The sequence below is a fragment of the Sinocyclocheilus grahami genome, unplaced genomic scaffold, assembly GCF_001515645.1.
Source record: "Sinocyclocheilus grahami isolate Dianchi unplaced genomic scaffold, SAMN03320097.WGS_v1.1 scaffold345.1, whole genome shotgun sequence".
Taxonomy (NCBI): Eukaryota; Metazoa; Chordata; class Actinopteri; order Cypriniformes; family Cyprinidae; genus Sinocyclocheilus; species Sinocyclocheilus grahami.
The window spans coordinates 178,758-320,557 of NW_015505524.1; the positions used below are offsets into that span (position 1 = coordinate 178,758).

Sequence of the window (141,800 nt, forward strand, 5' to 3'; positions counted from 1 at the left end):
CCTATCCATTGTGGTGTTCCTCAGGGATCCATTCTTGGCCTTCTTTTGTTTTCCCTTTACATACTCCCCTTGGGATCAATACTCCAGAAACATAATATTAATGATCATTGTTACGCTGCTGACCTCCAACTATATCTTCCAGTCAAACCAGGAAATGACTTTTCATTAGATCATCTTTTCTTATGCCTTAATGAAGTCAAGACCTGGATGACAAAAAACTCTGCAATTGAATGAAAATAAAACCGAAATGCTTCTACTGGACCCTGCTGCTACTAACAACTCCATTAAAACACAGTTAGGTTTTCTAAGTAATAACCTACACAATTATGCAAAAAATCTTGGAGTCCATTTTGATCCTCTTCTCCAATTTGACAAGCATGTAAATGCAGTTGTAAAGAGTAGCTTTTTTCATCTCAGATCAGTGGCTAAGGTGAAACACTTTCTTTCTAGTAAAGACCTTGAAATTGTAATTCATGCATTAATTTCTTCTCGATTGGATTACTGTAACTCTTTGTACATTGGCCTACCTCAATCTACACTGTCTCGGTTACAGATGGTTTAAAATGCAGCAGCCAGATTCTTAACAGGAACTAAGAAAAGGGATCATATCTCCCCTGTCCTTGCCTCATTGCACTGGCTTCCTATAAAACTTAGAGTCGACTTTAAGATCCTTCTTTTTGCATACAAGGCATTGAATAATTCTGCCCCGGATTATATCTGTGATCTCATTAGGTCATATACAGCCTCTAGGTCATTAAAGATCTAGTGATCAGTTACTTTTATCTGTCCCCCGTTCGGGTTGTGAAACAAAAGGTGATCGCGCTTTCTCAGTAGTTGCCCCAAAGCTGTGGAACAGTCTACCTTTGAACATCAGAGCTTCTCCATCATTGGATGCTTTTAAATCTATCTTAAAGACTTATTTTTACTCTATAGCATTTGAGTGATGCTGTGTATGTACTTTGAATAGTTTAATTGGTGTTTTATTCATTTTCATTTAATTGTTTTTGATACTTGTTTTATTTTCCATTGTCTTCTTTCCTTTTCTCTTTTAAATTCAGTTATTTTTATTGTAAAGCACTTTGGATCAACTACGGTTGTGTTAAACTTGTGCTCTATAAATAAAATTTGCCTTGCCTTGCCTTAAATATGCCAATTTATTTGTTATCAAGACATTATGAGTTTTTGGTCAGTGTGAACTGAATATACTGCAGGAGACACATCACTCAGGCCTAATAATGACTGCTAGTGCAACGGTGCTCGTGACAGCTGTGAAGTGACAGTTTGATTTGGCACACACATGAACACGTACACATGATTGCATTTGATAAGATAAAGACAATCTGTAATTAGTTTATAGTGACCACGGCCTGCGTGTTTAAAGCTACTTGTTTCAGCACATCTACGAACCAGAGAATAATTAAAATTTGAGTAGTCAGCAAAGAGTCTGATCCTGATAAACAAAAGTCTTAACGTGTTTTTATTTTGTTTTCCAATTAAAATATCTAAATATGTATATCCACTTTTTTTTTTAAGTGTGCTTAATTAACTACAATATTTTAGTGTACTACAAATCTTAAAATTATATTTAAAAAAAACTGTACCTGAAAATATTATAATATCAATGTCTAAAAGTCACATTGTACTTAAGTGCAGTGTAAAAATTTGAGGCTGTAAAATCCACATATTACATAATTTTGCTTGTTAAGCCATCTTAAGGATGTTTAGATATATTTTACTGGGGAAATACTGATTAAGAATATTATTATTTTCAGTAAAGCATGTTGAACATGCAAGCCACTGGCATTATTATCAGTGAAGGAATGGAATGGTGATTCATTTGTCTTGTTGACAGCAGTTTGGATCATTGTCCAAAGATCAAAGGTCAAAAGAGGCACAGGTCAGTTTGAGGCTAAACGGTTCTGCTTTTCAAGATGGGTTTAACTACGCACAGAGCTTTTATCAATAGCCACAATAGTTGAGCCGAAGACAGAACTGTACTTAGAAGATTTCATTGTTCCTGTGTCAAAATCCAGAGACAAAAACTTGTCAAATTCGTCCGGTTGACCTCTATAACAATAGCAAGTTCATTCTTCAGAGTGAGAAACCCTTCAATGAATCAAATGACATACATGTGGGGGTAAAACACACGAAAATGACTAAACATAGATTTGATTCGTGAATCAACTGCTGTGACTATATGACACTCAAAAGATCCAGACAGGATTCCTGAAATCATACTCTCTTTGGTCATATTTTCACCTCAAAACTCAGGTGATGGTGACTATGGCCAAACAATCACCATTCTTTATTGTTCTTATGGGAAAGACACCAAAGTGAGGGGTCACATTGAATATGCAGATATGTATAACTTCTTTGGAGTCTTTAAAAGTGTCCGTTCAATCATTAACAGACTTACTGAATATCCGCGAGTCACTGAAACCATGTGTAGGCCTTTGCTAAGAAGTGTGTCTCAAACTCAGCACATTTTTTACCATATTGGTGAATCCCAACTGTCCAATAAGAGCATTTGCACACTATTCCCCAGCATGTGATCAGATTAACTCTGTCCTGCATCTCCATTCATTTTCACAAAGGCATTTGGAAAATGTCCTGAGCGTGGGCAGTTTGTTTGTTGCTCTGGAGAAGATGACCATTCCATCATGTAGTTTATATAAATATATCAGCAGATACATTATATAGTATACTTTCAAGATAAATAACTACCTGTGCTTCTTTATTCAGTGTATACGTTTACACTAGAGTCACATCCATTAATCAGTATTTTGAACACATATTCAGTTGCCCCAAAACCTATTTGGACACTTAAGACAAACTTAAATATCAATCGATGTCTTTGCATTATATAAGAAACTTCAGTACAGAAGGTTAAAAGTCATTTGCAGATGATATTTTGTATGATATTTTATCTGCAATGAATGAAATTCAACCACCTACTGTAAGTTGTTTTGGTGAATGAACAATATATTTCATTGAATTACATATGAATTACGTATTTCATACTGTATGTCATAAAGGCAAATTAGAATAGGTTGTATTAATCCTCATATATAGTTGATCAGCAATCATCTCCATTGTCTGATAACATCTGAATGAGTCACATCAATCTTTTGCCACTTTGTTTATCAATTGAAGATAAATTGCTGAGAGAGCTTTTCTGTTTCTGTGCTGTTAAAGCATTAAAGAGATAAAAAGCGAAAGTGATAAAGAGATAAAAGCGAGTAGATAGACAAAGCACAGTATAAGGTGAGACTGAGCCAAAAGATTTGACATCATGTCTAGATCAAATCACTTACTCGAGGGCCACACTGTATGATTTTTACAGTCCTTTACCATTTTTGCTTGTCTGACTGGATGATATGATCCCAGTGAGATCTTGGGTAAAAAACAATCACACACTGTGTGACGTCAACCACCGATTAGATCAAAGTGAAAACATAGCATCCAAGACTTTGGTCCCAATTGTCTACTGAATTTTTCTAACCATGCATGTAATGTATGCTCAGCTTGCAAGTGTGCCTTGAACTTTTTTGCACTAATTAGTTTGTCTACAAGGTGGCAACACTGGCCTGGCTTGTTGTTTCGCACTTAAAGGTCCCATGACATGCTGCTTTTTAGATGCTTTTATATAGGCCTAAGTGGTCCCTAGTACTGTATCTGAAGTCTCTTTCCCGAAATTCAGCCTTGGTGCAGAATTTCAGCCATTACGAGCCTGTCCCACAATGAGCTTTCCTTAGGATGTGCCATTTTTGTGTCTGTAGCTTTAAATGCTAATGAGGAGGAGAGAGGCGGCGCAACTGCCATGCTTCGCTCGTTTGCAAGCCATGATGTCTCTCGAGGTAAAAAAAATATTGCGCTCGCCTCGCACGGTAGTAGCTCATTTTCTCATGGGTGGGCCAAATTCTCTGGGTGGGCAAAGCAGAGAAAGGGGAGGTCACCTTTCCCCGTATGACGACATAAAGGGAAGATTCCAGATTGGGCCATCTGAGCTTTCATTTTCTCAAAGGCAAAGCAGGATACCCAGGGCTCGGTTTACACCTATCGCCATTTCTAGCCACTGGGGGACCATAGGCAGGCTAGGAGAACTCATATTAATGTTAAAAAACCTCATAAAGTGACATTTTCATGCCACGGGACCTTTAAAAAAAGAAACAGATGAGGCACAGAACAACTACTACAACAAACTACTGGAGACGCAACAACAACAGATGGCCACATTGACAAGTGCTTGTGTGAGGAGCTTTAAACAAGCACAAAGATATTTCATCAGTCATAACTTCTGGAGAGAAACAGCACAGACACTGGACAAAAATGTATCTTTCTAGCGCATTTGTCAAGTGCATGTGTTCATGCACGCTATTAAATTATAGTTTGAAAGGCTATGCACTCATCTGCACGCATTCACTAGCATTCGCATCAAAACTGAAGCATATAAACAAAGACAAAGAACACAGTCAGAAACAGAGAAAATGCAGACAAACATTTAAACGGAAAAGTATCATTTCTGTGCGAAACATAATTACAAAAATAATGATTGTTTTCAAATAGGTTTTACTGAACACTCCCCCCTTCTTCTCGGTAGGACATATACTTTGGGCTTTAGAAACACAGAGACACAGAGAGAAAATTATATTGACAAATAATTAAAGCGGGAAGTGTCATATCTGCGTGAAAAAAATATTTGCAAAAATAATGGTTATTTTCGAACTGGTTTCCTGAACACTCCCCCCTTCTGCCACTGGTTGAACAAATAGGTAGCCCCGCCCCAAACTCACTTCATTGGCCGAGCTGTTGCTGTGTCAGGCTGGTCGGATGCTCAAACAAACAGCAATGTATAGATACGTCCAAACAAACAGTCCTGCTGAACCAAACTGAGACAACCCACGCCACAGATGGAGGACAAACACCTGCACATCAAACTCTGAGGCGATATTGTGAGAAAGATTTCTTAAATTACACTTTACAGGGGAATCAACCTACTAATGGCTTTCTTATAGTTGTCTCTGCATGTTATAGTGGAATAAGAGAATGTATTTTTAAATTACAAATAACAAAAACAGCAGAACAAAGCAAAGTGCAATAAGTCCTTCAAAATCCCCCTCATCTGTTTCACTGCTAACTTCTCTCATCTCTCTCTTATACAGGACTGTTGTGCTCGACCTTTTGATGAATGCGAGCGGGCGCCATAAAAGGCTCTGCTGTGCATCTGTTTACAATCTCCCATTATTACATGATACATTAATCAGCAGCAGGTCCATCTGATCACCATGTATGGTCATCCCACAAACAATTTGATAGCCATGAGCCAAAATAGGCTCCTCAACATAGACCATCCAAAATCAACAGCACTCTACAAAGTGTGGAGGCAGTGGAACACCTGTATGAACCTGTTGAAGAGGATTTTAATCAGCAAGATGTCTCTGTGTAAAGAAAATGACCTTTTTTGTACCCTTATGTATATGCATTGTAGATCAGAGGCTGGGAAATGCCCCATACTATGAGGGCCACCATAATATGTCATGCTTATGTAATGGGCACTAAAGCACTTGTGCACACACATACCATGTGAGAATATTCTCAGAGAGATCAGTGTGTGCTGCTGAGGTCTTTCTGATGGACCTGACAGGAGAGCCTTTGGTCTGTCACACACTGACCTGCTCCATGCTTTTGTCACTGGAACACTATTGGAGCTGACAATGAAGTCTGCTCTCATTTGCCTTAAAACGGTGGGAAACACCCAGACAGATGTGTAAAAATGCAGGTCATATTCAATGAGATTAAGCTGTCAGTCATTGACTAGAGGAGCACTCTGGGAAAACATCTAACCCTAAACCTAACTAGCATTAGCTATGAGAATATGTGAGCAGTTTGACCTCTTATCATTCTTGATATTAGCTTGATATCTTGATATCATATTGCATATATCTATGGGATACAAAGTATACTGGTACCACAATATCTCAGTTATGCATGGATTAATCTTTCATAATAAGATGAATCATGCCCAGGTTAATTTTTAAAATAATAATAATAATTTAGAACCACTGTTAAATGTAATTTTGAGCAGATCTCGGAATGATAATCCAATTTTTAAACTGTACATTATAAGAATGCAATTCATTTTATTTAATACTTTATTTTTCATTCATTCAACAAAATAGTATATTATATATTTTATAAGCTCCCCCTTTAGCAGTTTCACCCTGTCTTATTGATGCATCCCTAGTCAACATCACTTATAAAATGCCTCAAAAAATGAATGATGACTTCTTTAAATCATAATTTTAATTACATAAACCACTTTTTTATTTAGTTTATCTGAAAAGTACAATAAAAACATTCAATCATGATATCAAACAGAGTTAAAATATTTGTTTTTGTCCTGTGGATCTTAAATCATAAAGTAATACCCTCTGTACATGAACCAAATGAATTTGAGGTCAGACTATAAAAATCAAATGTCAAACAAAACTCACGACTCTAAACAGGCAAATTCAGTACAGGCAAAACAACAACTAACTGTCCCAATGAAGTCCAGCCACTCAAAACCAAATGACTTTTAAAATAAACATAGAAATAAGAAAGCAGAACACCATATGGGACTCCAGATTTTGGCTTTTCTGCAGCATTAATGCTCTTTCCCGCTGCTTTGAAAACTTCCCAAATCCCACCAAAGACCCTTGATCCTTCAAAGAGAGTTAAGAATCAACTTCAGACAGACTGCGGGCTACCGCTTTAACACAACCCTGCCAAACAGAATAACTGCATCAATAAATGAGTCGCTGTACGTGATCATTTGGCTGTTTTACAGAAGTAAACTCACACTAAAAGTCTGTCAAAAGGAAAAAACGAATCAACTCACCGGTTTGTGTGGGTGTGTAAGTGTGTGACACACAGATTTCTCAAGACGACACACACAATTCCCAAAGAGCTGCTTGGTCTGCTTCGTATAAAATAATCTTTCAGGTCCAACCTGCTCTTTCTGTTCTTTCTTCCCTCTCTCTGTCCGCTTTCAGTCAGTTTTTTCTCTCTACACTGGTTTTTCCTCCCATCTGCTTCACCTCTGTTAAGTCCCTCTCACATTCTGACAGACACATGCACTCTCACTCTCTCTCTCTTACTCGCTCCACCACTACAGGACTTCCTGGTTGACAAGGGTTGCTATGGTCGTACAGACTGTGTGCAGAGGCCCGGCTCACTTTTGGCTGCCTTTACTAAAGGGCATTTGAATAGGCAGTCAGCCTTTTGTGGCCATAAGGTGATATTTCACAGCATGGGGTTAAAGACTGGCGAATTCAAAGACTAAACCACATCCAACTCCTGATGTTCCTCCTCTCATTTCACTCTGTCCTCCCTGAGTTCCCACCCCACTGTTTTTATACGAGCCACTGCTTATGCGTGTCTGGCCATACATGGCCAACCAGAGGAGGACAGCAGTGACTCAGGCTTGAGAAATATTTTAACAACAAATCACTGACAAATAAACCTAGGCAGAGGACTTGAATTGAGAAACATGTCCTATTCTGAGATCTGTCAAGAAAGTGTAAGATTTAAAGCAGGGGTCTCAAACTACTGGCACCTTGAGATTTCACAAAGCCCCTAAAGTGTTTATCCTTAAAGGGACAGATCACCCAAAAATGAAAATTCTGCCATCATTTACTTGCCTATGTAAAATAAATAAATAAAAATATACTAATAATCGAAAAACCATAAAGCTTCAATTCTGTGATTTTATGGTATATTCATAAATAATATATAATATAAAGTATTGTTCAAAAGTTTAGGATCAGTAAGATTTTTGTTTTAGTTTTTGAAAGAAGTTTCTTATTCTCACCAAGGCTGCGTTTATTTGATCAAAAATACAGTAAAAACAGTAATACTGTGAAATATTATTACAATTTAAAATAACTGATTTCTATGTGAATATATTTTAAACGGTAATTTATTCCTGTGATCAAAGCTGAATTTTCAGCATCATTACTCCAGTCTTCAGTGTCACACGATCCTTCAGAAATCATTCTAATATGCTGATTTACTGCTTAAGAAACATTTATTAGTATTATCAACGTTGAAAACAGTTGTGCTTCCATTTTTTTCAGGATTCTTTGGTGTATAGAAAATGTATAAGAACATATCTATTTCTATTTGAAGTAGAAATATTTTGTAACAATGTAAAAGTCTTTACTGTAACTTTTTAAAACAATTTAATCTTTCCTGCTAAATGAAAGCAGTTATTAAAAATAATTAGTTATTTAAAAATAACATATTACTGTACAATTATTAATTTTTTATATGATGATTATATATTATACATGAATATACCTTGCAAATAAGTCAGCTTTCATAAACCACTATCTACAAAATTTTTGAATGCAAATGATTCGAACATAAACATAGCAATAAAATCATTTTAAAAACATATAAAATCACGTTGTTGATCATAATCAAAATTTTACAGCTGTTAACCTTATCAATTTATAATTGACTACTCAGATGTTACGTCCTGTCATTTCTTAGGAACTGTGCTAAAGGATACTGATGGTGATTATGGATTATCATTATACAGTACAAAGTACTGATGGTCTGATTTACAAGACTTGAGTTTTATGCAAGCTAGAATTTGGCATGATCAACCAGAAATAACAATGAGAGGATAAAAGATGCTATTAATTTTGAGCTGACACATTAATACATATGATTTATGAACTCTTTTTGTCACAATGATACATAAATCTATCTTTTTGTCACAATTTATGAGCATATATTTTTATATATTATATATATATTTGCTTGGTTTATTTTTTTTATTTTTTTTTTATCATATTCAGTAATTTATCCATTCATAACTAGTAATAACTTAAAGTTTCAAGAACACAACAGTGATTATTCTTCAGTCTCCCTTTTGTTGGGCTCGAACCTACATCCAGATCTTAACAACTAGGCCACACCACCATCATAAAAAGCAACAAAATGATAACAAAACTTTATCGGGTACAACTGCCTCAGTGTGTATGAATTTGATTACCTGAACTCTTTTATACATGCCTGCTGTTTTCCAGAAGTGTCTGTTTTTCACTGAATCTTGGGGAGCCAGTTCGTTCTAAATAATTCAGTGGTTTGGCCCAGCAGGGCAAACCAGTCTTAAATGGTATAGTCTTACAGTGTGTGTGTGTGTGTGTGTGTGTGTGTGTGTGTGTGTGCATTGAGCCAACCAGACTATTGCAAAACAGAGGAGGAGGGAAGAAAATACATTCACAACTGACAGTTTAAACAGGAGAACGCATGAGGTGAGACCAAACGAGAGGAAGGGAGAACACAGAGGTCTTACACTGCTCTGAAAGTTGAGTGTGTGAGACTGAGAAAAGAGAAATAAATCGAGAGTGAGTGATGAACTAGGAGAGGAGGCATGCACTTCTGTTATTAATGGTCGGTCTCCTGCAGCGAGCAGATATTTGTGTCTGCCAGTATGATGATTACTGGACTGAAAGAAGCCTCATCAATCTCTTTATTATTTCTGTCTTTTCTCTTTTTATTCTGTTGGACAAGGTTCAGTTTTGTTCTAAAGATACAGATTGAGCAAACATAGAGTAAGAAAGCACATAGAATGTACAGGTTTCTTTAAAGCAGGGGTCTTTACTGCAGGAGGGTTGCCAGTTTTTGATCTTTAACACATTTTTGTGAAAATTTTTCAATACTGCGTTAACTTCAACTGAAGCTATAAAGTTTAGCTAAATGTTGCACAGTCGCTCCCACATTTAATTGTATTAAGTAAAATTAAATGTGCATTAAATAAAGGTAATGGCTTTGTACATCAATAATGATTATATAAATGGCTTAGCAATGTTATATCATATACACTACCATTCAAAAGTTTGCGGTCTCTAAGATTTTTTTATAAATACTTTTATTCAGCAAGGGTCAAATAAATTGGTCAAAAGTGACAGCAAAGACTTTTATAATGTTACAAAAGATGTATGTTTTGAAGAAATGCTGTTCATCACCGTTTCCACAAAAAATATGAAGCAGCACAACTGTTTTCAACACTGATAATAATAAGAATTGTTTCTTGAGCATCAAAAGAGCATATTAGAATGATTTCTGAAGGATCATGTGACACTGAAGACTGGAGTAATGATGCTGAAAATTCAGCTTTGATCACAGGAATAAATTACATTTTAAAATATATTCAAATAGAAAACATTTTAAATTGTAATAATATTTCACGGTATTGCTGTTTTTACTGCATTTCTGAGCAACTAAATGGGTTCCTTGGCCTAAAAAAAGGTTTTAAACCCCTATTTAAAACCAAGCGGAAATCCATTGCTCTAATGAAAACACTGAAATAGCTACTGTATGATTTATCAAAGTAATTATACAGTAAATTATAGCATAAACATGTTGCTCCAGTCCTGACAAAATGTAACCAGCGGCTCAAGGGATACTGTGAACGACAGCTAACCACTGCTGACTCACAGCATGACTGCCGTGAGGAAACTAGGTTCACCACAATAGTAAATATTTACTCTTGACAAGACCCAGACTGCACTGTAATATATCTGATCTATAATACTCAATAAAATATTGATTTTATAGGGATGCAGAGTTTGTGACCTCAACATTTGAATGTTCTGGAACACAGATGAGAACTGTAAATAAAATGTGCAAGATACAAATGACAGCTAACCACTGCTGAATCACAGCATGACTGCCGTGAGGAAACTAGGTTCACCACATTAGTAAATATTTACTCGACAAGACCCAGACTGCACTGTAATATATCTGATCTATAATACTCAATAAAATATTGATTTTATAGGGATGCAGAGTTTGTGACCTCAACATTTGAATGTTCTGGAACACAGATGAGAACTGTAAATAAAATGTGCAAGATACAAAACAAAAGAGCAAGAAATCCAGCCTGTACCATCTATCAGATCCAAGCAGCCTCAGATCTATCCAGTGAAACAAATGCTTGTCAATGAAACAACAATAGCGCATGCATCAAAAATGTTGTCTGTGACAAGAGATCAAATCCCAGCTCTAGTCCGTTCCAATCCCATGATTCTCTCTCCCACTTAATTGTCTGTCTAATCTGTCAACTATTCTACTAAGGCAAAAAATGCCAAAAATAAATCTAAAAAAGAGGAAAAAGTAAAATATTTGGTTTAAAAATAATCCTTGCACTTCCAATAAACCATGTACTTTTCAATAGATGACTTATTATAAATGGTAATTATATCATGAATTATCTTCATAAAACAGCACAGTCATCTCTGGCTAAATTAAAGTGCAGCGTTCCATTCAGTGTTATTTTGGTATTATTTATGTACTATTATAGTATTAATTAATATTTTCATTTTGCTTCTGTTTTCATGTTTTTAGTTTTAATTTTATGTGAATATTTAATATTAAAAATTGTTATGTGTTTTTATTTTTGTAAATCTATTTACACTCTAAAAAATCCATTAAAATAAGGCACTGTGTACTTTATAAATATGAAGATTTATAGATTTTTATAGATTTATAGAATATGGAAGATTTTTCCATATTGCTTTTTTAACAGATGCTTCATCAGTGTTTTTGAATGTTGCACTGCAATGTCAATCAAATTAATGGATAATGCCCTGGCAGAAAATTACTAGTACATTTTCTAGTACATTTTGGATTTAGTTTTATCAGTTTGAGTAACGTTTAACTTTATTTCAGTTTGTCATCTAAATATATATATTTCAATTTATGAATATGATTTTTAATAGTTCTGTCAGGACCACTGCCGTCAAAATGATTGACACACAGTTTGGATTGGCGGAATGGTTCTGTTCTGGGCAAAAACTCCCTGCCCATCCATGCAGCCTGTTCTACCTGCATCTTTTATCATTCTGTCACTGACTTTCTTGAATTGAAAGAGTTTCCAATTTAGTGGCAAAAAAATCTGTTCTGAACTTTGAAGCAGTACACACACACACAAACAATTTAAAAATGAAAAGAAGGAAAATAAATATTGAACATTTCTTGTCATTTTCCTAAAATAAATTGGTAAATTTGTTTTCCCTACTACTGACTGACTGTGTCTACTGTAAGAATAAATGAGTGTTGTCAACCAGGCACATGGAAAACACTGCTTGACAGGAATCTAGCAGATCAGGCTCAACAGCAGCATTTCAGAGCACAACATACCTCTGACAGCAAATGATAACATTACAACTGTAAGAGCACTGGATGCTTTCTTTAGGTACTCCAAATAAATAAGGTGAGAAACTTTTTTTGCTCATCAAACACAGCAGCTGGTTAATGTCAGATTTTGTATTGAATGCCATTATTATTATTTTAGTTTCAAATAACTATATTATATTAGCTGGACGAACATGTAAAGACGAAAACAGAACCAGAGCCCCAAGAACCATAAATAAAAAGTCAGTTCTCTTTGCATTCACACTAGCACTGAAAGTGGACTTGGATCTGTTTTTAGTCCACTTTAGCATTAATCCAAGATGTCTTATACGTTACGTTATGTTAATAAGTGAAATTACCAGCCACTGTACACAAAGCATTTGCATTTGTCATTTCACACCCTGAAAGTAAACAAGTAAATCATCACAGTCTGAGCCCCAGCATGCATCTCCACTAATGTTACAGCAAAAAAAAAAAAAAATTGTTTCATGTTCAAAATCACCTTCAAAAACCAACATGAAAGAGACCAGAAAAACAGAAGCATACAGTTGTGTAAAAGAGAGTCATGAAGTTTGAAGAGAACTGCGAGACGGGTATTTACCGTGAGGAGACTTTTCTCTGGAATGAGAAGCACAGAAAGAAGCAGAGAGGGAAAGGATTACAGCCAGTTCTGCTGGGAGGGCGTTTGCAATGTACTGTGATTCTGTGACTCAGCCTTTGTGTGTGTGTGTGTGTGTGTGTGTGTGTTACTCTGGCTGTGTGTAATACACCATTGCCAGGATCATACATGAAACTCTCTGTGCCTAAAGAGTCCAAAGCTCCGTAATAGTTTCCATCCCATGCTCACACACACACATGCACAGCTGGAAATAATAGACAGTCCCATGCAGGCTGAGGAGAAACACCCTCTTGTGTGTTCAAATCAAAAGAACAAATGAGTGCATTTCCCTTCCCACACACACAGACGGCCTGTTTGATCTGCAAATACATCAGTTCATTGTTCATTGGAGGACAGATACTCTTTTTCTCTGTCTCTGACCTATTATCATCTCATTTCTTCATAACTGCTCTACCTGTCATTCAACCGATCACAACTTGCTTCCTTCGGTCCAGTCATACTGTCAGTAGCAAAGCAACCCATGTCTGTTGAATTGGAGATGTGCCCTCTGCTGGAGCATGAGATGTCACATTCAAATAACACAGCACACATTCTGACTACTTCCACAGGCAATGAGGTTTAGAGGTCCTTATGTCCATTAAATTAAAGGATACTTAAACTACTGGGCTGACCGGCAAAGATGAGGCACTCGATCTTGGCATCCACCTGTTTTCCTTGAAGTGGTGATGTTTGATTCACGAATGAGTCAGATATTTTCAATGAATTTAATGAATTTTAAAATATTTCACAAAACCAGGCTGAACAATTCGTTCATGAATATTGACAGGATTCTAGAGTACAAATCACTGACTCAATGACTGTCCGCAGTGGTTAAAAATGTAAGGTGATCAGTAACTTAAATTTCAGTCTGTTCTTCATTGACTTCTGAGGGAGAGTAAATAATGACAATTTTTATTTTGTTGAACAATTCCATTTTTGTAAAAAATTCCACTAGCAATAGACCTTAGTCAGGTTAGATGCCAAATTGAATGTCATACGGGCAAAATCAATGCTGTGACATTGACAGACTAATGGTATGCACTGTATAAAGATACAGGGCCATGTATTTTTCACATCTTATAACTTTTAATAGTGTTTTTATATAGTGTTTGTCTACTGAAAGTTTTTTTTTTTTTAAAGACGTTTCTGCAGATTTGTCGGTTGCACATGCATGATGCAAATCTCCCATTCCACCACATCCCCAAAGGTGCACTATTGGATTGATATTTGGTGGGGGCCATTTTCTGACCCTATATCATCTAAATGTCGCAGTAGAAATCAAGACTCATTAGACCAGGCAGCCTTGTATTGTAGCCTCAGTTTCCTGTTCTTAGCTGAGAGGAGTGCCACTCGGTGTGGTCTTCTGCTGCTGTAGCCCATGCCCATCTGCTTCAAGGTTTGACACGTTTTGTATTCAAAGATGTTCTTCTGCTTATTTCGATTGTAACGAGTGGTTATTTGAGTTACTGTTGCCTTTCTATAAGCTCAGAACCAGTCTGGCCATTCTCCTCTGACCTCTGGCATCAACAAGGCATTTTCAACTGATCATTCTCTGTAATCCCTAGAGATGGTTGTGAGTGAAAATCCCAGTAGATCAGCTTGTTTCTGAAATACTCAGACCAGCCCGTCTGGCACCAACAACCACGGCACATTCAAAATCACTTAAATCACCTTTCTTCCCAATTCTGATGCTCTTCAGCAGATCATCTTGACCTTATTGTCTACTTGCCTAAATGCACTGAGTTGCTGCCATGTAATTGGCTGAATTTTTGTTAACGGGCAGTTGAACAGGTGTACCTAACCCTCTGGTGGCGTTCGGGTCATTTTGACCCGGAGAGGATTTTCTTTTTCCCGAAAATGCTAGTTAATATTATCGCATTGGGCTAAAACATACTGACTTTGCTCACACAATGTATAACAACTTCCCTTTTTTTGGATTTTGTTTCCCCACCTTGCAATATTATCATCAAATATTAGATTTAATCTTTATGTCAGCTTGTTTTCTCCCAATTAGTACAGGTTTTGTATTTATTTTTGAAACTTATTGATAGTAGGTCTCACTGATCTAAGTTTATATTGGCCAAAAATGACCATCCATTGAAAATGAATGGGGGAGATCAAAAATAAGAGAAACAGAGTTCAGGAACATGTTCATCATGTTCAGATATGTACAGTGGGTACGGAAAGTATTCAGACCCCCTTAAATTTTTCACTCTTTGTTATATTGCAGCCATTTGCTAAAATCATTTAGGTTAATTTTTTTTTTCCTCATTAATGTACACACAGCACCCCATATTGACAGAAAAACACAGAATTGTTGAGCTTGCAAACATAAAGGCCTTGGACTTGTGCGTGCATGGATACATGCATATTTGTGCTATACGGTAACTATTTTGAGTATTACAGGCTTTCTTTTTCACACAGATGAACATTACCATCAGATCATTGAGGCTCAGATCAATGAGGCCTACAATTAATCAGCTACAAAATACATTTACAAAACCTGTCCTAATTGAAAGAAAACAAGTTGACAAAATGATTTAATCTAATTTTTGGTGCATAACAAGAGATTTACAAGCATTTTTTTAAAAGGCCGGTAATTTTTGACCAGGAACACCAAAGGTGCTATAGGGTTTTCAACACAGCATAAGGGGACTTCAGATGCAATGGTGTTTGCATATAAATGTGTCTTAGCAGTGTGTGGACACGACCATACTACAATGAGAAAAATCCATTCACTCTTTTTTAAATCCCCAGCAGACATTTCATGAAGACCCTAAAGAATCATACCTACTTGTGGAAAATGGGCATCCGATGTCCCCTTTAATAAAGTGACCAGTGAGTGTAAATATGAGTGTACACAGTGAGTGTAAAAAAATAAAGTCTATACTGTTTAGACCAGCACTGACCAACTATTGCTAGTTTTGAAAAACCGAGGATAGAGTTGAGGTTAACTATAATATTGAGGTCAAACTGCAAAAAGACAGTGCCGCTTCCTGAGAATCCTGAGAACTTGTTGGCTATAATTCTTTAAGTAGTTTTTGTCCAGTGATCTATTAGATAAAACATTATAAAAAAAAATGTACTGCACACATCTGAAGAAATCTTTATCACAGTTTTATTCCAGGTAAAGGTGGTTTGACGAGATTATTCATCCTTATTGACCTAAACCACCTTTCTTTCCTCATATCTCGGGAATCTCCCAATAATATGTAATGAACGGCCGACTGGGTCACAAAAATGTGATTCAAGATGAGGTGAGTCATTCAAGATGGTCAATTATTGTAAATACATTACTATTCAAAAAGTTTAAATTGCCATATTAAAATTTTTATTTTTTCCCTGAGATGGTAAAGCCCATTTTTTAGCAGCTATTACTCAAGTCAACTAGGAAATCCTCTTACATTATCATACAAACATTTTTTTTATAATAATAATGTGCTGATTCGGTACTTGAAAACGTCTCAGGTTACGTATGTAACCATGGTTCCCTGAGTAGGGAACGAGACACTGCGTCCTCTAGGGGTCGCTATGGGGGATGCCTCGTCGTGACCCGTGTCTGAAGCATACACTGAAAAACACCAACAACACGTTGGCCGGCGACAACCATGATGTCACTACTGGTGCGACTATAGTATAAATAGGCGCCGGGAGAATACATCATCCACTTCTTCGTCTGAAACTTGCGTCCGAAGCATGGCAAGAAACCTAGAGGATGCAGTATCGCGTTCCCTACTCAGGGAGCCATGGTCACATATGTAACCTGAGACGTTCCCTTTCAAGGGAACTTCGAACTGCGTCCTCTAGGGGTCACTATGGCGAATGGTATACCCACGCCACCATGCTGAGGGAAGTGTATGCCAGAACCATGGCGAGCACTAAGTACCAACTCTACCATAGCCATGGGAGTTGCCCCTGGGACGTTAAGACGGCTGTCAGTGGCATTATTCCCTACGGCCAAAGGCCTAGGCTACATACCCCAAAAACGTACCTGTTAGGGCCAGAACTCCTGGGCCCGGAGAAGAGCTCAAGGCTTGGAATCAGGAGTAGATTCCTTTAAGGGAATACGACCAAGAGCCTAGAATCAATAACGTGCACACTTACCCCTATGTGGATTTTAGAAAGTGCGCAAAGCTTAAGGTGTGCACTTACCATAGTATGGATTTAAGAGTTTTCCAAGCATCTGTTCACAGATACCCGGAAGTACTGAGCCAAACGGGAGAGGCAAGCTCAAATACAACCCTCTAAGGCGAGGGGAGCACTGCCTGAGACAGCATTACACAAGAAGGTTCTCGCAAATGCCACCTATACTTTCCGCTCGATGCCTCAGCAAGACCCCCTCAGGGCAACCTAGATATGGTATACCAGACAGGGCATCCTGAAAGCATAAGCCCAGCCCGAACGTCCAGGAAATTATGCAGTGCCGTGCCGGGGGCCTGATGATCAGGAAGGCTCCCGCATGATCCAGGAAGCATGAAGCCGAAACCAGGCTATCATACCGGCTGGACATCATATCGACGAGTGAAGTAAACACTGCAAGTCGAGCACCCAGTTTCTGAATTCAACAGAGGGGGTGCTCACCGAGGACCTACCCTAGAAAAGGAAAGAAACACACAGGTCCCGGAAAACACTGCAAACACTGCAACACTGCATAGAACCAACCAAAACATCATAGGTCCAGTATAGGAGACTGTAAAGCAGGAAGTTCCCACCAAACCTCGGTCAGGTGGAGAGATGGTGGTTACAGGGGAATTAGGAAGGGGAAGATAAGGGCAGATGTAAAACCCCTGAAGGAAATGAGTGGATACTCAAGTATCACTCTGATCCGGACAAAAGCGCTGACGCCCTGTCTGGATCACATCCCTTAGGTCTTGCCTACCTCCCTTTGACCCGCAATTCCTCCTACCCCTACCCGCAGGTGGGGGAGGAGCGTGAGCCGCGACACTAGCCTTCTGTGCCCGTCTCTGATCCTCGAACCGAGACGGCCAGGACCCTTGGGTCGTTCGGGCTCAGACCTGGACCTTCGTGGAATAAAGGATTTGAAGGCCGCTGAGCGCGCCTTCGCCTCCCTGAACTTCTCGATCACATCTCAACGGAGGTACCAAAAAGTTCGGAAGGCAAAACCGGAGCATCGAGAAGAAAGCCCCTCTCTTTCTTCCCGATATCTGCCAGGTTCACCCACAGATGTCTCTCCGTCACTACCATAGCAGCCATGGACCTGCCCATAGCAGAGGCGGCCTGCTTAGTAGCACGGAGAGCGAGATCCGTGGTGCGGCGCAACTCAGCTACCTCATCAGGAGAAAGGCAAAAGAATGTTAATGAAATAACATCATCCTCCAGCGGTTCACTCTCATCCACAGCCGACGATCGCGAGAGGGAAACCCCCTCTTTAAACTCATCGGCCAGATCCACCTGCGATCCCCCCGAGCTCATTCTCCTCCGTGCCTCAGTAGCGGCGGGTCCTGAATCGCGGGAAGCACCGGTTGTGACGTCATGGCTGTCGCCGGCCAACGTGTTGTTGGTGTTTTTCAATGTATGCTTCAGACACGTGTCACAACGAGGCGTTCCCCATAGCGACCCCTAGAGGACGCAGTTCGAAGTTCCCTTGAAAGGGAACCTTTTTTTATTATTATCACATAAAACTGATTTCGCTGCTTAAAGAACTCCTTTTTTAGGTGATGAAGTATTATTACACTTGTATTTCTTGCAGGTCACTGTACGCTTTCTAGTAAGATTTTGTTTTTGTTTTTTAAATGGCCAAACAACATGTTTTTTCATCTTACTGTTCTTTTGAAAGATGAAGGCTGTTACATGACTGTCTTGAAAAAGAAAGCAAACTGAATCTAATCAGCTTATAGATGGCTCAGATGCACAACAAGAAGATGGGGAGTACATCAGGGTCTTTATTTTGAGGAACAGACTCCACTGGTGCTCAGCTGGACGCTTCATTGAACAGTACAAACAATGTATGCTTCAGACACGTGTCACAACGAGGCGTTCCCCATAGCGACCCCTAGAGGACGCAGTTCGAAGTTCCCTTGAAAGGGAACCTTTTTTTATTATTATCACATAAAACTGATTTCGCTGCTTAAAGAACTCCTTTTTTAGGTGATGAAGTATTATTACACTTGTATTTCTTGCAGGTCACTGTACGCTTTCTAGTAAGATTTTGTTTTTGTTTTTTAAATGGCCAAACAACATGTTTTTTCATCTTACTGTTCTTTTGAAAGATGAAGGCTGTTACATGACTGTCTTGAAAAAGAAAGCAAACTGAATCTAATCAGCTTATAGATGGCTCAGATGCACAACAAGAAGATGGGGAGTACATCAGGGTCTTTATTTTGAGGAACAGACTCCACTGGTGCTCAGCTGGACGCTTCATTGAACAGTACAAACCAAAAACACCAGCTTCATTTGCAACAGTCAAGAGAAGACTTTTCAGAAAAAGACACATCTGGCACAGGCAAATGTATAAATTAACCTCAAAATTGTTTTGACTGACTAAAGTTTTAGACAAAATTTTGTTACAGTTCAATGTAATTTGTCATTTTGATCAATGCATAAAATTATATACATAGTAATTTTGATCAATTTTATGCATGCTTGGTGAATTAAACGATCAAACAAACATTTCACCATTATATAGTGATTCCAAACTTTTGAATAGTAGTGTACATTATGTACTGTAAGACATACAGAAGTACTAGAGGTAGTTTTATAGTGACCCAAGGACACTTACCATGCTGCACATCTGCTGTTGAAGAGGATGTTTGTTTTCTTCATCCAACTGAGCTGCAATCTTCAGCTCTCTGTGTGTCATTCTCTATGCCTCTCCCTGTACTGAGGCACTCTGCTTTGACTCAGTGGCTTACTAAACCCTCCCTCATTCTTTTTGTCTTCCTTGGGCTCTGTTCTGCCATCCAAAATAAATATTTAACAGTCAGACACCGAGATCAACAACCAAAGGTCACGTCCCACTCACTCCGCCTCTCTCCTCCACCTATTTTTATGATTTCCCCACCCTTATAACTTAGTTTCTGGAGTTTAACTGGTATATGATTTAATGCTGATGGGCAACTCATTGGACTTGTTGTCCACTGTAGATACAAGTGATACAAGGAAAAACAACACCAAAGATCTGCATTTGACTGTGCATTTAATATTTAATCATTTAACCTGTTCCAATCTGAACTCAATACAATGTTATTAACCATTTGCATTAATTTGATTTATCACATTTTCTAAATGTATTTATTTAAATACCGTAGAATCAGGGAAAACTCTGTTATTTGTGGGAAAAATGAATCCGTTGAAAAAGTATGAACATGGTCTACATAAGCCAGATCCAGTTCGGTTTAACAAATAGATTGCATGATAAATATATAAACCTGGTTTTGTGCATTTCAAACTGACAAATGTGCATCATGAGTTATTAGATTATGCTGTATAAACCAAATGAGCGAAAATTTTATTTGCAAATAAAATGCATAAACCTATAACTGGCATAATTTAATGGATGTAGTTCACTGTTGTCTAAAGGTCAACTTAGTTTTAAGTTCACTTGTAATACAGCAGCTAAAAGAAAAATATGTTTCTGTAATTTTAGGTTGGAGGACAGAATTAACAAATATCGCACTAATTTAAGAGAATTTTGAACTAGTTGTTTGAAATATATATACAAACCACTGCTACAGAAACACAACAAATTTTGAATTCTAACTCAAAAACCCTGTGACAACTAGCCCCGGTGCTATTTTGACTGGTTTAATTATGTATTACCATTTCAAAAAGTAGTATCAAAATAAGCATCATCCTGAGATAAGTATTTTTTCTGTATTTCTCAATATTCCCTACACTCTTAAGTAATCTATGGTATTAACATCTAGACTTTAATATCAAACAGGCATCCACCAACGCTAATCAACTAAACCGAATGTAGCACTTTCACTTATTAGTACACACTGCATTGTTCACGCCCAAATCAGTGACTCCTCTTCTCCACCCTTCCTGTTTCAACTACTATTGTAGAGGGAAAAGCTCACTCACTTTTAAATTTAGACTTTCTCTGCAGCACTGCGGTAAGATGAACACTGAACGTGAACGTCCTAAAACAATTTGTTTGTAAAAACAACTATCAATGATAGTTTCTTAAACGTTTCCTGTTGCGGAGTTTGTTTTCTTATTCAATACTGACACCTGTCGGAAAAGTGCAGTAGTGCAAGACTTTTAAAAAAATCAGTCAAAGAAACTTTACATAAAATGTATTTAATACAAAATGTAAAACATTTTTTTATATACATAAATACATATTTACATGACATGCACATATTTACAACATTATTTACATTACAGATTTAGAGAATCTCAGCATGTGTACAAATATACATATAAAAATATATAATCAATATGACTCCAAATAGAAATATATCATCACTCTGTGACTTTATTTATCGAAAGTGACTTATAAAGGAGTAAAAAAAAATACAACAGTGCAGTGACAGATTTGTAATTACAGCAGTACTTCTAAAACTAAAATACATTCAATAAACCTTCAACAAACAGTATGGCCATTAGCTGAACTAGGATGGAAGCTTGTGGTCATATGGATGGAAGGAACCCAAGGAAATCAACTAAACCGAATGTAGCACTTTCACTTATTAGTACACACTGCATTTTTCACGCCCAAATCAGTGACTCCTCTTCTCCACCCTTCCTGTTTCAACTACTATTGTAGAGGGAAAAGCCCACTCACTTTTAAATTTAGACTTTCTCTGCAGCACTGCGGTAAGATGAACACTGAACGTGAACGTCCTAAAACAATTTGTTTGTAAAAACAACTATCAATGATAGTTTCTTAAACGTTTCCTGTTGAGGAGTTTGTTTTCTTATTCAATACTGACACCTGTCGGAAAAGTGCAGTAGTGCAAGACTTTTAAAAAAATCAGTCAAAGAAACTTTACATAAAATGTATTTAATACAAAATGTAAAACATTTTTTTTATATACAGAAATACATATTTACATGACATGCACATATTTACAACATTATTTACATTACAGATTTAGAGAATCTCAGCATGTGTACAAATATACATATAAAAATATATAATCAATATGACTCCAAATAGAAATATATCATCACTCTGTGAATTCATTTATCGAAAGTGACTTATAAAGGAGTAAAAAAAAATACAACAGTGCAGTGACAGATTTGTAATTACAGCAGTACTTCTAAAACTAAAATACATTCAATAAACCTTCAACAAACAGTATGGCCATTAGCTGAACTAGGATGGAAGCTTGTGGTCATATGGATGGAAGGAACCCAAGGGCAGACGACACAGAGGGCAGGTCCCAAATATCATGTGAACCCTCATGGCGCACGGAGTACAGACACATTTATGACCGCAGCTCAGACGACAGTTTGCCACATTACTGTAACACACTACACACTCCTCACAGTCTGGAGCTTCATGATCTAAAGCAAGGAAAGAGAAGAGTTTAGGTGGTGAAATTATGCATACTAGACCATAATATAGCTGCCTTGTGCTTGTCTGATTCTTACCCGTGTTGTCAGGGTGATGGTTTCTCAGGTTTCTCTGTTCCAGCATGCTCACGAGCTTCTTTCTTCCCTGCGTTTCTTTATCTTCAGCGTGTTTGATGTGTGTGTGAGCAGGACAGGACCGACTGGTGAAGACCCAGCGCTTCATTTTGGAACCTATTACACAAATACACAGATCACACAGACTGTTAGGCAAAGACAACTAAAAAAAAAATAACTACGCTTATATTTGTGATGACGCTTGTGTGTAGCTTAGGTCAGGGGTTTTCAAACTTGGGGCCACAATGGATCCATGAAATCTCTGAGAGAAAAAATACGAGTTTACAAAATGTTCTATTCTACAAAAATCTACTTAGGTGTTGGGTTGGTGTAGGGGGCGATAGAATATACGGTTTGTACAGTAAAAAAAACATATATATCATCTATAGAGAGTCCCCACAAGGATAGTAAACCAGACCTGTGTGTGTGTGTGTGTGTGTGTGTGTACACCTGTTTTTCTATTCTGGTGGGGACTTAAACCTGACTACACACAGACTCATGTGGACTCGTGTCCTCGTGTCGACCTAAATTGAGGTCCCCACGGGTAAACAAGCTAATAAATCACACAGAATTAAGTTTTTTGAAAATCTAAAAATGCAGAAAGTTTCCTGTGAGGGGTAGGTTTAGGTGTAGGGTGATGAATATACAGTCTGTACAATAGAAAAACCATTACGCCTATGGAGAGTCCCCACAAGGATAGCAAACCAGACGTGTGTGTGTGTGTGTGTGTGTATTATGCATACTAGACCATAATATAGCTGCCTTGTGCTTGTCTGATTCTTACCCGTGTTGTCAGGGTGATGGTTTCTCAGGTTTCTCTGTTCCAGCATGCTCACGAGCTTCTTTCTTCCCTGCGTTTCTTTATCTTCAGCGTGTTTGATGTGTGTGTGAGCAGGACAGGACCGACTGGTGAAGACCCAGCGCTTCATTTTGGAACCTATTACACAAATACACAGATCACACAGACTGTTAGGCAAAGACAACTAAAAAAAAAATAACTACGCTTATATTTGTGATGACGCTTGTGTGTAGCTTAGGTCAGGGGTTTTCAAACTTGGGGCCACAATGGATCCATGAAATCTCTGAGAGAAAAAATACGAGTTTACAAAATGTTCTATTCTACAAAAATCTACTTAGGTGTTGGGTTGGTGTAGGGGGCGATAGAATATACGGTTTGTACAGTAAAAAAAACAAAAAAAAAACATATATATCATCTATAGAGAGTCCCCACAAGGATAGTAAACCAGACCTGTGTGTGTGTGTGTGTGTGTGTGTGTGTGTACACCTGTTTTTCTATTCTGGTGGGGACTTAAACCTGACTACACACAGACTCATGTGGACTCGTGTCACGGTGGGGACCTAAATTGAGGTCCCCACGGGTAAACAAGCTAATAAATCACACAGAATTAAGTTTTTTGAAAATCTAAAAATGCAGAAAGTTTCCTGTGAGGGGTAGGTTTAGGTGTAGGGTGATGAATATACAGTCTGTACAATAGAAAAACCATTACGCCTATGGAGAGTCCCCACAAGGATAGCAAACCAGACGTGTGTGTGTGTGTGTGTGTGTAGCTTAGGTCAGGGGTTTTCAAACTTGGGGCCACAATGGATCCATGAAATCTCTGAGAGAAAAAATACCAGTTTACAAAATGTATTTTTAGATCTGTCAATGTTAACAAGTACATTTAAGATACTAGTGAATTTTTTTGTTGGTTTTATATGATTTATTTATTTTACAATCACATTCACAAGATTATTATTTATATCTATTAATTACTACTTGGGTGTTGGGTTGGTGTAGGGGGCGATAGAATATACGGTTTGTACAGTAAAAAAAAAAAAACATTACATCTATAGAGAGTCCCCACAAGGATAGTAAACCAGACCTGTGTGTGTGTTAAAGGGATAGTTCATCCAAAAATGATAATTATGCCATCATTTACTTGCCCTTTAAGTTGTTTCAACCTGTATGACTTTCTTTTTTTCTGGGTGTTTTTTCCCCTCAATACAATGCAACTCAATGGCTACCGTCAACTGTTTGGTTGCCCCACATTCTTCAAAATATCTTCTTTTGGGTTCAACATAAGAAAGAAACTCTTGAGGGTGAGTAAATAATGACAGCATTTTCATTTTTGGGTGAGCTATCCCTTTAATCCCCTCAGAAGACAACAGGACAGACCAGAAGCCTCACCGAGCATCGCGACTGCCGTGGTCTGCCCGTAGACGTCAATCATCGCCCAGACGGGCCACTCGGGGTTCAGGGTGGTCGGTTCCGTGTGTGTTCTGCCATCAGAGCTTCGTATCCTCACACTGCCGTTCTTCTTCAGCCAGAACTGAACCTCTGAGCCAGCGCGCTCAGAAGACAACAGGAAAATTAGTGTTTACTATTGTCATTTTGCATTATTGACACTATTTTCCTAATTAATGCTGTTCAGTTGCTTTGTCACAATCTGTATTGTTAAAAGCGCTATATAAATAAAGGTGACTTGACTTGACTTGACCAGAAGCCTCACCGAGCATCGTGACTGCCGTGGTCTGCCCGTAGACGTCAATAATCGCCCAGACGGGCCACTCGGGGTTCAGGGTGGTCGGTTCCGTGTGTGTTCTGCCATCAGAGCTTCGTATCCTCACACTGCCGTTCTTCTTCAGCCAGAACTGAACCTCTGAGCCAGCGCGACAGATGTGCTCGGGAACTAACACCGCCGCGTACAGAGGAGAGTTGGTCAGGTCTGGGATGGCCAGAGGGGGTAGAGGTGTCTGCTCGGGTGACACATGAGCGAACCCGAGCCGCAGCGCTCCGTGCCAGTCTCCGTCCGAGCGCTCGACCCGCAGACGCAGCTTCTCCTCTCTCTCCACCGGCCGCCCGCTAAAGGTCAGCCCGTGGCAGAAGGACGACTCGTCCCTGGTCACCCGGCGGCCTCCGTCACTCAGCGTTATCAGACGACCCTTCACGTCTGAGTGGAAAGAAATACCTCCGTCCGAGCGCTCGACCCGCAGGCGCAGCTTCTCCTCTCTCTCCACCGGCCGCCCGCTAAAGGTCAGCCCGTGGCAGAAGGACGACTCGTCCCTGGTCACCCGGCGGCCGCCGTCACTCAGCGTTATCAGACGACCCTTCACGTCTGAGTGGAAAGAAATCGCTTTCAGGCTCAACGGCGTGTGGCACACGCACTTCTCTTTCTCTGGAGGACAAATAAAGAGAGAAATCTGGCATTAGAGATTCATTTAAGCGGCGTGGCTCTCTCTGTTTTGATTCATCTTCTTCTTCTTCGTTGGAGTTTTACGGCAGTTGGCGTAAATAGTGTTGCATTACACGGGGACTTTCCTGCGCGTCTGATTCGCGAATCATTCTTTTGAGCTGAATCGGTTCAAACGACTCACGAATCTAATGGATCTGTCACTCCTCAATGAACTGAGAGCAAATTCGGCCTACGACGTATTTGACATATATTTACGACATGACCGTTTTACACACATATGAAATAGAGTTGGTTTTGATCTCAGCCAAAAGATTAAAATTGCGTTTCGTAGTGTTTGTTTAATGGAAATGCAAATTACATTCAGGTTCTAATTGACATAAATCATGTCTGGAACAACCTGAACTAGGACACATGAAATGACAATGAATACCCTTGTTAATAAAAGTCCAAACGTAATAACTGTATATTTAATTACACAGGCTAAATTGAGCTGATTCTTTGAAGCGGACTGTTCGAAGGAACCGATTCATGGAACTTCCTGCTGTCCAGCTCAGACACTAGCCACTAGAGGCCGCCGCAGCCCACTGTCAAAATCAGTATATTCGGAAAGTTTCCTTGTGCAGCACATCCAGATCACATCACACATATAATCGGAAATATTATAAACACATATAAACCTCGGACACTCCAAAATTGCACGGTAAATAATAGTTAGATATTATTAACACATCATATAAAAAATAATTATTCATTGACGATTAAATGGTATGCATTACTGTAATTAGTTACTGTAATTTACATTACTGTAAAAAGGTTGGTTAACATTGGTTAAAACAAACTAATTAATTTTAATTCACAACTTACTAATTTACATTTTTAAATAGCCTACCGATATAATTCTCTTTCAACTTGACATTTTCTTTTTCATTAAGATAGCCTATATTGTTGCCATTTGCAACTTTCATCTTCTTACCTTTCTTCTTCTCTGTCATCCTGTTTTCTTAGCCAGCTCTTGTTATCGTCTTCAGTAGCTCTGTTTCTCTAGTTAAAGTGGATGAGGAATATGTTGCTTTTTAAGGTGCAGGTGTTGTAGTTTATAACTAAACATTTCTCCTCATAGGATGAGGATAGAGGTGGGACTATTGGGGGCGGAGCCTGGAAAGTTACCTTCAGGATGACTCCATTCGTCTGCAAGAAAATTGACAGCAGTTGGAATTTTCTATTTAGTCATCCATGTGTTTCTTTTGTTGATTTTTGTCATTTAATTAAGAAACCATTTCTTGAAATTCAAGAAAACCCAGTTAACATTACATTTGACAAGCAATGAGTAGCTAAAACTCAATAAATTCAGTGTAAATTTTCACTTTTGCCATGCAGCCATTTCAATGAGCCATCCAGCTGTTTTCTAAAAGTAAGCATATTTGCTGGATCGAGGGTAGGCTGCTTTGTGTTTTGCTGATTGCTGGGTTTAAAGCTGCTTGGCTATGCAGACAACATACTGTATTTAGTATTATTTCACTTTCAATTTGAGTGCTTGGGTCAAGGTTATTATATTTATGATATAATATGCTTATTCAGCCAGTCATTCACTCATCTTATGACAACTACAACCATTTGTTTTGTAATAGCTTAAATATCTAAATGTATTTTCTATTCAAGCTTACATTGCAATGCACACAAGCATTGCACAAGCAAAATCTGTGCAGTCAATACCCCAAATAGTGAAGAAAGAATCCTCATATATAAAGCATGACTAAAAGGAAATTATTCCTGTCCTGTCCACCATGGATTAAAGTGTATGTTGCATTATGGTGTATTCACAATAAGTTAGTTCTGAAATGATTTGTTATGTATAAGGAGCCAGACTTTATCAGGTAACACATAAAAGCTAGTCAAAAAAGAAACTAAAACATGGTGTTGAGAATAAAGGCTCATAAAATGCATGATTGTTTAGTATTAATTAATAGTGATCATGCCTTTCTACTTTAATGTTTTATTTAAGTTTCTCCTCAGATGATTGCAATTTTTTTGTCTTGGTAAATAAACTTTACCAGGAATCATGCGAAGTCAATTTCCTCAGGCAGGCACTTTAAACCACCACGCATTAATTAAATACTCAGAATGTAGACAAACTGTTCGAATGAACATGCTAGCTACACCCTTTTCTATCAGGTGCACAAAACCAAGTGTACAATCGTGCACAATGAATACGCAAATATTTTAGGTGGACCAAAGTTGGTAGGAAAGAGCTTGACTGCAAAAACCCAAACCTGAACTCCTATTGAACACATTTGGGATGCCAAGACCTCCATCTGCCAAAATCAGACATCACTTATAGGCTACTGTTGTGTCTAAATGTGTGCCTCAGATCTCTGCAGCCTTTACTGAAGAGTAAAAGCTGTTACAGCAGCAAAGAGAAAATCAGCTCCCTATTGACAGGGATATTTTTTTAATTAAAAGTTCAATGCACATACACCGATCAGCCACAACATTAAACCCACCTGCGTAATATGTTGTTCGAATGAACAGGTGCACTACACCCTTTTCTATCAGGTGCACAATGAATACGCAAATATTTTAGGTGGACCAAAGTTGGTAGGAAAGAGCTTGACTGCAAAAACCCAAACCTGAACTCCTATTGAACACACTTGGGATGCCAAGACCTGCATCTGCCAAAATCAGACCTCACTGATAGGCTACTGTTGTGTCTAAATGTGTGCCTCAGATCTCTGCAGCCTTTACTGAAGAGTAAAAGCTGTTACAGCAGCAAAGAGAAAATCAGCTCCCTATTGACAGGGATATTTTTTTAATTAAAAGTTCAATGCACATACACCGATCAGCCACAACATTAAACCCACCTGCGTAATATGTTGTATATCCCCCTCATGCTGCCATGCAGAACAGCTCTGATGTGTCGAGGCACGGACTCCTCAAAACCTCTGAATTCATCCTGGCACCAAGACATTAGCAGCAGATTCTGCCAGTTGTGAGGTGGGGCCAACTGGATTTTTTTGGTCCAGTACATGCCATAGATGCTTAATCGGGTTGAGATCTGAAGAATTTGGAGGCCAAGGCAACACTTTGAACTCTTTGTCATGTTCCACAAACCATTCCTGTTTTTCAGCTATCTGAGCTACTGCTCTGTGTGATCAGAGCATACAGGTTAGCCTTAACTCCCGCCTTGGGCACCCATGTCCCTGATACTGGTTCACCAGTTGTCCTTCCTACCACCAGTTCTGGTAGATACCACTGCATACCGTGAACACCCCACAGGGGGGGGGGGGGGCTCTGATCCAGTCATCTAGCCATCACTATTTGGCTTTTGTGAAAGTTACTCGGATCTTTTAGTTTGCCCATTTTTTCTGCTTCCAACACATGAAATTCAAGAACTCAATTTGACTCGCTGCCTAATATATCCCACCCCTTGACAGGTGCCATTGTAACGATAAAACCAATGATATTCACTTCACCTGTCAGTGGTTTTAATGTTGTGACTGATCATTGTAGGTGCCAAATTAGTCAGTTTGGCTAAATCTGACACATTTTTTGTTATGTGTTATTAATATGTATGGTCCCTCCTTAAATAAATAAACCAAAAACACATATTATTTATATTTATAATAATGTTATATTATTAAATAAATAAAACATTTAGCTCATTGTGAACAGAACTGGTTTAGAGCTTTCTAATCAAGTGCAGTTACAGGTCAAGGACACGTCTGTCAGTAATCTTTCAAATTGGTGTTAATTGTAACATATAAGTTATGAGTACTATAGAGAACTGTCGTTGCTGGTGATGTATTTTAGGCTAAAAAGAGCCAGATAATTTGCAAAATGGAAACCAATCACACCCAGGTCGACCAAAGGATATCTGGAGCAAATGAAGAGATACAGCTCTCGCCAAGTCCAGTTAAGATCTACCCCTCTTGACCCCTGAACAGATATGCCTAGAAAGCAAACACAGAAAACATATAATAAGATTCTTAATCTTTCAAATTGGTGTTAATTGTAACATATAAGTTATGAGTACTATAGAGAACTGTCGTTGCTGGTGATGTATTTTAGGCTAAAAAGAGCCAGATAAAGTACCTAAACCAACTCTTGTGAGTTCTGAACTTTCTCTGGGGCTTGTTATGGTCGTCTGGTTGGCATACTGTACGAGAAAGAGACTCGGTTTCCAGTAAGATGATGTTTTCTGGACCTTTCTGGATTCTAAGTATAATGAAATCAAGGTCAATGATAACTCTACACAGGGTACTAAAACTACAAAGATGAAAGTTATTTGATGGATGATTCATTTTTGATATTAGTGTCTTAAGAAAACATTCTCACCTGTTTTATGGTTATTGCTATGCTCTTCCTCTGATGTTTGTCGCTCAACCGCTCTCGCTAGCCAGTTGATGCCAGACGTACTGTCTACAGGACAAACTGGGCATGATGTTCGACTGCCCCTCCTTGATCCTACAGCACATTCAACATTTTTACAAAAGATTCTATGCATTTAAACATATTCAAGTATCAGTTCTGACAACTGAACACTTAACTCAGAAGGCGGACGGCTCTTGTGCTCCCGTACAGATCAATGAAAACCCACAGCGGATTATTCAGGTTAAGTCCTTCTGCTTTGAGATAATATTTCTCCCCTCCTATCTCTTGCACAATAACCATGTCTGCATAGTTTATCCAGAACTGAAGCTCTACACCGCACTGAGACAAGTCCTCAGGCACTGGCACAACACAGTATCCTCGTGTGTCCCTGAGGTCTGGTAATGAGGCAGGTGGTAAATTGTTTCTTTGTGGGCAGATGTTGGTGAACCCCACACGAAGATTTCCATCCCACAACGAGGTGCGGTCCTCAATACGTATACACAGCTTTTCATCCACTTTTACAGTGCGGCTGAGAAACGCCAAACCGTTCATAAAGGATGAGGGGTCTCTGGACGCGAGTTGTCCTCCTTGGCTGAGGGTCACATATTGGCCTGTCAGGTCCTTATTAAAAGTCATTGGACCCAGACATCGACTGCCACACATGCGATCGTGCTCTAAAATGATACAAATGAATATTACAGTGAGTCTGACAAACCAATGAACCTACAGTATATGAGGCACTTTTATGTTCATTTGACCAGTTATACTCACTCATTGTTAGTTTGCCTCATGAAATGGTCCTGATGTTCAAGATGGTAAACGCAACTAAAACCGATTTGTGACTCCCGCTTTTACCGTCCAAGTAGTTCTGAGTAGCCTACCTCCGAGCACAAAAACCTGTTTGACTAGTTGCACTGGTTGAATGAAGTTACGAGAAGAAAAAGGGGACGAGCTTATATGCAGGTGGAGCAGAGTGAGGGAAATTACTGGCTGACTGATGTTTCTGGATTTTCCATACAACGAATTGCATTACAAGTTTTTTTTTTTAATTGCATGGCAAGCCAATCCTGATTCAAATGCTGTATGTCTTTGTGTTCCTTTTTCTAAGAAATGAGCTACCTGCGAAATTAGGTGGAGTATGAGAATCTCATAAAAACGTGCTGAGATCATCACATAACATTTTACTCTCAAATTATATATATATATATATATATATATATATATATATATATATATATATATAGTGCTGCTTGAAAGTTTGTGAACCCTTTAGAATTTTCTTTATTTCTGCATAAATATGACCCAAAACATAATTAGATTTTCACACAAATCCTGAAAGTGGACAAAGAGAATCCAATCAAACAAAGGAGACAAAAATATATACTGTGTCATTTATTTATTGAGAAAAATGATCCGGTGTTAAATATCTGTGAGTGGCAAAAGTATGTGAATCTTTGCTTTCAGTATCTGGTCTGACCCACTTTTGCAGCAATAACTGCAGCTAAATGTTTCTTGTAACTGCTGATCAGTCCTGCACAACAGCTTGTAGGAATTTTAGCCCAATTCCTCAATACAGAACCTCTTCAACTCTGTGATGTTTTGTCGGATTCCTCCTATGAACTGCTTGCTTCAAGTCTTTCCACAACATTTTATTTGGATTCAGGTCCGGACTCTGACTTGGTCATTCCAAAACATTAACTTTGTTCTTCTTTAACCATTCTTTGGTAGAATGACTTGTGTGCTTGGGGTCGTTGTCTTGCTGCATGACCCACTTTCTCTTGAGACTCAGTTCTTGGACAGATGTCCTGACATTTTCCTTCAGAATTTGCTGGTATAATTCAGAATTCATTGTTCCATCAATGACAATGAAAGCCATCCTGGCCAAGATGCAGCAAAACCGGCCCAAACCACGATACTACCACCACCATGTTTCACAGATGGGATAAGGTTCTTATGCTGGAATGCAGTTTTCTTTCTCCAAACATAATGCTTCTCATTTAAACCAAAATGTTCTATTTTGGTCTCATTCATCCACAAAACATTTCTCCAGTATTCCTCTGGCTTGTCCACATGATCTTTAGCAAACTGCAGATGGGCACCAATGTTCTTTTTGGAGAGCAGTGGCTTTATTCTTGCGTCTCTGCCATGCACACCATGGTTGTTCAGTGTTCTCCTGATGATGGACTCATGAACATTAACATCAGCCAATGTGAGAAAGGCCTTCAGTTGCTTAGAAGTTACCCTGGGTTCCTATGAAACCTCGCTGACTATTACAAGTCTTGCATTTAGAGTGTTCTTTGTTGGTGGACCACTCCTGGGGAGGGTAACAGTGGTCTTGAATTTCCTCCATTTGTACACAATCTGCCTGACTGTGGATTGATCCAAACTCTTTAGAGATGGCTTTGAAACCTTTTCTAGCCTGATGAGCACCTACAACTCTTTTTCTGAGGTCCTCAGAGATCTCATTTGTTTGTGCCATGATACAGTTCCACAAACATGACCAAATTTTGATAGATCCCTGTTCTCTAAATAAAACCGGGCACACACTGACACCTGATAGTCATCTCACTGATTCTCCTGATGATGGACTCATGAACATTAACATCAGCCAATGTGAGAAAGGCCTTCAGTTGCTTAGAAGTTACCCTGGGTTCCTATGAAACCTCGCTGACTATTACAAGTCTTGCATTTAGAGTGTTCTTTGTTGGTGGACCACTCCTGGGGAGGGTAACAGTGGTCTTGAATTTCCTCCATTTGTACACAATCTGCCTGACTGTGGATTGATCCAAACTCTTTAGAGATGGCTTTGAAACCTTTTCTAGCCTGATGAGCACCTACAACTCTTTTTCTGAGGTCCTCAGAGATCTCATTTGTTTGTGCCATGATACAGTTCCACAAACATGACCAAATTTTGATAGATCCCTGTTCTCTAAATAAAACCGGGCACACACTGACACCTGATAGTAATCTCACTGATTGAAAACAACTCTGAACAGATGGCATCTTTATTAACAGCTAATCCTAGAGATTCACATACTTTTGCCGCTCACAGATATGTAATATTGGATAATTTTTCTGAATAAATAAATGACAAAGTATATATTTTTATCTCATTTGTTTGATTGGGTTGTCTTTGTCAACTTTAAGGACTTCCATGAAAATCTGATGATTTTTTGGGTTATATTTATGCAGAAATTTAGACAATTCTAAAGGGTTCACAACCTTTCAAGCAGCACTGTATATACAGTGGTGTGAAAAAGTGTTGGCCCCCTTCCTGATTTCTTATTTTTTTGCATGTTTGTCACACTTTAATGTTTCAGATCATCAAACTAATTTAAATATTAGTCAAAGATAACACAAGTAAACACAACATGCAGTTTTTAAATGAAGGTTTTTATTATTAAGGGAAAACAAAATCCAAAACTACATGGCCCTGTGTGAAGAAGTGTTTGCCCCCCTGTTAAAACTGTGGTTTATCACACCTGAGTTCAATTTCTCTAGCCACACCCAGGCCTGATTACTGCCACACCTGTTCGCAATCAAGAAATCTCTTAAATAGGACCTGCCTGACAAAGTGAAGTAGACCAAAAGATCCTCAAAAGCTAGACGTCATGCCGAGATCCAAAGAAATTCAGAAACAAATGAGAAAGAAAGTAATTGAGATCTATCAGTCTGGAAAAGGTTTTAAAGCCATTTCTAAAGTTTTGGGACTCCAGCGAACCACAGTGAGAGCCATTATTCACAAATGGCAAAAACATGGAACAGTGGAGAACCTTCCCAGGAGTGGCCGGCCGACCAAAATTACCCCAAGAGCACAGTGACGACTCATCCAAGAGGTCACAAAAGACCCCACAACAACTGCAGGCCTCACTTGCCTCAGCAAAGGTCAGTGGTCATGAGTCCACCATAAGAAAGAGACTGGGCAAAAATGGTCTGCATGGCAGAGTTCCAAGACGAAAACCGCTGCTGAGCAAAAAGAACATAAACTAGTCAAAGTCCTGACCTGAATCCTATTGAGATGCTGTGGCATGACCTTAAAAAGGCGGTTCATGCTCGAAAACCCTCCAATGTGACTGAATTACAACAATTCTGTATAGATGAGTGGAACAAAATTCCTCCACAGCGCTGTAACAGACTCATTGCAAGTTGTCACAAACGCTTGATTGCAGTTGTTGCTGCTAAGGGTGGCCCAACCAGTTATTAGGTTTAGAGGGCAAACACTTTTTCACACAGGGTCATGTAGTTTTGGATTTTGTTTTCCCTTAATAATAAAACCCTTCATTTAAAAACTGCAAGTTGTGTTCAGTTGTGTTATCTTTTACTAAAATTTAAATTTGTTTGATGATCTGAAACATTAAAGTGTGACAAACATGCAAAAAAATAAGAAATCAGGAAGGGGGCCAACACTTTTTCACACCACTGTATATATATATATTTAACTAATTAAATTTATGTTCATTTATTGTCTAAATCTTCAATTTAAATCCAGATGTTACATGTAATTTGTATATTTACATCTCAAACATATATCTTAAATCCAAAACTTTTTATACTTTTTCTTCAGTTTATTTTTTTTAAACTGAAATTGGATTTAAATGCAAACAAAGCAAAATGTATGACTGTTTAAAATTAAAATGACATTCCTAGTATTTTATCCTCGTGTGGAACATTATACCACCAGATCTTCAAATGGGACTCAATTAAAAGTTCCTGGGGTACATTCACAGCATGGAAAATCAGCTTTCTCCTATTATGCTCCATGATTGTGGAATGCATTTCAAGCCATCATTCCCTTCGAAATAATTCCTTCTTTCCATATTTTGAAAAATGTATTACTGACCCAAGTAATTGTTTTAATTAATCTGTGGTTTATGCTTGTTGTTTTGTATTGGCTGTTTATAATGTGTTTTGTGTCTGTGTGTTTTTGTGAAATTTTGTTATGGCCATCTTGGCCAGGACTCCCTGGAAAAAGAGATTGCGTATAATCTCAATGGGACCTTCCTGGAAAAATATAGGATAAATAAATAAATAAAATAAAAAAGTAAATATAAATGATCCCTTTACACTTGTAAATACTCCCTTTATACTTGTAAATATGCTATTTTAAAGCTCAAGAATAAGCTGGAATGTAACACAGAAGTCATGTGGACTGACTTTAAACAGGCTGAATGTACTGTATGCCCAAACAACTCAGATTAATCTCTAGTTTATCTGTGTACTTTTCTGTGAAATGTAGACAGACATGCATATTAGCATAATCTCCACCCTTCAGAGATAACATGCATATCTGCTTCTGACTGGAAAGCACATTGTTTCTAGTTGAATGTTCAGAAAAGAATACCACAAATCGTAACCGCAGGCATGATTAAATGTATGGCTATAACACAACACTATAACCTACATAGTCATTTACTGATAAATGCATGCACTTCTTATAGCCGTAAAACCTTATTTAATTGCATGAATTATTAAAACAATATGATGTTGGTTATATCAGTGTTATATTATTTGTGTAATATTGTTTGGGACACAGTTTAAACTTTCAAATAATGAACAAAGGTGTAAAGGGGTTACATTCTTTGACAAATGTACTTTACTGACCGTTTTTGCTATTTATGGTAATGCTTCAAGATATATGCTTGAGAACAACAAAGACAGTCAGCTGTTGATTAACCAGTAAGATCATTTTTGTTTTGCAGATCGGTGTCTGGAAAAGAGGCAAACAAGTTTCTAAATCAAGCTACAATTATAGACAGCTTACAGAAAGAATAACTTTGCAATACTGATGAGACAAGGCATGTGGTGAATAGCGCCATGACTGGTTTTTAGGAAAACAAACATCTCAAACTTTGTATTATCCTTATGATGTTTGAGGGTTTCAAGCAAGAAAATGGATCTAATGCCGAGATAATAGATCTCCCATCAAAATGGGATGCTGGGACAATGCCTATTCATTTTATTGTAGAATTTCCATTTTACTGCAATACTTTTCTCTGAAATTATAGCAAAGCTAGAAAGAGCAGGTTGTCATTTCAAAAACTCCTGAGATCCAGAGCCCATCCCCGTTTTATTTTCCATACAGACAGATATGTGGCAAGAATACTGTCATAATGAAAGCAAAAGTATGACAGAGTCCAGATCTTACATAATATCTAAAAAAAATTGGACTTGTTTTCTTTCATTATCTGTTTAGTTTTTCGACCTTTTAGACAATAATATTCATGAATCAAGCACTTAGCACAATAATAAAAACTGTCAAAAAAGATGAAAAAAAGACCTATAGCAAATAAAAACTCAAATCAAAAAAAAAAAAAAAAGAAATCTTATTATTAATAAAATCCTAAAAATGTAACATTAAAATAAAAAACAAAATACAAATAAAAACCAAACACTTACTAAAACATATTACAGATTTGATTTGTTTTCCTGCATGTGACCATTTTTCAAGTCACCATTAACCAACATCAGAGAACAATGAACATGTGAATGTTGTTAAATTGTTATTAATAATTAATGCATCACAGCATCACAATGCATCACAAAAATGGTGAACACACTGTTTTTTTAGGCACGATTATTTTTATTAAACCTAACAAATCTAATCTTTCTTTTGCTATATTTTCATTTTGCTATATAAACCCGTTTATACCTCAGAAAAAGATTTCGACTTTTCTTTTCACAATAAAGGTCATACATTTCAATATGGCCTTCAAGTCATGTCTTTGTTATTATTATTACGGGGGGAAAAAATTCTAATGTGTAAATATTTTGTATACCTCATAGAAAAAAAAAAACTATCTGCCCTACACCACTGAATGCTTGTGTCAAAGAAATGTAAGTATTTATGCATGAACCCAGACATAATCGATAGCACTGAACAAACTGTAATTGTAAAACCCTTCTTGTGCTGGACAGAATATCAAACAGTCTAAGACCAGAGAGTCAAGGGCAATGTCTAAGGTCAGATACAATAACTTTTGCTCTCAGAAAATGCGTTTTCATTTCTGTCGATCCTTTACACTTATTACATGACATATTACATTATCTTTGTGCACTTGTTAAGTGTATAGATAATAAATAGCCAAACAACCACCTCTAATGAAATGAAATTAAACATTTGACCGTTTTCCAGACCTATGTTGGCTATTTGTTGATTTTGAGGAATTATGTAAGAGAAAGGGAGATATTGCACTTGCTCTTCTGGTATTAGTAAATGGCAAAGAAAAAAAAATCTGTCAGACATAGTCGCCAAAGCTGATGCTCCAAAATGCTACAATCATAATGAAGGAAAAGAAAATGTGAATACATTCCCAGTGACCATACAAAATGACAAAAATCTCATCTCCCTGCGCTGTGCTGTGCTTGCTAGCTGCTCCTCCACAGCCACGGCAGACGCCCCATTAAAAAGCAACTTATTCTCACCCAGACTTTTTAAAAAACGATTAATCTGTTGACAACCAATCAAACGCTGTCCTGCTGCGAACAGACCAATGAGGAGACCAGGCACATTGAGCGCTCAACCAATCAAGGCAGGCCATTCTAATTCTGTCCATCATTATGAAGAAAGTGCCACAGCGGTCTAAGGTACATCTTATTTATGACCTGCAACCAGAGAGCCAGTGGTGGGGCATTTGTCTGGGAAAGTGAGAGTGGCGCTTGGTGTTCACTTTTGGGATCCAGCATCCATTATGGACTAGTTAAAGAGTTGAGAAGAGGAAATAAAAACACAAGACTCTTACCTGATCTTTGAGACATTTCGGGGGTGATGTGAGGGCCAAATTGAGCCCTGGAAATACTCCAGATTATCAAACAGAAAGTTGTCAGGTTAGGGTGAACTCGGACTAGAACTGGACTAGACCCTTCGGAGTACTTGATGTCAGGACTTTGGTAAGAAATCGGTCTTGAGTCACCATCATCATCGTCTTTTGAAGCAGAAGAAGTGCACACTGGTGTCCATGGAGTCCAATATTTCAGGGTCCTTCCTCTTCAACAACAGTTTGAACCAGTTCCCCTCTGACATCAAGGCCCCGGTGTGCCAGTACTCCATTCCCAACTCCTTCTACAAGCTCGGCCCCGCCAACATCAACTCTCAGTTCCAGGCCGGCACTCCACATGGCATCAGCGACATCCTGAGTCGATCCATGATGGGCGGCCCGGGAACCCCTGCGCTACTGTCTGGGTACCCCTCCATGGGTGGCTTCGGGACAGCCGTGCCCAGTCCAGGGGTGTATTATAACCGGGATTACGCCCCATCGGGACTGAGCAGTTTCTCTAAACCCGGAGTCGAATGTTCGGGTATGAAGGGTAAAGGCAGCAGCTGCTGGGTGGACGGAGGGTACGAGTGGAGAGGAGCCAGACAGCAGTGTCCCAACAGTAAGTCTGTGCAATATGTGCATTTGATTTGGAGCATTACCAACACATTGACATTCACCATACTAATTTAGTACATTTAATGTACTATCAGTAAGCATATCAAACAGAAGAAAAACCATTACGTTTTCCATTTAGATTGGATTATTTAAGGACTTGACTTGATAAAATCAGTCCAATCAGTGTGATATTATTAGTGTACATAAAATTGACTGCTGTAAAGTTAAATGAAAGTCTACTGTTTTTCAGTAAACAATATACAATGTAATCATTTAATGAAAAAAAAGAATTCATTATTTTAAGCTTTCAGTGGAAATGTTAAAAGATTTAACAAATCAGTGCGATATTATTATATAAAATTGGCTGTTTATGGTTTAAATTAATAGTTTAACCGTTTAATGAAAAAAAATATCCTTTTAGACAATTCATTATTTTAAGCTTTAGTGGAAATGCTAAAAAATGTACGATATTAAAATAGTCTTTAAATATATTCGAATAATTATATGTATCAAATATAATAAATATTCAGAACGTACTAAAATTAAACATTTGACATTTTCCATACACATCTGATAACTATGAAGAGTAAAACTTTAATTTGTATTTAATGATAAGAAAGTTTCATATGATTCTAATTTTTTCATCTAGTTTCAGCTGTAAAAGCTGACACATTTTAAAGAAAATGTTTCTAACATAAAATGTCAATGTCAATGTAAATTTAATTATTTACTTATTTGTTTCCATTTTACCAGTTTATGCTTCATCCATTTAAAAAAATTGGTCCATGGAGTCACAACTCACAAGGTTATAAACAAAGCATAGAAATTGAGATGAAAGGTGTCAGCAGATGCAGCTCTAGCTGTGATACACAGTCTTGTGTTTTCTCTGTAGATGGCGGGCATCACACTGAGACTGGGGGGAAAAAGAAGCACACCAGACCCACGTTCAGTGGGCACCAGATCTTCGCTCTGGAGAAAACCTTTGAGCAGACCAAGTACCTGGCAGGACCAGAGAGAGCCAGACTGGCCTACTCACTAGGCATGACTGAGTCACAAGTTAAAGTAAGATAACATACTAGTAATATACAGTTTGAGCACTATTCAATATAAAACATACCAGGGTAACATTAATTGGTGCAGCCTAACTTTGCTAAAGTATTGGAAAGCTAAACATACCTAGGTTCTGTCTACATTACTGACATTCAAACACTTCACCTGCGTGTTTGTGATTCCTCTCAGGTGTGGTTCCAGAACCGGCGCACGAAGTGGCGGAAGAAGAGCGCGACGGAGCCCAGCTCCACGCAGGCCTCGCGGGGAGAGAGCGGCGGAGACGGCTCGGAGAACGAGGTGGAGGACGAGGAGTACAACAAACCGCTGGACCCCGACACGGACGATGAGAAGATCCGACAGCTGCTGCGCAAACACCGCAGAGCTTTCTCAGTCCTGCGCCTGGGACCGCATCACATCTGAGGAGAACTCACGCTCATTCAGACCACACACGCTACATAAACAGACAAGAGGCCTCGAATTATACAGATACACAGTCATATATATAGGCTGACCGTTCTCGGTAACACTTTCTATTAAGTCTATTAAACGTTTCCAGCATTTTTGCCAAGGAAAAAGATACAGAAAGGCTGTCCAAATTGAACCTGCCACTAAAAAGCCCATTAGGTGTTTTACTACCACTAACTACTAAACAGTACAAATTTAAACTGTAAAAAAATATGAACTACAAAACAATTGATGAAATGGCAAAATAAAATGTAAAAGGTAGCATACTACAAAATGTTTTGGGCAGTGGATATTAATACATTTATGCAATTAATAAATTCTAAGCTATAAATGTATTGTGACAAATTGCCCCTATAAGAAAAAAACATGAGAAAACACAGATTACGCTCATTGTAATACTTTTTAATATTAAACTATTGATTGTAATTCCTTTGGAAAAGTATTTTAATGTGTTACAGTGCATTCTCTAAATATATAACTATGAATAAACCTTTATCATTTATTATAGTGAAACTGGTGACACTTATTTACAAGAATTGACAGTAGATTGTATTACAAGGCATTACGAATCCATTTTAAGGGATTAAGAAAACATTTATGTTGCATTATTTGAAGGCTTCATAGAAAGTGTTACCCATTTGTCTTCGAATTTAATATTGTACAAACTTATTTAGAGGTAAAATGCATTATAAATGCTCATAAAAGTGCAGGAATAACAAACAGATACAGTTAATGCAGATACATAAAGAGTGAACAAACTGCATTCTCACTCTCTCTTTATGTCATTTTATTTGTCACTGTAGATGTATGTTCCTTCTTATTTTCTTCCAAAGTTTTCTATTATTATTATGATTATTTCTATTTGATTATGGAATGATGCGTGTTTGTTAGCCTTACAATGGCACAATTCGTCCAGCAATATCAGAGTTCACAGACAGGCATGTCTTGTTTAGCAAATGAAGTCAGTTGTCGTTTACAAGCTTCTCATGTTGTGCGAGTGAAGCTGAACTAACCTGAAGCTCTCTCAGTCCATACATCAAGTAGGGGTTGAGAATCAGATCGGGTTTAGTAATAAAACAGCATGTTTTCAATTATGCCATTATATGCACTGCGAAGAGATACTATTATTTATTGATTTTTAACAACTCTTGAATACAGGGTAGGTATTCCCCCGGAATAATTAAATAAATTCAGTTATAAATAGCAAATACAGTCAAATGTTAACATCTAAAAAGGCATATAATCTAATGTATATGATCTGTAAACGAATTATGTTGAAAATGTACAATAAAATCACTGTTTTGAATGTTGAGTTTGTTTGGTTATGTTGAAAATCTCTTTTTAAACAACATACAATTATGTTTTATAAAAAATAAAAAAAATTAAATAAAAAAAAAAAGAGGTAAAAAATGAAATTAAGGATATTTTGTTATCTTTTAAGTTAATGCCTACAATGCTTAACCTGCAAGAAATAAATAAATTCGATTTTAAAAAATATTAAAATAGAAAGTTATTTTTAATTTGAATAATATGTCACAATATTACTGTATTATTGATTAAATAAATGCAGCTTTAGTGAGCATTAGAGATTTCTTTCAAAAACATTTTTAAAATCTTATCGAACCCAAACCTTTGAAAATATTCTTATATTTAATAAAATTTTACAGTAATAAATAAAGCCACAACTCACATTTATGTCTTAATCACACAATTAATAGGAAGCTACATTTCAAGTTAATGCTTAACCTGTTGAAAAGGCTGTTTGAACCGTCAATGAATGTTAAACCATACTCTGATAATTCTACAGCAAATCAGCAGGCGCTCCATATGAAGTGGTCTTTGTCAGTTTGATGAATCTCTTTTAACTAATGGCTCCTCTGAGATCAGATGTCTACAGGCAGACATTACTCCGATCTCGGATCCTTTCATCTAAATCAGAGCAGATGGTGGGAGGCTGTGAGTGTGTGTGTTTGTTGAGCATCTGTTTGTTATGGACGTCTTAACTGCACACACCTCAATTAAATAGACTCATAATGATAATGGCTTTGGATTGATCAATTAATGCGAGTCGATGTGAAACAATCGACCAAACAGTCATCAATGGATCTTCTCAGTGATGCTAATTTTAACACCTGTTGAAACATTTAAAATATCAGATAAAAATCTTCCTTCAAAAACATTTAAAAAATAATCTTACCGACCCCAAACTTGTTGAACAGTAGTGTATGTTTTCATGCATTTATTAAAATATTAATAACTAAAACTAAAATAAACTTGAAACATAATTTCAATATTTCAGTTTGAATAGATGTTACTATTTGTTTACCCAATTTAAATATTCATTTAACACACTATTAATGTATCTGTTAGGCTAACAAACACCACAACTTCCCAGTTGATGAATATATACATTTTATTAGGAAATGAGACATAATATATTTAAGAAAAACATTCATAGGTGCTGCAGAAGGTATAGTACAGTAAGAGGGTATTTCGTTAGACCGTTTCAGGCCAGTCCAACATTCAGCAGCACATGAGGTACAGCTAGAGTAAATGCACTGCAACTTACTGCATTTTACATCCATTACAACAGATCTACCAAACACAAGGTTTGTCAGAAGTCACAAAATGGAACAAACAAAAAAACTGAGGAAATAAATGAATATTTGGCACAGTATCAAGTATTGTGTGTCAATCACTTAAGAGAGTCAAGAGTCTTTTTTCTGCTTCTGCAATTTTTAGGTATGACTATTACTGTTTATGTAAGATGTATGCTTGTTTTTTAACCTATGATCAACCTATAATTTCAAATGGCAAATGTTATGATCTTATCGACAAGTTTCCCTTGGCCCAGCAGTCACCATTTATCCATTTTCTGGATAGACAATATTTAATAATATAGAATATACTTTTCAACAGTTCTCGGCAGATCCCATTACAACGCCTCAAACAAGTCTAATTGTTTTTAATAAAAAAATTAAAAAAAGAAAAGAAGAAAGAGAGATAGAGAAAGTAGAAATAACTTAAAAAAGGTTAACATATAATAAGCAATGTGTCTAATTTCACAATTGCTACAAAAAAAAAAAAAACCCGTTTACTATGATCTACAAATGCTCACATCACTGCAAAGTAAAATAGTTCCCCAAAACGAGTGCAAGCATGAATGGCTACATACACGTTTAACTTGGCATGCTAATAACTGTGCACATAAATCTCAAAAGACTGTAGTGTTTGTGTTTCTGTAAAATCTCAAATGCTAAATGACATCAATGCCGTTCCAAGAGCGACTCTGTGGCCTCCTATTGAATCACGGTTTGAAGCGATGCCCTCGAGAACAGTAAATTATGTTGACCATGCCATGAATCAACTACAACAAGTCCATTATTGACAGGTGGGCCGTACGATTTAACCCTTGTGCGTAAATTATGCATGGGGGTGTTCAGATTATATCGACTGAATCAATACATTCATGTTGGATGAGAAATCACGGCCCTGTCATATCTGGATATAACTGCTTGCAGAGATTGTTTGTAAATTGTTTGACTTGGATTTGAAATGAGGAACATGTTGCGGAGTACATTTAAAGGGATATTATACCATAAAAGTGTGTCAGCTTCTGATTATTTAGGGACAGTTCACCAGAAAATGAAAATTCTGTCACTCTCATCATCAAGTTGTTCCAAATCTACATGGATTTATTTCGGCAAAAGAACATATTTTGAAGAACAGTTGGCCATTGAATACCTTAGTATGGAAAAATACAATGGAAGTCAATGGCTACCGTCAACTGTTTGTTTACCATCACTGTTCAAAATATCTTCTTTTGTGTTCAACACGGTAAAGAAACTCATACAGGTGAGATTTTTGGGTGAACTATCCTTTTTTCTGAGCATCTGTGACTCTAAACATCTCCTCAACAATTTAAATGAACAAACAAGGTGATTCAGTAACAGTTAAGAAGCGCTACGTATTTACATTTTAAAGTAATTTCATAAAGCATTGAATAAAGCAATTTACATACCAGCATATTACCACACAAAATATGAAAACTGGTCATTATGACTAGCTTTAAATGGATTTAACGCTGGACCAACACCATTGAGATACTATACAGAGCTGTTAAACTTTATTAAACAATACCAGATACCCAAGATTCGACGCAATTAAAACAACAAACACGCCACACTCCACACTAACATTCGCATTGCTCTAGTGCTCTAATTTAAAGTCTGGGGGGCTTCCAGGCCAGGGCACTCTGGGTGGGATTTCCATAATTCACACGTGCTAATGGCTTTATAACTCGTCCCTTGCTGTCCTGTACATATTCTATTGATCCGAGAGTCTGACTAACAACCCCACAGAGACAATGACTGAAGCTGACGGCCGTTAAGTGCTGAGGCCAGTGTAAATGCAAAAACATGCGCTTATGAATCTATACTCACACATGCAGGAAGTATAAGAACTGAAAAGCAACTAGCTGAACAGTGTTTTACCAGAACAATCCCTACACCATATGAAACGCATCTGATGAACTGCAATGCAAAACAATTCCAGATTCCGGATTGAAATGGAAACCAATGCATGTGTGCAGCAGCCTGCGTTTGGATATGATGTGCTACTTTTTTTGCATACTTGTACTTGTATTCACATCCTTACAATGAGTACTGTAAAAGCAAACGAATGAAGTTGTAATTTTAAAGATTTGCCATTGTAATCCACATAAGTTTACATACTCTATGCAAAGTGTTAACCTAAAAGTGAGGAGTTGAGAGCTTTGAGAAGTGCCTTTGTGTTCTTTCTCTCGGTCTTTCTTGATTGTGTCCTATTTTTCTTTGTTCAGGTATTTCTGAAGTCACACTGAACATACTTGAAGTCATTGTTAAATGTATATTGTGAAACCAGAGAACACAGCTTTCAGAAATAAACAGTTCCTGTGTTTTGTGCCCACTTGAGTTTGGCAGGAGGTTTCGGGGGTCCTGTGCGGTGGGTGTTGTAGGGGTCTGCGCATGTCTCGGTGTGTGTGTACTTGTTGTAGAGCCCTGGCATGATCGGCAGAGATGTCCACAGAATAACCGCTAGATACACGTCAACAACACAGGAAGCCCTGATAAAGAGAGAAAAAAAGTGTTTATAATCTAAACAAAACCATTATGAAAACATTAGACTTGCACATGATAACTTCTTGACTCATTTGTTTGGTTTATGGGTATTTGACATGAAATACTTTTAAAAGGCCACCAAAATGAATTACTGAAGGAAAAGGGTAATTAAAAATGGTAAAATTAACTTCCCATTATAGAGTATATTGACCATTTTTAACCCAAAATCTTGATTATCTTAATAAAATTAGTTTATTCCACTAAATTAATAAGATCATTACATTTTTTAAATGTGTAGGAAAAGTGTAAATATAAAGAAAGAAATTGGGTTTATGAATTGGTTTATCTATATCCATCCATCCATCCACACACACATATATATATATATATATATTTCTGTCATGACAACTCTGAGGGATTGGCATGGTAATATACATGACAATGTTAATGGAATTGATCTGCTACACTGCTGCTGCGGCAGAGCAAGTACAGAGACTTGCTACTGCCAATACAGCCACAACATGCTGCTGTAAGCATGTAAGAAATACTGCTGCTGCACATATAACACGTATGAATACCCCCCCACAAAGCAGGAGACACGTTACACAAAACAATACAAGCCAATGTATGCATGCCGCTGAATATAAGGATAAACTGCTGCTTCAGTGACCAGGCATGTATCCACACACATGAAGATTAACAGACTAGAAAAGACAAGACACCCCCCACAAAGCAGATCTATTGCCAAGACATTTGTACTGCTGCTGCTCCGAAGAGCCATGTGAACCGCGTGTATTACTATCTATGTGTGCCTGGGCTACCACGCCGACCGGTTTAACAATAGTGGCCTAGGACTATGTGAGCCTTGGCTACCACGCCGACCGGTTTAACAATAGTGGCCTAGGACTATGTGTGCCTGGCCGACTAGCTTATCGCTAATTAGACGCGCACTGTGTGTAATGTTAATTAACAAAATGGATATATGTTGCAATCCGATAGATAAGACCCCAGCATCCACCTGAGCAAATATCATAATTTAGTCATTTAATATCTGCTGTTACTTTCTACACTTCATCAGTCCCAGCGGCAGCATAACAGCTTGTTAATTCGTGTTCGTGCAATGACGGACAAAGTTAGCCGATGCATGTCATTTTACTATCTCGTGTAGATAAAGTTATCAGGGTTACGGTGCACAAACTCCTGTGTGGACTGACTTGAATGATCAAATAAAGCAGAATATAAAATGTTCTTTCTCCGTTTTCTGAATTACACAACACGCGATACCACACGTCACATGAGCACATTTCTCTGAACTACACTACCCATAATGCATTTCACTCGGAACTGCAACAACCATAGCGATAACTCTTAATTCCCTTTCCCCGCGATACTATCGTTGATATGACTGTGATAAGCGTGTGCTTCTGACGCTGCAAGCAACTGAAATCAACCACACACTCATCACAATGAAAACATCGACCTTAGAAATAATGAACGTGAACACTGGGATAATCGCCGATGCATATGGAGAACCCCAGTTTAAATGCATACACAAGAATGCTTAATTTAACTTGTTTTCACGTTCGTTACTATTACTGTGTCCTCAGAGCGATTACAAGCTCTAAACTGCATTTTGCTCCAGCTGTATAAACACATACTAAATGCTGCTGCTAAATATGCTTAATATTTTGCTGCTGCATACAATGCAAACTGCTAACATGACACTTAGTTTAAAATTGTTTACGGTTGCTCATTTTGTATTCAATTAGGCAGACCGCGCAAATATACACAGCGATACGGGTTAAAAGAGCATTCACTTATCTTAGATGTTGATTTAGGCTGCTCTGAAGTGCGCTGCCAACTGCTTCAGCAAACAAAAGTCAGGTATTTGAATATTGAGCAGCAAGCTCATTGGCTACTGATACAGGAGAGAACCAATCAGCTGCCATGTGACGATGTTGCCAGATCAGATTGAGCTAGACCTATCGGACTGCGCCATCTAGAGTTTCATGCCAGCACTCTACATACATACATACATATATATATATATATGAATTTTGAAGAAAATGTTGTATAATAAAATATATAATATTTGTATAATATTGAAGAGAAGCTAGTTTTGAAGTTTGTCTTTTGAAACATTGTATATTTTAATGTTTGAAACATTGTATATTAAAATTATTTCATTCCATTTTATTAGTTTTAATCAATTTTAAATAATAAAATGTTTTTCTTTTTCCTTTATATTACTTATTTTTTATGTTCTTAAGTATTTAAATGGCCTTGTTATTTATTTTTTATTTCTCTATCCTATTTAAACGAATGTAAAGCACTTTGAATTACCATTGAGAATTAAATATATAATATATGATATATGAAAAACTTGCCATGCCTTGCCTGTTCATCTGTCTGTCTGACTGTATCACAATTTGTGTACAGTTCTGTATTGGACATTGTTTGGTATTGTATCTTGTACCATACAGTATAGTGTACATCATTTTATATGATACTTTATGGTGTGTGTAATAATTTATAAAAATGATAACACCATCTTTGTTTCCACTCATTAAACATAGTTTCTGTCATTTCTACTCCACTTTATGAATTTTCAGTTTCATCTGGATTTTCTTGATCAGTAATTACATTCAAAGGGGTCTAAATGGTATAACTATTTTACTTAAAAAAAAAAAAAAAAAAGTAAAGCAATTACATTTTTAAATTTTCAGTTTTAGCCAACTGAAATGTTTTACAATGTATATATGATCTTACACATAATATTAAACAGTAAAAAAAAATCTTATTACCTCGGTTTTAGACCCCAATTCTCTGATTTAAGTATCTAGGAATACTAATGTCCATAATTTAAGTCTATTTGAACACCACTAGCAGACTAAATGACAGACCAGCGGCACTAGTAAAGCCATCTAAACCCTAGACAAGCGTAATCTATAGAACACACATAAAACTGGCAGCAAAACAAAATCATTGCCCTAAAAATGCCAATAGGGGACAACGATGCAGGATAGATCTGTGTTCTGTGTATCTGTAATTAATGAACACTGCTGCTTTTACAGAATTGCTTGCGTAGGCTTAAGAGACAGAGAATCCAACAGACATAGATCAGGAGATGAGCGGCGGGCCCCGTCTTCAATCACGCAGCACTGAGGTGCTTCATCTCAGCTCAGCGTCACAGTAAATGAGGGCCGAGGGGCTGCTAACGGCTCCTCTGGGAAGATCAGAACAGAGCCCTTGAGCGGACTGATGGCCATTCTAGGACTACATCCAGAAACAGGAGATGTGTACTTGGGTAGTTGACAAATAATGTGGGCATGAACCTTTTTTCAACATGCTAAGTTAAAGTATATATATGTGACCCTGGAGCACAAAACCAGTCTTAAGTCGCTAGGGTATATTTGTAGCAATAGCCAAAAATACATTGTATGGGTCAAAATTATCGATTATTTTTTTATGCCAAAAATCATTAGGATATTAAGTAAAGATTATGTTCCATGAAGATATTTTGTAAATTTCCTACTGTAAATATATTAAAACTTAATTTTTGATTAGTATAGTAATATGCATTGCTAAGAACTTCATTTGGACAACTTTAAAGGCAATTTTCTCAATATTTAGATTTTTTTGCACCCTCAGATTCCAGATATTCAAATAGTTGTATCTTGGCCAAATATTGTCCTATCCTAACAAACCATACATCTATGGAAAGCTTATTTATTCAGCTTATTATTTATTTATTCAGAGAAATGGACCCTTATGACTGGTTTTGTGGTCCAGGGTCAAATATAGCTGTGGTAGCTTTTGTCACTCGTGGTAAAAATAACCATTTTAATCACCTTTTTTGCCTTCATTATTTCACTTGGCCTGCAGCAGGACGAATACTTTTGAAAAATTACAAATATTCCATGTTGACTCAGTGAATATTAAAACATAAAATTACATGAATTACCTAAAAATCGATAATTTCCTATTATCAATGTTTAAAAACAGCTGTGCTCCTTAATATTTATGTAGTGATACATTTTTTTCAGGATTCTTTAATGAATAAAAAGTTTAAAAGGACAGCATTTATTTGAAACAGAAATCTTGATAAATGTAAGAAATGTCTCTTCTGTCATTTTTGAGCAACTGAATGCATCCCTGCTGATTGAAAATATTTATTTAATAAGTCTTGCTAACCCCAAAATAATGGCTAAAATTACTGGATAGTATTTTTTATATATCTATGATATATCTTGGCCTTTTAGAAGCTGAGAACGATATTATGCTTTGATTTTTATGTTTATAATATTTTGCACTATTAAATATTGTGTACTACAAGTGGTAAACAAGATTTTATAAAGCTGCTCACCATGCATAATAATATTTAAAACGTTAAATCCTTAACAAATAAGGTTAATTATTTTTGGTAATACATGAAAGCATATATGAAAATAAAATTTTATCAAATGTCAATCTTGTTTAATTGTATTTCTTTGCACATTAAAACTATTGGTATATTGTCCATATTTATTAAATACATTGATAAAAACACAGACCGAGTTTTATGCTTATAGGAAACATCTAAAAACCAGCAAACACAGAACAAATCACATGCCTCACCCTTTGACTCGACCGGTATTCTGTGTCAATGTGTGATTGTCTTCATTGGAAAAAACAGGAAAACCGGCTGGAGAGAAGACATAAAAGATAAACATTAATATGGCAAATATAATTCACTGATTCATTGTTATTCGTTTATTCATTTTAATAAAGATGGGATGTTTGAACACCTTGTGGTCTCCCATGCAGATGTTGGAGCCCAGTGTGTTATAAACAACACCACTCTCATCCTCCTGCCTCTGCAGACAACCAACAATAAATCAACTGGTTATTCATTTAATCCCTTGGATTTGTAAAAAGTAAGAAAATATTTAGTTACGGTGTAACAAAACTTAATTAAGATCACATTAACAGTAATAAATGTAAACTCACCCGGTGGATGATGTCTCTGGCGCTGTGGGACATTAGGATGCGGTCGCACCATGCTGGGCATCGTGTGTTCATGTACTGTGTAGGTTTAGTGTAGTCTTCACTGTATGGATAACTGAAAACATTGAAACAAGATACCCGCAACATGAACATCACATTGTTTTGGACTGACAATTACAATACATCATTTAAAGTCCCCATGAAATCAAAATTAAAGTTTTTTGGATGTTAGTATCAATATGTTAGTCTTAAGGTTATCTATAAGGCAGTGTGCTCCAAAACAGTGACAAAATTCACATTTAGAAGATATAAGCATTTAAAGCTTGCAGTTCCTCACTTCCGCCAAAACGGCTCTTTTTTGACGTCACATCGTACTTCAGCTTCTCATCAAACTTTCTGTCCAATCAAATGCTCTCTAGAATCCGAAGCTCCCACCCCCTGCACTATAAAATAGACGCTGAAGCCGCGGCTGAAATCGGTCACTTGTCCACAGAATTAGTATTTTCTGTACAGTGAATGGCACGTAGTGCACTATATAGGGGACAAGGAACGATTCAAACAGTGTAAATATGCTTTCTATTGAGGAAAAAAAGAAGTCTGGTTTGGCACTGTGTCACGCTAACCACCGCACCGCACACACACTCTGCTCCGGTCCAGAGACACGATAGCATGGGCTTTACGGAGCTCAACGGCTCTAGCCCAAGCTGTGATATAAACAAACGCTATTGTCTATTTTAAACACAGAGTAACGCTGCGTGTTTCTAAGCATTTCAGGAGACCTTTAAAGACATTTGACTTCTGTTATCTGACACACTGCTTCAAACGTTTGGGGTTGGTAAGATTTTTTTAATGTTTCTGAAAGTCTCTTGTAATTTGACCCAAAAATACAGTAAAAAAAAAAACAGATAAATCTAATTATTTAAAATAACTTATCTATTTGAATATATTTTTAAAATATAATTAATTCCTGTGATATAAAGCTGAATTCAGCATAATTACTCCAATCTTCAGTGTCACATGATCCTTCAGAAATCATGCTAATATGCTGATTTGATGCTTTCTTATTATCATCAATGTTGAAAACAGTTGTGCTGCTTAATATTTTTGTGGAAACTGTGATACATTTTTTTTAGGATTAGTTAATGTTGTTTAAAACGATACATTTTGGTCTTGCAGAAAGTTTATGCCTTTCAGAAGCTAAGAACAATATTATGCTTTGATGAATATTTAGCACTAATGAATATTGTGCACTTTATGTTGTCAAGTGTTTAACAAGACTTCTTCAAGCTGCTCACCTGGGAGGAAAGTGGATCTCCTCCTCTGTGATGACGTCGAGGAATGCCGAGATCTCCTTATCGTACTTCAGCAGCTGAAAGACAAAAAAATACATAAGCACAGACCAATTTTTATTGATATACTATTTTGATTATAATCTGTGAAATTCTAGTCAAAGTTCAGACCTCTTTTCCGTTGTTTTCTCTGAACACGGCCTGGTGCAAGTAAGCAAATAACTTGGTCTCTATGTGAAGGAGGACCTAGTGATGGAGTGGTTAAAAAAAGGACAGGAAGAAAGAATGAGGTAAGGAAGAGAATGGAATAAAACAAGAGTAAAGAAAAAATAAACACAGGAAAGACAAAGAGGTGAAAAGAGAAGGACAGGGGTTAATGCAGGGGATAAAAAACTAGCAAAGAACGGAGAGTAACTCCAACTTTGCTGGCTCAAAAAAAATGAAGCGCACGTCTGCAGGAGTGATCTAAATGCAAGCTCGCATTTTCTGGACTGGCAAGAAGTCAATATCAACCCTCCAAAAACCATAAATCTGGCTGGACAGTGCACTGGATATGTCTGAGCGCACACAAAAAGAAAATATTAATCATCTACTGGATGCAAAGTCAGAGCCTTTAAGATCTATGTTTGCAAAGTCTTAGTAAAGCAAGTGCGACAGTAGCTTTGCTGGTGGCTCTGTAAGAACTTTAAAAAAAAACTATTAACTGTACATTTTTAAATAGTAAAAATAATCAATATTAATAATGGTCACAATCACAAAAGATATCACAAAAAGGCTCTTATGTTCATCAAGGCTGCATTTATTTGATCAGAAACGCAGTAAAAACAATAATATTGTGAAATATTATTACATTTTAAAATAACAGTTTTTTCATTTGAATATATTTTAATTATGTAATTTATTCCTGTCATGCAAAGCTGCCATTACTCAAGTCTTACTCCTATTGATTAATTAATCAGCATATCATATTATGGATTTACTTATTTATTATTTATTTATTTTAAACTGCTTTGAAAATAGATAATCACCTTATGGTCATTGTCCTTCTCTTCACAAATGATTTTTTCTACCTCGTTGCTGCAGTCTTTTTTTACCGTCTGGATATCAGCCGACATGGAGAGGTTCTGTACACAAAGAAATACACATATCAATCTTTATATAATTTATGTGTGTATGTGTTCAGTGGTTATGTATGACATATATCAGTCAGATCTACCTGTACTAGACTGAGTGTGTCAAGGCGGAAGTTGAAATCCCCAAACAGGAAGAAGGGGAGAGGACTGTAGCTGCTATCTGATATCCTGCAAGACATTAGCAAGAGTTTGAAACAAGACCACCAACCACGTCACATTCAATGTCTTTTCTGCTGAAAGACGACATGATACAGCATTTAACTGTGATGTATTTCTGTGTGTAAGAGAATATTCAGCTGGAATTCATTTTAGCCAGGACTCAATCCTATTCAGGCTTTGATTTGGTCATGATGAGTGAACTATGATAGTATAGCGTAATATTATTGTTCTCCACCATTGTGGCCTTGGTTTAAAGGAACAGTTCACCCTAAAATTAAAATTGGCTCTGCCTCAGGCCATCCAAGATGCAGATAAGTTTGTTTCTTTATGGGAACAGATTTGGAGAAATGTAGCATTACATTACTTGCTCACCAATAGATCCTCTGCAGTGAATGGGTGCCGTCAGAATGAGAGTCCAAACAGCTGATAAAAATATCACAATAATCCACACCACTCCAGTGAAGTGAAAAGCTGTGTGTTTGTAATAAATTTATTATTAATTAATTTTAACTTCAAATCATTCCGGCTAAAATACGAGTACTCTATCTATAAATATAGTTTTCTCCAGTGAAAAAGTCGTCTCGTTTGAATCAGGTGAGAAATATACACACATCAAGCATTGTTTACAAGCCGAAACAGTTCTAAACAAATATGTTGGTGGATTTTAATTTGAAAGGACAACAGGGGATGGACTTTTTCACTGGATGAAGTGTTATTTTGAATTATGGACTTTATGGATTTTTGCCAGAAGCGACAGTTTAAACTTAAAACTTCTTAATGTTAAGATTTGATTCTTACAGACATGCGGTTTTTCGCTCCACAAGACTAAGATTAAGTGATGACTGGAGTGGTGTGGATTACTTGTGGATTATTGTGATGTTTTTATCAGCTGTTTGGACTCTCATTCTGACGGCACCCATTCACTGCAGAGGATCTATTGGTGAGTAAGTGATGCAGTGCTACATTTCTCCTAAAAATCTGTTCCAATAAAAAAAAAAAACTCATCTACATCTTGTATGGACTGAGGGTGAGTAAATTTTCATTTTTTTTTTTTTTAGAATTCTTCTGCATTAATGAATAAAGGGATATAACATGGACTAATGAATAGTATGTAAAGGGGTCATATGATGTGATTTCAATTTTTCCTTTCTCTTTGGAGTGTTACAAGCTCTTGGTGCATAAAGAAGATCTGTAAAGTTGCAAAGACTAAAGTCTCAAATCCAAAGAGATGTTCTTTATAAAAGTTAAGAGTCAGCTACACCTACCTAAAACGGCTCGTTCTAACACGCCCCCACATGTCTACATCACTATGTGGGAAGATTTGCATAACGCCGCCCAAATGTTCACGCAAAGAAAGAAGGCGTAACTTTTATTCTCACTGTAGTATTGTTGACGCTGCCGCCATGTCGTGGAGACGCTGTGTGCTTCGTTGTGAAAGCGAAACTACTTTGTTTGGTCTTCCAAAAGAGGACGATATCCGCTTCGTCATGCCTAGAGCTGATCTGTGCTGGTCGCTGAGGGAATACATCAACTTTCACCGTGGACAAAGCCCGGGGTCGTCACATGTGGTTTCCACTCATTCGTCGCATCCGCCGGGCGCGCCGTTCTCGACCCCGCCGCCTCAGCTCACTCTATCCCGGCCTCAGCGCATACTAAGCCGGGCTTCGGCTCACGCTAGCCCGGCCTCAGCTCAATCTAGCCCGGCCTCAGCACACGCTAAGCCAGGGCTTCCCCTCACGCTCGGCCGCCGTCTTTTCCGTTGTGAAAGCGAAACTACTTTGTTTGGTCTTCCAAAAGAGGACACGACTACAAATCAGTGGTTAAGTTGTATTTACAACACTGTTCCAGAACAGTTTAACCAAAATATCCAGATGTGTGCAGCACATTTTATGGAGGACTGTTTACTGATCCTGGGAGAGTAATGTTAGACTACAATGCCGGCAGTTCTGACTCATGTAAGTACATTTTCATTTAAAGGATTTGCCACTGATGATTCAAACGCGAGTTTTGGGCAGTGTGGAGTAGCACTTGTTGTTTGTCATTTCTTCGATCACAAATGGAGACAGAGTTTTATGTTTACGCGGCACGATGCAATGCAACGCAACACGTAAAAAGATAGTATAAGTCATTTTAATCAGTAATTATATCCCCACTGGTGCAACAAATGCCTCGTTTATAATGGGTTTTAATGTTTTAGTCTCGTCGGCTCGGACACGGCCGGACACGGCATCAACAGAATGTGAGGGGCGTAACATTTCCATCTCACGCTTGAGGTATTCGGCCAATCACAACGCACTGGATAGCTGGCCAATCACAGCACACCTCGCTTTTTCAGAACGATGAGCTTTGTAAAAATCGACGCGTTTCAGAAAGGCGGGGCATAGAGGAGAAACAATAATGTACAGTATGTGGAAAATAATGTGTTTTTTGAACTTTAAACCGCATAAACACATTTCATTACACAAAATACACAAAATAATGTTCTTTTTAGCAACATCATATGACCCCTTTAATTGTAATTTCATGTTGTCTTTGCATTCACTGTCATTTTTATTGCTTGAATTAATTAACACAAACTCATGTGAATAATTCAAGTGAATAATTCAGAAGCACAAACCTGTTGATGACGTATCTGAGCGCTTTCTTGCGGTTTGCCGAATACACTGACGGACTAGAGTTGCAGGCTATGAGGTTGGAGGCGTCGTGAAACAGGTGAACGTTCACCAGGTCTAAACCCCTGTACACACACAGATAAACACAAGACATATTATTAAATTGGGGGAGGGGGTGTCTATCAATCCTGTCAGTCTCTGTGACTGATGTGGGGCATTAGCTGATAGGATGGAGTTCACAGGCTTCATTCATTTATCACTCAGTCTTCAGGTTCCTGTACTCCTCTACTGTATTTGTACTGCTGCCACATGTCTGCAATTAATGCACTTCTGATGACACACTATTCCACTAACACACCGTGTTTGCTTCAAGCTGAGGCCAAAAAACACATACACGATAGACTGTAAAGAAAATTATGAGGGACATCTCGAAAGGTGAAGAAGTGTGTGTGCAAACATACTGGTTGTGAATGAGCCATCGTGTCCTCATGTAGCCTTTTCTGGACCACTTGAACTGTAATTAAATGCACATACATATGCATATAAAAATTAAGGATGCATTCATATAATTTTAGAGACCAGAGAGTACCAGTGCTTTTTTTTTGGAATTGCAAATAACTGTATTTTAGTCATAATGTAATTTTCAAGTATAGTACAGAGGAACTCCTTTGTTCTGCTTACTGTGTTTCTTTGTGTTTCAAGGTTTATGCAACAAATGCTGTATGTACTGTACTGGAGAATTTAAGCAATACAAGTAAGAGTAAAATAAACTGGTGCATCCCTAAAAATGTAGTCAAAACAGAAGTGTGTGATACATGAGACTCTTAAGTGAATAAGAATTAACAACAATAGTTTAAAAGATATAAACTACCGCTACACACACACAGTAATACAATACTTACATCAGGCCAAAAGTTCTTAGGGAATTTCTCTTTTTCCATGGAAGCCACTCCATCCAGCGAACCCACATACTTGTTATGGCCTGAGACAGCTTTAAACTCGTTCACTACAAGGAGGAGGAATAAACAAACAAGACATATTGTAAGAAAAACATGCAAATGTAAAATCAATATACTAATGTTGGAGTTGTCGCGTGGCTGTAGGCTGTGAGCGCAGGATCTACGAGACACTGATTTGATAGGGCACCAAATTCATTGGTCCACTGATCTTAAATGCTCTTCTATTAGTCCTCTTCGTGAGAGCTTATTCATGAGATGCTGTGACTAGAACAGATGAAGCCTACTGAAAAAAGCTCCTGAGGTTAAATCCTGTTCTATCAGAGACTCTAACCAAATGAGTCGAAGGAGAACATTTATTTTTTGTGGTGTTGGGTGGAAATGTATCTCTCTGCTAATGGCAGTGAATGTGTTGTTTTTCGACCTGTGAGATTATGTGTGAATTTCACTGAAATTCATAACTTGTACAAAATATAATTTACATGTTAAATCCTTGGACCATTTAACCCACTTCACTACAGAATTCTTCTATCCGATTCATCTAACAAACATTTTATTTAACATTTACATGAATACTAATGCTGTAATACATAGTAATAAATCATTCTGAGAACCAATACTGTTTCTCAAAGTCTATAAATTCACCTAACTTTTGAATTATCATTACTGTAAAGTATGCAATGTTTTTACTTCACATTATTCATTTACATTACTTTCAATGGTGTTTTTCAGTAGTTTTTCATGACTGTAATTCTGTCATTTTCTGTTAGTTAATACAAAGTATAAATTAATGGCAGTACTAAAGTACTTTAATGATGTATAAATACTTTACAATTTAGATAATATGCCATCATTTTTCATGTTAAAATGCTAAAAAAATAATATTTTTCGGATGTGCTTAATTGTCAAGAAAATATTGTCACAATGCAAAAATATTAATGGTCCTAAAAATAAGCTTATTTTTGTAAAGAAAAATATAATTTCTTATTACACAGCTCTCAGTGTACAAATACTTCTGAATAAATCGCAGCTCATCCAGGTAACCACTCTATTACTGTTTTATTTTATATATCTTTGGACTATTTCATGCTTATTTATTTGCTAAATAGCCATATAATAAGAAGGATGATGCACATTCAGCTTGACATTTTGCAAAATAAACAAATCCTTTACACATTGTGTCTTCTGATTTTGCAATATAACCTGGACTTCAACCATAATACCTTGTATTAGTAAAAAAAAAAAATAATAATTTTATATATATATATATATATATATATATATATATATTAAATAATAATAATACAAAATACAAATAAAAAAACTTACCATTGAAGTCATATTGTTGGATATTTTTCAGTGACTTGTGGATGAAATACATGCTTCCCAGAGCCTAAAATCAAATAAATCAATCAGTCAAACAAACAATCATGCATGAGTTCATGTGATCTTCTGATTGAAGCTCTAATAATGTCCTGATTGGATACTGGGCTAACGACCTGACAGCTTAAAGTCATGCACAAGCAGGGGTTCACGCAGATCCCGATATCTGAAGAGCTGCTTTGATTTTGGATGATACTGATGATGTGCATACATCATAATCTTTAAACCCTGACTTTCAAGACACTGTTACAGTCACTACCTTTCTGAAATCTCCCATCATAGACTCCCATCATAGTTTTGGTACCTAAACAACACCCAGATATGCCCATGCGATACTCACAAACCTCACGCACACACTTCCTGCGTCTTTTCTGCCAGCGCGCTGAATGGATTTAATGTACTAGCTGCTTGCTCCAGTGAGCGCACATCAATCCAGCCCCGCAGAGATCAATACGGACAGAAAATTAAAACAATCACACAGGGATTTAACACGGAGCCCTGATGTTGGCCCAACAGAAGCCCCATGCATGACAGAGAAAAATGACATGAAGCACGCCACACCATAAACACATACACACATTTATGATTTCTTCAAAATATCCATCTCAGGAGAAAGATATAAATCTTGTGAGAGAAATTATGTTTTTTTGATATGACAGTTCTTTCTATATGACCAGTCTTGAGAGACTGGACATTACAGCAGGCACATGCACTACTCAAGTGCAACAGCTCTGGCGGGACATGGAGACGGGGAATGGCACTGGACTGGGAAATCACTGGATTTCAACTTGTTTTGAACAAGGGGTCAAAGTTTGGCTGGTTAGCATTTTATATAATGATACATGATTTTATTATCATTAATATATTATATAGATTTTTTTTAATCATTTTTTTAAATCATTTAAAATTTTTATTATATTATAATAGATGTTTTGTCAGTGACACTTTTAAGTTTTTGAAGGACTTTTAAAAACATAAAATGGACTATCAAGTATACTTATACAACACCATTCAAATGTTTGGGGTGAGTAAGATATCTAGATTCAAGTTTTTAACTTCAAGTTTTTATTTATTTATTTTTTCTATTTCATATAAATGCTGTTTTTTTAACTGTTTTCAACGATGATAATAATAAGAAATGCTTCTTGAGCAGCAAATCAGCATATTAAAATGATTTCTGAAAGATCAAAACTGGAGTAATGATGCTGAAAATTCAGCTTTGATCACAGGAATAAATTAAATTTTAAATTATATTCAGATAGAAAAATTCAAAAACACTCAGTTTTTTTAATCAAATAATGTTTTTCAAACATTAAAAATCTTACCAACCCCAAACTTTAGAACAGTAATGTATATTTTTGTCAGCCTATAAGTGAAGATGACAGACTTCAAATTGCATACTTCCAGATTTAGATTCTTCCACACTTTGAGGCTAAAGAAATAAAAGCCAATATATTGCAGTAAAGTATCATTAAATGCTGTTGACAAGGATCTACTGTATTTGAAATAACACTGGGGCATGGGAAAAAATTAGTCTCTTTGATAGCCAAAACAAATAACTGTGTGATGGCATAAAATAATCTAATCTTGCTAAAATTTTTGAAACTTCTTATAATGAAGGTCCTCACTGCAGTGCATGAACTCACACACACACACACACACACACACACACACTCTCTAAGATACACACACACAGCCATCGGCTGTGTTAACACCCTCCTTCATTCTCATTTGTCTCACATCATCTGTATTGATTTGTAATTAGTTTTCTCAGGGTTGTGAATCATCGCTTGACTGGGAAGAGAGAGAGTGTGTGTGTGTGTGTGTGTGTGAATGCAGAGAGCATCTGGCACACTCATCGTACAAATGGTGTTTAGATAAAAAAATCACTTTTAAGTCAATACATTTTTATTAAACGCTGCACTGGCCTGATTGATGAAGATAGGTGTAAAGCTATGAGTGTGCTGATCTCTATTTTAGTGTGTGTATGTGTGTGTGGGCACATTGAAGCTCATGTGAAGGGCCAAATTTGGTTTGACAAAGATGATTTGTGTGTGGCATTTCAATATTTTTACATGCATTTATAATTTGGTAACAAAAACTGAAGAAGGTTTGGCAAAGGGTCCACGTAAATAAAAACTCACTAACCCTCCTGCATCAACAAAACAAATACACACTCACTCACTCACACACATGTAGACCTTCAGTTTATTTATCATGTTCAGATGAGAGGGGACTAATCAATAGTTTTAATCTGGAGTTAAACGTATTGACTCGGTCCGCTGCCTGGCCACTCCTGCACATTAACCCAGTCCATCAAGGTACAGACCTAACACATAGCATACAAACACACACAGAGCACCTCTCACCTGGGTGGGCTGAGGGTTAATACCCTGCCAAACACCAGCAACTTCTCTCTTTTTACAGATTTTACTAAGTTACTTTGAGAAATAAAAGGGGTGCCCCAGGGCTCCGTCTTTGGTCCATCACTTTTGTTAGACAGCAGCTGACTAAGAATTTACTTACTCAAGAGGTCTTTGTATTTTTGTTTAGAAACGATGTCTAACTTTTTAGAGAGTTTTTTTCAGAATTCTAACATTTTCTGTTTGCAGGTTTAAATTAGATTCTGAATCCTCAATTTCAATACAGTCTTTCCCAGACTTTTAGACCCCAGTGTATATTTTATTTTGCATGACTTAATATTTTAAGACCTGTTGTAGCACTTTGACCAGTTCAAATCAACACAAGAGAGGTGAAATTATAAGTATGATTTGTTCATGTACTGGACTGATGCTGTTCTAGTCATCTCAATGATTTGATCACAGCAACTAACAGCTCACTGGGGGGGGGGAACAATTATACGTTCTAAAACAAATATAACTGCAGTCTGTTACTCACTACTGGATGGCTTCAGAAGACTTGCAATTTTAGGTGGATGGCCTATGCCTTTAACTTTGAAGCACTGCTGTGATTATACACAAGAATAGCACTTCAATAACAGGAAGGTGAGTGAGATGGGTATTGGCAGAACTTAAAATGGTTATATAGCTCCACCTAGTGGACATACAAACCAACCACAACTCTGGTAACGCAAGAGTCGACACATTAAGAGATTCCATGATGGTTAAGATGTGATTCCTTTGAACTAAATCACTAAGGAACCAAGTGAAATCATCTTGACAGATACTGCAACAGCCATATCACTCACCGTGAAACTGTCAACAGCCTTGAAATGACTGTCTACATATACACAGACTCTGTCGAAGTCGGCCATCTCAGAGCTGGTCTCTATGGACCTATAACAATTATAAAAAAAACAATATAATTCTTGCATATATATTAAAATAAAAACAATAAATACAGTAATTTTTAGCATTCTGTTTAATACATAGCTGTCATCCCAAAAAATACTGAAAATATCGTAGTACTATCACATTATTTGGACATTTTTGGACATGTGACATTGCAGTGCCATGATATTCTTTGAAAAAACTCAGAGTACATGTAAATATGTAAATATGTAAATACCATGGTATACAAACATGGTAATCAGTGGTGATAAAAAAAACTATATAATTCTTGCATATATATTAAAATAAAAACAATAAATACAGTAATTTTTAGCATTCTGTTTAATACATAGCTGTCATCCCAAAAAATACTGAAAATATCGTAGTACTATCACATTATTTGGACATTTTTGGACATGTGACATTGCAGTGCCATCATATTTTTTGAAAAAACTCAGAGTAAATATGTAAATATGTAAATACCATGGTATACAAACATGGTAATCAGTGGTTTGCTACTATCTGATACTGACACTGTACAGTATGATGGCACTGCTACAGTACTTTTAATACGGTTACTAGTTTGTAGTCCAGAATTTGCCATATTCTCACCTGAAAAAGTTCTCTGCGTGGCCCATGTTCACCATATAGTCCTTTCCACCAACTTCCTGAAAGTGCAGGGCGATGAATCGTGGCTTATACATGTGCACCGTCTAAGGAGATATGATTTACATAAGACATGCAATTCAATATTCTCCAGTGTGTTTATCCACTGTTGCACATCTAAATTCATTAAAGGATCACATCCTGAGAATCATATAAGAACACTGATTTCAAATAAAAAACCTACTGTAATTAACAGAACTTACTTCATCATTTATTAAAAACTGAGCAGCAAAACTGTTCCATTCCAAACTTTCACTTCCAACTTTTTTACCTCAGAAGAATGAATCAACACATGACTTTTACAACACATCCACATTTACAACGATGTCAGTGAAGCCTATTCTGTCTTCAGAAACTTGTCCTGAGAAGGGAGCAGGATAGATAATATCACTCCTAACCCCAGAAGGTCTTACTAATAGAGTACTGTGGGTATATGGTCAACACTGTGTTGTTCATGTCAGTCTGATCGTTTGCCCAAAACATTTCAGTGTGGATTATTTTTGTCACAGCTTATCAAAAAGTCTGTTATTTAAAGATAGAGCAGCACAAAAATAAGACTCATAAGCAAAACCATAAGCACAGACAACTTAAAGGTACATCACCAAAAACAATGACCCATTTAGGACTACATTTTTTTATATAAAAAAACTTGCCTAAAGCTGCAATCACAATAGTGATATTTCAGCTAAATATCGCAGACAAAAAAATTGTCCTTTGTTAATAGTGTAGCAATGAAGCACAACTCACACAGAAGTCACTTTCAAACTAAGCAGCTTTTAGTGCAGCAAATTCATGTGAACAACTTGAAGATTAGTGATATGGGGAACTTTTTTGCCCTCACATGAAACTCCTGAATGCATGGAATCCTATAGAAATGACTGGATTTCACCCATGAAATTGCAGGTTTGCAAAAAGTCTGAAACTGTTTATGGTTCAGTTGGTTCACTCACGCACTGGATCGTTTGCAGCAGTTAACACCAAAATAGTAACAGGACACTTTAGAAGACAAGAAACAAAAAGAGCACTGGATGAGGTGGATATGTACCTACAATCTATTGTAGAAAACAAAACTTGCAAATGTCTTCTATTGACAAAGCAGTTCTTTATTGCATGTGCAGCTTGTGAATGACTGTGCTGCAAGTAAAGATGATTTATATACATTTATATCCACAACAGTATAAAAAAAATTTTTTTAAAAAGAGTATCAAAATATGGGCACACTTTTTTGTTCGGGGGCCTGTGCCTCAGTATTGATGAAACACCCCCTGGACAATGTATTTTGACATTTTATTTTAACAAAAGTTACAGTGTCATGCCCATTTAGATCCAGCTGGATTTCAAATACTATTAACTGAGATGGCAATTAAATGTAAGAGGCAACAGAGATCGTGTACACATTACACCTAGCAGGAAAATCATCAAATCTGTGATTTAACTTCCTGGTGCTCACAACATGACAACAGCAGATAACATACCATGATTTTATGGTGCACAAAAGACAGGTTGTATAAATGAGACAAATACCTTTAGGTTTACAGTGTCCATTTAGCAGAGTAAAGTTCACTCTGCAAAGGTGTGTTGTGTGTGTGTTTATAGCAGGTTTGAACAGATGGAGAGCTCTGACAATGTCTGTGTGACTATTAGAACAGTATTAAAAAAAACAGCTTTTGTTGAGCTTTTCTACTACGCTACATTGAGCAGCATCAAATGTGTGTTTGAATGAAGGACACGTGAAAGGCAACAAACTCACCGTGAAGAACTCTCGCAGCCAGTCTCCTTCAATCTCACCCACCTGAGGACAATAACCAGATTTCCCTGTTAGGCAACTTTTATGATACTAACAATATGGTCAGATTAACCTCCACTGTGAGCTTTAAAGTGCAGTGCCGATTAGATTTACTGGATAAAGGATTTCTGCAGCACATTCAGTAACTGAGAGATTATGTCTGAGTGCTTTCAATTGTGACATTACAGGCACTTTTGCCACAGAAGTCTTTATCAAACCATTTATTGGCATTTAAAGGCAAGTGCTTCCATCATGATTACTTGCATCTTAAATTGATAAACACGTTCTCTATAAAATAAACTAGCAGTAATAGTTATATAGCACAGATTGTACATTAGAGGTGTGTTTTGCACTTTGCACATTTAGTTTGTATTTCACAGTTGAAATTTAAATGACAATAAAACTATTTAGCAGCTGTGTATGTGATATTCATCAAGACGAGTCGGTGAAAGTACAGTACATCCATTTTACTTTTATCCTATTGTCAAATTACACAAGAAAAAAAATGGTCTATTCCAGGGCTGCTCTTCAGGACTCTTCAGGACACCGGCCCTCCAGGACCGAGTTTGGGCAGCCCTGGTCTACTCAATATAGTATCAAATATAATATTACTAAGATGATCGTATATGCAGTCAACATATGCTGCTGACAGAACAGATGTGTAACTCCATCCAAAAACTCAATAAATTAGGATATTGTGTGTTTGAAAGGATACACAATGGTACAAAAGAAAAACATCAGCAGAATGCATGAATAATATATAAAGAACTGAAAGCAAAAACCATTTAAAAGTGAGTGTGAATGTGTGCGCGTGAACTGGGGGAAAATATTGATCAAATGTTTGTTGAACAGTTGTCTGAAGCTTTGAAGCACTGGCTTTGAGAAGCAGGTTTCAAACAGTCATAGCACGGTCACGCCACGTCTGATATATATATCAATCTATGAAAAGTAAACCTAAACAATCTTCAATAAACAAGCTACAGGTAGTCCAAAATGCAGCTGCTAGAGTCCTTACCAGGTCAAGAAAATATGATCATATTACCCCAATTTTACAGTCTCTGCACTGGCTACCTATTAAGTTCCGTATCAATTACCAAATATTACTACTTACTTATAAGGCCCTGCGTACCTAACTAGTCTTCTATCACGCTACAATCCTTCACGCTCCCTAAGGTCGCAAAACTGGACTTTTGGTAGTACCTAGGATCGCAAAGTCCACTAAAGGAGGTAGAGCTTTTTCACATTTGGCTCCCAAACTCTGGAATAGCCTTCCTGATAATGTTCGGGGTTCAGACACACTCTGTTTAAATCTAAATTAAAAATATTACATTTCTTTAGCCAAGCATTCACATAATGTATCTCATAATAACCTTGTACTCCAGCCATATCTGATCAAATGCACAAGTTGGTTTGAACACATTATCATTCTTTTGATACTAACAATATGGTCAGATTAACCTCCACTGTGAGCTTTAAAGTGCAGTGCCGATTAGATTTACTGGATAAAGGATTTCTGCAGCACATTCAGTAACTGAGAGATTATGTCTGAGTGCTTTCAATTGTGACATTACAGGCACTTTTGCCACAGAAGTCTTTATCAAACCATTTATTGGCATTTAAAGGCAAGTGCTTCCATCATGATTACTTGCATCTTAAATTGATAAACACGTTCTCTATAAAATAAACTAGCAGTAATAGTTATATAGCACAGATTGTACATTAGAGGTGTGTTTTGCACTTTGCACATTTAGTTTGTATTTCACAGTTGAAATTTAAATGACAATAAAACTATTTAGCAGCTGTGTATGTGATATTCATCAAGACGAGTCGGTGAAAGTACAGTACATCCATTTTACTTTTATCCTATTGTCAAATTACACAAGAAAAAAAATGGTCTATTCCAGGGCTGCTCTTCAGGACTCTTCAGGACACCGGCCCTCCAGGACCGAGTTTGGGCAGCCCTGGTCTACTCAATATAGTATCAAATATAATATTACTAAGATGATCGTATATGCAGTCAACATATGCTGCTGACAGAACAGATGTGTAACTCCATCCAAAAACTCAATAAATTAGGATATTGTGTGTTTGAAAGGATACACAATGGTACAAAAGAAAAACATCAGCAGAATGCATGAATAATATATAAAGAACTGAAAGCAAAAACCATTTAAAAGTGAGTGTGAATGTGTGCGCGTGAACTGGGGGAAAATATTGATCAAATGTTTGTTGAACAGTTGTCTGAAGCTTTGAAGCACTGGCTTTGAGAAGCAGGTTTCAAACAGTCATAGCACGGTCACGCCACGTCTGATATATATATCAATCTATGAAAAGTAAACCTAAACAATCTTCAATAAACAAGCTACAGGTAGTCCAAAATGCAGCTGCTAGAGTCCTTACCAGGTCAAGAAAATATGATCATATTACCCCAATTTTACAGTCTCTGCACTGGCTACCTATTAAGTTCCGTATCAATTACCAAATATTACTACTTACTTATAAGGCCCTGCGTACCTAACTAGTCTTCTATCACGCTACAATCCTTCACGCTCCCTAAGGTCGCAAAACTGGACTTTTGGTAGTACCTAGGATCGCAAAGTCCACTAAAGGAGGTAGAGCTTTTTCACATTTGGCTCCCAAACTCTGGAATAGCCTTCCTGATAATGTTCGGGGTTCAGACACACTCTGTTTAAATCTAAATTAAAAATATTACATTTCTTTAGCCAAGCATTCACATAATGTATCTCATAATAACCTTGTACTCCAGCCATATCTGATCAAATGCACAAGTTGGTTTGAACACATTATCATTCTTTGCTTGGTTTGAACACATTATCATTCTTTGCTTGGTTTGAACACATTATCATTCTTTGCCTGGTTTGAATAGCAGCCACGCAAATTTTTCTCTATTTGCTTCTCTGTCTGAATTACACAACTTCACTCTGGATCCAGCCCTTACAAAGATCTGAGATGACCGAACGCCTGAGAAGAGAAGAATGCCAACCCCTCCGTCGACCTCTGATGACACCAACCCTGAACCAACACACAAAACTACCAAATTTTATATGTTTGGTTGCAATCATTGCTTTTAATCATGTTCACCGTTTGTTTGAATACATATCATTAACTAACTGCATGATTTTTTCTGTACATATCTGCCATAAGGACATCATCTTGACATAGTCTCCACTGATAAGCTACTCCTAAATGTAATGTAGAAACTTTCATTTTCTGTGAAGCTGCTTTGCAACGATTTGTATTGTGAAAAGCACTATACAAAATAAATGTAGCAAATCAGCTCATGGGGAAATATAAATAATTAATCATAACTAGTTATAATTAATTATAAATATTTAGATCCGCTGTAGATATTTACTTGACCTCTCAGGGTCAACTGTCTGTCAATTCTAAGAACGTTAATTTCCTGGTTAAGGGAAATTGTGTGAGGCCTTTAAAGTCTGAGAAGATTCCCGCCTCTTCCAATAAGAAAGGCTGAAATTCCAAGCGGGAGGTGGTAATTGCTGGAGGGTTTTACGACCCTTAGGTCGTAAATGTATCTGGTGTCAGGGCTGCCATGGTAACCAGGGTCCTGGGCCTTATTCACAGACAACTTGGCACCCAGTATGTTTATTGGGTGAGGGGTCTGTGAACGTTTGTTAATCTAATGAATAATTGATTTGTTAAATCAAATGAAAAATGGTGTGTCTGATTGGTCCAGATGCTACATAAATGTGAATTGAATTGAAACATAAACCTAAAACAATTATTCCTAAACATAAAGAAGCTCAATGAAATGTACAGGTGGGAAAACAGTGCAAAAAAATAAAAATACAATTTTTATAAATAAATAATATGTTGCAGGCTCAATTTTAAGACAATAACTGAGCAAGTAATTGCAAAATGGAAGAGATTGGCCTGATATATAGGCTGAAATTTTAACATATTGCCCTAGCTGAGATTTCTTAAACAAACAGATACATTTTTTAATAGAGCCACAGTATTACACTTAAACAATTGAAATCATTTTTCATTGAAATTGAATGGTTTTGGGATAGGAGAAAGTATTTTAACATTAAACATTACACACTTCAGCTTCACAATGATAATAATTCATTACGATTTTAACCATTTTATTCTATTCATTCAAAGTGTGGTCTATTTCAAAATAATTACTATATAATGTCTTTCAACTGAAGAATTTAGAGAAATAGTTTCTTATAAAGACATTAAAAAGGGTGTTTCTTGGTCAGACGAAACTGAAGATGAAAACTGGACCAAACTTTCTGCTGACAGTCAAAAGTCTGATTATGCAAGACTACTTTGAGGGAGTCTCCAGTGAATGAAGCACTGCATACGTTTATATTTGCATCTGAAGATCTGTGTCCTGCCGCTGCAGGTCATGCATAGCCGAAATGCCTGCCATTTGAGTGAGTAGACAAAAGGAATTAAGATTGACCTGACAAAGCTAGCAAGCATGTAGCTCTAAAATGTGATATGGGTTCAGGAAAGAGCTTAGATATTTCCGTTAACAGGGTGGAGAATAGATTCTATGATATATTTCAGATGTGTGATATCTTTTGCAGCTATTTCAAGCAGTCCCTTGGGAAAAGGAAGTACACTTTAGAATACTTTTAAAAAGAGCATTTAATATGGAAATAATATAATTTAAAATAATATACTTAAGTGCAAACTTAATGTAATCTTTTCAGACATGCAATTAAACGAATGTTAATTGCAATTTAAAAAATGTATTATCTGCATTTATTATAAGTTGAAATTTATATTAAATGCAACTAAACTTAAACTTGCTTATTTAACCCACTTATGTAGGATTTAAGCACATCTTTATATGTAATTCTATTGTCTTTTAAATATGGTACTGCCGAATACTAACAAGCATTTATGCTAAACTAAAATATACTTTAATGTCATTTCTACTGAAACTTGTTTGTCATGTATTAAAGTATATTTGTAATTACACATTTATAATGATGAACTTGCATTTAGTACATTTAAAATAAATTGACTTTAAATGTAATACTGAATAACAGACTACAGTTAAACTAATAAAGTACTTTACATGTATATTTGTCAACACATCAAAATAAGAGTACTTATTTAAAGCATGAGAAAAAATTATTAAAACAATTTAAACTGCACAATAAAGTAAAACTTTTATTTTAACATTATTACAAAGTGCACCTTTTAGAAGTGCACTTAAGTGTGTTAAGAAACATAGTTTAACATGTTTTCTTAAAAATATACTATTAAGATTTGAAGTGCACTACAAGTGCACATTCAAAACTACTAAGCAGACTTATTTTTAACAAGGGCCCCAAAATTTTTTTTTTGTGCTGAATTTTGGGTAAAAATCTATAAAACTCAACAATGTGTGAATTAATTTAGTAATGTTTTTACTGCATTCATTAATGGTAGTTTAAAGTATCATTAGCTAAAATATTTAATAAATACACAAGAAGCTTTTGTGACTAAAGAGTGGTCCAATTCTGTGCAAAACTGCAGATTCATAAATAATGAAGGTCATAAATAATTTAGACTAACGATTCAAAGGACAAGTATAGCATGTAGAAAATAAAATAAACAGTTAAAAAGAATCTGCCACAGAATGACTAAATGTTGCACAACATATTCAAAGATATCTCTATCCACTTCCTAATAATACTGGTTGCTAAAACAGACCGGATTTATCAGTGTCACAGATGTGTGCCCCTGTGGTCTGCTATACTACAACCACAAGCATGAAATTTACTTCACTCCTCCTGTCAACTCAACACAGAGCAGTAATGTACAGGACAGGACTTCATCTGAGAACTGTGACAGAGCACAGACCACTGCCGGTCTGTGTGCATGCTGACTGAAACTTACTACTATGCTCTGTTTCTTTTGATTTTCTGTCTCTTTCATGCAATGACCACTTAAAAGAGTGCAAACACTGACCACTCCCTTCCACAGCCTGTCAAGCATGCAGTGAAACCAGGTCAAGAAAACTGCACGTTGATTTGTAGTGAATGTGACAGGGCCTAGAACAGAATTGCATCTGTTACTTTGATCTTATAAAGACCTTTTATAGACTGTCACTCATATGCCTTCTATCTTTGTGTTCTTAGTTCCACTGAATTTGAAGGGTGGGGAGGCCAATGGAAACTTCCTTCATCTCATCTCTCAAGAGGATTTCCCAAAATTTGCAATGCATCATTTCCTGTTGCCAGCTCCAGCCCATGCTAACATTCGACTTAAAATAGCACACAAGAACTAAGTTAATTTACTTAGCGTGCTTTTAAATGGCAGGTAAACACTGCCGTGCCTTACAGGAGACACTGTCAGAGGGACAAGACATTTTTTAACCAGCTCTGATGAAGTGTTGATAAAGAGTTAATCAGATACGCTTGCACCTGAGTATGCGGTTATTCCGTCACAAGCTGTATGACTGTATGACTTGATCAAACATGCATGCAATGTCAAAAACAATCAGTCTTTGCCGAAACACTCATTGCATTACAAAAACGTGTTGACAAGAGTCTTTAGCCTGAACCACACTTCACGCAAGAATGTGAAAACAGAATTGTTGTAATTCAAGTTGTCATAAATGTATTGTATTTTACTTGTTTGGCATGACAGTACAAGCAAATACAAGAATATAATTTATGCAAATAAGCTATAGTGTACTTTAAGTGCCCTATGAATTGCAGTCATACATTTTCTTGACCAAATGTGATAACTTCATAGTTATGAGATCTGATATGCATTGGAACAACCAACAGACTATTTTTGTGTGAACTTTAAAATAAAGCATCAAGAGATGTTTGGATTATGAAAAAAATGTAAATTAGAATTTATATTCTGCATAAACAAAATGACACTCATTTTAACATGAAGGGTTTATTATTTTGTACCGTGGCATTATCATTTTACTCTAATGCATAAAAAAAATCATTGTTTATTATTTAAATATTTTGAAATAATATATTACAAAATTACATTTTAAGTATACATCATGACAATATTTGCTGTACAAAATGTAATTTATGCTGAAAACAAAAACCCAGTGTCCATTGTCATGAAACGCAATTTTTTTATATTTTTGTAAAAATATATAAATTTTTTATTTTGACTTTGGAATCACCAGGCCTCAGTGGATCATAGAAATCATTAGCATCAATCGTCTCTACTTAGGCTCACTATGCTTTTAGGAAACGCGGTGCCTGACATTTCAACTTTTTCAGTGAGATTCACCCCAAATGTTATCCCCTCATTAAATATGATGAATCATAACTAAACACACTAAACTCAAGGATCTTATAAAATTTGACAGGGCTGGTAAACCCTTCTTGTGGATAAGAAAAATTTAACCATTTTTGGAAGTCTGCTACAACATTTATCCTGACCTATTCAAAAAAGAAGCGAGGAAGGGTTGAAGTCCTTTGGGAAAAGATATCCATCTGTTAACAGTCACAATGGACTGTGACATGTGCTTTTTCTCAGCCAAACATGGCCAGAGGAAACTGGGTACGCGGCCAAATTTCCACTTGTAGCTTCAGTCCTCCATACGCACAATGAAGCCAGTGCTCTAACAAACATGTCTAAACCACAACTCTGAAAAGTCTGGACTGAACATGCACAGCATGAGGAAAAATTTACTGATTTTTATTTTCTGAATAAAATATGAGGGGTGTTTGCTTTTGGGGTAAAACAAAAACAAACAAACAATGCTATGCTGTTGTATGAGATTGCCTTGCATTCAGGCAATGCTTGTGCCCTCCTTCAGTGTAAATGTGTATTTTCCTGTTTTATCGTCCAGACATCCAATCGTTTAGAAATGCAGCACAAATTCTCACTTCATCAAGCTTCATGATTTGACACGGCATCAAACATGTCTTTAGCGCAAGCATCGGACAAACTATTAAGTTAAAAACTTGATGAAGAAACTGAGCTAAAAGTTCTACACAATCTAAAAAAAGTCTCAAACTGTTGCATGACATACTATTTAAAAAAAATAACAATCATTCTCCTACTGTGTTTGGTTTTCCCAGTATATCACAGTCACCTGGTGCTAGCATTAAACTTACAGTCTCTATAACCATTGTTTTTTCACCAAAATGTTCACTGTCCATTTAAATTTATGGAATTTGTGTGTGTGTGTGTGTGTGTGTGTTTTAAAGGTATCATGGTTCCCTAAAGGTCAACTGCACTCTAAAAATGCTGGGTTAAATACAACCTAGCGCTGGGTAGAATATGGACAAACCCAGCGATTGGGTTGTTTCCAACCAACAGTTGGGTTAAATGTTTAACCCAACCTTCTGGGCATTAACCCAACCGCTGAGTCAAAACAACCCAACCGCTGGGTTTGTCCATATTTAACCCAGCATTTTTAAAGCAGTAAACCAATAGAGACTAGTATGAACTAACGCTGACCAGCTTCATTAGAGTCAGCAGTCCCTATAGGAATATGAACTCTAATGAAACTAGTCAGCGTTAGTTCATACTAGTCTCTATTGAATCTAGAACTTAAATCATCACCATACTAGAATAAGAACTAGTACATAATAAATAAGTAGTGAAACAGTAAAAGATATTATTAATTAAAAATATATATTGGAAGCATAAAAATGGGTAGGTCTAGTGGTTTTAAAGAATGAATGAACAGCTTGACAAACTGCTAGGTTTAGTATAATTTTTCAGTTTTAGTAATTTTGTTGTGTTGTTGCCATTTTTATAGTATATATGTGTATTTAGTTTTTATTAATTTTTCTTTCAGTTTTAGTTATTTTAGTAGGCCTACATCACAATTTTGTTTTCATTTGAGTACGCTCACAATTTAAACCAAACGAAAATGAGAAATGCTGCCTTGGCAACTAGTTTAAAATACAAGTTTCCGATTTTTTTTATGTTTTATTATATTTTAGGTCAACATAAATATTTTTGATGGTTTTAGTTTCAGTAACAAAACCCCTGCTGCCAACATTCACAAGCACATGTGTTTTGGTTTTCTCTTCAGTATAGACTAACCTTCTCCTGTCTTATTTTAATTGTCCATAACTGCAGGACAGAGTGTTTAGTGGCACCCTGTATAGTGCTGCAGCAGCTCAACTCCCCAGTTTCGCGGCAGCGCTTTGAAAAACCTCACAACTGGCTGCCAGTTTCCTGTTTTATTTGAATACACACTCAGGCCGGCGGCGCGGTGTGTGATAGGTCCTTAGACCTGTGGGGAGGTGCTGCCAGACAGCACACCGTGAATGGGAGACGAGCTCACTCTAGACTGGGGACTCGTGCGCGAGAAAGGCCCAGTGGAGCGAAGAAAACCCGAAGTGTGTTTCACTGCAGCACCTCCAGTGTGGAGGAACGGCACGGGAACGTCCAGCTCTATCACGGCCGAGAGAGGCGCGTCGGGGCCGCTTTCGCAGGACACGTTCTCGCGTTCAAAACCAAGCGAGACGCCGCGTGACGGAACGGAGACGCGTTTTAAAAGTTGAACTTCTTTCAACTCGACACAGCGTCTTAAAAACGAGACGCACAAAGCTGAAAAATCAACGGCGCCAGTCCAGCGCGTTTACATTAAAATAATACTTCTAGTAATAAAACAGCGCAGAATTACGCAAGAAGGCGTTCCTTGTGAACGGCATCTAACGTTACTATACAACAACGGCTGAGCTATAAAATAATACAGACTGAAGTAATTAAACGCGCTTCTCGGTGCCGTTTAAAGCGTCAGCTATTCAGGAGGGTGTTCTGGCCTACCCACATTCATGTCACGACTATTTTGAAGAAATACCTAAGAAATACAGGTAGCGTTGAGCAGCAGGTTAACTAGCCGACTGCGTTCAGTTGCAAAAGAAGCGGTTGTGAAATAACGAAAGCCAAAGTAATCCCCTGCGTTACTCATTTGCGCGGCGCATATTCCAGCTGGAAAATGATAAGGGATTGAAACAGAGGCGACTTACATTGTCGAACAGTGATCCAACGTTTGCAGTCACTAGCAAGACGTCCGTGTGCATCTCCATGATAAGAAGCGAGCTGGAGAAAAGTCTAATCTGACGAAGGAAATCCCACTCGCAGCTCTTTGGTGGAAGAATAACAAGCGGCTTACAGATAAGATTAGAAAAGTCTAGCTATCTCGCCCTGAAGACAGAGCCCACGAGAGCGACGCTCGCATCTCCAGTCCTGCTGTCATGAGGAAAGAGCTCCACGGTCTTCAGTTGCTCGGCGGTGAACACGGAGGGATTTCTCCTCCTGTCTGCATGGTAACTGGACTAGGTTTCTAAGCTGAATTAACCCAGCTTCGAAGCATCTGCAGCCTCGGAGTTCCTGCCGTGCCAGACTAAACCTAACTAGTTGCGCTCTCAATGTTATGTTCCATGTGAAGCTCCGCCCTGCACATGTAGTACTGTGAGCTACTGTACAAACGCGCAGCGTCAAAGTTTCCGTGTGTCACTCACACTGAAGCCACGCAAATGTATCTAGGCCTTCTGTACCTAATGAGCTTGTGTCAGGTTACATACTGTATACACATAAAGAAAATGCATATACTTTGTGTTTGTGTGTACTGCATACACACACACCGTAAAATGCTTCAGCATAACAATTTAAGTGAATAGTGCAGAATCTTTTTATTACATAGTCTTTGTGCCATAACGTTATTATTTAATATTCTCTTCAAACGTAGCCTGTTCCCAAGTTTAAAACGAAACACCAACATTTGTATTGTAGTTATTTGTGCATCTGTAGGCAAATGCATTGCTAATATTAATGTAATGGCAATAAAATAAAAACCATTAAAAATGGAAATTTGAATTGCTCACAGTGTTGGGTGTAATGCATTAATAAGTAATTCATTACTACTTTTCCCTTGAAAAAGTATTGTGTTTAAAATTCTCTTGAAACTTGAGAGACAGCATTCCAGATTTCTATTGTAGTTATTTGTGCATCTGTGCAAATGCATTGGCAATATGAATGTAATGGCAATAAAGCACATAAAAGATGAAAATTGCTCACAGTGTTGGGTGTAATGCATTATCAAGTCATTCATTACTGTAATTACTTTTCCCTTGAAAAAGTAAGGATTACTTTTAATTCCTCTGTAATGTAATTAGTTACTTCTGATGTAATTGCATTATACTGTATAGACTACATGGGGAAATTATAAAGCAATAGTGAATTTAACATCTAAAATTCAAGTCTAATCTTAAAATCAAGAAAATATATACAATTTTATATTATTTATTTGAAAGAATTAAAAGAGCGGTTTCATGTATTGCTCAACTGGTCAGGGTTGATACAAGTAACACACGAGAGAGTATTTAGTACAGTAATCTGATTAAACTCTTGAAGATGTAATTAGTAGATTTACTTGTTTTTTTTGAGTAACTTACCGAACGCTTCGCTCAGTAATGCTCATTTTGATTTACAAAAGGTCAATGTGTTTGGGGATTTTAGGTGTCTCTAATGCAATGAGTAAATTTGTGACATGGATCGTGTGAACTTTTGTTCAAAAGGTCAGATTTCCTCCCATTGAAGCACAAGATGCTCTCTGGATCATTCTTAAATCAAAAGGTGCTAAAGTGTCCTGCGGCGCCACTGGAGAACAGGCGGATATCCATCAACTCTCTACCTCCTCCGTTATGCCATCCTGCACAGATAAAACCGAAATTGCAGCTACCAACCTCAGACCAGACCTTGTGTTTTGGTCCTCTATGTACATCATAGAGCTCACTGTGCCCTGGGGGGATGCGGTGGAGGAGGCCTACGAACGCAAGAGCCTCAAGTATTCTGAGCTGGCAGTTGACGCAAAGCAACGTGGCTGGAAAAAAAAGGTTTGTACACTGTCCAGTCGAAGTTGGCTGCAGGGAGATCTGCCATCAAACTGTTTAAGGAACTAGGAATCTGAGGCCAATCCCAACGGCAAGCTGTCAAGGCCCTTTCCAGTATCGCTGAACAAGCGAGTCGATGGCTCTGGATTAAGAGGAGGGAATCGGTCTAGGCCCCATAACAACAGAGGTGAAAGCAGAGGGGGGCACACCCGGGATGTCAGTTGTTGCCAATGAGCCTTCTGGAGATGTTCTGGGCTGATATCATCAAAACACCAAGTAAGGGAGGTGCCCACCTGATGACCCCAATGAAGCTGAGACCTCTTTCCCTCTATGCCTTCTCCTGTCCACTCCTAGCTCAGTGGTAGAGCATTGCAGTAGCAGCGCAAAAGGTTGTGGGTTCGATTCCCAGGAAACACACATACTGGTAAAAAATGTATAGCCTGAATGCACTGTAAATCACTTTGGATAAAAGCGTCTGCTAAATGCATAAATTATTATTATTAATTAATACATTTTTTATCTCAGGGAGGCAATAGTACCACCTAGTCCTAAAATGTAACTATAACCTTCATATTTTATAATTGTATTGATTTTATGTTACACATTATTATGTCCTCTACAATGCTATATACAATATTAATAGTATTTACTATATTTCATCTAATATTTATTGCATCATGGCATTCAAAAAAAATCCGGCTGGCAAGATTTTGTGGAACTAAAACAAAAATAACTGATTCAAGTAGTTTCTATTCTGCTTCTGTGCTGTTGCAGTACCACAAATTAGATAAATGAACAGATTAGTTGATAATCTAGTTAGTTTGATGGATTTAGAGCTGGTAAAGGTAAGGTAATTACTCAGAACGCGACGCACATATTCACATGCCCAATGTGCTCTGGCAGACACTTAATTGGGGTCAGTTTGTCGTTTTGAATGTTCCTCCAAAACTGATCTGGAGATCTGTAACTCATGCAAAAGTAATATTCACCAGATCCAAACACAATGACTGATTATATTTTAAAGATCCCTAAATATCTAAACTGAATCCTCCATTGCGAACACGTGAAAACAATGAGCATGCAGTTCGCTAGTGTACTCCGCATGCTGTTTTTTGTGTTGTGACCCATCCATCAGCTCTTTGGCTGGCTGAAGTCATTGTATCCCCTCTTGGTCTACAAGCTGTTACCTAAGAGCTGCATGGCACTTTTCAAGAGAAATGTCACCATGAAGGAAAATCTCTGTTTCTCAGGTCCGACTCCAGCCCAGCAGCGGCAGGCTGAAAGAATGTTTATAATTCATGTTAAGTGAAAGGACTGTCAGAACAACTTGTCCCTATGCCTCAGTTCTCCAGTCATACGTTAATGTAGAGTCTAATAACCATGTCCAGTTTTACGTTTGGTTTTACAGCCTGCTCCACCTCAGCACACCCAGGACAGGCTTTTTATGGGTGGGCTACATCTTTCTCATGCCTGACGAGTCGGCTACTCTACCATAGTGGGCTTCCCTCGTCACATGACCTGGGACAACATGGTGAAATGGTGCAATTGAAGTGTATCCTTTTGAGAAAAAAGCAAAGGATAACAGAAACATAACTGTCATAAACTTGAGTGAATGTTGTGTTGAAGTTCTTTTATTTACATATATGACATATTTATATAGTTGTACATATGATTGTTTCACACTGGAACATTTTTAACTAATATATCAGTCAGTGATGTACAGGTTGTATTGGCAAGGTGCTGTTTCAGAGCACGGCAGCAGTCAAATCACTGGCAACATTGTTATTACAGATGAAACTCCATCCCGTCAACAAAAACAACCCCCCTCCCGAATGTTCCCCAAAGAACCTTTCAGTGAACAGTTCTTAAATGAACCATTCTTTTTATAGCATGAAGAACATTTGAAAAATCTGAAGAACCTTTTTCCACCATAAAAAACCTTTTGTGGAATGGAAAGGTTCACTGGATGTTAAAGGTTTTTCATGGAACCAGTGATTCCAATAAAGAACCTTTATTTTTAGTGTAGCAAAGGCACAGTAGCATAGACATGTTATGTATCCTTTTGAGAGTCAGCAAAATGACTTTTTTGTTTGTTTAGGATTGTGTAATGTCTTTAATTTTCCAATGACATGAAATGAAAACACACACACACACACACACACCCATATATATATATATATTGCAATATTGCACGTCTTCTGTTGTGAACATCAGGAATCAGGACCCAATTAAAAATTAAGGCAAGAAGCAAGTTTATATTGACATGTTTTGCAACTTGCAATGAAATTGTCAATTGTCAATGAAAGTTAAACCAATGAAACTTTGGCAAATTTAGCCATATTTCATATACATTTTTTGGGGGGTTGTTTTGTTTTACCAAATTCACCTGTAATGTCTCCCCACCAAGTGAGAAGCAAATTTCTATTTTTGACAACTTCAATTTGAAGTTTTCAAGAGGACATGTATAGACTTGACTATAAATACATGTCATCTACAAATGAACTGCTGGATCCCAGGAGGATACTGAACTGATAATGAACTGCAAAAACACTGGAGAAAGAGCACAAAGTCAGTGCACTGGAATAAGTCCTACATGATCAATAGCTGTTTCAATCCACCTATTTTTATGCACATTTTGGAATATCGCCTAAAAAAAAAAACTCTGGATGGAAACGCCAAGATGCGCATAAATTCTAAAAATGCACCAAAAAATGTATGCGCACAATTGTGTTGGATAAACTTTTTATTCTATAAGAAAAATGTGCATAAACTACGATGGAAACACATTTACTGAATAAAATCCTCCACGCGCATCAAAAAAAGTCATGTGACGGTATACCTGGACTAACCAGCGGACCGATCTCATTGCACAGCATCTGAAATGTTATGGTTTTTCTTTAATGCCCGAGCAAAGCCTGTCGTCAAAGTATTTCTGTATAATTGCCTCCCAGAACTGTCTTACACGACTGTGTTCTGCCTCCAAAAGCAATGACCGCATTTATTGTGTTTTGTCTGCTCGCTCTGAGATGCGAGTCATATATAGAGATTATATATGAAAATTATTATATTCAGAGGCTTCTCCTACTTTTCTCAGTGATATTTAGAGCCAGTGTATCAGGAAGTGAAGATTTTGTCCTCTTTGGCTCGTAGGATGGAAACGGTGCTTAATTCGCAAATGTTTTATGCGATAATCCAATTTTGTGCACAAGTTAAATGAACAACTTTGGACAGAAACACAGCTAATGACTGAGCTTTAGTAGGATCTCCAGTTTAACCTCCTCATAAAGCTGAGAACTACATCAGCTCTGAGCAACTGTATATGATGCATTGTGACTCGTCACATGTTTATCTGACCTCTCTCTATGTTTCCACAGGGCCATTCATATGCACTCGGTAACTGGTTTAAAACTGTACAGAGTCATTCTGCTGGTATATAGTCGTGCTATTTCGGATCACAGCTGAGGTCTACACTTGAATTATATTTAATCTGTTTATTACAAGCTGACTTGTCTTTAAAGGGGTCATATGATGCGATTTCATTTTTTCCTTTCTCTTTGGAGTGTTACAAGCTCTTGGTGCATAAAGAAGATCTGTAAAGTTGCAAAGACTAAAGTCTCAAATCCAAAGAGATATTCTTTATAAAAGTTAAGAGTCTGCCACGCCTTCCTAAAACGGTTCATTCTAAACACGCCCCCACATACCTACGTCACTATCTGGGAAGATTTGCATAACGCCACCCAAATGTTCACGCCAAGAAAGAAGGCCTAACTTTTATTCTCGCTGTAGTATTGTTGCCGCCGCCGCCGCCATGTCGTGAAGGCGCTGTGTGTTTCGTTGTGAAAGCGAAACTACTTTGTTTGGCCTTCCAAAAGAGGACGATATCCGCGCCGTCATGCCTAGAGCTGATCCGTGCTGGTCGCTGAGGAAATACATCAACTTTCACCGTGGACAAAGCGGAGTCCAGCCCGGGGTCATCACATGTGCTTGCCACAAGTCCGCCGGACGCTCCTTCATCGAATCCGCCGGCCGTGCCATTCTCAAGCCCGCCGGCCTCCGCTCACTCTAGCTCCCGGCCTCCGCTCACTCTAGGTCACCGTGTGTGACGCTGTTTCGTTGTGAAAGTGAAACTACTTTGTTTGGTCTTCCAAAAGAGGACGATATCCGCTTCGTCATGCCCAGAGCTGATCCGTGCTGGTCGCTGAGGGAATACATCAACTTCGCTGTGGATCGCCGGATCGGTTTATATATTTAAAGTGAGTTTTTTGGGCAGTGTAGAGTAGGGCTTGTTGTTTGTCATTTCTCCGATCACAAATGCAGACATGGTTTTATGTTTACGCGGCGCGATGCAACGCAATGCGTAAAAAGTCATTAAGTCATTATAACCCATAATTATGTCCCCACTGAATGCAACGAATGCCTCGTTTATAATGGGTTTTCATGTTTTTGAATCATCGCTCCGGCCTGACAGGGCATCATCACAATATGGTAGGGGCGTAACATTTCCGTCTCACTTTTGAGGTATTCGGCCAATCACAAAGCACTGGATAGCTGGCCAATCACAGCACACCTCGCTTTTTCAGACCGATGAGCTTTGTAAAAATTGACACGTTTCAGAAAAGCGGGGCATAGAGGAGAAACAATAATGTACAATATGTGGAAAATAATGTTTTTTTAACCTTAAACCACGTAAACACATTTCATTACACCAAATACACAAAATAATGTTCTTTTTAGCAACATAATATGACCCCTTTAAAATTGAAGTAATACACCACTTGTGGCCAATTCAATTCCAATTTCGTAGATGAAGTATATAATCATTTTTAAATGCATATTACACTTTCTTGAATCAAAAACCACTGGGGGAATTCCATCGTACAGTGCATGCCTCCTTCAGCTTATGACCAGGCTCTGTGATAGATGCTGCTCTTATAATAAATGATGATGGTTGAACGAGAAAAACTAATAATAACTAATAATAACCATCTAAATTGGTGCAAGATGGCTGTGCACACCCATATAAGGTTGATATTAAAGACACAATATGTCATTTTCACTGCTAGAGGGCACGTATTTAAAATAAACAAAGAAACAAAGGCATAGTTTGATGACACTGTGACGGAGTGTGGAATCATGGGAGTTGTCATCTTCATCCTCACAGCCGATGCAAGCCGAAGTGACTTGGGCAGAAATCATGTTCATGGATGAGCTAATGATTTATTAACGTAGTAGAATGAAGCAGGGTGAGGCTGAAAGCCGTCGAAGCGAAACGAGGCCGCTGAACGAGCGTGACACACGGCTCGAAAGCAGCGTAGCTTTTATTATGCCACAGTTGACTGCTTCTGCTCCTTCCGGTCGTGCGTATGTGGGGGAAAAAAGCAGCGCTGATTTATCATACTAGATACATTTGAAAGTTCTGTAAGTGAGCATTATTGAAAGTATAATGCTACTCTGTGCGGTCGTCACCGGTCTAATAAAACGCACAACATATGTGAAAGTGAAAGTAACGTGACATGTGGCCAAGTATGGTGACCCATACTAGGAATTAGTGCTCTGCATTTAACCCATCCTAAATGCACACACACAGCAGTGAACACACACACACCGTGAACACACACCCGGAGCAGTGGGCAGCCATTTATGCTGCGGCGCCCGGGGAGCAGTTAGGGTGCCTTGCTCAAGGGCACCTCAGTCGTGGTATTGAAGGTGGGAGAGAGCGCTGTACATTCACTCCCCCCACCTACAATCCCTGCCGGTACGATCCTCAAACCCGCAACCTTTGGGTTACAATTCCGACTCTCTAACCATTAGGCCACGACTTCCCCGCTTAAAGCGTCTTTGGTTTTCTACAAAACAAAACCGGAAATCAAGGGGCTATGACGTCATTGGCAGGCGACACAATGACACTACAGACACGCTCCGCGTCACTAGTTACAATTGCTTATTTCTCTGGATTTAAACATTCTTCGAAACATTTGGGATAATGTAAGTACACAAGTCAGCAAAATATATAACACTGTTCTATTGGTTTTTGGATATTTTAATAAAAAAATCTTATATATTGTGCCTTTAAAATCTTCACAGCTTTAGTGTTACTGGAGAATCAGGCTTCATCAGATCCAAATGAATCTTACACATTAGAGGTCCAAAAGCTAAAGTGACTCAGAAACAGCTTCATACATGTGGATCGAGCTTTAATATAATAACAACTAAACAAACATCTTGTTCATCAGCGGTTGTAAGACCCTTGGTACACATAGGCTGCATCTGTAATCGCATACTTCCCATATAGTATTCTTTGCATATAGTAGGCAAAAAACAGTACGAGTAGTATGTCCGAATTCACAGCATTCATAAAAAAGCGGATGATGCCACGAGAGATGATTTGTGAATGACAGTGAAGCGACGCAACTGATGCTGCTACTATTAGTCACATGACAATGACAACGTGACGTATGTAGTACATCCGGATTACATTCATGTGACACAAATTCATACTACATAGAACAGACTTTTTTTAGCAGTCGTGAAGTAATTATTTTATTTAAACGTAAGAGTGTTTGATTTCGGATGCAGCCTTTTTGTTACACAGCATGTTGTAAAAATACTACTTTTTCATTCTGCTTCATTATGAGCCCTTTAAAGTTTTAGTTTTAGAGCTAGTTAGTTGCGTAGTGTTTCCTGCACTGCTATTCAGGATGTTGTTGCGCTAAAGCTTCATCTGAAAGGACGTGGAATTTTTGAGTTCAGTAAAGGCCTGTTTAAGACTAATGTTCTGTTCTGACATTCAGCCTGTCTGCAGTTTTTTATGCATTGGTCTGAACAGATAAATCATCAGACAGCTTATTCAATCGAATCCGATTACTCGCTCGCTCAATGAACTCAAAATGAGCCCAGAACTGATAACTGGGTTTTGAAGACATAAATTTGCAACAGAATTTTAGAGTTTTGTTGTAATAAAATGTATTTTACTTGAAAATAATTATTATATTGAAAAAAATTATTGATGTGTTGAAAAAATATGTTATTGTTTAACATGTTCTAGGGTTGATTGATCTGAAAAAAAAAAGTCCTGTAGGAAACACTGGTTGCATATTTACAGTACATGCTGCATAGTGTTGTTTAAAACATCACAAACAATTGTTTTAATTTGAATGAGTGCAGTACCTGAAGAATAGTTCATAGAGTTTTCAATTGACCGTCACTTGGCCAATGTCATTAAGACTCTCATGATTTGACTCCCAGATGTGAATGGAAAAGTTCTGGATCTTTCACACAAGGACGAGAAAAAAAACAACAACTAACAATATATAACTAACTCTTCTCAAACCCTTCACACAGGTTTGATTGTTTATCCAGAGGTATTTTGAAAGGTCAATGCAGACTATTCATCTGCAAAGGTCAGGCTAACCTTAAATTGCAGGTTTTCCATGAATATTTCCACTGTTTTCTCCTGTTAAAATCCAGGATTAAAGTGACTCACGCAGCAGAAGTATAGCAGAGAGATAGAAATGCTCTCGGACACCTACGTGCAGCCTGATGAGGCGTTTCCTTCAACCATACATGGCCATCAAATGTAATAGTTTACCACGTCCTAATGACACGTTAAGAGCAAATGATAATAAAAGGAAAAAAACGAATCAAGAAATGAACAAAAAGAGAGAGAAACCATTAAACTGCTGCATTGCGTCCTTATGACTCCTCATGAGTGACCCGGCCACTATGGACTGAATCACGCTACATTGACTTCAGTAAAAGTACCATTACGCATCAAAACGCATCTCATGGTGTTTTGATCACGATCTGACCTAACACTGGACACACTTTGGTCTTTTTCACAAAGACGAACAATTAAACAAGGACAGTTCTTGTTATTGGGTGTAAAACAAAAGCATAACGTCGTTGTCCATGTCTCTGAGCCCTCTCTTGCCCCTCCAGGTCCTCACCTGATTCATCTCCTCTCCTCAAGAACGACTGCGGACCTCTTGCGTTCCAACCAAAATCTTGCTGTACAGTTTTTGTTGCTCCTCTTTGAAAGTGTCTTTCACTTTCCCTCGTTTCAACCCACCATCCCTTAAAAAAAAAAAAAAATTTCAACTAAACTGGCTTCTGAGAAAAGCAGCTTTAATATGCCTAAGCTGGTTTGTTGGCCTCCCAGTCTGGTCAAAACCATGCTGGCTGGTTTTAGAAGGGTTCTGGGCATTTGTCAGCTGGCCAGGCTGGGAGATCAGCTTAAACCAGATATGTTATGTTTGTACAGACAGTCAGTTATATTACAGCTTATATTAGTGTTTTTATTACTTTTCTTTGGCCTCAACAAAAAAATGATCATGATTACAGTAAAAGACTGTAAAATTGCTGCGGTTAAAAACCTGTTAATTGGTCAAAGGTAAATTCCATTACTCTATAGTGAAAAAACTGTAATAATGTAACTAATAGGACATAGATTTCAAACAATTTTACAGTAAAAGTTAAATTTACCGTTTTTAGAAGTGAGAAAGAACAAGTCGTCTATCAAAAACCATAAATTGACATTACCACAACTCCCTGTGTGACGGCTCACACTTGATGGTTTTTCATTGAAATAACTTAAATAACTGTACATAGGCAGGGTAGGTGATCTGGTTAAAAAAAAATTGTTATGCTGGTTGAAAGTCTCTTCACATCCCGATAGCAATCACTTACACCACTTAATCAGTTAAGTGGTCTAAATGTATTTATATCTGTATGCTGTATTTCCACAGTGTATGCTGTGGAAAGCATAGGACCATAAAATGTTCGTCCAAACATATTCCTCGATCCGAGGGCTACGATAGGCTGTTCTGCCTGCCTGTCAACGTATGTATTTGCATACCTCTGTTCACCCTGTCTGCACAGACATGACACGTCATCAGTGCGTTCATTAGCTTGCTATAGCTAGCCTTTCTGAAATCCTACCCTACCTTTAAGGTTCATCTTATGTCATTAAATTAATGTTTATTCAACATCTGCCATTTATTTACAGTCAGTTTGACAGTAGAGTCAGATACGACAGCTGACTTACCACAGCAGGTCCACTAGACCACCCTGTCTGGCAATGGCTGCCTTTACTCTGTTAGCAAACTGCACTGCATCCTCACCTTCCTGCAAGGTGACAAAACAGACATTGACAAAAAAAACTAGACCTTTGGTTTTAAAAATTATTAAGTGCTTAAAATGTATTTTCACACTTGTTACAATTTGTTTTCCAGCATTTTCAGTTAACAGCATGTATAATTGAAGAAACAGTTATTCTTTTTCTGAAATAGTAAATCAAACTATAAATACACAAAGGAAGGACTTCCAAAAATAATTCCAGTGATTTTCCAGAGAACTTTTGTAACTTTCAAGGTGTGGCGGATCACATCAGCACAATGAGTTACCTATGGTGACCATTTCGTGGATTTTTGGGGACAGGAGCCTTTACATGCATTAAAAACAATGGTCTATTTGTTTATTTGCATGCCCACATGCAAACACAGATGTCCATTTCCAATCTGTGGTGGGTGGACAAAACTGGGAAGGGCAGTGCAAGTCAGTCATACCACAGATTTTACTGCATGCATGTAGGCCTTACCTGACGGCTCATCGGAGGCAGGTACCACACGCTGCAGACGATGGCCCAGCTACTCATCATCCTGAGCAGATAATTCACCATCCCAAACTTACTGCTGTTCCAGAAGGCTTCCCCAAACCGAGGGTCATACTAGAAAATCACAAAACATGCAAATGAAATACAATGCAACCACCACCACAATGCTGACGCAAGACAAAAGTCATTTTCTTAATCCTTTTTTTTCCCCCAGTAAACACACCTAAACATTCTTAAAACAAAAAAAACAAGTGCATACAGTAAAACCTGTATTCAGATATTATTTCTTATTTGTTTAAAAGTTAGATGGTATTTAAAACTTTTAAACCTTGAAATAAAACTTAAAATACAAAACAAAAAAAAGCACATTTAAAAACAAAACACATTTAAGCTAATGCAATGCAAAAATAATTCTTAATATCTTACACAATTTTGCTTCTCAAGTAATCTTGTTTTAAGGATGTTAAGATGTTATTGCTGACAAATACTGATTAAGTCATCAACATCCTAATCATTTGCCCTTCATCATTTTTCTTAGCATAAAAGCTGATCAAGTAAGAGAGCATGCAAACAAGGAGGAACGTTTGAAAGCAGCTTCACAGCTCAGAACGAGAGTGAAATCATACAGCCTACCCGCTACAGCATTAAAAACACATTACTGATAACTGAAAAAAAATATTTTAAGTTTGGAATAATCAGTATGTCCAGCATGTTTTAAGTGTAAAAGACACATGAATGGGCATCTGTTAGAGGACATTTGCACATGTAAACGATCGGTAAAAGAAAAAAAAAGTTATTTCAGCACTCAAAAGAGAACATTGTGGTAATACTAGATTTCTGCTTGATGCCAGGGTGTTGTGGGTGGTTTTAAACATGTTGCTATGCTGTTCTGGGATGGCTAGGTGCTTGCTTACTGGACCAAGTCAAAAGAGTCCACCCCCAAGTCCCTAGAGATGGCTTAGGTCTCTCCATCTATGGGATTTTTAGTTTTCGCCTGTTATATCTGTTATATCATCCACCAGCCATATCTCAGATCAACTCAAGAGAAAAGAAATAGCACACATCAACTCAACAGGTCTCACAATTTACAGTAGGGTCCAAAAGTGTGAGACCTCATTAAAAATCTTTACAAAGTAGAGTTTTTCCTCTGTAAAACAAAGAAATTTGACATAAAATTCCAAAATATTTCTTCTTTATTTTAAGATTTTGTGTAGTAGTAAGACTATGCCATATTTTTAGATCAGATCCAATAAGCATTAAACATGATCATCAGGACTGACCAAGCGGCAACCTTCCGGTCTCTCTCTGAAACCAACACGGAAGTGACTAAAACTGCAATTCATCGACTAATATTAAAGCTGCTTTTCTCAGTAGGTAAATTACCTTTTTTCTGGTAAATGACAGTTTAGTTGAAACTTTTTTTTTTTTTAAGGGATGGTGGGTTGAAACGAGGGAAAGTGAAAGACACTTTCAAAGAGGAGCAACAAAAACTGTACAGTGCAATTCATCGACTCTGGCTCCAAAAGGGAGTCAGTCCCATAGACTCCCCATGTTAAAATGCCCAACTTTACAGCAGAAAAATATGTTTACAGCCTGTTACAAAAAGTGGTTTTGGTCTATATAGCTAATTTTGCCCTTCATGACAACTGTGAGGGGGGTGAATTTTTTTATAACTCATCCGTTTAAATTATATTAAGCCTTAAAGTTCTGCATAATTAAGGGCGTGGCCACTTGAGTGACAGGTGGATTGCCCGCTGCTGTCACCAGGGTCAAGCTAGGTGGGCGTGGTTTCAGCAACCAGCTCCCGCCTCTTTGCCCATTTTCGATTATCCGGGAGTGACGCACTGCCAAGATGGCGACGGCCGGCTCCGCCCACTTTAGGCTTCAAAAATGCTCTTCGGAGACCTACGGGTGACGTCACGGACACTACATCTATGTTTTTATACAGTCTATGGGACTGACACAAACTTGTAGAGTTCATTCAGCTTGAGAGCCACTGTTGTTAAAGCAAAAGAGGACAAACCAAACACTAGGACAATAATTCGTGCTCATTTTGTAATTCAAATGATTATGCGGATTATGTAATTCGTTCAATAGCAGTATTTGCATTAGTGGTCTCAGACTACCATGCGTATCATTCAGGTATCATTTATGATTGTAGCACAAACTTTGTTTAATCAGTGTTTAATACTTGATGTTCAAGGTTTGCTCACATCCCTAACCCAAAGTATTCACTAGGGAAGTGAGATTTTCTGACCTTTATGGCGACAGGGTAGACGGTTGAGCCAATTTCAAAGCTTCCTTTCTTGAACATCATGACTGATGTGTTATTAATGCAGGTACCTGGAGACAAATTATATGATAAACACAAGAAATAAACATAATAGCATATTAACAACCAAATCAAATCACTTGTTCCATGTTAGTTACTATTTATATACGTATATGAATTAGTGGAGAAACTGTAAAAGGTCAATTGTAATTTATTCAATCACAACACGTTTTTCCATCACATTCTTTCTCTGCCTGAAAAAACAAGTGAGATCAGTTCACTCTGTGAGAAATTTTGAACAAACACTGCTTTTGAATTATAGATGTCCAGTATTTGTTTCCTGCTGTCTAAAATTATAAAGCCTTTCAATTGAAAAATATCTACACTACTGTTCAAAAAAATGTGGTCGGTAAGTAAAATAAATAAATAAATAAATAAATGATCACTGCTTCCAACAAAAATATTATGCAGCACAACTGTTCTCAACATTGATAATAATAAAGGATCATGAGACACTGGAGTAATGGCTGCTAAAAATTCAGCTTTGCATCACAAGAATAAATTACATTTTAAAATACTTTTCAAACAGAAAACTGTATTTTTATTGATTATATTTTACAGTATTACTGTTTTACTGTCTGAACAAATAAAGACGATGAACATAAAAGACTTCTTTCAAAAACATTACAAATCTTATCAACCCCAAACTATTTCATGGTAGTGGATGTAGGAAACAAACATAGTAGTCTACTCTAGTCTCCTTTTCATATTAACACAAATTTCTGAGAATGAGTTCAGCTCACCTTCGGGGAATATGAGGATGGGCAGTTTGCTTTTGTCTTTTACGTGATCGCTCAACCTGAAATAAAACTCATTTAATTAATAACAATAATAACAATGTATGAGTGTAATAAAAAATGCAATTCAGTGAAATATTTGACCTTTTAGCCACTAGATGGCGATCTTTGACTTCTGAGCGCTCGAACCAAATGTGTGGACAAGCTTTCACCATAGACCTCTGAATGAGCCCCATCAGGCCCCCATGGATCTGACCCACCTATAACACACACACACACACACACACAATTAACCCTCTCAGAGCAGCTTTCTCACACATACCCACTACAGTTCCAGTCAAGAAACACACTTACCATTGCATAGCATCCGTCACTGGCTAGTATAATGACGTCAATGGGTGACGTGTGGTTGGCGACACAGATGCCTCCATTCTTGGGTTTGTTTTCACTGTCCCAGAGAAAGACAAAGAGAGGAGTTTGTGAGCAGAGGGTGTAAATAGTTGCAGGAGAAGCAGAGCAATGTGAGTTTGTGGTAAACAGGTCAAATGTCATCTAATGAAAGAGTTTGTGCGGACATCCAACAGTTTAGTAGTGTCTTCTCCATGCTGTTTTGTTGTCACCAAACCCTGAATGTCCCTGTGAAAGGAGCCAGTTTGACTGGTCAAGGGAGAGGTCCTGAGAGAAAGAGAAAGACTTTTCTCTATTCGTATCGTATTTTAAGAAGAAGAGAAAAGGAGATAGAGAGAGAATGCACAGGAGGACAGTGACCTGAAATACCACACATGATCACATTAGGGCGATGCAGGAATGACAAGCTGAGATAATGACAAAGAGGAGTTCAAATTCAGTTGAAATCGGACCTGACATTGAAACACCAAACCCTTGTTAACTCGATGTTATACCGTTCGGGTGTTATGATGTCTGACCTCACTCTGTTTGTGTGTCAGATAACATCAGAACTAAATGTCCCTTCACCATTGATTCGGAACATGCTATAGAAGTTAACATTCTCAAGCACCAGCTCTAATTCACTGTAAGGAATTGACCCTTTGCCGGAAGTTTGATTGACCGGCGAATCTGCCATTTTGTCCGACAAACAAACCAGACAGGAGAGTAGATTAATGTCGGTGGACTTGAACTTGAAAAATGAAGTGAAGTGAAGTGACGTGACGTGACATGTGGCCAAGTATGGTGACCCATACTCAGAATTAGTGCTCTGCATTTACCCATCCAAAGTGCACACACAGCAGTGAACACACACAAACCGTGAACACACACCCGGAGCAGTGGGCAGCCATTTATGCTGCGGCGCCCGGGGAGCAGTTGGGGGTTCGGTGCCTTGCTCAAGGGCACCTCAGTTGTGGTATTGAAGGTGGGAGAGAGCCTTCAATACCACGACTGAGGTGCGGAAATGGTGTGTATTGATGTCTCTCCGCGGTTGAAACGAGACCTTCTGATGTTCATTCATGTTTATTTCGTGCTAATAAAGAGGAAGACATGATCGGTTCATGTGCCGCTTGAATGAGGCTCTACAGCGACCTGTCACGACACATTAAAGAGCCACAAAACTATATTTATTGTTTGAATTTTTTACAAAATGACAATTTAAAAGCTTAGACTTTGTCTCATACCTAAAGTAACCTGCTCTGTCTTGTCTGTCGGCTCGTTGTCAGTGTCCTCTATGTATTTTTCACTGAGTGAGAACATGATGTGTGGCGTGAGATTGCCATGGGTTGTCGGACATGGCAACAGTAATTAAGGGGGCGGGTCTTTGCAAAAGGTTACTTGCATGGAAAAGAGCAACTAGCACATTCTTCAAAATTTGTCCTTTTGTGTGTCAAGGAAGACAGTCAGGTTTGAAGAACTACTTCAAAGAGAACTGTGAGAATGTGATTGTGAGCATGTGATTCTGAATGCATGATTTAAGTGTGCGATTGTGAGACTCATATGAGTGTATGATTGTGTTATTGTGAGCGTGTGAGATTGTAAGCATGTGTGTGACTGAGTGATTGTTAGTGTGCATGTATGTGATTCAGAATGTGTAATAGTTTGTGTGATTGTGTGACTGCCTGATTGAGAAAGTGTGTGTGATTGCACGTGTATGTGAATGATTGTTGGTGTAGGTAATGTAGGTGTGCATGTGTGTTCGTATGATTGTGAGAATCTCATTGTGAGAGTGACGGTGTGTGATCTATGCGTGTGAATGTGAACGTCTGATTGTGAGAGTATGCTTGTGATCGCGCATGTATGTGAATGTTTGATTGTGAGCATCTCATTGTGATTGTGTGTGTACGTGAGTGTTTATGCATGTTATTGTGAGCATGTATGTGTATGTGTATGTGTATGTGTATGTGTATGATTGTCTGATTGTGAGCATGTGAGTGTTTATGTAATTATGCATGTATCTGATTGTTTGTTTGATTGTGATTACTCCAATTGTGAGTGTTTATGTGAGTGATTGTGCATGTATGTGATTGCTAATGTGAGTGTGGGCATCTCATTGTGAGAGCTTATATGTGTGATTGGGAACATGTCGTCCAGAGAAAGCACATTAAATGTAAGTAAAGTGCATACTTTTAAGGTTTCAAATAAGTTTTTGGAGAATAAAATGTCAACATTTGGTTGAAATAATGTTACATTGCCATTCAGAGTAACACAATATTTATGTAAAAATTCAAACAACATGCTCAGAAAACCAATCATGGCAGTGAAGACAACCAATAGGCTCACTCCTGTGATTGCTAATGTTAACCTGATAAAATAAAAACAAGACATTTCAGCTCAAACTCTAGAACACTCTTTACAAAATTTACCCTTTAAACTCTTTTTAATTTAAAAGTGCACAGCAAGTTTTGTTTGCATTTTTCTGGATCTCTGAAGCATACCTATGAGGATGCAACCTAGTCTATGTAGAATATACAGAGTATTCATCTCATATGAATGAATATCATTTTAATATAAAAATAATTCTAAAAATAAGCAATAAATTACAGAGTTCACTTTTAATATAACAATTTTTTTTTTTACTTTTAAGCCTTACACCGTGTCTACACCGGATGCGACAGTTGTTGTGTCGCACCACGTCGCAACAGCTAAAGTCTGTCTACGACGCGACAAAGCAACCGCTGAAAAATCATTTGAAATTTGTGTCAATATGTCATAAATAGAATGCAGCAGCAGTTTTCTGTCGTTGATTTGTCGTGTCGCGCTGTGCCGCATCAAGTGTAGACAGCCTCACTGATTATAATGAGTTCTATCGTATTTTGTCACACCGCTCGCGTCCAGTGTAGACACGGTGTTTGACTTTCATTGGAGATAAAAAGAGAGAACAGGGCATTAATGGATTAGAGAGACTGTAATATGTCACAGGTCAAATATAAACCTACATTAGCTATGATCACAACAGTTCCAAGAGCACACGAACTCCCCACCGCACCACAGCTCTGACCCAATGCATGCTGCTGAAAAGTTCAAGCAATAATACTGAGCATTTGGGTTTCCATCCATAATTCAATTAATCCCACAATACCCAGTTGAGAACATCTGATTAAACAGAGCTCAGATATCAGGCGCTCTTCCTCATCTCAAATGTGCACACGGGTGGGTGAGGAGTTTCTATTAAAGAATGTGGGTTAAGGCCACTGCCCTGACTGACATTAATCCTACACAAGCTCCATATGGCCCTGAGGGGTGGCAGAATTAGCCTGTATTGTAAGACGCTAAATTCAGACTCGCGTGCCAGAACAGAGTAAGTGTCTCAGGGTGGACCAGTTAGAATGATGTCAAATTATAATGTCAGCCATTCAAAAATAAGAGTTATTTATTTAACACCCTAAATTGCAACTGAATATTACAAGTGCTCCTTTTTTCTGTTTGGTCATATGACATATAGGGGCCCCTGTAAGTATTATAAGGGGTGAGTATTTAATGTACCAACATACCCAACAATAAACATGGACTGTGTCTTTGCTGTATTGTTTTATCCAGTTATTATCTAGTTTGAAAACTCTGTGCAATGTCTCCTACAAAAAAAAAACATCCCTTGGCAGTACCAGAATGTAAATCCATAATAATTCGCTACATACCATGGTATTACTTTGTACGCCAAGGTACTTCAAAGATTACCAATGCATTTCCATGGTACATGTCAAAAAACATAATATTACCATGGTATGTGTCAAAATGCATTTTAGTACTTGTTAGCAGTGGCCTCATTTTAGCATACTTCTCTTCTAATCTTCACATCTGTTCATTCAATAAATAAGGGTTATTTTCTTATTTTACTACACACAATATATTGTTACCATTACCAGCCAAAATGAGATTTTTAAATTTTCTGGTATCAGCTGATATTGGATAGAGTATATCTGCCAATGCTTTGTATTTAATTGTGATGCTCATTTCTCCTATTTTTTACATTATATTAGCTTTACTGTCATCTAACGTTCACTGAAGTAATTAGTGAAATTATTTTAACATTGTTAAATGTAATCTTAGCAAGTTTCTAATTTAAAAATGAACATCCATTTCTCATACTGTACATTACAATGACGTAACGCCTACATTCACTGCCATTTAAAATGACTGATTTTAGTTTTTAGTATTTTACTTTATTTAGACAAAATAGTACAGAATTTTAATTTATGGGTTATTGGCAATACAATTTATTTGTATCAGCCAGAATTTTAATATTAGCAACGAACTTCCTCACCTGAGGGGCAGCAGGAACCCATAACGGATGACAACACCGAGACCCCACAGCACTGTCAGACTGGTGCTAATGTGATTGAAGTTATTGTTGCTCCTGGTCAGCAAGTTCCACGACTCAAGCTCCTCTGCCGTGAAACACTTGGTAACCTCATCATCTACGATGCTTTCAATGCCACGGCGGCAAAAGTAGAAGGTGTCCGACATTTCAAACTCTGACGAGGAAGGGGAGGGGCTTGTGGTGGTGGAGGCGGAGCCATCCAACTCTCGGCTGCTGCAGTTCCGCCGAATCTCTTTGAGCTCGTCTTCAAGTGATGTAGGTTCTTTAGCAATAATGCCTGGGATAAAATAATACATACAATATCAACATCCAGAAAATAGAATCCTGAAAAAATGAGATTTTCTTAATTTGCAATTATATCAACAAACACTCTCCTGAAAACTATGTAACAGCAAATGATGTCAGGATGTAAAAAATTACAAAAATATCCTGCAACACCACAAGCAATTCAGCTTGAATGGAGGTGATTGGGACACAAATGTAGTTTGACTGCCATTAGTTGTTGCCTGATCTTTCTGTTGATAGGTCAACTGACAAAAAACTCAGTATGCGTCCCGTGAGATCGACGAGCACTTGGGACACGCCAAAACAAGCAATGTCACTCAGATTAACAAGCAGATGAGCACACAGCAGGAGCAACAGATCATTTTCCCACAGGTGTAACAGTGCACAGTGTTTACACAGCCACTGACACACGTACTATTAAGACTGTAAGGCTTGTACAAAAGATGGTTTTTCTCCTTGGCTCCTCTTTCCATCCTCACTGTGGCCCACTGCGAAAATAAAGAAAAACAACCTCAATTTAATGCAATATTATTACCACTGAAACATTCTAGTATTGTTTTACTATTGTAAGAATCATCTTAATTGAATTGAAAAGATATTATTATTATTAGATAAAAGTATTATCTAAATATTTAAATGTATACAAATGCTAAAATATAATATTTATTTAAATCTAAATACATATTTAACCCTCTGATCACGAATGAAAAATCAATTAACGGTGGAAAATATCAAAAAATATTAAATATTACTGTAATCATAGAGTGCGGCAGTGATGACATATTTTTGCAGACCAACCTGAAAGTTAGCAACACCCTGGTTACCTCTGTTTTTTGGATTAGTGCAGAAAATAAGCTCTGTGACTGACTGAAGTTTATGATTTTTACACGTTTTGTTCAAACCCGAGAGTCCTCACAAATGAACACAACTTATACATTTTGAAGCCTAAATACAGCATAACCAAATAGCTAAACGGTATATATAAACAAAAACAAACTACACATGATTTCAACGTCACCACCATTAAGCTTCCAACAACTTTGTTAGTCTTTTCCCTGAAAGTTTGAGTTTGCAAGAACACGATTAAAAAAAACATTCAAAAAACCCACTGACTTCAGGACAATGGAACTGGAAGTGCTAAAATGCTACGGTCACTTGTTTCCAGGTTTTGGCCTACAAAAATGTCATCCTATGACATATCTAATGCACAGCCAGCCAGTCATTATCGCAAAATAAAACTCATTTACTTCCTCATCATAAATATCATGATTTAAAAACACATTGCGGTGGACTGTGTAGACTGTGTAGACACAAACACACACACACATACATACTGAATGTTCCCTCAGGGAACAACAAGCGCTTTATTGAAAAGCTGAGGGAGGACGAATAATGTCAGTATGTTAATTCAGGCATGTGGAGCACACAATGCACACAATTGACTTGAGAATCAGAAAACACTGAAGGGCTGCTATTGATATCTTGCGAAATTAACACACGTTTTGCTTTAACTTCAATGCCTCAATGTTAGCCTATTAATTTGTCTTATTTCTCTATCTGAACTAAGGTTTCTTCTAATCTGTAATAAGAGTACTTTGAGGTTGAGGACAGAATATAGACACCACACAGTTATTCATAATTTTGTCCCTGGAAGCTCATGGTACAGTAAACATTTACAATCCTGTTGCAATATACAGCTGCAGAGCTGTAGGTTCTACACACAGTCAGAAATAGCACTTTTGTAGCATTTTACTCTTATTCTTATTTGGGATTTAAAACCATTATTATCTATCAAACATCCTCTTTATTGCTTCCCCGTGACTAGGTTGGCTAAGCTGAATGTTGTTTAACACCCAAACAACATGACGTTTAACTAGAATTTCTCCATTTCAAGAAATTCTCCTACTTGTTGTTGGAAAAATACTCGTTTCCAGTTTCAGGCAGCAGGACGAGAGTAGCACGCATGTCTGCTCAGGCAGTGTGAATACACGACCAGTTACATAACAGCTTCAGACGGACGTGAGGTAATGCTGAAATAAATCAGCCACAGCTGGAGAGGAGCAGCCCCTCAGCTCTTCACTCCACCTCCACACCTGTCTCTCCACTCTATGATTTTCATTTGGGGGGGAAACAGTGCCAGTAAAGGAAGCAAATCATGCATTTTCTAGAAACATTAACCAGATGTGCTTAACATGTCCTCCTCGTCCAGATCTCATTTCTTGCACCTGGCCACTTAGTTAAAAAAAGAACTGTATTCATATTTAGATCCCAGTATGTTCTCTGGACCAATAAAAAATGCAAACTAAATAAATGCAAACACAATAATGTAAGAGTATGAATATGCAAAACATGAGTGCATGAGAAGTTCACACTACCAAGCGCACTCAATAAATAAAAAGTATCAAAAAGTACCATGTTAGTACCACAGCTTTTTGGACATGGTGCTGTGATAATACAGTGTTTTTTGGACCTGTATCATGATAGTACCATGATATTATGCACAATGTCATTATCATATCAGTTATCTAATAAATATTAAATATTTAAGTGTTGTTAAATGTTTACATTTAGATTCTGAAACTCACTTAAAGGGTTAGTTCACCCAAAAAGGAAAATTCTGTCATTAATTACTCACCCTCATGTCGTTCTAAACCCATTAGACCTCCGTTCATCTTCGGAACACAAATTAAGATATTTTTGATGGAATCTGAGAGCTGTCTGGCCCTCCCATAGACAGCAAGGTAACTACCACGTTCAAGGTCCAGAAACGTAGCAAGGAGATCGGTAAAATAATCCACGTGACAGGGGTTCAACGTTTTGTGCGCAAAAGAGAAAAAAAAACACTTTATTCAACAATTCGTCAATTTTCTTTTGTGTACAAAATGTATTCTCGTAGCTTCGTACGTAATATTACGGTTGAACCCCTGATGTCACATGGATTATTTTACCGATCTCCTTGCTACGTTTTTGGACCTTGAACGTGGTAGTTACCTTGCTGTCTATGGGAGGGCCAGACAGCTCTCAGATTCCATCAAAAATATCTTAATTTGTGTTCCGAAGATGAACGGAGGTCTAATGGGTTTAGAACGGCATGAGGGTGAGTAATTAATGACAGAATTTTCCTTTTTGGGTGAACTATCCCTTTAAAGTTACAATTTAATAACACTGTTAAATGTAATATTTTGCAAATATCAAAATATATAAATCTTTCCTTCCATACATTACAATGATGCGATGCCTAAATTCATTTATAGTATTTAAAACAACTGATTTAATGTGACTGAACGACTGGTTATTCATCTCTCTCACTCCAAACTTTGTCAACTCTATACAATCCAGAGAACAAATGCAAACCACAAATAAATCAGTATGAACAACAATCCAACAAGATGACCTCCTGACTCACCTCAAACACCTTGAGCAGCGTCTTCATGTAGAGTCTGCGGATACCAAAAGACAGACCGAAAATGGCGGGAACGATGATGAAGACCAAGAGCAGCGTGAACCAGACAGTGAAAGAGATGCCCAACAGCATGCATAGCAGATTATTGAAAGGAGACATAAAAGGGCCCATTTTTACAAAATGAAAATGTGGTTTGTTTTTAGGAAGGAAAGGAAATGGACACCCCAACAGGCAGCTTTCTCAGGCACTTTTAGGGTCAAAGTCTCCAGAGTACGATGTGGAATGCGTCCATAAAGCAGACAGGTGACATTACACAGTCTTTCATTTCCGATGGCTCACGACCTGATGAAGCAAACCCATCCTTCTGCATGTAGCACTGCCCAGAGGTGATTAATTCCGCTTTAATGATTCATATTCTTCAACATTGGCAATTTTGCAACTTCAGATGCCTGTAGGCTCACAGAGCATGACAGCTCTTCACTAAAAACTCTGTAATGGAGAAACCTGGAGAATGTGAAGGAAACACAAACAGGAAGAGGATTACAATTCACTCAAGTACAGGCTTATTCAAATCAAACAGACTGTGACTGAACACACCAAAGTAAATGCAACAGGTTGATCACAAAGCCAAACAAAGTGGCCTGGGACTACACTGGGATCTCAAACAAGGACACGTAAGAGTCAGAGCTCCCACGAGTACAGAGAAGAGAAGAGAAGAGAAGAGAAGAGAAGAGAAGAGAAGAGAAGAGAAGAGAAGAGAAGAGAAGAGAAGAGAAGAGAAGAGAAGAGAAGAGAAGAGAAGAGAAGAGAAGAGAAGAGAAGAGAAGAGAAGAGAAGAGAAGAGAAGAGAAGAGAAGAGAAGAGAAGAGAAGAGAAGAGAAGAGAAGAGAAGAGAAGAGAAGAGAAGAGAAGAGAAGAGAAGAGAAGAGAAGAGAAGGCATACCTATGAGGATGCAACCTAGTCTATGTAGAATATACAGAGTATTCATCTCATATGAATGAATATCATTTTAATATAAAAATAATTCTAAAAATAAGCAATAAATTACAGAGTTCACTTTTAATATAACAATTTTTTTTTTTACTTTTAAGCCTTACACCGTGTCTACACCGGATGCGACAGTTGTTGTGTCGCACCACGTCGCAACAGCTAAAGTCTGTCTACGACGCGACAAAGCAACCGCTGAAAAATCATTTGAAATTTGTGTCAATATGTCATAAATAGAATGCAGCAGCAGTTTTCTGTCGTTGATTTGTCGTGTCGCGCTGTGCCGCATCAAGTGTAGACAGCCTCACTGATTATAATGAGTTCTATCGTATTTTGTCACGCCGCTCGCGTCCAGTGTAGACACGGTGTTTGACTTTCATTGGAGATAAAAAGAGAGAACAGGGCATTAATGGATTAGAGAGACTGTAATATGTCACAGGTCAAATATAAACCTACATTAGCTATGATCACAACAGTTCCAAGAGCACACGAACTCCCCACCGCACCACAGCTCTGACCCAATGCATGCTGCTGAAAAGTTCAAGCAATAATACTGAGCATTTGGGTTTCCATCCATAATTCAATTAATCCCACAATACCCAGTTGAGAACATCTGATTAAACAGAGCTCAGATATCAGGCGCTCTTCCTCATCTCAAATGTGCACACGGGTGGGTGAGGAGTTTCTATTAAAGAATGTGGGTTAAGGCCACTGCCCTGACTGACATTAATCCTACACAAGCTCCATATGGCCCTGAGGGGTGGCAGAATTAGCCTGTATTGTAAGACGCTAAATTCAGACTCGCGTGCCAGAACAGAGTAAGTGTCTCAGGGTGGACCAGTTAGAATGATGTCAAATTATAATGTCAGCCATTCAAAAATAAGAGTTATTTATTTAACACCCTAAATTGCAACTGAATATTACAAGTGCTCCTTTTTTCTGTTTGGTCATATGACATATAGGGGCCCCTGTAAGTATTATAAGGGGTGAGTATTTAATGTACCAACATACCCAACAATAAACATGGACTGTGTCTTTGCTGTATTGTTTTATCCAGTTATTATCTAGTTTGAAAACTCTGTGCAATGTCTCCTACAAAAAAAAAACATCCCTTGGCAGTACCAGAATGTAAATCCATAATAATTCGCTACATACCATGGTATTACTTTGTACGCCAAGGTACTTCAAAGATTACCAATGCATTTCCATGGTACATGTCAAAAAACATAATATTACCATGGTATGTGTCAAAATGCATTTTAGTACTTGTTAGCAGTGGCCTCATTTTAGCATACTTCTCTTCTAATCTTCACATCTGTTCATTCAATAAATAAGGGTTATTTTCTTATTTTACTACACACAATATATTGTTACCATTACCAGCCAAAATGAGATTTTTAAATTTTCTGGTATCAGCTGATATTGGATAGAGTATATCTGCCAATGCTTTGTATTTAATTGTGATGCTCATTTCTCCTATTTTTTACATTATATTAGCTTTACTGTCATCTAACGTTCACTGAAGTAATTAGTGAAATTATTTTAACATTGTTAAATGTAATCTTAGCAAGTTTCTAATTTAAAAATGAACATCCATTTCTCATACTGTACATTACAATGACGTAACGCCTACATTCACTGCCATTTAAAATGACTGATTTTAGTTTTTAGTATTTTACTTTATTTAGACAAAATAGTACAGAATTTTAATTTATGGGTTATTGGCAATACAATTTATTTGTATCAGCCAGAATTTTAATATTAGCAACGAACTTCCTCACCTGAGGGGCAGCAGGAACCCATAACGGATGACAACACCGAGACCCCACAGCACTGTCAGACTGGTGCTAATGTGATTGAAGTTATTGTTGCTCCTGGTCAGCAAGTTCCACGACTCAAGCTCCTCTGCCGTGAAACACTTGGTAACCTCATCATCTACGATGCTTTCAATGCCACGGCGGCAAAAGTAGAAGGTGTCCGACATTTCAAACTCTGACGAGGAAGGGGAGGGGCTTGTGGTGGTGGAGGCGGAGCCATCCAACTCTCGGCTGCTGCAGTTCCGCCGAATCTCTTTGAGCTCGTCTTCAAGTGATGTAGGTTCTTTAGCAATAATGCCTGGGATAAAATAATACATACAATATCAACATCCAGAAAATAGAATCCTGAAAAAATGAGATTTTCTTAATTTGCAATTATATCAACAAACACTCTCCTGAAAACTATGTAACAGCAAATGATGTCAGGATGTAAAAAATTACAAAAATATCCTGCAACACCACAAGCAATTCAGCTTGAATGGAGGTGATTGGGACACAAATGTAGTTTGACTGCCATTAGTTGTTGCCTGATCTTTCTGTTGATAGGTCAACTGACAAAAAACTCAGTATGCGTCCCGTGAGATCGACGAGCACTTGGGACACGCCAAAACAAGCAATGTCACTCAGATTAACAAGCAGATGAGCACACAGCAGGAGCAACAGATCATTTTCCCACAGGTGTAACAGTGCACAGTGTTTACACAGCCACTGACACACGTACTATTAAGACTGTAAGGCTTGTACAAAAGATGGTTTTTCTCCTTGGCTCCTCTTTCCATCCTCACTGTGGCCCACTGCGAAAATAAAGAAAAACAACCTCAATTTAATGCAATATTATTACCACTGAAACATTCTAGTATTGTTTTACTATTGTAAGAATCATCTTAATTGAATTGAAAAGATATTATTATTATTAGATAAAAGTATTATCTAAATATTTAAATGTATACAAATGCTAAAATATAATATTTATTTAAATCTAAATACATATTTAACCCTCTGATCACGAATGAAAAATCAATTAACGGTGGAAAATATCAAAAAATATTAAATATTACTGTAATCATAGAGTGCGGCAGTGATGACATATTTTTGCAGACCAACCTGAAAGTTAGCAACACCCTGGTTACCTCTGTTTTTTGGATTAGTGCAGAAAATAAGCTCTGTGACTGACTGAAGTTTATGATTTTTACACGTTTTGTTCAAACCCGAGAGTCCTCACAAATGAACACAACTTATACATTTTGAAGCCTAAATACAGCATAACCAAATAGCTAAACGGTATATATAAACAAAAACAAACTACACATGATTTCAACGTCACCACCATTAAGCTTCCAACAACTTTGTTAGTCTTTTCCCTGAAAGTTTGAGTTTGCAAGAACACGATTAAAAAAAACATTCAAAAAACCCACTGACTTCAGGACAATGGAACTGGAAGTGCTAAAATGCTACGGTCACTTGTTTCCAGGTTTTGGCCTACAAAAATGTCATCCTATGACATATCTAATGCACAGCCAGCCAGTCATTATCGCAAAATAAAACTCATTTACTTCCTCATCATAAACATCATAAACATCATGATTTAAAAACACATTGCGGTGGACTGTGTAGCACAACCATACACAAACACACACACACATACATACTGAATGTTCCCTCAGGGAACAACAAGCGCTTTATTGAAAAGCTGAGGGAGGACGAATAATGTCAGTATGTTAATTCAGGCATGTGGAGCACACAATGCACACAATTGACTTGAGAATCAGAAAACACTGAAGGGCTGCTATTGATATCTTGCGAAATTAACACACGTTTTGCTTTAACTTCAATGCCTCAATGTTAGCCTATTAATTTGTCTTATTTCTCTATCTGAACTAAGGTTTCTTCTAATCTGTAATAAGAGTACTTTGAGGTTGAGGACAGAATATAGACACCACACAGTTATTCATAATTTTGTCCCTGGAAGCTCATGGTACAGTAAACATTTACAATCCTGTTGCAATGTACAGCTGCAGAGCTGTAGGTTCTACACACAGTCAGAAATAGCACTTTTGTAGCATTTTACTCTTATTCTTATTTGGGATTTAAAACCATTATTATCTATCAAACATCCTCTTTATTGCTTCCCCGTGACTAGGTTGGCTAAGCTGAATGTTGTTTAACACCCAAACAACATGATGTTTAACTAGAATTTCTCCTTCATTTCAAGAAATTCTCCTACTTGTTGTTGGAAAAATACTCGTTTCCAGTTTCAGGCAGCAAGACGAGAGTAGCACGCATGTCTGCTCAGGCAGTGTGAATACACGACCAGTTACATAACAGCTTCAGACGGACGTGAGGTAATGCTGAAATAAATCAGCCACAGCTGGAGAGGAGCAGCCCCTCAGCTCTTCACTCCACCTCCACACCTGTCTCTCCACTCTATGATTTTCATTTGGGGGGGAAACAGTGCCAGTAAAGGAAGCAAATCATGCATTTTCTAGAAACATTAACCAGATGTGCTTAACATGTCCTCCTCGTCCAGATCTCATTTCTTGCACCTGGCCACTTAGTTAAAAAAAGAACTGTATTCATATTTAGATCCCAGTATGTTCTCTGGACCAATAAAAAATGCAAACTAAATAAATGCAAACACAATAATGTAAGAGTATGAATATGCAAAACATGAGTGCATGAGAAGTTCACACTACCAAGCGCACTCAATAAATAAAAAGTATCAAAAAGTACCATGTTAGTACCACAGCTTTTTGGACATGGTGCTGTGATAATACAGTGTTTTTTGGACCTGTATCATGATAGTACCATGATATTATGCACAATGTCATTATCATATCAGTTATCTAATAAATATTAAATATTTAAGTGTTGTTAAATGTTTACATTTAGATTCTGAAACTCACTTAAAGGGTTAGTTCACCCAAAAAGGAAAATTCTGTCATTAATTACTCACCCTCATGTCGTTCTAAACCCATTAGACCTCCGTTCATCTTCGGAACACAAATTAAGATATTTTTGATGGAATCTGAGAGCTGTCTGGCCCTCCCATAGACAGCAAGGTAACTACCACGTTCAAGGTCCAGAAACGTAGCAAGGAGATCGGTAAAATAATCCACGTGACAGGGGTTCAACGTTTTGTGCGCAAAAGAGAAAAAAAAACACTTTATTCAACAATTCGTCAATTTTCTTTTGTGTACAAAATGTATTCTCGTAGCTTCGTACGTAATATTACGGTTGAACCCCTGATGTCACATGGATTATTTTACCGATCTCCTTGCTACGTTTCTGGACCTTGAACGTGGTAGTTACCTTGCTGTCTATGGGAGGGCCAGACAGCTCTCAGATTCCATCAAAAATATCTTAATTTGTGTTCCGAAGATGAACCGAGGTCTAATGGGTTTAGAACGGCATGAGGGTGAGTAATTAATGACAGAATTTTCCTTTTTGGGTGAACTATCCCTTTAAAGTTACAATTTAATAACACTGTTAAATGTAATATTTTGCAAATATCAAAATATATAAATCTTTCCTTCCATACATTACAATGATGCGATGCCTAAATTCATTTATAGTATTTAAAACAACTGATTTAATGTGACTGAACGACTGGTTATTCATCTCTCTCACTCCAAACTTTGTCAACTCTATACAATCCAGAGAACAAATGCAAACCACAAATAAATCAGTATGAACAACAATCCAACAAGATGACCTCCTGACTCACCTCAAACACCTTGAGCAACGTCTTCATGTAGAGTCTGCGGATACCAAAAGACAGACCGAAAATGGCGGGAACGATGATGAAGACCAAGAGCAGCGTGAACCAGACAGTGAAAGAGATGCCCAACAGCATGCATAGCAGATTATTGAAAGGAGACATAAAAGGGCCCATTTTTACAAAATGAAAATGTGGTTTGTTTTTAGGAAGGAAAGGAAATGGACACCCCAACAGGCAGCTTTCTCAGGCACTTTTAGGGTCAAAGTCTCCAGAGTACGATGTGGAATGCGTCCATAAAGCAGACAGGTGACATTACACAGTCTTTCATTTCCGATGGCTCACGACCTGATGAAGCAAACCCATCCTTCTGCATGTAGCACTGCCCAGAGGTGATTAATTCCGCTTTAATGATTCATATTCTTCAACATTGGCAATTTTGCAACTTCAGATGCCTGTAGGCTCACAGAGCATGACAGCTCTTCACTAAAAACTCTGTAATGGAGAAACCTGGAGAATGTGAAGGAAACACAAACAGGAAGAGGATTACAATTCACTCAAGTACAGGCTTATTCAAATCAAACAGACTGTGACTGAACACACCAAAGTAAATGCAACAGGTTGATCACAAAGCCAAACAAAGTGGCCTGGGACTACACTGGGATCTCAAACAAGGACACGTAAGAGTCAGAGCTCCCACGAGTACAGAGAAGAGAAGAGAAGAGAAGAGAAGAGAAGAGAAGAGAAGAGAAGTTTTACTCAAAGTACCCAGCCACAATTATACATACAATAAAAAAAAACTTTGTTTTTATTAACTAAAACTATACAATACTGTTTTCAGTGATTGAAATAAAGCTAAAATAAAACAAAACATTAATAAAAAATTTAAGTACATAAATTACTAGAACTTATACTCAAATTAAAATAAAATGAGTATATACTGCCATTCAAAAGTTTGGGATCAGTAAGATTAGTAATGTTTTTTAAAGAGGTCTCTTCTGTTCATCAAGGCTGCATTTATTTGATCAGAAATACAGAAAAAAAACAGTAATATTGTGAAATATTATTACAATTTAAAATGTTTTTAATATACTTTAAAATATAATTTATTTCTGTGATGCAAACCTGAAGTTTCATCAAACACGTGTTTTATTTAGTCTCCAGTGTCACATGATCCTTCAGAAATCATTCTAATATGCTGATTTATTATCAATGTTGGATACAGTTGTGCTGCTTAACATTTTTTGGGAACCTGTGATTCTTCAACGAATAAAAAAAGTTAAAAAGAACAACATTTAATCAAAATAGAAATCTTTTGTAACAAAGATTACAAAACCGATCAAAACCTTGGGCTCAGTCATTTTTTTATGCTTTTATTCAGCAAGGACGTGCTAAATTAATAAAAAGTGATAATAAAGACTTATATTGTTAGAAAAGATTTCTATTTTAAATAAACACTGTTCTTTTTAACTTTATTCATTAAATAATACTAAAAAAAGTATCACGGGTTCCAAAAAAAAAAGTGTAAATAATACTAAAATAACACTGTCTGAAATTGACCAAAGAAACTTGAGGTACAGTTCAGATTTTCACTGAAGTAAATTTGAAGCACTAAATTATGTGAAGTAACCTACTTAATCAGTAATCACTATTTCATCACTAAGTTCCGACCTTAGTAATGATCTCGTTAAAGGAGGCATGCAGCTGAGAAACAGTTTTACTCTGCTATCCCGGTAAATCACATGTCATCATTTAGCTGGGAACATTTTGGAATTAAATGGATTAAAAGGATTTGCTTTAGGTTAACAGAAAGTGAATGACAACTCAATTTTACATTAAAACGCATTGCATTGTCTGTTCTAAGTAAAAAAAAATAAGTAAAATTTATTTAATTTCGAGGTTTAAATAACATTTTAAGGAGAAAAAAAACTTTCTTTAAAAAGGTAACTTAGTTGAAAAGTAATGTTTCAACAGCACTTGACTACAATTATCCCAAATACTTCATTAGCAGCAGCAGCAGCAGCAGTAGTAGTAATGAAGTACAATTACTCCAGTACTCACACGCCAGCTTACACAGCCTGCTGTATCGCTGTTCGAAGAAACCCTGCTCGATCCACTACATGACTTTCTAACTAAGCAGGTAATCTGTGCCAGCTATAGCTTTCAGCTAGTTGGTTGATGAACAGGCAGAGCAGAGCAGAGCAGAGCAGAGCAGCGGATCGGATGACTGTCTTCGCGGATCATCTTACACAGACCGCGCATCGCGTGTGCGGCATCGACAGAAGCATTTCCTCGGCGCGTTATGGAGCTGAGCCGCTTCGATCTCAAGCCGAGGGCGCGTCCGCATCGCGCTCACCGACACCGGCGGAACAGACCGTCACGGAAAGGGACGCGAGAGCGAAGATCCGCATGTCGTGAGTGACGCACAGACTGACGCGCGTCTGCGAGCAGCACCACAGCACGGGAGTGACACACAGACGGAGTCTTCCGCCAGGGGGCGCGGCGAGGCTCAGGAAAAACCCATTGCGACACATTCAAATCTCAGGACGTTTTCTTGTTTTTATTTATTTATTCATTTTTTGTCTCACTGGAGGAATTTGTACTCTAAAGGATTGGTATAAATCGTACAATTTCGCTCTAGAAATGGCTCAAATATATCTAGTAAAATAACGTCAGCTAGTAATCACAGACGAATGTGATTGGTTAATCCTGAGAAGCGCGGAGTAAAGTAACAGGTTTCATGTGCTCACGAGATCAACGCGCTGCTTCCGCTACAGGTTGAATAATAATTCACATCTTTACAACCAAACTGAGAAGCTCAAATGGGATTTAACTGAACAAAAGACAGTGGGACAAACTAAATATAAGAATTATTATATATCTGACCAATTAGAGACAACTTTCGAGTTTCTAACCCTATCATTTCCTTTTTCTCATGACCAGTCTCAGCGAGTTCTAGTGACCAACTACTAAATCATCTGTACGAAGCCTTTTTTGTCGAGATACAGAAAAAAAAACTAAAAAGCTAAAATAACTGTTATTTCAAACAGCAGAACTTACACTAAGAATCCACCAGGTGGAGATGCAGGACTGTATGCAATGTCAATGGCACAAAAATATAATATATATATAATTGATTTTATTATTATTATTATTGCCTGTTGTAATTGCCCCAGAAACAATAATACTGCACAAAAAGCTAACCGTTAAATGTCACTCAATGAATATTGTTGTCAGTGGCTTTTGAGAATACCTTCAAATTCACTGTAATCACCAGTAAAAGCCATATACAGTGGGTACGGAAAGTATTCAGACCCCCTTAAATTTTTCACTCTTTGTTATATTGCAGCCATTTGCTAAAATCATTTAAGTTAATTTTTTTTCCCCATTAATGTACACACAGCACCCCATATTGACAGAAAAACACAGAATTGTTGACATTTTTGCAGATTTATTAAAAAAGAAAAACTGAAATATCACAATATGGTTATGTGTGTTGTTTTGAGGATTTCAGAAGTTTATTGCGCATACATAACCAGTTTCATAATGTTTGGAATTAGCCACCTCCTAATGAACTACAACACATATCTGCATTGTGTGATGTTTGTAAACAAAAGTGCATTAATATGAGCAGATGAAAAGCACTAAAAGCAAACAATTATGAAATAAATTATGATATAAAAACACAAAAACCATAAAACTTCCATTACAAACAAACAGACATACAACAAAAGACATACCCAGAGAAGGAGCTGAATAAACCCTGACGTCAATCTTTGATGGGGACAGTAGACTCAGCGGGACTTCTGACCCCACTACATGAAGGCTACACCGGAGAACAGAGCCTGACCAGACCAAGGTTTCTCTTATGTGACACTGTTGACTTTTAAATGTGGAAGAATAAGACAAAAATGTTTAATTATCCATGCGCATCTGATCTGAGAACAGTGTGGCTCTCTGTGACAGAACTGTTTTATAGGTTACTGGTTGTGAGAGCTTTTCTGAAACCAGTTTCATGGATTTTAGGTGATAAGGAAACTCTTCTAGGCTGCATACAGAGGAAAAAGAGAGGCGGCCTATAGGACAGAAAGTGTGCTGTGATTGGCCACTGTGCATTGAAAAATGATGGACATACCTGAACTGAACATTACTGACCACACAGAGTAACTCACAGATCTCCATTGCACATCAGCCAAACAGGTAAGGACAAAATCATCCTTTTATATTTCACATATATAATGCTAACAGTTTACAAAAAGGTTAATTTTGGCGACATTAGTTAATACATTCGACATAATGCACTAATAATAAACTATACATTTACATTCATCACTCTATGTTAATGTTAATTTCTATACATGTTTAACATTTTAGTTGTATAACTTAACATTAATGTATAATAAACAAACATGAATTATCAATGAACAATATATTTATAAATAACAGATACCAACTGTCTCTTGCTGCCACACAAGACCTGATTGTGAAGTTGGGTAACTGAAACAGTAAGTTGCAGTTATATTCTAAAATAAGAACTGTATGACCTTTGATTCTTGAAAATATGTAACGAATATTATTCAATTATTATTACGAAAATTGTTCTTGACTTAAAATGTTCTAGTAAAAATGTATCTCTTCCTGAAACTTAGTATTATTCCAACCATTAAAACTACTCAGTAATATTAAGAAGTAATAAATGCTTTCTTATTTGAAATACAGTGAATTATTTTATTTTATTATTTTATTTCTAGAGTTACAGTTACCTCTAACCGGTTACTCCTGTAATGGGGGCAACTCTAACACTCTAGTAAATTTAATATAATCATCTGTCCTTTCTTAATGTAAATTATCTTTCTGATAAGAAGGTAGATTTGTAGTATGTGTTGCTGATGAAAGAAACGAATTCCCCTCTATTTAGTTTTTAAAAGATGAAATATTTATTCAAACAAGAATTATAGATTACAGCATAAAATGTCATGACAATATTTGTATTCTTTTTTTTTATTATTATTATAGGTGTGTCCCAATTTGTGTATTTATGCACTATTCTGTGCCATTTTGTAGTATAAAGTATATAGTGAGTGTAGTATGTTAATACTGAAAATTCCAACTTCACTTCACAAAAACCCAGATGATGCACTTATTTAACTGAAAACAAAAGTGTGGAACGCTGGACAGAAAGACTATCAGGGCTATCAGACTCTGATGCTGGATCACTTTTCAAAACTTCATACACACTAGACGTTAGAGTACAATGTGCATAGTATATGTGTATAGTTCATCATTTGGGTCACAACTTATGTCTCACAATTGTTTAAAATGGTATTAATTTACTATTAAATAGATATATGTTCTAAAAATGAAAACTCTGTCATCATGTCATTCTTTCTTCTGTGGAGCATAAAAGAAATCATTTTGAGAAATGTCTCAGTGTTACAGTATTTGCCCAAGTCAATGGGTATCGGTCTGGTTACCAACATTCTTCCAAATAATTATCCTCTTTTGTGTTCTGCAGAAGAAAAAAAGTCAAACAGGTTTGGATCGACATGAGGGGGAGTAAATTATGGCAGAATTTTCATTTTTGAGTGAACTATTTCTAACTTTTCTTTCTTTGTAGAGTTGATCAGCATGATCAATCACAATGTGGATCCTTTAGAAAGTGCAGGCGGGAGCAGAAAGTCTCCCGGTGCAGATCAATCACCTCATCAGCAAAAATAAAAGAGGAGATTTCGGCCAAGACCAGCATCTTCAATAAACTGCACAGCAATGTCCTCACAACTGAAAAAATTCCTGAATTTTTCCTGCCTCCCAAACAGACCAAGCGCTGCCTCATGGCAGACGCTGAAAAAATCTCACAGTGTCTGAACGAAGAAAAAAAAAAAGCTTCCAGCTTTGCAAAAACATCACTGTCAAGACCTGGTGCTGCCCATCCACTGAGAGCGAGTCTAAACAAACCTACAGCGGCTTTAAACAAACTCAAACCCATCCCATATTCACTGAAATGCTACGAGTCCGGTTTATTGCTACGAGTCTTTGTTCATTCACTAGAGCGAATGACCATCAAAACACCCAAACTGTCCTGTAGAGCAGTGCTGAAGACGGCCAGCACTGAGAGTGATACGCCCTCTGCTGACTCCTCCCCTTATTCAACACCTCCACCAATCAGAAGAGAGGATTTCACAGATTTCACCGTCAATCTCTGAAGAGTTCATGCCTCTAGAGCCGAGAAAAAGAAAGTTATTCAAACATCCCATTGCACCAAACTAGCCCCGCCCATCCAGTTCCCCCTGGACATGCTGCACTGCTAGGAACGCTTCCATCAGGAGCATGTGCTTCCTCTTCCTCAGAGAAGGCTGGGTGCATGTCTCTGCCTTCAGGACCCAGTGCTCTATCACAGTTCGCATCCGTGTGACCTCTGTGGAAGGCTTGAGAGATCCCAGCGACCTTCGACCTCTGACCTGCAGCTTGACCCTAAGCCTCAGCCCAGGCAAGCTGCAGCGGCAACACAGTGCCATCATCAGGAACTGCCATAACCCCGTGTTCAATGAAGATTTCTTCTTCCAGGAGCCCGAGGAGCAGCAGGGCAGTCTGGGAGGTCTGGCTCTCAGACTGAAGGTGCTGGGCTGAGGAGTAGTGCTGGGAATCGTCATCAAACCTCTGTCAGCTACTGCCTCTGTGACGTGTTCACATGCAAAACTTTGGATTTCTCCGGAGAAACTTTGTTTCCTCAAAAGTTTTGCATTACCCCAAGAAACTTTTCATTTACTTGCAAAATATTTGCATTCTCCCGAAAAACATTGTGTGTGCTCGGAAGTTTAGCATTACCCTAAGAAACGTTTGCATCCCCCTGAAAAACGTTGTTCCCTCGCAAATTTTGTCTTATGAGAAAACTCTGCATACATTTGCAAAACGTTTGCATTCTCCCCAGAAACTCTACATTCGCTCGCATTACTTATGACACAAAAACAGCAAACACAGTCATTAAAATGTCATTTTTTTCTCATATTTTTTCCTTGACCATGTGCACTTAGGGGCTCCAGTTCTGCTCAGTTTTACCTTTATTTTTACAATGCTAGGAATCTATGCACTTGCTAGTATGATTTGAGCTGTGTGTTTTACCATAATCAAAATGTATATAATGTCAACATAAAACTATACATCCATAAATTAAAAAAAAATTTGATGATTTTTTGAATTGCCTAAAGAAAGTTCCTGCTCTGTTACACAGATCATGATGCTTGTGCTGTTTTTAATAGTGTTGTGAGTATTTACTGTACGTGTCATTTATGAAACTTTTAAATAAACATATTATAATAGTGTAAATCACTGGATGTGGATTTAACAGATAACAAGAAAACAAGATTCATAAAAGTACAGAAATATAGAATTCCAGAGGCAAATTTTAATAGAGAATGTCTGTTTTGATTTTTTTTTTATGTAATAATTGTTTATAAAAAATGTGTATATTTTCATCTGATTAATGAAAATCTAATCACAAGTGATTTGCCAATATTTAAATTGTTTTGTTGGTTTAATCTTAGTATTATTATGGTATATTTTAGTATTATTTATATTCTATTATTGTATTTTGAATTATTTTTATTTATACATTTTCAATTTTCACTTTATGTTTTAATAATGTTGTCGTGTTCTTTTATCATTTTTATTAGATTTGTTTTTTTTCTATTTTCTATATTTCTATTTGGTTTTTTTTTTGTTTTTTGTTTTTGTTTTTTTCGTTTTAGTTTCAGTAATTTTAGTACTTCAACTTTTTTATTTCAGGTACAGTTGCCAAAGGCAACATTTTTAATTTTCATTTATGTTTTTTAGATTTTCATCTAATATTTTTATTTTATTTAATTTCAATGAACAAAAATGATTTATAATTGTTTTAATTTGAGTTATCAATAACAGCACTGGTCATTGTTGTCACACTATGGGGTGAGTAAATCACAGAGGGAACCTGTTGGACACTGATTGAAGAAGAAAATTATGTAAAAAATGTTAAGATATTTAAAATCTGTTATAGGTTATTTAATGGCTTTTCAGGTTCAACACAGTAAAACAAATGTGCAAACACAAAACAATTCTTAAACAAGCAGTAACTATAAGGGTAATATACAAAATAGCAAACCATTCTTTTGGATAACAGAAATCATAATAAATGAACTGTATAAACAACACGTGACAAACTGCCCCTATCAGCCTTTGCCCTTCTTCATGATCTAAATACAATCTCTGAACACAAGAGGGCGAGCATGAGTTTCCTCTATCCGGCCTCAGCTTTCAAGAGGGCGCAAGTGCAAGGCTGCAGCCAGACCCTTCTCTCAGCTTTGACTTTCTCAAGCACTCTGCTCTGAGTCTGAGCCGTTTACAGGAAGGAGAATGAAGACCAGTCAACAGAGGCCTAATTGAGATAATCATTACAAAGCTGGAGCGTGTATGAACTCTTTCACAAACACACATGTTGCAGGAATGCACATGCTGTAAGGCCAGTGTTAAGCAGATAGAAAGAGAGTGCTAATTAGTCCAATAAAAACCCAAGTGCCTGCTCTAATAGCAAGATAAATGTGCAGGGAGGCAGCGCAGGACCTTTCCTTTAACTGCTGTCAACAGCCAATTAACTCGAAATGAGCAGTGTGTGCATCTCTCAACACTCATCAGACACTCGCTTACAAAATGAGCCCGCATGCATGGACACACACACACACACACACGTTCACTTAGCCATATAAATGGGGACGTGCCATAGACTTCTGTTGTTTTTATACTGTATACAGCCAGTTATATAAAGTGCTGTAACCTAATCCTTTTTTTTTTTTTAGGATGTCCTCCAATAATGCAGTTTTGTCAGGTTTATCTCACTTCTAGGGACAAATTATGGCTATCCACAAATCCACAAAATATGGCTAAGGAGGTACACATATTGTACATTTCATTAAACCGAGGAACACACTGCAACTGGGGGCAAAACAAAAATTATAATCTCGTGAAATATGAGGTTTTAAAACGAAGGTCCAATTACATATGTTGTTGTTTTTTTCAAACATCTAGTTCAAAACCCTCTTTTTTTGTGAAATACTATACTAAAAAAATACTAAAATTACAATATCATTCAGTATCATGTTTTTGCTGTAGTTGTTGATTAATCAAAACCGTAAAACCACTCCCATATTTTGAGAAAAAAGGCAACTTGATGAAATTATGGCAGATTTGAACTTAAAAGTTGAACTGTGCTTGAGAATATTTTTCATATGTTAACTAGGGAATGTTTTAAATGTTATAAATGATTTATGGTAATGTACTTACTGTAGTACAAACAGTAAATTATGCATAATTACAAGTAAACCTAAGCCGAACGCTAACCTTAACCCTAAAGTACATGTAATAATATTAATTTATTATTTAATTTGACAACATCCCATTAAAATAAAGTGTATTTATTTAATTATTTTATTTATTTTAAGTGTACTTTATTTATTATTAATATATAATTTGACTATTTATTACTATAATAACAATATTACAACATTTATTTATTCCTTGATTAAATATGCTTTATAGGCTGTTCAATTGCAGGTTCCAGTGCGACAAATGCTACAGGGCATGTTGTTGCAAAAAATGTTTTTTGTCTCCGTACACATTAAAAAAAACACTTTAAGACATTTTCACTGGAGTAAATGTATGACAGCTAGAGCCCCATTCTTCCCTACTGTTTTTTTAGGACAGCAGAAAGTTATGAAAAACATAAAAACTTTGCACACTTCGTAAAGGTTTTAGAAACACTGACACTATGCCTTGAGAATTCATGGAGGTAATCAGAGGAAGTAGTCCAGCAGCAGACAATCTGCTATATTGAGCACCATTAACACGGGTCTTGGCTGCATCTAACAATCCTTGTTAAAAGGACAACCTCCAACCATTTCAATTAGCCCGCGGGGCAACCCGAACACGGCTGTCTATTCTTAGTGAATCACTGAGAACAAGAGATTTAGTGATCAGCACTACAGCTCTGGTGACCTCTACTCATCTTTTGTTAATGCATGGCAGATGAGCTTTTTATTATGAGCCGGTGACTTATGGCTGGAGGTGTGTTGAAGGGGAAAGGCAGAAGGCACAAGCCAAGTATTAAGCTCAGCACTGAAAGAACGAATCAATGTGCTTCCACTGAACTCCAGCACCTGAGAGCTGCCACACATGAATCAAAACCTGCAGAGCAAGAAACTACTGTATAATGTCCTTTAACATCACTTACACATCACCTCTGTGAGGATATAGACTTGAATCCGTCCCTCAGTTTTAATTTGTCTACCAACAATGTTCATTCATCGCCGGAGAAATATGTCATTTTTTGTCATTGTTTTTAAATCTGAATATACTGTATGTCATTTCCACTGTCATCACATTCAACATAAGTATAAGCACTTCTGTTAATATTAGTGTAATTAGTGTTGAAATTGTTGGTTGCAGTGGAAATTATGTCTCTATATGACAGTTGAAATTTGAGGGGCAAAAACTAATTATACACAATAAATACCAAACTGGTTTATTCATTCATATTTTTTTAGTTTTAAAAATAAAAAAGTATATATTATGATAAAATGTCATACTTGAACAAAGTATTAAATTTGAAAAAATTGAATGGAATGAAAAATAACAAGAAAATCTACACATAAATGCATTTGAAATGTAGCAAAATCAAAGGAAGGCACTGTACAAATTTTCCAAGAAAGTCCAAATAATTCAAGGTAAAAAATATTGAAAGTTGTTAGATTTAACAAAATTAAAACGCTTTAAAAAATGCACAAGAACCGTTCAAAAGTTTTTTAAAAAGTCTCTTATGCTCACAAAGTCTGCATTTATATGATCAGAAATATGGTAAAAACAGTAATATTTTGAAATATTTGTACAATTTAAAACACCTGCTTTCTATTTTAATAAAGTTTAAAATGTAATTTATTCCTGTGATTCAAAGCTTCAGCATCATTACTCCAGGCTTCAGTGTCACACGATCCTTCAGAAATCATTCTAATATGCTGCTTTGATGCTCAAGAAACATTTCTTCTTATGAATAATGATCAAATCAGTTGTGTTGCTTCATATATTTGTGAAAACCGTGATACATTTTTGATGAACAGCATTTGAGATAGAAATCTTTTGTAACGTTACAAAAGTTTTTACTATCATTTTTCACCATTTTAATGCATCCTTGCTGAATAAAAGTATTGATTTTTATCAATCAATCAATCTTTCTGGCCCCAAACTTTTGAACAGTAGTGTAAAAGTGTGCGAGTTTGCTGTTGTTGAACGAGTGCATTCTCCATCAGCATACCTAAATATGAACAAACGGTCTTTACACTAAAGCTACTTAACAGTAAAAAACAAAGACAGATAGACAGACAGATTAAACAGTGAATCTATCAGTTCAGTTATGTGTTATGAGGAATTAAGACAATATATCTATTATAATATTACTAATCCACACTTAATCAGTGGCCAGAATTATAACATTTATAAAGAATTATGCAATTGTACTAAGTTGCTGTGCTGTTGCCGGGGCCCATGGTGGCAAGCTTCATGAATACGAGGTCTTTGCAGTCATTAAGACGGGCATGAATGTGTCACCTCCACCCCTCCTGAAGTCAGAGTAATTAACAATAATATCTCATATCAAATTCTGCCCCTCAACAAGCCGCAGACCAGCAACTTCACAATGACCTCATTCCTATTCATCATACTTTCCAGATAATCCATATTTAAAAGACTCAAGGGTTGAAAAAAAATAATCAGCATATCCTTCTTATTGAAAAGTCATAGCGTAATCATAATTGCAATAAGAAATGGTCACATATTTGCTTTTAATGGATTTTCTTATCCACTGAATCACTTGGCGTGTGTTTCATTTTCAAAAGGCACTTACATATGCAAAATGTCACATTTTGTTTGAAATTTACACTGTAGCTGCTTATGGTAAAAGACAACTTTTATGTCTTTTGAGATGCCAAGAAATTGAGATTGCTACCGTCAGACAGTAATGAATCCGGAGAGTAATGAAGAGAGAGAGACGGATCATTTTCATTGACTAGATGCAATGTGGGTGTAGTTTTCACATCAGGCAGCCACTTGTGCATCTTATTTGTTCAGGGGGCAGGTTCGGCTCACTCCTGGTGTGAGCGTGTGCCGCAGCGCACAAATCAAGACGTACAAGAGAGCCTTTGCCATGCTAAACAGTGACACTCTAAATGGCCTCCCAACTGGCAGCTTTTGTGTTGTGAAGAGGACCAGCTTCTCAACTTCAAAGGTGAAAATTATGTCAAGACGAGCAGGACAAAACTACTTTATCAGACGGCTGCTTTTGAAGTCATGCATCTGTCTCGACCGGCGCTTTATGTGAAGCACAGCATCCCAGACAAACACACACACGCACACACATAGAGTAAAAGAAAATTGGCAAAGAAAATCTGTTGATTTTTTAGACTGACATGTAAGTTGATCATTTAATGGATCCTATGGTCATCTTGATTCAGGCTGTGGCCATGTGTTTTAATGTTATTTTAATGAAATCTACATGTGTAATCTGCAAAATGTCGAGAAAGTGTCACTTTTATCCAAAAAGGGGGGGGGGGCACTAGGTTGGACCGCATAAGCACACTAAAGTTGAATTTGTGCCATTTTAAACTACAAAAAAACAGATGATTGCTCATATTGTTAATTTGGCTTAATTTAACTTTCTGCTCTCTAAAGTTCTTTTAGTTTCATGATTGATACTTTAAATGAAAGATTGGGTGTATAGAATATATAACGGAAGACCAATAAATAACACTTTCGTGTGCCAAAAAAATCTGTCCATATCTCCATATGCAAGAGTGTTTTTTTGTTGTTGCATATGCTGTTTTTAAAGTCAGGTTAGGTATGCATGCATTATCACTATTCCTGAAATATATTCCTGGCCCTATTAGAAAGTTAGATAAAATAGTCCAGCAGTAAACTCAACACAACACTAAATGTATAAAGCAGCACTCAACACCAGGATGATAAATGCTTCTCTGCTGGACAGCGCCATGTTTTCTGTAGTTTGGCAAATAGACTCAGTCTTTCGTCTCTATGCCTTGGAGCAACAATTGTCTTAATGTTCTAAAATGGTGAGGAAGCGAAACCTATTAAGCTATTAATGCTTGTGGATGTTCAGCCACTGTCTGTCAGGAAAAGGAGTTCAAAATGTGGATTTGGTGAAAGAATTCACAAAGTGGAACGCAATATGGTAAATATTCAGTGAAAGCACAATGTAAAGATTATTTAACAACTATTTCCTATTTACAAAAATGCAATTTTGGATTAAAATTGTCTCTTTCATTTAAGTATATTTGAAAGAATTTTCTCATATTACTGCCTATAATTTTACACATATATGCATCGTATATATGCATATATATGCCTTTGATTTTACATATATAAGTGTAAAAACGTAAAGAAGTAACATATATAATGTTACTCTGGTAAAAACAAATGAACAAGTCAGTGCGAAAAAGACAGTCAGAAAGAAATAAAGACATTCCACTGCACAGAAACTGGACTGAAATGTGTGATTTTACTCTAAAAATATTTCATTTACAAATCTTATACAATTCTACTGCTTTTTTGAAACTCCCATGCCACTTTAAAACAGCACACTTAAACCAAGCCTGCTTTTATTCACTATAATTGTCTATTTGATTGTTTCATCTTCATAAAATATCTCAACGTTGTGTTAGTAAATACCACAAGTGCAATTCAAACGCTTGTAAGTGATGATATTCTACACATATTTACATGTATAACATTTATGATCATATATAACAACATTTTAACATAAAGGTATTTTCTATTTTACATGAATACAATAATTTAGCAAAATTCACTTTGGGTTATTTCATGACTCTCTCCCAGACGCACAGCAATTCGCTGTCTTAACAGTGGCACACAAGCATGCAAGTCATAATTTTTAATTCATTATACACAGTCTGTGTAGCTTTTATAAGGCTTAACATTTAAGGGTTTTAAAAAATGTACATCAATGTTTTTCTTTTTCCGGTTTATACAGTCCTTTGTACAGTACACTGTTTCTTAAAAGAAGGTAAAACATGTACACATACCATAAAGCAGAAAACTGCAGAGCCAAATTCTGACCATCTGCACTCTGCAGAATATAATACACAGCCAAAAAAAAACAGTTCTTAAGGGATCTTCCGGAAAAGGCTGGCATCTCAAATCAGTCTACAGCCGTCCCCAAAACATACTCTATGTACCCTCATGTCTGAATCTTTGGCGTTTGGCTCAGGACTGCAGGAGAGCAGGATGGAGAGACCCGCTTTTCTCCTCAACAAGAGCTGTTGCGTCTCTCTCCATCAGAGCCGCCGTTCTTGGGCACAGCTGCGTTACTCCCAGCATCATGCCAGTCAAGGACGGGACTGCGCCCAGGGTTGGTGTGGGTTTGATGGGCATGGGCACAGCAGGCATGCTTTGGGTTCCTGGGTGATGATGGTACAGCCCCTTGACCGCCACGTTGAATGGTGGGTATTCTGATGACACCGGCTCAGACAGCATGCCCACATGTGGCCACACGGAGTTGACCATGCTGCCCAGCTGAGCGGGCACGGGATACCCGAGGTGATGCATGACCGAGGCGATGGGCAACCCACTGGCCATCACTCCTTTATAGTCTCGGCCAATCAGGCTCTCGATGGCGAAAGGGTGTTTGAAGCTACCGCTCTGCCCGCCGCCAAGCGTGTAGCTCTGGAAGTGCGAGAGCCGGCCCATGGTGCCTAGGTACTCCGGATGTCCCACGCCCAGCTTGCCCGAATGGTGGTGGGATTGGTGCAAGGCATGCTGGGCATGAGAGTGGTAGGAGTGCAGCACGGGACCACTCTTGCAAGCCGAATGCTCCACCCCTAGGAGCTTGAAGCGCTTGCGGCGGCGCAGGAAGCTGCCATTCTCGAACATGTCTCCACAGTCCGGATGCAGGGCCCAGAAGCTGCCCTTTCCCGGCTGGTCGGGCCGCCGGGGGATCTTGATGAAGCAGTCGTTGAAGGAAAGGTTGTGTCGGAGTGAGTTCTGCCAGCGTTGAGTGTTCTCGCGGTAATACGGGAAACGGTCCATGATGAATTTGTAGATGTCGCTGAGGGGGAGCATCTTCTCAGAGGAGCTTTGAATGGCCATGGCGGTCAGAGAGATGTAGGAGTATGGAGGTTTCTGGTCACTGTAGGAGTTCTTGCCTGGCCGAGGCATTTTTGAAAATCTCTTCAGGATCAGTCAGAAGCAAGCCAGCATATCGTCCGTTGACACAAAACAGTCATTCAGCGCACCATAGCCTTGTTTTGATTGACCTCAACTGTTTGAAACGTTTACATTGCTTTATAAGACGCTAGTCATGAAAACATCTCACAAAGTCAAAATCCACAAGTATGTAAAAGAAAACGGGACCGTTTGAAAGTTACCTGTCTAATGTTACTCCCCGCACGCGCGCGCGACACCTGCGTCCTCGCAGAGCGCGAGAAGTTCTCCCGGAGGTTGCGCGCGCTCGGCTTTGACTCGCAGAGGATCCGCGACGCTTTTGTAAGAATGGCAGAGGTCCAGACCCCCCGCTAGTTGCGTTTTATTATGATGACACTGACTTTAGGACGAATAAGGGGTAAATAGGGGGAGGGTCTGACTTCATATGCGTTTGGTCCTACTCATCTGAACCAATCAGAGGCAAAGAGCAGCGCGCTCGCTAATGAGTCTGATAATGATAACACACACTGCAAGACTAATGAAGTGAATGTGAATGATCCGTGGACTGTTTTTGGAGTGCACTGGGATTCTTTTAAACGTTTTTTTTTTAGTTTAGGCTTTATTTAAATAGGAATAGGGTATATTTAATATTTATCCTTCACATTGTTCACAGCGGTTTCATTTTCACTGTCAATGCACTGTTATAAAATTAAAATATTGTAAATAAAGCAGTTTTATAAGAAAAAACAGCATAAATCAAAAAGCATAAATATTTATGGAGAAAATGAAATTTTTATCCTGTGCAAACCACAACATTTATTTATATTTCCTTGTGTGTGTGTGTGTGTGTGTGTGTGTGTGTGTGTGTGATCAGTTATGTACATTGGGGTGTTTTTGTTTTTATGCTGTTTAGTTACTGTTGCTGAAGAGGTGCTGATAAACTTTAAAAAGTCTAAAAATGGAAGGACTTCCATTTTGCCACGTCTGTATTATTAGTACATTTTGAAATGTGTAAAGATTGGTATGTTAACATTATTTTAATGACATATACAGTATGCAGTTATGAAATATACAGTCATAAAATTAATTCAATTACATTTGAGACAAAACAATTTACTGTGAGGTTTTCTCATTATCTTCTCCTTATTTTTTAAAAGATGTTTAAATAAAAATGAAATAGGCAACAGGGATGAACATTTAGGGGGAAATCATTTCTTTGCATTGCTTTTTCCAGAATATCTTACAATTGCACAAACTTCTATTTATTACATTAAATCCACTTACATTCTATTAATTTGTATAATTATAAGTCGAAAAAAAGACATTCTATACATAATAGTAATATACAGAATATTATGAGCAGCTTCGGTTTATTTAACTGTTAGTTTGATGAACCACAACATTGTCCTCTAGGCAACTTTCAAAGCCTTCTGACACAGATCTGCAAGATCTCGCTTGCGACATTTAACAAGCAAGCTCATTTTTGCTCACAAACTTAGTTGTTGTTGTTTTTTGGGCACCCCTGAAGCTACCCGGCCGGCATATGACCGACCTTCAACGTTGAAATACGGTCGAAATAATGTCAGTTGTTGTTTCAACGCTGATACAACGTTTAATGCTGAATGGTTGAAAATAAAAAATAAATGGTGTTAAAAATCAAACAAGTGAAAAGATCGTTGTGAACGATGGAGAGAAAAAGCAGAGAAAGAGAGGGAGAGAAAGGGACAACAACAGGACAACCACATCTTCACAAAAAGGATAAAAAGTATCAATTCATCATTTTTCTTCCCTGAATATGGTCCATCATACACGGGATAATACCTTGTGTCAAAACCTGACCCCAGTAATAGATAAACACGCTGCTTCCATAATTACATACCATTTCACAACTCCTTTCTCTTGAGTAATTTCAGGTCAAATGTTTGTGACAAGTCACTCAAAAGCTGAAAGCGCACGCGTCTGCGCGCACGCACCAAGAGCACCGCACCGTTTTTCAGAATCAACCTGTCAAGCTGTTTGCACTTTGCTCGTATTTCACAAGGATAAACACTTCCTAACCACAACCCCCGAGAACAGGTGCTCCGGTAAACAGAACAACAAAAGCGCCGCGGCTCTTGCGCGGCCAGGTGTCACGGCACGGTCCCACCAGGCGCCCTCTTACGCGGTTCCCGACGGGTCGCGAATACATTACATTAATTAAGCCTTCAGTGATTTACCTTCCTGAGAGAGATGTCCAACAATATAATTAAAGGCGTAGTGGTTATATTAGCGATGAATATTCAAAACGGTGTCAATTAATTAGCCAACAGATCTTTCTCATTATGTTCCTGAAGTGCTCCGGTGTTCCTCTAGTTTAAAGGGTCACCGGCGAACGAGACGCATGCATATTTCACACCCAGCGCCATTATGTCCAGCTCTTAATGTCTTTTGAAATGCAACTCGAGCGAATAACGTGTGTTTAGAAGCGCCTTTGACGCGCGAATCACGCGGCGCGCTTGGCACTGGAAGGCCCCTGCGAGGCTGCTGTGGGAGCGCGCGCGTTCCTCCTCACCGTGTTGTTTAGATCAATATTAAACCTGCTCCCACAAAGCGCGGTGTTAAGTAGACGACACGCTGATATGCATAAGAAATTAATTAGACGGTTTTCTCTGCATTCAACTCCTGGACAAATAACAACTTGTAAAGTGCACCTTCTGGGCATATTGAGCATATGCTGGAATTAGCCTTAATTGACTAATTACATAAATTACTCATGAGTGCTCAAACTCTAAGAGATATTTCAAGGTTCAGCCCTAAAGCAGAGTTTTAAGATTAGGCTTTATCTGTCCATAAACTCACTCACTTCGACGATATCTTCAACATGACGCACTTGAAGTAGATTTATATAATTGTCCTTTCTTCCCATTGCCTCTGGTCTATATACTTACGCAGGCAAACTCATTCATCTTCCTACCTGCAGATCAGGCCGACATACACAATTGAGTATAAAAGCCATTCTCGTACTTAATATGGAATATACATTTTGGTTCTCTGTATTTGTATTTTTTCCCCTCTCTTTCGCTCGCTTCTCTCTCATTCACACATACACATTAAAACTATCTATCTCTCTCCCCTGGTGAGAGCTTAGTGATTCGTGCAGTTGGCAGAGTCTGTCTCCCCCGCCACACACACACCCAGGGGCCCACAGTCAGTGGCCCTTTCCTACCACAGCCCTTTCCCTACAGTTACTCCCCCTACCTTCTGCAATCCATTCCTTATTCCTTACCTGCCACAATTCATTAACCACCTATACATCAACATATTCCTGCTATTTTCAGACCTGCTGGGATAGTTCGGCCAAAAAATGAAAATGTCCAAACCCATTAGACTTCTGTTCATCTTTGGAACACAAATAAAGATATTTTAAATACTCACATTTTTAACACTCTCCAGTGAATTAATCAAGTTTGTAAAAGTCATCCATATTATTTGAGCAGATTAAACCAAAGTCTTCACGACTGCTTTATGAACAGATTTAATTTAGGTTTTTATTCATATATAAACATTGCTCATTGCACACATATATAGAGCACATTAAATATGGTAAACAGAAGTGCAAACGTGCGTGTAAAAATGTTGACTTTCAATGGATGGACAAAAAATGGGTTTGAAATGACTTGACGGTGAGTAAATGAAGACAGATTTTCATTTTTGGATGAACCACCCTTTAACTTTAAATGAGCGTTACATGACAGTAAAAGTTATCAAAATGTAAAAATTGGGTAAATGAGCATGTACAATCAATATCCAATACCAACCGACTATCGTGCATCCCTAACTGAAAGATATAATCAGTATCATCTTTGCTGTCTGTTAATTTATTAACTTTTCACTCAGTAGAAGCAAATTCTTCTTGACAACAGTCAGTCACCCACTCTTTAAAGAAAACCTACAAGTTTTTCCTTTCTTGTTCTTGCAGCTAATTAAAACTTAAGAAAAAAAATCAAACAATGAGGTCTAGTTCTCTGCGGAGTGTTGGAACCATCTGGAGCACTCGCAGAGCACTCGCAGCCCCTCTAGTTTCTCTCCATCTTACTGCCGGTGAAATTAAATATGCACAAGAGAAACGGCTTAGTGAATAGTGTTGCGCTTTCAAATAGAATTAGCCAGCGATTTTGAAACAACCAGGCCTACGAAAACAATGTAGCTTATTAGTTACAGTCAAACTATCACTATGTACACAGCACACACTGCATAATTTAGGACCACTGTAATTGATAACTATTATGGTCCTTGAAGTGATTATTGCGTCAGTGCATTATGGGGTGATTAACCAACAATTTGTTTTTTCCTGTACACAGTCATCCTTCCTGTCTGAGGAAAAGGTTTACAGCATATTGGCTTGTATCACTGGATTATTGATGTAAATTCATTACAACATTTAAAAAGAGAGAAATATTCACCTTTATGAAGATTAAAGTTCATTTTAATCTGGTAATTGAAAATAAAATGAATATCAATACATTTGTCTGTACAAAAAGTGCTAATTCAGATTGGTGACAATCGTAGCATGCGCTCCAGGCTACAGAAAGTCTCAGTAATTTAAACTTTTAAACCTTTACTCCTTTTCACATTCTTACAGATAGATAAAAAATCTCATAAAAGCAAAAAGCAGGGCACATATTTTGATGGAAGCAGATCTGAGGTTTGAAGCTAAGCATGGTCCAGTAATTAGCATGTGCAGGCGCTGCGTTGGTTAGCAGTCCTCGTGCTGAGGAGTTGATGAACTGTGCTAGAGATAAAACCCTGGAGCCACACACAAATAAATCTGTCATTTCACACGTTATCATATTCATGAGTGTGTGAGTCTGGGTGTGTATCTGTGTGTGTGTGTGTGTGTGTAGCACATTACAGATGTTACAATAAGCCTACTTGTGTGTCACAAATGTGCTAGCTATTTGGGAAACGATTGCTTTTCAGACCAGAAGTTTTTGGGTATTTTTTTCCCCGGGAGTGAGTCTACATGCTGCTAGTGTTTTTGCCGTTTGGGCGAAAATGAGCGAAGAGCTAACGATGTTTGTCGTGTGTCTCCAAGCCGCCTGTTTGTTTATGCTAGGCCAGTTCTGCCCAGTGCTGCCTGTAAATAATTACCCACCCTAATTATGGCCTGGAGTTAGCAAGCGCGCTAAATGCTTTTCTGATGAGTACTGCCCTGGGTTAGCAGGTGCTGGGTGGCCCTCCTAGGGACTCAGATTGAAGAGGGGGCCCATATTCCTCCCTCGGGTCCCACAGGCGCATGGGTCGTGTCGCTTCGACATGCCCCCCGAAGAATAATGTGTTTTACGCAGGGGGGGGCCTTACACCACACGGGGGGGAGTTGCATTGTGTGCAGCTGGCCCCTAGTGTGAGATCCATTACGCTGGCCTTAAGATCGCCTTGTTTTTAAGGACCTTTGTCATTAAGACTTGTCTTGCTGATAGAAATCAAAATAAAGTGCTGAAATTCACTGAATGAATCTCATCGGATCCTAAGACTTGGTGGGGATAATCAGGGGAATCATGCAATTGAACTTGACAGACAGTGATCAATATTTCAATTTTTCATTATTATTGAAATGTCACATTATGTTTTTTAGTATTTAAAAAACAGCTACGACATTATACTAATAACTCATTTTGTGTTTCATGGGAGGGTGAATAAATTTGATTCAATTGGATTCCGATTCAATTCAGACTGATTTGTTTTAGACGGATTATGATTCATTTGGGTGTACTTCAGTTAAAATGATCATTTTGCTTACAGAAATTCATTCTTTCTCTGTTAATGCTGTAAATTATACAGGGTGGTGTTTCAGACTAATTTAAACTAATTATTAAATGTACTGGCTCTTTAAAATCATTAGTTTCGGTTATCGGGTTAAGGCTCGTTCACATCAAGAATGTAAAGTTAACTATTGACTATTAAATATGAACTATTATCAAAAAAGAAAAAACAATATTGGGTGGGGACTTAGTTCTATCCATCGGTTCTTGATTGGATTTTGAGATGTGGGTGTTGCAGGGGCAGGGTTTAGCCGGACTAAATGATTGGAGAAGTTCTGCATACGTCACCAGAGACAACAATGATGGGGAAAAAATGAACATGCATTTAGAGAATATTAAGATAACTAGAATGATAACTATATTAGCAACCATGGCAACGGATGATAAGGTTCTGTTTATTATAAGTGCACACTACAGTATTATTGTCTGCTGGTGTAATTGCTTGAGCTTCTTAGAAAGTCAGGTGGATTCTGACTGACTCTCGATGATATTAGTGTTCATCAGCTGGGAAAAAAATGTTGTGAAAGTTATTCCAACGACTCTTTGTCATTATCGTTAAATTTATAGTAATTGCGACTTTTTGTCTCACAATTCTGACTTTTTTTTTCTTGCAATTGAAATCAATTCTGACTTTTTTATAATCTGAAAATTGCGAGACATAAACTCACAATTCCGAAGAAACTCGCAGTTCTGAGATTTTATCTTGCAACTTTGATGTTTTTTCTAAAAAATTGCAAGAAAAGAAGTCCCAATTGTGAGAGAGCCTATAAGCTAAAAATAAGACATACTGAAAATTGTGAAATATAAAAGGGTTGCCAGGTCTATGTTACAAAACCAGCCCAGTTGGTACTCAAAACTAGCCCAATCATGGCCAAAACATTCCATGGGAAAATGGGGGGAGGGTTTTACTTCAATCATACACTCTTAAAAATAAAGGTGCTTCACGATGCCATAGAAGAACCTTTTTGTCTAAATGGTTCCATAAAGAACCTTTAACATCTGAAGAACCTTTCTGTTTCACAAAAGTTTCTTTGTGGCGAAAGAAGGTTCTTCAGATTACAAAAAGATAAGAAAGAGATGGTTCTTTAAAGAACCTTTGACTGAATGGTTCTTTGTGGAACCAAAAATGGTTCTTCTATGGCATCGCTTGAAGAACCTTTTGAAGCACCTTTATTTTTAAGAGTGTAGAGCTGTGGCTTCTACCCCTGGACTAAAAAAGCAACCTGTGGAATCAGTATTAAAGTGTCACAATTGCCAACACAGTTTTTTTTCTCAGAACTGCAAGGAAGATAAAAAAACAACAACTGTGAGTTATAAACTAGATATAAGAACTGTGAGACATAAACTAAAATTGCAAGGAAAAAGCCAGAATTGTGAGATAAAAGTCACAATTACTTTTTTATTTTTTAATCCATGGCAGATATGAGCTAATATTCTCATAGATTTAGAATGATTCATCGCTATAGTCGATATAGTTATGGTTATAGTTATCGTTCTTGGTGTAAATGGGCCTTTATAGCCTACTGTTTGCGCTATGTGTTTGTTTGTTTTTTTGCCATGGCTAATTCTAAAAATGGGAGGGGGCACTGCATTAACCACTCTGACTTATTTTTGCAATTATGCATGTTATTTGGCAAGCTGAATGTATCAAAAGTTTATTCCAAAAAACAACTACGCCACAACTGATAAACCCACGCCGTTAAATCTGAAAATAAATCTCGACGTAAAAACCCACAATGGTGTCAAGCTCTAAAATACTTTTACAAAGACATGCTGAACTCCGTCTTGGTGGAGGGGTTGGACAGGGGGGCAGCTTGTGTGTGCCATCACGAGTGCTGTGTGTGTCTTGTAGCATGTCGCATCAAACTTTTACCCCCCACGGACGCGCTCAGTCTGTCTCCCAAACTTGCGCAGACTTGCATTATGTCAGCTCGCACTTTGCCACCCCATTTGCTGTAGCTGTACTGCTGTGCGCGCAGACAGACTTATCAATCAAACACGGCTTGATGGATTCTTCAGAACGATGGAACGATCGTCTCAGAAGAGCTGCGGAGTCTCGGAGCGCTTTTTTCTTTGACATAAGGGTATGCAAAGAGTGTAAATGGATGAACGGTTGATTGATTCTCGCCAGCGATGTTGTTGACAGCAGGAAATGTGTTTTGCATTGACTGTGTTTGCATGGGAATTTGCACGGGGCATGAGTTATCGAGCAGGAGTTTGGTTGGGCCTTCGGCGATTCTACATAATGATGGCAGGTCGGAGAAGCCGAAATTCACTGTTTAACAGCCGTTACCTGTGGAGGGCCTGCAGAGAGAGAGCGCACAACCACAACAAAACAAAACATTACATATTTAGAAAGGTTATAAGGCTGAATAAAAATATTTTGCTCTTACAAAAATACAAGGCTTGTCGGTTAATAAAGATTTATCATTTAAATAGTTTTAAGAGTGGCCCCTCTCACCCTCAGGCCCAACATGCATGTACCATAGTGGGCCCCCACAACACAGGGCCCTCTCCGCCTGACGACGGCCCCGTGTTTACTAATCAATTCGCAGAGAGACTCGTGTTACGTGTTTGGAAGAGTGTTGCTAAGAGGGGTATTAAGACTAGATATTGTCAGAGCTCTCATCAGGGTATCTGTAGTGAAAAACGACTCTGTCCTAGAGATGGTAATAACGCAATAGATGCACACAGTTTTTTTGTCAGCTTTACTTTTTTTTTCCACGCTCTCTTCCTCACTCCCTGCCTTCCTACCAACCTCTCCATTTATCTGTCTGTCAGTAGTTCCTGTGAAATGACCTACAAGGACATGAAACTAAATATACAAACAAAATAGTTTCCTCAACATCTCTCAATAGAGTATCTAAAGAACAATTCTTTAAATAACATAATATGCGTTTTTTTGTGGCTTCTCCGTATGAAATTTGCTATTTTTGAGTGATATTTACCACACAATAAACTTTAAACTATTATAATGTTTCACAATGCAATTTCAACGGTCTTGACTCTTACTAAAAATGATTTATTGCAGATATTTAGGTGACAACATCTTTGTCTTTCGTGTCCCTTCATCGAATGCTAGTATTTTTGTTGTGTTTAGATAAGCTTCTGAAGTCAAAAACAACAACAAAAGTTTCACAAATCTACATCTGAAATGAACACACTGGATTGATAATGTCACAATAAGAAAGAGTGGTGTAAAATACTGATTCAATGCTATTAGGACTCTCTATATTAGGATAAAATAAAATGATCAAATCAAAAGTGATCTCTAAAAGGTTAACTGGTAGATTAAAGAATAAACAACACTTGACTTTATCCTGAAACAGGCCTATGTAAGTGCATTTTTAATAAAGAAATGACATAACAAGCCTTCATTATTATTATGTGAACATAAACTAGATTTGAAATAATGTTACTTTAAGTGCATTTCAAACAAAGTTACTTAAAACTTTGAGGGAATATGGTACATTCAACGATAAACACATAAATAAGAGATTTTAACAATTGCGCTACGCACACACGCTCAAAAACAATCAAATTTTGTTTTTGATCATTTCAAAAGTCATAAAAATGCGATAAACACTCTAGCATTAAAGTAAAAAAAGCAAACATGACGGCATGTGTGATTAGCCTCTCCTTCAAACACGAAATAATCGTTGTAGACACTTTTTCACTTCTATTCAAAACACACATGGGGGTCCCATTACTTCGATGTAAAGCTTCTTTAAAAAAGTGTTCAAAAGCAGCCATGAAGAAGAACAAAAAAAAAATCCATTCTCCGGAGACAAACAAAACCATTAATTAAAACAAGCTCTCAAACATCAATCTCTCCGCCTGTCACAAAATTATCATAATCTGGGAATGTTAAGAGTCTGTAGAGTAAACAGTTAATTTAGAGGAGTATTAATCAAAAAGTCTGGCTTTCTGTACCCCCTCTGTGCTGTGGCACTTGTACTTTTTCATCTAGCGCACTTTGTACACTTTGCACAGAGAGGGGGCAACTTTTAATGCACTTCTTCACGAGTGTACTTAAAGGACAACAGTAATATTCATGAATTCCAGTTTACCTTCAGTATTACAGCCCGAGAGTTTTTTTTATGACCTCCAATATATCTTAATTTCATAATATTTCATAAATGGATATATTTTTGAACAGAATGTCAGTATTTACCACCTATGATGTACAGATGATGCACGAAAAATTAAAAACACAACTTACACAGCTTAAATCCTGATGTATCTGGGCTGTTTTTTTCCAGAACAACATGATGGTGTCATCAAAGCCATAATCATGTCAGAAATGTTGAGCTGCGGTGCTCACATGGGTGACAGGTTCGATTCTGGCCTGCAACCTGTCTTGATCCAGTTTCCTTTCATTCTCCATGATCACTGTCTAATAAAAAAGGCAAAAGAATATATAGTCAAAAACATTAAATGGTCACACTTTAGTTTGGGGACCAGTTCTAATGTAGAATAAGGCATTAATATGTGCTTTATAAGTACTAGTAAACAGTAACATGCTTGCTAATAAGCAAGTTAATAGTGAGAATTGGTCCCTAACTAAAGTGATACCCATTAAACAAATCTACTGAGGACATTTGCCCTGTCTGTCATTAGCACAATCAATCATTTGTGATTTTACATTTTATACCTAAAAATATAACAGTATTTTCATATTCATCAAAAGAGATATCTAATATCCTGTAAAAACCTTAAACGCTAGAATGAAACGATTTTGAACCTGGCTTTATCTAATGTTCAGATTTCTGTTTTTTTTAATGTATGCAAATTAGTACATAAATATCCAAATATGATGCCTCATTTGCGATTCAAAACAATTGTCTTAATTTACTGTGATCAATCAGCTGGGGAAAGTACGGTCATATCGATTCCTTTAAACAAATATCCTATTCCTCTTTTATGATCTCGTATTGGTAAAATCGGTTTCTCAAATCATTTAGCCTGCTTAAACCCTGCAAGCTCACATCACATTCTGTTTAGAAGTGTTGTGCTTTGGTGCTCACATGGCTGACGCAGGTTCGAATCTGGCCTGCAACCTGTCCCAATCCGTTTTCCCTTCTCTCTCTCCATAATCTCTGTCAAATAAAAAAAGGCAAAAGCCCAAAGAAGATGCAGTCAAAACATTAAACAAATCTATCGAGGATGTTTGCCCATATTATCAGCGTGATCAATCGTCTGTGAGCATCTAGTAGCCGCGCTGTAGCTGCAGTAACATCTGAGCAGGGCAAAGACGAACAGATGTTGAGAGACTATCTTAGCAGCTGAAGGTTTATTCACAGGTGTGTTTGAGGAGTCAGTGTGTGTGTGTGTATGAGGGGAAACTAAGAGAGAGCTAGAGAGATGGGGGGCACTGCTGTTGTAATAATGTTGGGAGTGGGTGTATAATGTGAGTATACAAGCTGTTAATCTCTCCTGTGTAGCTGTGTTTAAATGTGTTTATGCTTCATTAAGCATGCATTACCTGCTTCATTACTGCTGTGTAGCAGCCACTGCCAGTGAGTCTCACGCTCTGAGTGTGGGTGTGTGGAAGTTCATTGCTCTCACAGACTGACCCCGGCCCTGACAGGATGCTTCCTTTTTGGAGGAATTGATCTTTTTTGGAGCAACTTGCTTTAGTTTCACTTGCACATTGATGGGGGTGATATGAGGCTGGGTAAATAATGACAGCATTTTCATTTTTGAGTGAACCGATGAGTTGTAGCTAAGGGAGGCTTCATCGGTTTGTGGGAAAAGTTATATATGTTTTATCAGGTGTGGCCAGATGATGTCAGATAATGTCCTGTGGTTTTATCATGTTATATGCAATTCTAAATCATTAAAAAATTATGACCAGAAACACATGTAAACACACATACAGTACACCGATAACTATATCATATTATATATACTATACTATATTAAAATTATGTATTTTGTAAATGTAATGTATATATTTTATTGTGAACAATTCATCCATGTTTCATTTTTAAGGATTCTTTCAGATTAGTGAAAAGAAGACATCCAAAATACACATTTGAGTGTTTATGTTATGTGTATTACGTCATCCATTTACATAGATTTAAATTTCGATACATATTTTGTATATGAGCACTTACACCAAACTTTACAGTTTATTTCTATTTATATTCTGAAGTTTTTTTTTCATATAACATATTCACTTGATTTATATAACATTTTAGTCCGTAAAAAATATTGTGAAAATGTTTTTCCTTGTTGATGACAGTATTTTTGAGTGATAAAGAGATATAACCGACAGTATGTAAAAACATTTAACTCTAAGATGTCAATAAAATGAAACAAGAATGTTAAACTTGGCTTTATCCAATGTTCAGATTTCTGTTCTGGAAATGTGCACAAATTGCATATTTAATGAGACAATGCCTCATGCGCATATTTAAAAATAAACTTGTAATCCAAAACAACTAATGTCCTGTAATTAATCAACTGGGGAAAGTTTGGTGCTTGTTTAAATTCACCTGTTCTGTCCTTGTAATGGTGAAAATGAGTCTTCTCTCTAGTGAGGCATGCTGGACTTCTCCAATCACTTAGTTTGCCTAAACCCCGCCCCTCCACAATCCACTGCAAGCGCACGCTCATTTTCGAGTGCAACGCCCACATCTCAAGATCCAATCAATGACCGATGAATAGACTCAAACCTAAGGCCTTAAAAAAATTTAATTAAATAAAAAAAAATCTGTCCTTGCTTTCACCGCAGCTTTAAGAGAAAAATGTAAACATTTAATTAATAAATAAATAATTCATAAAACGTTTTGACTAGTTAGGCTACTTTTTCAAATTAGCAATAAGTGATGCACATTACTTTTCTACAACAGTAAAAAAAAAGAGTCAATGTCATGCTAAGAGCATAAAAAAATCCCTATGTAAGGGATAATGTACAGTCTGCCGATCATTGTTGCAAAACAATAATATAGCCTAAATTACAAAATTAATTTCTCTGTGTTTATAAGTTACTTTTTCTATGGACTATTTAGGCAGTATATATAGTCTGTCTATAATGTAACATCTCTTCTTCTATTGTAAGTTCTCACTCATTTAGCTCTTTGTGTCTGACCAATCAGTATCAAGTATAAAATGGTTTTAAAATGAGCACAGGGTTTTTATGGCGTCGACCACAGTGTTATAAGGGAGCATTATTGTTGTGTATGCATGGTTATTAGGCTTACTACATCCTTCGCAGGATGTTCATTGTGAGGAAAATACCTTGAAAAAGGGTTAAATCCAACATAAATATATACAATTATAAATTATAGTCTAATATTGGAACATGTGATTTTTATTTATTTATTTGGTTTTAATCTGTTAAATGAGTTCACACAATATAGGAATTTCCTAAATCTGAATATCCCGAATATATACCGTCAAAATATTTTAATTTTGATGAAAAACAATTATATCGATATCTTTTCTGGGTCTATTTTCTGCGTTTTTTCTTCTTCTTCCTTATTATTTGTTTGAGTGTTAAAACAGTGGACTAAGGACTTTACAACATGGGAGCTAAATATAATGCAACTGTATTTTTGCTTTAACTTAATTATTCATTCGGAATATATAGCCAAGTATAACCAGGTCTAGTGCATCTCCAGAGCCAAATATTTTGGGATTGCATCTATGTTTTAAATTGAATTAAATGAATAGATAAATGAATCAATTGAATTTAAGATGTAATGCAAGGAAACGCTATTATATACAAGAGTATTATCTAAAAGAGCGAGAGATCTGGTGCTACAGACGCAAATGATCCTCCACACCTGCAGACAATGGCGACACCTTCTGATCACTGACTAAAGGCAGGACCTTCTCGTTGAAAACGACGGACTGTGGATTCAACCTTCCACTGATGTCCACCCAGATCGGATAGTTGCAACTTATTGAGAAATTGCAGAAGTACATTACTTGTTACTTGATGGTGGTTTGGCATAATAATGTATCAATCAAACAGTATATAAATATGAATAAAACCCGTTCACATGCAATTGTTTCATCATTCAGAGTCATACAAGAGCTATTTATACAGTGAGGTAATTAAATAGTGCATAGCATGTAAACGTGAATACAATATAAAGGTATTGAAAAAGCGTATATTTTGTCACGTGATGACAGGCAGCAGGAGTTGGGAAGGTTTGTAGGGTTGTTGTAGCCTACATTATTATTCCTGGACAAAAATATCTACTGATTATTATTTTTGTCTAGTCACTTAAATCGTGCGAGCTTAATTATTTCCTTGCACACAAAATACTAGTGATTTCGTTCAAATTACATTCAGTTCCAGTTGACGAAGTTAATAAATGTAGGACTTTTATTTTGAATCTCTGCTAACGGAAACACGTCAGCGAAGGTCGTTGGGGAAACTGCTGTTAGATGATGAGTGCGACACTTTCAGTTGACCAAGCGGTCACATTCCGGTAGAAATCAACTTACCGACCTGCTGTATCCCAGAGGGTAGCACTCCTTCAGTTCATCTGGAGACTCACACAGGCTGGGACCGAAACGGAAAGGCTCTTCGTTATAAAACGGCTATTCCCTGGGTAAACGGGCACCTTAGATAAGAGAGAAGATTCTCGAATCGGCAGACGCTCTGTCCGCACCCGCTCTGGATCCCCGGATCTCTTTGAACGCGTCGACATGAGGAGTTTGCCGTATTTCTGTCGGGGACAGGTCGTCCGCGGATTCGGACGGGGAAGCAAAGACCTGGGCATCCCCACAGGTGAGACTCTCTAGCCCGTATGCGGCAGCTGTCGCGCCGCGCGGAGTCTCTCTACACTGCACGCGACAAAGCGACCGTTGCAGATGATTTGAACTTTGTGTCAGTAACTTTACGTCATGAACAGAACGAGGCATCGGTTTACTGTCGGTCCGTGTAGACCGCGTCGCTCTGGACGCTGAAGCAACACTCCAAAGACACACATTCTGTCAACATTTAGTGGACCTCATGCTGTTTGTGCCTGGCTTTCTTCTGTGTGAGAGAAATGAGAAGTGTCAGTAACCATTCACTTCTGTTGAACGGAAAGACGCAATTAAAGTGTACTGTGACTGAGGCCAATTCTGATGTGTAAACGACGACATGGGGTAATGAGTTTGGGGTGAACTAAACATTAAACTTGTATTAAAAACAGGCTGTTAATTATTTAACTTTCTTTACACTCAATAGGAGATCAATTCATGTTGTTGTCATTCGAGAAACGTGTAATAAAGAGTTTCTTGAAATTATTCAGTTTAATATCAGCTGTAAACATCACACCAGTAAGTTTACTCTTGTAATGAATGTTACCGTTCAGCAAAAGCAATGGCCATATTGTTATATAACTTCACTGACAGGTTATAGGTCTTACAACACGCGTCTGTAAAATGGTTGATTGTGATTGGCCAGACACGACCGTGAGCCCAACAGTGCCCGCCCATCTTTCAGCGGCCTTGGTTCCCTATTCATTTTCCCCATAGGGATTTTATAGAAGTCTTAAAGAGTTAGAAGTGATGAACCAAACTAACGAGCTAAGAGGTGAACCACAAAATTACAATCTTTGGTTTGAAGCAAAAAGTACTTGAAAATGGGACAAAAAGACAAGGCCTACTTAACAGCTTTAACGAGGGAAAGAACTACAATCCCATGGAGCATTGTGAATGACAACCCAGAGAAATATGAAAAGAGAAAGAGAAACAATATATGGTTTATTACAGTACAAGTAGTTTTGAGAGTGCAGGGAAGCTGACTGCATTCACAGCGCTTAAAGGGAGTTTTGGCAATTTGCTTGACCTTATTCTCTGATTGGTGGATTTTTCTTCAGAATCATGAGCAATGTAGTTTTTTCACCAGAAATACAGCTGTTAAACAACTGTTATAAAATAAGTTGAAATAATGCAGTCTGATGGCTTCTAGAAAAGCACATACCATTGATTAACCTCATGGTAGCTCACACTATGTTTGTGTTCATGGCAACACTACTTTTGTGTTTCCTGTATCATGTTTTATATTACCTTTCACGACGTGGTAATCTTGCTTGTCAAGTTTGTCATGTCTCAAAATATAAACACTGATTAAAGAAAATATGAAGCCAGTATTTATTCTTACTAGAGCCAATGTTTTCTTTCCATTCCCATCCCAGCGAACTTCCCAGAGTCGGTTGTGGACAATCTCCCTGCTGACATTAGCACAGGAATCTACTACGGGTGGGCATGCGTGGATAACGGAGACATTCACAAGATGGTGATGAGCATCGGCTGGAACCCTTACTACAAAAACACAAAGAAGTCCATGGTATGTCCATGTCATCCTTTCTAGTGTGCAGACATCTACAAGCTATAGACCCGCTGATAGCTTTGCATTCATTAAATGGTATATTATGTAATAGCAGTAGCAGAGTCGGTTGTAGACAATCTCCCTGCTGACATTAGCACTGGAATCTACTACGGATGGGCACGCGTGGATAACGGAGACATTCACAAGATGGTGATGAGCATCGGCTGGAACCCTTACTACAAAAACACAAAGAAGTCCATGGTATGTCCATGTCATCCTTTCTAGTGTGCAGACATCTACAAGCTATAGACCCGCTGATAGCTTTGCATTCATTAAATGGTATATTATGTAATAGCAGTATAGATTAATAGTACATCTCTTATGTCAGATATCATGTATTTATCTCTCTGTGTAACAGGAAACGCATGTGATCCACAAGTTTAAGGAAGATTTCTACGGTCAAATATTGAGTGTGGCCATGGTCGGCTACATTCGTCCTGAGAGAGGATTCGGATCACTTGGTAAGACTCTGAGCTGCTCTCTTGAACTCACTCCCACATCACATGATCTCACTGATGCCACAACACCCTGTTCACCCACCCAAACACACTCATTCGGTTACAGTAACTCACGGTTGTGTCTTCCTCCCAGACGAGTTGATAGCAGCGATTCATAGTGACATTGAAGAGGCGAAGATAAAGCTGGACCTGCCTGAGCACTTGAAACTAAAAGAGCATCATTTCTTCAAGACGTCGGTAGCGACGACAGCCAATCAGATCTTGAACGGTCATCGACTGTAACATTCACTTTCACCTCTATTTAAAAGCCTGTTTATCACGTATGCAGTTTGGTTTTTATGTACAAAATATTTCTGTCCGCATGTGGTGCTTTGCTCAAGTGCAGGCACTATGTGCATTTATGTTCATATGGTATCATCACGTAGCTCTTTTGTTTCTGTATTTATAGCAAAAAGGAGGATTCCAGTTGCTTACTGGTGAATGATCACTGCAGTTCACAGGGTAAACGACACAGAGCCCTTCCCAGAATTCAGTGATTACCACAGATGATACTATGTGGAAGTCAGGGAGTGTCAAAATCTCTTCTTTCTGGTGAAATTTCTCTTTAGATGGAGAGTTCTTCCCCCACCTTCACTTTATTAAGGAGGACTCTCTTTACTTGAATAAAACACTTTAACAGTTGTCAAAATTGGTGTTCCGCCTCTGAGATAAAATGCATGCTTTTTATGGTTCTCAGAGAACGGTGCCCAGAGGGGGAAGTCCAAGGTTGAGAAAGAGAGTTAAAGCACAGGTTGTTGTAATATGATTACAAAACTGGGCAGATGGAGAACAGTGACTGAAGACTAAATTAATTAACCTAAATGGTCTTTTAAATATTTAAGTGTGTATAGTAGATCTGTATAGCAAACACTTGCTATTATTTATATACGGTTTACTAAACATTAACCTAAAAGAACATGTCTTTTTCTTTTACTCGGGTTATACATTTAGTAGTGTTTTACATTTGAAAAGACACTCAAGAGTCAGGTTAGATCGTAGGTTTACAAATTATTTACCTGTTTCTCCATGTTATGTTCCTGTTGAATTGGTGCTTGAAACATGTAACGTTACTGCAGCAATCCTCTGTTCCGGTGCGGTCACGTTATTAGCGGGATTTCACGGGCAAAAAAATACTGATTCATTATCACTAGTGTAGCTCACACAGAAAACGGTTTCAAACCAAATTTTCGCCACTTTCTTTTGCTCAAAGCGGCGAATCCTGTGGACTTGGATTTTGCCCGCGAAAACTCGCTGAAGAGCGGCAAATGTGACCGCACTGCTGTGTCATGTTCAGACACTCATTCATCTAGACTGGGTCTTTATATGTTGAACTGGTACGTTTGTATATGTTTGGTATATGCTTTTTTTCTGTTTTCTTTATAGGTCAGGGCAGTGCCTTAAATAAGTGAAATCTAGCATATTAATATACAGTGCACAACCAAGCATTCCTTCAATGTTGACACCTGCTTGTAAGCATTAAACAAAAATGCCTTAAGTGGAGTTTTACTGCTGTGTTTTTTTGTGAAAACGTCTGTAATGCTTTCATGATGTCGTAATAAACTGGAAATAAATGAGATCTAGTTCAGAATCAGTGGTAATAAACGCTCTGTTCATTATAAACAATCTTGTGAGCCATTAGTCATACAGTAGCTTTACTTTAACAATCATATTCTTTTGATTAGAACTATTCAAAAGATCAAATTAAATTAATATTAAAAACAGCACCCATCTGAACAGAGTTTTGTTTCAGTCCTGTATGAGTTTATTCTGTGGAACATAAAAGAAGATTTGGAAGAATGTTGGTAACAGTTTTCAGTTTCCATAAAAAAAAATTACTATGAAAGTCAATGGAACCTGAAACTGTTTGGTCCCTATCATTCTTCAAAATATCTTATTTCGTGTTTAACATAAGTCAGGTTTTATTAACAAAATTAATAAAACTTAAACTAAAGTGAAAATAAACACATTCACAATATAAAAAAACTATAATAGTATTAGGTTATATTGTTAAAGTTAAAGTTAACCTGACTGAAAAGTGGAAAAACTTTTGTTTTCTTTCCTATGTCCATGAGGTGAAGTCCTAGTATCTTAACTTTAAAGGGGTCATATGATGCGATTTCAATTTTTCCTTTCTCTTTGGAGTGTTACAAGCTCTTGGTGCATAAAGAAGATCTGTAAAGTTGCAAAGACTAAAGTCTCAAATCCAAAGAGATATTCTTTATAAAAGTTAAGAGTCATTTAGCAACATCATATGGCCCCTTTAAAAAAAGTCAGTGTAGCTAAATATTCGGTCAGCTTGTATGGATGAGAGGCTGCTGTAAAGATAATGTCCTGAAAACAGACACCCTCAAGGGTAAGTGAACCGGCTCTTATTTCATTTTGTGCGCTGTTGGTCACGCAGTGCCTCAGTTCAGCTGACATTTCAGTGAGGGTTTCCCATGCAATCAAAAAACTCAGTTTGATCTAATGGAAATCTGTTACTTGTCTGTACATAATCCTTGGTCACATGTACACTACCTTTCAAGATGCTTTCAAAATAAGTCTCTCAAGCTGTGCAAAAATATAGTAATAGTGTGATATATTATTAGAGTTTAAAATAAAGTTCAAAATAGAAGGAATGTATTCCATTTTTTTTAAACATTACAAACGTGTGTTTGAAGGATTAGTTTATGGTTTATAGTGCTACATTCATTAACTGAATATGTTAATCTGGCTCGCAACTGTAGTTTCTGAAGATCAGTTTCTATATATACAGTATCTGATGTTCTCAGCACTGTGTTAGTTTAATCAAGTAATCAAACTTAACTGAGATAAACCCACAACAAAGAGCCATCATGTTCAATTCATCATACTCAGTAGATAACGGACTGTTAAATCAGCTAACATTTGAAAAAGACTGTCAATACACTGTATAAATCATTTACAGGTCTTAAAGGAATTGTTCGCCCAAAAATGACAATTTGTTGAAAATTAACTCACCCTCAGGACATCCAAGATAATGAGCTTGTAATTTCATCAAAACAGATTTGGAGAAAATTGTCATTCCATCAGTTGCTCACCAATCTACAGTGAATGGGTGCCGTCAGAATGAGCGTCCAAACAGCTGTTAAAAACAAACAATAACTCCATCAATTAATGTCTTGTGAAATGAAAAGCTGTGCTTGTAAGAAACAAATCCATCAAGGTATTTTAACTTTTAACTATTGATTCTGGCCAAAATACAACACCATAATCCAGTAAAAATAAATAAAAAATTAATTCCATCCTCCGTTGTCCTCTCAAATCAAAATTTCACTGATGTATTTGTCTAGACTATTTCACTTGTAAACAGTGCATATTTCTCTCCTGATTCAGACAAGATGACTTTTTCACTGGAGAAAGCAATTTTATTCATATAGGACTCATATTTTAGCTGGACATAATGTTTTGAAGTTAATGATGGATTTCTTACAAACATGCAGCTCTTCACTTCACAAGCCATTAACTGATGGACTGGAGTGGTGTGGATTACTTGTGGATTACTGTGATGTTTTGATCAGCTGTTTGGACTCTCATTTTGACGTTTGTAAGAAACAAATCCATCAAGGTATTTTAACTTTGAACTATTGATTCTGTCCAAAATACGACACCATAATCCAGTAAAAATAAATAAAAAATAAATCCATCCTCTGTTGTCCTCTCAAATCAAAATTTCACTGATGTATTTGTCTAGACTATTTCACTTGTAAACAGTGCTTGATCAGTGCATATTTCTCTCCTGATTCAGACAAGATGACTTTTTCACTGGAGAAAGCAATTGTATGCATATAGGACTCATATTTTAGCTGGACATAATGTTTTGAAGTTAATGATGGATTTCTTACAAACATGCAGCTCTTCACTTCACAAGCCATTAACTGATGGACTGGAGTGGTGTGGATTACTTGTGGATTACTGTGATGTTTTGATCAGCTGTTTGGACTCTCATTTTGCGGGCACCCATTCACTGCAGAGGATCCATTTTCTCCAAATCTGTTCAGATGAAGAAGCAAACTCGTATACATCTCGGATGGCCTGAGGGTGAGAACATTTTTGGATAAACTATTGTTTAGCTACAAATATAAAGCATCAGGCATGACTTGCACATGAATATTGATGACACCATCACATGATATTTAATATTTAGTTACTTACCAAAAGAGTATTGTATTTTCATGTGCACCATCCAAGCTGCTCTCTTCCATTCAATAGAAGTGGATGGAGACCAGGGTCTGTCAAGAAAACCAAAAAATACAACAAAAGCATACAAATAGCAGTCCGTATAAGCGTTTGAGCCATTTTGAATCCACTTTTTGTAATATACAAGTCAAAATATACAAAAAATGTATGGTATGGTCACCATTCACTTTCATTGTATGTAAAAGAGCAGCTTGCTTTTGTGTTAGAAGAAATAATGCCATTAGGGTTTAGAACAACATCATGGTTAGTAAATGATGACAAAATCATGATATTTGGATGAACCATTTCTTTAATTGTTGATTGGTGAAGATTAGTGGGTTTCTGCATGTCAAAATGTTAATAACGTAATTATATGCCCATATCAAAGAAAATAAACAGGCTTTTTATGTTTTATGTGAGAGTATACGTATCATCATATTCCAGCTCCACCTCCACCTCCACCTCCTCCCCTTCCTCATCCCCCTCCAACAGGCTGTATTTAAACTTTCGATACACTATCCCGTCCCTCCCCATGTAAACAATGTCCTCATCCTCCTCCTCCTCTTGGCCCACTTCTTTATCGCAATAATCCATCTGCATGCTGTCACTCAGGGTCGCAGAGGTGAAGGGGGCATCTGTGATTTTGGTGTAGCCGTTCAATTTGACGATGGGCTTTGAGGTGATCTTCTGCCGAAAATGCAGGAAGAGAAAAATGGCGAGCCACAAGCTCACCAGCACAAATATGGCTGTGAAAACAAAAAGGCCAGGATGAACCGAAGTCACTAGATCGTTGCTGAAGAGGTTGTAGCTCAGCGCGACAATGCATTCATCTGAGAAAAGAGAGGTTAAAGGTCAAAGGCTTCATACTGAAAGGTGTTTAAAAATGTACAAACTGTAATTTAGTAGCATCTGCCACTTTGAGTGAGTGCTGTCTAATGATACAGTACTATGTGAATCTTACATGGTTGGTTCAAGTTAAGCAATGATGGCATGTTGTCATTACGACAGAAAATACATTTGAAATTGTTTCTCAGTTTTTAGAATCAAACAAAAATGCACACAAGATTGTATAGAAATATTAACTATTTAAAATAACAAAAGCACACAAGATTACTAAAATTAAAAATAGAAATAAAGCTAATTTAAAATATGAATAAATATTGTAATAGCACATTAATAATATGAAAATAACACATTTAAATAATTATTTGTAAAGACTTGCCATTTTAAATACTCATAAGCATGAATTGTCTTTATAAATGATGGTGATGATGTTCTATCAAACACATCATTTACACTGTAAAATCTTTTCCAGAACATGTAAATTATTGGAGTACATTTTCAGTAGAAAATTCAATTTCAGGCTTTTTTTCAATTTTGTGTTGCTTGCCGTTTCTTCATGACTGCGAAATGCATTAGCAATTTCTGAGTGAAAATTGTTTCACAGTAAACTGTAAAAAAAAAAACGATTTCAGTTGTAGAATGAATGAATTTAAAGCTTGTACCATTCAGTGCGTGGCACTGGCAGCATTCCGAGGGGAATCTTGAGGAATCTCTGCGTGTGTTTTCTCCACAGCAGGGAAGACACCTCCCATCCTCTGTGAGGCGCTGTAGAACAGGGCACGAGGTGCAGCTGTAGGGTCCCGGGCCTTTACATTCATCACAGGACGGGTCACATGTCGCACATGAGTTATTCTGTGCAAAACACAAAGCATGTTAGAAAGAACCTTGTCTACATTTTTAAAAAGGAAGCGATTAAATATAAGAAAAACAGAAATAATGAAGGTTTAAGAGAGAAATGCATTAAAACACTACATTACTGATTTGATAAAACTGTATTAAAAATATATATTGCACCCCCCTAGTAACTACTACTGTACTACTACTGAAACACTGAGTAATTAAACGTTTATAGATCTGCCGCATTCACTTCCATTGTAAGTGCTTCGCTGTAACCCAGATTTTATTTTTAAAGGAGAGACAAATATAAATTAACAATATTATGGCAATAAACTTTATGCCACAAGTGCTGTTGATTGAGCTTAACTTGCATTGAACCCAACAACCCTCTACAACAAGAGAAAAATACGGTGATCGAGAAGTGCAAAACAAATCACAATTCTGAAAACAAAATAACAAATTACAAATGCAAATGCAAGTCTAAAAAACTAAATAACAATTCAGAAAACACAACAACAATTCAGAAAACATTATAACAAGTCAGAAAACACAATGACAAATTCGAAAAACAAAATAAGTCAGAAAACACCACAACAAATCAGACAAACCAGAAGAGGTAGGTATAGTTTGAGACGGCACCATTGGTTTGGGGTTACTCACCGCTGATTGGACGAGACATCTGTCAATCAATGTATACAGGAAGAACCAGCCGAAGAACAGCAGAGTCGTGGTAGAAAGTTCGGAGATAGTATTAAAGTAGCTCAGTTTAAATGTATTGTATGAATTGCCCTTACTATGGAATAAAAAATACGGAGTGTCTAGTTACACTTAGTGCAAATAGCCCGCCTTGTTGGCAGAGGCTATGTACAGTAATTCCGCCCTGCAACGTGTGATTGGGCTTGTCAACACTTTAAAAGTGGCAGTAAAAAGTCAGCTCCAGTGGCGCAAATGGAAAAGTTCATGTTTTTGGCTATTTGACGCGATCGACCCGGGTTCATTCCCGCCTTTTGCCGAACTCCCTTTTCAAATCTCGTATCACATCGTAAAGGCATTTATTTTCAATAAAAATTAAGGGAAAAAAAGTTGAAAATAAAGTATTGGGTAGGGTTAGGGTAGGTGTAGGGAGGGCTTTATTGTACCAATAAGGTGGCATCCATTTAATAATTTAAATTAAAATAATAATTTACACTCAATACGTTATTATTGCAAACTTGTTTATAATGTACTACAATACTGAAGTGCAGATAACTGCCACTATTTGCAACAAGTAGTATACTTGATAGTAGAAATCCTGCTATTTTAACA

The 141,800-nt window shown here is 37.4% G+C and overlaps 10 protein-coding genes and 1 long non-coding RNA gene across 12 annotated transcripts in view; 3 read left to right on the forward strand and 8 right to left on the reverse strand.

The window, feature by feature from the left end:
• LOC107548264 (vinexin-like) overlaps nucleotides 1–7,240 on the reverse strand; it is a 64,470-nt gene extending 57,230 nt beyond the window's left edge. The window contains exon 1 of the mRNA XM_016228897.1: nucleotides 6,881–7,240. The gene's annotated coding sequence lies outside the window, so the exon portion shown is untranslated. The remainder of the gene's footprint in view (nucleotides 1–6,880) is intronic.
• A 14,810-nt stretch (nucleotides 7,241–22,050) lies between these two features.
• On the reverse strand, nucleotides 22,051–26,683 carry LOC107548257 (E3 ubiquitin-protein ligase NEURL3-like). The gene is made up of 5 exons (XM_016228889.1): nucleotides 26,615–26,683; nucleotides 25,417–25,623; nucleotides 24,958–25,251; nucleotides 23,232–23,384; nucleotides 22,051–22,324 (listed from the first exon to the last, which is right to left on the reverse strand). Exons 1-5 carry the CDS (start codon nucleotides 26,631–26,633, stop codon nucleotides 22,134–22,136), a joined length of 864 nt encoding a protein of 287 aa, XP_016084375.1. The 5' UTR covers nucleotides 26,634–26,683; the 3' UTR covers nucleotides 22,051–22,133.
• A 2,729-nt stretch (nucleotides 26,684–29,412) lies between these two features.
• On the reverse strand, nucleotides 29,413–30,894 carry LOC107548242 (E3 ubiquitin-protein ligase NEURL3-like). Its single transcript, XM_016228876.1, has 5 exons — nucleotides 30,781–30,894; nucleotides 30,186–30,683; nucleotides 29,974–30,102; nucleotides 29,731–29,853; nucleotides 29,413–29,588 (listed from the first exon to the last, which is right to left on the reverse strand). Exons 1-5 carry the CDS (start codon nucleotides 30,782–30,784, stop codon nucleotides 29,413–29,415), a joined length of 930 nt encoding a protein of 309 aa, XP_016084362.1. The 5' UTR covers nucleotides 30,785–30,894.
• A 7,070-nt stretch (nucleotides 30,895–37,964) lies between these two features.
• On the forward strand, nucleotides 37,965–39,848 carry LOC107548267 (homeobox protein Nkx-6.3-like). Its single transcript, XM_016228899.1, has 3 exons — nucleotides 37,965–38,382; nucleotides 39,271–39,440; nucleotides 39,618–39,848. The coding sequence occupies exons 1-3, from the start codon at nucleotides 37,965–37,967 to the stop codon at nucleotides 39,846–39,848; spliced, it is 819 nt and encodes a 272-aa protein (XP_016084385.1).
• A 3,868-nt stretch (nucleotides 39,849–43,716) lies between these two features.
• Nucleotides 43,717–73,638, reverse strand: LOC107548265 (type I inositol 1,4,5-trisphosphate 5-phosphatase-like). Its single transcript, XM_016228898.1, has 16 exons — nucleotides 73,212–73,638; nucleotides 63,217–63,258; nucleotides 61,413–61,513; nucleotides 60,719–60,806; nucleotides 57,457–57,520; nucleotides 56,074–56,177; nucleotides 55,633–55,685; nucleotides 55,177–55,296; nucleotides 52,484–52,568; nucleotides 52,296–52,391; nucleotides 51,439–51,513; nucleotides 51,274–51,347; nucleotides 49,982–50,093; nucleotides 49,780–49,848; nucleotides 49,610–49,676; nucleotides 43,717–44,997 (listed from the first exon to the last, which is right to left on the reverse strand). The coding sequence occupies exons 1-15, from the start codon at nucleotides 73,269–73,271 to the stop codon at nucleotides 49,635–49,637; spliced, it is 1,185 nt and encodes a 394-aa protein (XP_016084384.1). The 5' UTR covers nucleotides 73,272–73,638; the 3' UTR covers nucleotides 43,717–44,997; nucleotides 49,610–49,634.
• An 8,146-nt stretch (nucleotides 73,639–81,784) lies between these two features.
• On the forward strand, nucleotides 81,785–97,195 carry LOC107548270 (uncharacterized). Its single transcript, XR_001604453.1, has 3 exons — nucleotides 81,785–81,854; nucleotides 93,182–93,189; nucleotides 97,184–97,195. It is a non-coding gene; the product is annotated as an uncharacterized lncRNA (long non-coding RNA).
• LOC107548269 (glycerol-3-phosphate acyltransferase 4-like) lies at nucleotides 81,851–96,686 on the reverse strand. The gene is made up of 11 exons (XM_016228902.1): nucleotides 96,216–96,686; nucleotides 93,225–93,297; nucleotides 92,468–92,801; nucleotides 90,419–90,508; nucleotides 88,111–88,285; nucleotides 87,901–88,016; nucleotides 87,763–87,818; nucleotides 86,945–87,030; nucleotides 84,673–84,801; nucleotides 84,121–84,200; nucleotides 81,851–83,150 (listed from the first exon to the last, which is right to left on the reverse strand). The coding sequence occupies exons 1-11, from the start codon at nucleotides 96,381–96,383 to the stop codon at nucleotides 83,042–83,044; spliced, it is 1,416 nt and encodes a 471-aa protein (XP_016084388.1). The 5' UTR covers nucleotides 96,384–96,686; the 3' UTR covers nucleotides 81,851–83,041.
• Nucleotides 97,196–98,961: 1,766 nt separating the features above from the next.
• Nucleotides 98,962–105,237, reverse strand: LOC107548268 (glycerol-3-phosphate acyltransferase 4-like). 2 transcript variants are annotated; one of them, XM_016228900.1, is made up of 4 exons: nucleotides 104,794–105,237; nucleotides 102,742–103,242; nucleotides 99,739–99,811; nucleotides 98,962–99,315 (listed from the first exon to the last, which is right to left on the reverse strand). In XM_016228900.1, exons 2-4 carry the CDS (start codon nucleotides 102,907–102,909, stop codon nucleotides 98,978–98,980), a joined length of 579 nt encoding a protein of 192 aa, XP_016084386.1. In that variant the 5' UTR covers nucleotides 102,910–103,242; nucleotides 104,794–105,237; the 3' UTR covers nucleotides 98,962–98,977. The 2 variants fall into 2 exon arrangements, with proteins under 2 accessions (XP_016084386.1, XP_016084387.1); XM_016228901.1 differs by having other exon boundaries at nucleotides 104,782–105,237.
• An 11,796-nt stretch (nucleotides 105,238–117,033) lies between these two features.
• LOC107548258 (forkhead box protein B2-like) lies at nucleotides 117,034–118,039 on the reverse strand. Its single transcript, XM_016228890.1, has one exon. The coding sequence runs from the start codon at nucleotides 117,994–117,996 to the stop codon at nucleotides 117,046–117,048; it is 951 nt and encodes a 316-aa protein (XP_016084376.1). The 5' UTR covers nucleotides 117,997–118,039; the 3' UTR covers nucleotides 117,034–117,045.
• A 14,085-nt stretch (nucleotides 118,040–132,124) lies between these two features.
• rfk (riboflavin kinase) lies at nucleotides 132,125–136,340 on the forward strand. Its single transcript, XM_016228903.1, has 4 exons — nucleotides 132,125–132,531; nucleotides 133,928–134,079; nucleotides 134,480–134,582; nucleotides 134,713–136,340. The coding sequence occupies exons 1-4, from the start codon at nucleotides 132,450–132,452 to the stop codon at nucleotides 134,859–134,861; spliced, it is 486 nt and encodes a 161-aa protein (XP_016084389.1). The 5' UTR covers nucleotides 132,125–132,449; the 3' UTR covers nucleotides 134,862–136,340.
• A 2,709-nt stretch (nucleotides 136,341–139,049) lies between these two features.
• LOC107548243 (proprotein convertase subtilisin/kexin type 5-like) overlaps nucleotides 139,050–141,800 on the reverse strand; it is a 12,140-nt gene continuing 9,389 nt past the window's right edge. The window contains exons 7-8 of the mRNA XM_016228877.1: nucleotides 140,321–140,510; nucleotides 139,050–139,645 (exon numbers count right to left, since the gene is read on the reverse strand). Coding sequence (XP_016084363.1) covers nucleotides 140,506–140,510 — 5 coding nt within the window. The 3' untranslated portion in view covers nucleotides 139,050–139,645; nucleotides 140,321–140,505. The remainder of the gene's footprint in view (nucleotides 139,646–140,320; nucleotides 140,511–141,800) is intronic.

Excerpts from the sequence above, each read along its gene's own strand:
- rfk (XM_016228903.1), top strand. The coding sequence starts at position 132,450 with ATGAGGAGTTTGCCGTATTTCTGTCGGGGACAGGTCGTCCGCGGATTC. Across the intron at positions 132,532-133,927 it reads AGACCTGGGCATCCCCACAG|CGAACTTCCCAGAGTCGGTT; the intron begins GTGAGACTCTCT and ends TTCCCATCCCAG. Across the intron at positions 134,583-134,712 it reads GAGAGGATTCGGATCACTTG|ACGAGTTGATAGCAGCGATT; the intron begins GTAAGACTCTGA and ends TCTTCCTCCCAG.
- LOC107548268 (XM_016228900.1), bottom strand. The coding sequence starts at position 102,909 with ATGGGCCCTTTTATGTCTCCTTTCAATAATCTGCTATGCATGCTGTTG. Across the intron at positions 99,812-102,741 it reads CGTTGCTCAAGGTGTTTGAG|TGGGCCACAGTGAGGATGGA; the intron begins GTGAGTCAGGAG and ends TTATTTTCGCAG. Across the intron at positions 99,316-99,738 it reads CAAGCCTTACAGTCTTAATA|GCATTATTGCTAAAGAACCT; the intron begins GTACGTGTGTCA and ends ATTTTATCCCAG.
- LOC107548267 (XM_016228899.1), top strand. The coding sequence starts at position 37,965 with ATGGAGTCCAATATTTCAGGGTCCTTCCTCTTCAACAACAGTTTGAAC. Across the intron at positions 38,383-39,270 it reads CAGACAGCAGTGTCCCAACA|ATGGCGGGCATCACACTGAG; the intron begins GTAAGTCTGTGC and ends TTTTCTCTGTAG. Across the intron at positions 39,441-39,617 it reads TGACTGAGTCACAAGTTAAA|GTGTGGTTCCAGAACCGGCG; the intron begins GTAAGATAACAT and ends GATTCCTCTCAG.
- LOC107548242 (XM_016228876.1), bottom strand. Across the intron at positions 30,103-30,185 it reads AAGAGCCGTCCGCCTTCTGA|GATCAAGGAGGGGCAGTCGA; the intron begins GTTAAGTGTTCA and ends AATGTGCTGTAG. Across the intron at positions 29,589-29,730 it reads ACTCACAAGAGTTGGTTTAG|GCATATCTGTTCAGGGGTCA; the intron begins GTACTTTATCTG and ends TTTGCTTTCTAG.
- LOC107548269 (XM_016228902.1), bottom strand. The coding sequence starts at position 96,383 with ATGGGCCCTTTTATGTCTCCTTTCAATAATCTGCTATGCATGCTGTTG. Across the intron at positions 87,819-87,900 it reads CGCCATCTAGTGGCTAAAAG|GTTGAGCGATCACGTAAAAG; the intron begins GTCAAATATTTC and ends GTTTTATTTCAG. Across the intron at positions 84,802-86,944 it reads TCTACCCTGTCGCCATAAAG|TATGACCCTCGGTTTGGGGA; the intron begins GTCAGAAAATCT and ends GTGATTTTCTAG.
- LOC107548258 (XM_016228890.1), bottom strand. The coding sequence starts at position 117,996 with ATGCCTCGGCCAGGCAAGAACTCCTACAGTGACCAGAAACCTCCATAC.
- LOC107548257 (XM_016228889.1), bottom strand. Across the intron at positions 25,252-25,416 it reads GGTCGAGCGCTCGGACGGAG|ACTGGCACGGAGCGCTGCGG; the intron begins GTATTTCTTTCC and ends GCTCGGACGGAG. Across the intron at positions 22,325-23,231 it reads CCATCACCCTGACAACACGG|ATCATGAAGCTCCAGACTGT; the intron begins GTAAGAATCAGA and ends TCCTTGCTTTAG.
- LOC107548265 (XM_016228898.1), bottom strand. The coding sequence starts at position 73,271 with ATGGAGATGCACACGGACGTCTTGCTAGTGACTGCAAACGTTGGATCA. Across the intron at positions 61,514-63,216 it reads GGCTGCGAGAGTTCTTCACG|ACGGTGCACATGTATAAGCC; the intron begins GTGAGTTTGTTG and ends ATATCTCCTTAG. Across the intron at positions 55,297-55,632 it reads CGATGGCTCATTCACAACCA|GGGTTTAGACCTGGTGAACG; the intron begins GTATGTTTGCAC and ends GTGTGTGTACAG.